Below are 124,018 nucleotides of genomic sequence, written 5' to 3' on the forward strand. Positions count from 1 at the left end.
TGCATCCCAGCTTAATGGTTTATGTAGTTATGTTACACTTGAATGATTATACCCAGGCAAACAATTTATTATTCAGCAAATTTAGCAATATTATGCAGAAATTAATACACCAGAGAAAATAACTAAGACTTAAAAAAAGTTATTAAAAGAGGAGAATGGCTAGTGAGCCCCACCACCAGAAACTGATCAAAGGGAGACTTAAACTGGGCATACTAGGAGCAATCTGTTCGCATACACTGGTCCAAACTGGGCAGATATAATCCTGTGGTTCTCCCAGACCAAGATTGGAAATACTGCAGGCTTGAGACCCACTGGTAGAGGACCACATAAATGTGCCGATACACTCCTTGTCCAGTGCCATTTTGTACTTTGCTAAATATCTGGCCAGTTTTGAATCAGGAATCAATCAGGCAGGACATCGGAAAGGACCTAAATATGCACCAATAGGTGATGACTCAGTTTAGAGGGGCCAAGGCAGCAGCTTTTATTGACCCTTGTATGGCCATCTATTGAGGCCTGTGTGACCATAGTATGAATAGAAATGATGCAGGCAAAACAAAGTTGCAAGAGTAGTAGGGCAATGGTAGATATCAGCTGTCATGATACAGGCCTGTAAGAGTTAATAAAACAGGCCAAGGAATCATGAAAAAACATTTCTGCCAGTACCAAACTCAGATATGTAATAGGCCTCTCTTCACTAAGGTCTGGAATCAGCCATGTGGAAAGGGGTCACAGCCTGTGATGCTCTGCTCCAAGCCCTGACTCATAACGGCCATTCCATGTGTAGGGGTGAAAGCCCAAGGAAGGGGACTCAGAGTTCACATTAAGGCCCCACATAGGTGATGTGGAGGTCTCAATATAACATATACACAAACATATTTATCCTCACAGAAACCATACCTGTTGTACCAACAGTATTAAAAAATGGTGATGGGTTGAAAGGGGACCCGTCACTCCCAAAAAAAATATTCAAAATCCTATTTTATCACATTAGTCAAGCAAAATGAACTTTAATTACACTATATAAATTAGTTGAATCTTGTTTCCTTCAGTCTGGGAATTCATAATTATAACAAGCAGGCAGGAGCCATTTTGTGGACACTGTTATTAAGACAAGCCTTGTATTACCTCAGAATCTTGTTTGTGCACCAGAATGGGGGACCTGATGTCCATCCCCATGCCCTGGATACACAATTAAAGGACCAGTAACATCAAAAAATTTTATAAAAAAAATTCGTTACAATACAAAAACATCAAGACCAATTAAAATTTAAAATAGCAAATCCTTTATTAAGATATAACTTACAGAAACTCCACTTCCTGTCTTCTACAGAAACAACGACAATCCATCTTGTTGTGCTTGATTGCTCTTCCCTGGCTCTTCACTGACAGCGTGTCGATGTCCTCCAGCTCTTCAGAAGGCCGCAGTGGGCCAGCATACAAGGGTAACCCAGAACCCCCTGCCCCTGCATTATTTTAACCCTCCTGGCACAGAGAATATTCCTTCTGCCTGCTGCTGTGAAGACGCGCAATAAATGTATGGATCAGTAAAGGGAGCAGCGTTTCTTCAGAGCCTGCCTTCGGAAGGTGAACCAGCTGGCCGGCATGTTTGTGAATGGCAGGCCCCTGCCCAATGCTGTCTGGCTCTCGCCGCACATTCCCAAGGCGAACTGCTGCCTTTGCGATGGCAATCACCTAGCAGCCTAGTTCCCTGTGCCGAGACCCTGCAGCTCCCGCCTCTCGTTTCCGGATTCCTCCAGAGCGGTTACATCAGTAACTAAAACCAGAGTAATTCCGGCACCAAAAGGAGAGCCTTGCACACAATAAGGAAGCCCGAGCGGGGCAAAAAGCTGAGGATTGTATAACCTCCGCTCTGGAGGAATCAGGAAACGAGCGGCGGGAGTCTTGGCGCTGCTAGGTGATTGGAGCCATCGCTAAGGCAGCAGTTCGCCTTGGGGATCTGCGGAGAGAGCTGGACAGCATTGGGCAGGGGCCTGCCATTCACAAACATGCCGGCCAGCTGGTTCACCTTCCGAAGGCAGGATTTGAAGAAACGCTGCTCCCTTTACTGATCCATACATTGACTGTGCATCTCCCCAGCAGCCCACAGCAGCAGGCAGAAGGAATATTCTCAGTGCCAGGAGGGTTAAAATAATGCAGGGGCAGGGGGTTCTGGGTTACCCTTGTATGCTGGCGGTCTGCTATGTTACAGTGGGGACAGGCATAATAACACCGCTGCGGCCCTCTGAAGAGCTGGAGGAGATTGACACGCTGTCAGTGAAGAGCCAGGGAAGAGCAATCAAGCACAACAGGATGGTCGCCCTTTCACCATTTCTGTAGAAGACAGGAAGTGGAGTTTCTGTAAGTTATATCTTAATAAAGGATTTGCTATTTTAAATTTTAATTGGTCTTGATGTTTTTTTTCGTTGTATTGTAATGAACTTATTTTGTAAAAATTTTTGGTTACTGGTCCTTTAAATGGTTAAGAGAACAGGGGAATGTGGGGAGAGCAGTGACATCTAGTAAGTGCTGAATGGAAAGGGTAAGTAATTGCATGCCCTGCCTCTATGCCTAAGGCATAGAGGAAGGGCAGATAATATTTGACAGCTGAGATTTTTAAATGAGCTTACAACAGCTATGAATACTTTAATAAAAAATTGAAGTTGGATTTCATGTTTAATTTGAAAAGGACTTTTATTATACAGCTTTTTGTGCCTGGGTGACAGGTCCACTTTAACGTAATATTAGCTTTCAAATGAGTCCAAACATGACTAGGTTTGGTACTGTGAGGTTAGGTATCCTAAATCCAGAACAAACCCAAAGGATACGGTCACGGCTCACTGTTCTGCCTATAACAACTGCCTTTTGCTTTGGGTTGAGCTCTCCACTACTGGGATGCCACCAGATGAGAGAGAACCTAGGAGAAAGCTCTTTGCGAGCAAAGGTACCGTATGTACAAACAGGAATAGAGAATGGGAGCGTGGTCAAGGAAGGGCCGGGTCGGTACTCTCCTTACAGGTGATCAGTTTATCAGATGTGAATATCTGGGCAGGGGCAGGTCACACAGTATTGATGTTTAGTATCTATGGAATCCATGGGGAAATGAATAACCAATGAATACAATATCATTTTTCCACCATGTGCCTGTTAGGAGTTATGGTTATTATATTCTTGGTCCTATCCCTACTGACAGGACTCAAGCTGTGTCCTACTAGGCAACGCCCCCTTGCATTCATGAGGCAGGGGGGTGTCCATTTACCTGATGCCCCTGAAATCACTGATAAAATAGTCAGCTCTTCTGAATAAAGGTGGCCATACACGGGCTGGTAAAATCTGCCAACAGACCAAGTCGATATCTGGCTGAAAGTTGTTCAGACGTCGATCGGACAGGACTACAAATCCCGTCGGATCGCAGACCGCATCTGTTCGTTGATACGGTCACGTGATCCGACCGCCCGTTAGCCATCGTTAGGATCCGATCGTTGGGCCCTAGGGCCCACGATTGGATCAGCCCGATATTGCCCACCTCAAGGTGGGCATATCGGGGAGAGATCCGCTTGTTTGGCGACATCGTGTGTATGTGTATTGCCACCTTTAGAAGGTGGATTTGCTTAGGAGGACCCATTTCCATGGGGGTTTATCCCATTTGTTTATCCCATTTGTTTCCCCTTGCCTCCAGGACCAGGAAATTCTATATTTGAAACTAAGTATAGGTTTTTCATGTTTTTTTCCCTTTTATATCATAAACTGTTTGTACTTTCAAATGAATGCCTTTTTGTAACATCTTTTTGTTAATTTGCAGTGTTGTACCTTTTACAATATTAAATATACAATTGAATAAGTTTGTCTTTGATGCTCTCATGCTTTTATGTTCTAACTTGCAGAAGACAATGTGTTGATTAGAAAGGGCAATTGTGCAATTTAGGGGAACAGACATAGCTGTGAAAAATCCTACATTTTATGCTTTGGGTTTCGAAATATTTTGGATACCTTGCTAGTAGAAAGTGTCATTTGTAATGATGAATACAAAATGCAAACAATGGTGATCGTGGCCTAAGGGCTTAAATGGATAACAAATTTGTGAATCACCTGTTTTGCATTCTTCCAGGTTAACCAAGATGGGATTTTCCAAAGGCTGAGCTTGAGAGGTCGTTTTCCATAAACCCTTCTTAGGGCTCTTACACACGGGCGTTCCGACCTGCGCTCCCCTGCGTTCCGTTTTTTGGCGTTCAGCCGCAGGGGAGCGCAGGAATAGACGCAAGTCATTATTTGAAATGGGGCTGTACTCACTCAGGCGCGTGTAGGCGCCGAACGCAGGTTCAGACGCAACATGCTGCATTTTTCCTGCGTTCGGCGCCTACACGCGCCTGAGTGAGTACAGCCCCATTTCAAATAATGACTTGCGTCTATTCCTGCGCTCCCCTGCGGCTGAACGCCAAAAAACGGAACGCAAGGGAGCGCAGGTCGGAACGCCCGTGTGTAAGAGCCCTTATCTTGCAGTGTGTGGGTATTAAATACACCAGGATGTCCCACCCTCGGCAGGTAAAACTGATCATTCAAGGGCCAATACTCTCTGCCACAAAAGCTGCATTGGCATTTGCGTAGAGTGTTTATGTTTGAATGGCAAATTCACAGTCATATTTTAAACCACCCTATGACAAAATGTTTTTTTCTAACACTACAAATTACTATCACAATTTAATTAAATAGTATGCCAAACCGATTCAAATTGGCAGGTGAGACTATAATATAATGTCAAAGCATAACAACATTATATACAGCACCTGTGATGGATGCCATAGCTCCCAGCATTTGTAAATGAAAGTTATAACATGTTAGGCCTTGCCCCATGTCACATATTGTAAACAACTGGGGACAATTTGCAAAGGACTGTGGTGAACCTGCTGTATCAATGCTCAGGATGTTATTACCTGTATGTGTCCAAGGCACCATGGCTAAAACCACGTGTCTGTAGCTGCCCTATAACGCCCGGCTCCCAGGAACTACCAGAATTACTATATTTAAAGATACTATTTCTATGAAGGTCACTTGACTGGAGCTTGACAAAGCCAAAATCTAGCTGTCTAACCACTGATTTACAGATGATAATGCATAGTAGCAGCAAAAAGGCCCGGTGCAATAACCACAGAAACTAAACAAAGTATCCAGGATCCAGTCTGAAACCACAGTCTACATCACGGTTGTATTTTGAGCCAGTAACAGAATTAAAGGACAAGGTAAGTGTAAATGGTACGTTGGTGGTACTTTGTAGCTCACCCCTATGAAACGCAGGTCGCTGAATTGTTCATTGAAAAATGCTTTTTATCAGCAGTGTTCTCTAAAATTGGACAATGCATATTGGAGATGATAGAGGTGTAATGCATGCTCTCTAGCACAGATATATTCTTATGGATGATATGATCCTTTCGTTATTTAATATGGTTCACCTTCAGAGTTAGGCACCGCCAGAGCTTCAGACTTTCACAATTCTTAAATAGGACTCTGGAGAACCAATTGCTGATTCAGTGATTCATTTATTCAAAAAGTGCACAGCATGTTTCGGGCCTTGTGGCCCTTCCTCAATAAGCACCTGAGGAAGGGCGACTGGGCCCGAAACATGTGCACTTTTTGAATAAATGAATCACTGAATCAGCAATTGGTTCTGCAGAGTCCTATTTAAGAATTATGCACTCTAGCACCCAGTGTCTCCTAGAATCCTTAAAGGGATGGTTCACCTTTCACTTTTAAAATTAAACATTAAAGGGATTCTGTCATGATTTTTATGGTGTAGTTTTTATTTCTAAATTACACTGTTTACACTGCAAATTATTCACTCTACCATATATAATTTCATTCCTGAACCACCTAGTGTATTTTTTTGTTGTAATATTGGTGTGTAGGCAGACATCTCATGTAATTTTGCCTGGTCATGTGCTTTCAGAAAGAGCCAGCACTTTAGGACGGAACTGCTTTCAGGCAGGCTGTTGTTTCAATGTAACTGAAGGAGTCGCAGTGGGACTTGGATTTTTACTATTGACTGCTGTTCTTAGATCTACCAGGCAGCTGTTTTCTGGTTACCTTTCTATTGTTCTGCTGATCGGCTGCTGTGGGGGGAAGGTGATATCACTCCAACTTGCAGTGTAGCAGTAAAGAGTGACTGAAGTTTATCAGCGCACAAGTCAAATGGCTGGGGGCACCTGGGAAACTGACAATATGTCTAGCCGTATGTCAGATTTCAAAATGAAAAAAAAATAAATCTGTTTGCTTCTTTGAAAAACAGATTTCAGCACATAAGTCTGAAAAAAACATGTTTTCCCATGACAGTATCCCTTTAAATTTAACAATGTTAAGAAAGTTAACTTTTAGAATGTTATAGAATGGCTAGTTCTAAGCAACTCTTCAACTGGCCTTCCTTTTTTTCTTTTATATAGTTTTTGAATTATTTGCCTTCTTCTTCTGACTCTTTCCAGCTTTCAAATGGGGGGTCACTGACCCCATCTAAAAGCAAATGCTCTCTAAGGCTACACATGTATTGTTATTGCTACTTTTTATAACTCGTCTTTCTATTCTGGTCCTCTCCTATTCATATCCCGGTCACTAGTGCAAATCAATGCATGTTGTTGCTAGGGTCCAAATTACCCTAGCAACCAGAAATTGCAAACTGGAGACCTGCTGTATGACACTAAATAGCTCAAAAACCACAACTAATAAAACATGAAAATAAATTAAAAATTCTCAGAATATCACCCTCTACATCATACTAAGAGTGAATTTAAAAGGAAACAACCCCTTTAATGCCAACGACATACCAGCATGGCGCCTTGGTCAGAATAGAGAACACTGCAGGTCTCTAGAAACAGGTGAGAAGACCAGATCACATGGGGTGAGGTATAAGATACAAGCCCCATACCATTTAGGGCAGAGACACACATGGAGATTGGGGGAGATTTAGTTGCCTCGTGACAAATCGCCTCTTCTTCGGGCGACTAATCTCCCCAAACTGCCGGCTAGAATCTAAATCGCCGGCGAGATGGCACTCAGATCGCTTCATTTTCCGAAGTCGCCCCAAGTTGCCTCACGAGGAAATTACTGGCAACTTTGCAAAATGAATCGCTCCGAGTGCCATCCTGACGGTGATTTAGATTCTAGCCGGCGGGAAGGCTTTTGCAGGGAGATAAGTCGCCCAAAGAAGAGGCGATTTGTTGCAGGGCGACTAATCTCCTGTGTCTCTGCCCTTAGGGTAAGGTCACACTGGAAGATTCGGGGAGATTTAGTCGCCCGGCGACTAATCTCCCCGAACTGCTTCCCCCTGCTAGAATGAAAAACCGCCTGCGGCATGGCAATCGCGGCACTTCGGGGCAACTTCAGAAAACGAAATCTCCCCAAATCTCCCAGTGGTAAATTACCCTTACACTTTCCTTGTCCTTTAATTATCAGAGTGAATAAGATAAGAAAGTGTAATACAGGAATTATCTTCACAGCAGTTTTACAATATGCTCTTTTATGATAACTGGGAATATTTAGTAATCGCACAATGTCCAGCACAAATTAAACAGAAAATGAGTTTCTGTGGTGTAGCACCCTATTTAATGAAATGTTGCAGTATTATTAAACACGTGGTCAATTGCTTTCCTGCTGTAAGTGAGGCGTACAACACTTCTTCTTTTTCTTCAGCCTATACCCCCCCCGTAAGGTAATAGTGTGAGATTGAGCAGTCAAACCACACCAACACGTCATGCAAGCAGTGAGCTGACTATCTTTATGTGAGTATGTGTGGGAACTGCTGCACAAGTCAGAAATAATACGTACAACTGACGCCCTAAGATCTGCACATGAGCTGATGAAGCTGTGGCTGGAAAGCGTATACAGGAAAGGCAAGTTGTGGGTTAGTCCTGCGATCACTGTATGACGTAGGACATGACAGAATATAAAGTAGAACTGAAAACAGAATGGAAACAATCATTTAGGGGGCTGTGGTCCCACGTGCTCTGGTTTTGTATTGTGTAACAGTTTTTTTTTTACTATTACTATTTTAGTTAACCCATTCCACATTACAAAGTGAGTAGTTAATAAAGAAAATAGAGATGATCATTAACTTCTGGCCCTCCATGGGTTCCCCTGCTGGTGCGGAGATGTGTACAGAGGGCAGAATATTGTATCACAGCCCACCATATATCACTGTGAGCAGATAGATCACTATAAGGGTTGTGACACATGGGCAGATTCGGGGAGATTTAGTCGCCTGGCGACTAATCGCCTCTTCTCCCCAAACTGTCTTCCCCCTGCCTTCCGTCTGCTAAAATGAAAAATCACCTGCGGCAATGCACTTGCGGCTCACGAGGAAACTTCGGGCGACTTTGGAAAAGGAAGTGCCCCGTGTGCATTAACGGAGGCAACTTTTCATTATAGCAGACGGGAAGACATGCAAAGGCAGTTCAGGGAGATTGTTGCCAGAAGAAGAGGCGATTAGTCGCCATGCAACTAAATCTCCCCGAATCTGCCCGTGTGTCACAACCCTAAGACATTTTGCAGTTATGTATAATGGGGTTTTCTGCCCTGGGACCTAAAAACAAAGTTTGTTCCAACCGAATGTGATGAACTTGTTACATGGGAGCAGGGAATATCATTATGCTGATATTGCATTGAATGGTATAACCGGGAAAAACCCAAGGTAATGTCCAGCATTTGGTCCATCAGATCAGTGGATGGAAGGTGCAGCCTGAAGGCTCATGAAGATGAGATTTGGACAGAATAATAATTTGCTCTCCTAGATCTACCAGAGAAGCTTAGTGTGAAGATCAGTACGGTGGATTTTACCATAGGCATTTACCATACATGCTGGATTAGATGTTCTTCAGACTAAACTGGCCATAGACATGCAAATTTACCTTCATATCAGACGAACGATCAATCTGTGCCATCTCCCGACCTGCCACTAACCATTCAGATCAAATAAAGTAGTAAAAGAACAGATCAGACAATGTTCTGCCCCTGACAGCAATCGTATGAAAGTTATGTCCGACAAAAGCTGTTGACAGTCTCCTACTGATACAGTCAGGTCAGCAATACACGCAGAGATATTATCAGTAGCCGACAGAAATTGTCTAACCTGTCCGACCAAACGCATGGCATGAAAAATGTCAGGACACTCCACACGCCGCCCGAAAATCGTACGAAAAGCAGATTCGTACAATCAAGTCTTTGCGTCAATGGCTTAAAGATTGTTTTCATGACATTCAAGGGCTGTGACTAATTTTGGAACAATGCGAGACCCTTAAATCCAAATAGTGTAGAAACCATTATCCTAAGGCATGTTGTCTACATTGTGTAAACATTTCCCATATATTTACAAACCATGAGAGTGGAGATGAAATAAAGCAGCCAGGGAGCATTGCTTTCAGAGACCACGGCAGGCACTTGATAGACTATCGGCTGGTGGGGGAAGAGATTTTACTGCGGGGGTCAGTAACTTCTATTGATGCCACCAAGAACCATGTCTGGGGAAGGCATAATCTGTAACTGATAACTTTCCCATTGCACAGTCAGTGTTGCACAGATGAATATCTGGCATGTAAACAGTGTTTAGACTTACCGTGGCATCGTACTGCTTCTATAGGGCCATGGCACATTTTCATTGTGATTAAGCCTATAGTGTAGGAAGACTCCTGCCACTACTTTTCAGGCCAATGGAAAACAACACCACTCCTTGTTCCATGTGTGACCTATCTGAAACATAAGGGACCTGCACAGGGGTGGGGGGAATATCTGCCACCAAAGTAGTTTGGTGCCTGGAAGAAGCCTACTAATGAAGGTAAAAATAGTGTTGGCTGTTTTGGTTTCCTTTAGCAAATTCATCTACTATGAGTTGAAAACCATCAGGTCCAATACTAAAGGCCAGACTGGGACAGAACAAGCTATACCCCAATATTAAAATATAAGAAATCAGACTTGTGCTGTTGGTGAGTGCTATTGTTGCACTTTCTAGCAAACCATTTATTATTGTAATACGGGGGCCCCATAAGTGCAGTTTCTGCCATGAGGCAAGGTGAGATTCTTGTCTTCTGCAGCTCTAACTATGACTCAGAAGAAAGCGAGCTGGAACTATGGCTCCAACTGCCGTTCCGCTAAAATACCAGGATAGAACTGGTATTTGAAATGACATAACAGCCAGACAATCTCATAGTGTAATGAGATATACAGCTCCAGAATATAAAAAGGAGTTAAATATATCTCACATGTGTTCTTCAGTGAGCTCAAACAGTGTTTGATCTTCCCACAGATAAGCCTTTGGACTGGCTAGGGAGTTAAAGTGTTTGGCAGCTACAATTGGGTTGATCCGATTGTGGGCCCAACGATCTTAATCAGTTCTAGGAGAAAACGGGCGGTCAGATCGAGGACTAGACCAATGAACCAATGTGGTCCTACATCCAACGGGATTTTGAGGCCAGAACGATTGGAATCTGGACGACTTTCGGCCAGATATCGATCGGGGAAGCCCATCGGAGGGCCCCATTCGCTGGCAGTAAGCTGTCAACTTAATCTGTTGGCAGTTTATATCTGCCCGTTTTTGGGGTCCTTAATTTTCAATGCACGGATATCAGTTTGACGTTGGCCTTATGCCTGCAGATATAGCAGCCACTACTCTATTAGATTCTGGAACCATGTTGTTGGAATTTGCTTCCATTCAGCCACAAGGACATTAGTGATGTTGAGGCGGATCTCCAGCTGAAGAAAAGAAATTTGGGAAAGAACCCTTATGGACCCGGTGTCATGTCATTGTTTTTTAATATGGAAAAAATGGGAATGGAAGAATATCTGCCCCCACATTTCTGAAGAAACAATATCTGATAAGGACTTCTTTATGAAAGCCTAGCACCCATCTTAGCCCAAAGATTAGGTACGATATGTACCACTGCCTTGTGTTTAGTCTATGACAACACTGATATTCTATTCTTAATATTGCTAAAAGGGAAGAGAGAGATAAAAAGGCCGGCTGTTCCATTTGACATAAATAACAAATATACAGATAAACGAGGCTCACAGTGACCTACGCCAATGCTGTACAGGAATAGGATCCGTTATCAGGAAACCCGTTATCCAAAAATCTCTAAATTATGGAAAAGCTGTCTCCCATAGACTCCATTTAATCCAAATTGTTAAAAATGATTTCCCTTTTCTCTGTTATAATAATCCAGTACCTTGTAGTAGATCCCAACTAAAATATAATGAATCCTTACTGGAGGCACAGCAATCCTATTGGGTTTATTTAATGTTTACATGATTTTCTAGTAGACTTAAGTTATGAAGATCCAAATGACAGAAAGATCCCTTATACCGGAAATCCCCAGGTCCTGAGAATATAGATGACGGGTCCCATAGCAGTTTATTATAATAAACATTTGCAGAAATCCAGTGCCACGTACCAGGTCTAAGGTCACGCAGTAGCAATCCATTTTAGCTCATTAAGATGCTGATCTGATCAGCTGAGAATGAAATAAAACGGGTACTGACAGCGTGTAGAAATAATACTGCTTGTATTTCATATAAAAAATGTTGTTTAAAGTAAATTCTAAAGGCATTTGGGAATCTATACACAAAAGCACAAAAAAGTATTGGAATAATGAACAAAAGAAACATAAAAATCAGTGCAAAAAGTTGTACTCATATCAAACGCTGCCTTTCCCGCAATTCCAAGATTGGGAAATGGGAATCTGATGTCCAGCCTGAGCATTTTAGCTACTGAACTACAACTCCCAGCATCCCTGTGGGTGCCAAGGATGTGACATCAGTGGTTCGGTACAACAGATAAAGTGAACTTTCATAGAACACATGGTAATACTATTACAAAATTGTCTGCTGTAAAGATTTCTTTTCAAATTGATGCAGGTTTATCATCCACAATCATTTTCACTATGAACCGAAAAACAAATTAAGATATTGGTGTAAATATGCAAGCTACGATGAGTCATTATCATATTCCATTCTCTTGTTTATAGTAACTAAAACACTGCTTAGAATAATATTTATAATAATAATAATATTATGAATAGCAATCCTCTTGCGGATCAGACAATATGTAGCTAATATGTGCTTTTTTTTTTTTGTTTTTCTCCGTTGATTTGCCCAACCTGGGAGTCATGGTGTGACAATATAAAAAAAAAGCCATTCTCTAGAGTCAAGAAATGCCTAAGGCACATGAATGCAGAAATCAGATTATCTTCTTCTTCATCCCTGAATGAGTTAATACCACTTGTGTTGACGCACACTGAAGAGATCCACGATGCTGACTTGAGACAGGACAGAGTTTGGCAATAAGTAAGATGACTGCTAGGGGGAAGTGCAGGTCACTGCTGTTTGCAGCCTTCCTTCTTGTCTTTGGGTTTGCTGCGCCCTAGTTTCTCCGGCTGACGCTTTGTCGGTGGTATAAACGCTGGCTCCGCTCTATCGTCCATGAAGTCGTAGAAACCACCCACCGGGACGGGGTGTGCCTGCGCGGATACTGGAAATTCTGGATTGAAAAGAGACAATAAGCACGGTGCAATGACGGGATGGAAGTCAGAGGGGGACAATAATAAACATGTGGAATTGGGCAAACACTGGGGCTTCTTTCTAAGAGCACATGGATAACAATGCAACACTTTGATTTTCAGTCCACAGTTCAAGTATACAAAGAGCTGGTTAAATTAAGGGAGAAGGAAAGTCTTTTTTGCACTTGGAGGTGACAAATGTTCGACGTCCCCAAGTGATTGTATTGACTTACCTGAAACCCCGGGCCAGTGCTCCTATCAGCAGAAAACTGCACCGGTCCCGGTCCGGAGTTATACCAGTGAGCACCACGGAGCGATTCACTTCCACCATCTTCTTTCTTCAAATTTCCAGGAGCAAATGCATGCGCAGTTGAACGAAATGCAGACTTTTTAGTTAAAGTTCCGCTTCTCGTTCTACTGCGCATGCGCAGTCACGGGAAGAAAAGAGGTAGATGGCAGAGGATCGCTCGGTGGTGCTCACTGGTATAAGTTCCAAAACCCACCAGCACACCCTGGCCTCTCAAGTACAAGCTGGCCTGGTGTAAAGTTGAAAAGGATCAGCAACCCTTAATGGAGTAAGTTTAGCAAGAAGAAAACCGTTACTCGAAGCTCAATGCATGCGGGCGTGAAGGGGCACGCCCCCAAAACGTAACGTTGCAATAAACACGCAGGGCTTTGCCCGCATGCATTGAGCTTCGAGTGCCGGTTTTCTTCTTGCTAAGCTCACTGGTATAACCCCGGGCCGGTGCAGTTTTCTGCTGATAGGAGCACCAGCCCGGGGTTTCAGGTAAGTCAATACAATCACTTGGGGATGCCTAACATTTGGCACCCCCAAGTGCAAACAGACTTTCCTTCTTTAATGCCAAAAAGACAATCACACTAAACACCAGACAACAGTTCAGGGCCACAACACGTGTTCTAAGCACCTGGCTCTAGCTTGTCGGATGCTCAATTTCACTGGTAGATCCACATCCAAAGGGTGGAATTCAAAAAATAAGCTCTCTTTTTTTTTTAGAATCTGTCCTTAGTACAACAACATTATTATACTCCATGATGTTAAAGTCCAGAAAGTTTGGTGGAACACATGTTGGAAAAAGGGAATAAATAACGGTGCAGGAATCCTGAAGTTTGTTACCAGGTGATATTTATGCAGCCTTTATTTACACCATTTAGTTGATCATCACGTCATAATGAGAAACATTTCATTAGTTAGTATGCACTAAGGGTTAACTGTAAAATTACAACAGTGCCTGTCAGCCTTCAATCTGGAAGGGGAGAGATTAATGCAGGAATAGTGGGCAATGCAGAATACATAATTACACTTCCTAGGCCTCTTATCTCTCCTTTCACATACCTTAGAATCAGCACCTTCCCACAACAGTGTAAAAACAAGCTGGTTCATATCACAGCCCAAGGCTATGGCTTAAGCCATTATTCATTGAGGCCAAGATAACAAGATGCCTACCTAAAGTGAACAGAAAATGCTGCAGCCAAACAGGCTAAAGTAACACTGATAACAGTAGAGGGTCTAAAGTCGAGCGCTAGGAGAGTGGCAAACCTACAGTATATGCGTATTAGTGGCAGCTTTATGTTGGGAAGTGTTTGCCTGAATAAACCTGAGTTTTTGCCTGAAGATGTGGTGTCCCATAGCTAATTTCCCTCCAAAATGATGGGTACAGGCAGCCAGGTTGTCACAATATATATGTATATATATATCCTTGTGGATACAGCATGTTATAATATAAAATAAATCACTTTATTTGAAGAAAACTGGATTGATGGTCCCTTCCAATACGCATATAATTGATATTGAGCATGCACCCAGGAAGCAAGCAACGTTAGAGCGCGAACACCTAGACTATGTGTATATAAATATATATATATATATATATATATATATATATATATATATATATATATATATATATATATATAATAGCGCTGGTGTCGGCACTCCCAAAAACATCAAAAGGCAAAAGTGCTGGTAAAAGCAGGTTTATTTTATCCAACGTTTCGGTTCTATATTAGAACCTTCCTCAGGGAACAGAAAACATATATATATATATGTGTGTGACTTAAATATGGACTTCCAGACTAAGCCAAATCCATTGGGTACAGTGCAGAGTGAAAGTCGTGTCATGCACCAACATTGTTCTCTCACTGTTTTATTCACCATAAAGGAAAGACCTTTTAAAACATAAATCTCACAAAAAAAACTATATTGCTCATTTAATTTCTTGCAGTTACCAACCTTGTGAACATTCTGTAAAAACATCATTATTCAATTCCCTTTTTGATTTGAAGGTTGGATCAAGTTCTTCAGCAATATTCCTGGGTGATCTGGGCCTGCAATATATAAAGAATAAGCAAATGACTAGTTGGTGCCTTAACAACGGATGAGTCTTTCCAGAATCCCACCCTCCCCTTCTAAGCCATCAGTATGAGTATGTAGAATAGCAGTGTATCTAGAACAACAGGGTTCGTCACAAATCTCACCCTAAGGGGCCTATTTATTAACATCGGAGACAAACATCACCGGTGATGTTGCACATAGCAACCAATTAGCAGTTTTTAACAGTCACCTATAAGTTAGACAACAAAAACAAAGATCTGATTGGCTGCTATGGGCAATATCACCAATGACTTTGTCTCCAATGTTAATAAATTTGCCCCTACAAGCTGCATCCCCCAACCAATGCTACCATCAGTTTGGAAATAACTCCCAGATGAGGAACAACGTTTGCTCCAGGTCTACTAACCCATCGCAGGCAATTAAATCCATATAGGTAACTAGAACTGAAGGAAACTTTAAGTGTTATTATATTACCATCATATAGTCAGACATCAGAATTACTTAACATGTGTGTGGCCTCAGCACAACATGACCTAGTCCGAGATGATGGCAGTGTATAATACTCAATTTTATCCAAATAATCCAAATTTCTAAAAATAATTTCCTTTTTTTCTGTAATAATAAACAGTACCTTGTACTTGATCCAAACTAAGATATAATTAATCATTATTGGAAGCAAAACCAGCCTATTTGGGTTTATTTAATGTTTACATGATTTTCTAGTGGATTTACTGTATAAAGATCCAAATTACAGAAAAATCCATTATCCAAAAAACCCCAGGTCCCAAGCAATCTGGATAATAGGTCCCATAACTGTATTTTATATACTAAACTCACTAAACCAGTCTTGAAGGTAAGCAACCCTATAATAGTAACAGTCCTGCCCTTAAGCGGGGGAGGATTAATCTCATGGAACCAATGCTGGGGTCTAGGTTATCTCTCCCCTTTGAAAGCTAATGGCGGGGGAGGACTAAGCCCTATGATGAAAACCAATGCCCAGGTCGGGAGACCTTATTTTTCAGGTAATGCTCTTATGCCGGGAGGCTTTAGCATTTGAAATTATGACCAGAGGTAAATAGTTAGGGACCGCCATATGGGTTTTACCTTGACGTGGTATGGTGGCTTATCAATCTTATGATCATAATTTTGTAACTAAAAAACCCCCTGTCTTTGTAAATACATGCATCTGCATAGATTACTGATATGACGGGACCAGGGAATGTGCATTGATCAATTTTCCTTCTTTTTTTCTATGTCTGTAGTTAATTTGGCCAGATCAGTAGCACTTCCAATGTATTTTAGTACATTTTTATTTAGCCATGGAGTGCTCTCACAATTTTTCCTTTTTGTATAAGATATAATTAATCATTATTGGAAGCAAAACCAGCCTATTTGGGTTTATTTAATGTTTACATGATTTTCTAGTGGATTTACTGTATAAAGATCCAAATTACAGAAAAATCCATTATCCAAAAAACCCCAGGTCCCAAGCAATCTGGATAATAGGCCCCATAACTGTATTTTATATACTAAACTCAATGAACCAGTCTTGAAGGTAAGCAACCCTATAATAGTAACAGTCCTGCCCTTAAAAATTGTGCACCGAAGTTCGCCATCTTGGATTTTGTTTAGATCAGTGTCACATGGATATGCTCTAGGTTGTTAAAAAGTTAAGGTTTAGGGGTTATTGCAGATTGTCTAGCACAAAATGAGTGTTGCCTTTATTAGAAAGTGATGCTATTCTGATGCACACTGCCATGTTCACTAAGCTGCCATGTGATGAGAATCTGAAATAATTACTAACCAGCTTTTTTGTGACTTTTATACTCTGAAGAAGAAGATGGGGGGTTACTGGGGGCATCTTCTTAGGAACAGAACTTCCCTGCTAAATGGCTGTGGTTGCCTTGGGCTGCAACAGAACCTAAAAAAAAATATATGCCGGACTTCTACACTATTTCTTTGTTAAGCTTTAGTTCTCCTTTAAATTGATTTTACAGTACCATCCTGGATAGCCTAAGATCCATGCCTTTAAAGCCATCCTATAGGGGTCTATCTTTGATTTTTCATAAAGTTCTTTCCTTGTGGTTTGTTACATGTTCGTGTTCAGTGGATTTGGGTTAAATTACCCCAGGCCTGTGCATTTAGGTGAAGCACCAGTCGAGATCCAAGGTTACAGATTATATTCACAATTTGGGACCTGCCAGTGAATTGTACTTTCGTTGCCCTTTAAGATTAAAGGAACAGTAACACCAAAAAAGTGTTTTAAAGTAATGAAAATATCAGGTACTGTTGCCCTGCACTGGTAAAACTGATTTGTTTGATTCAGAAACACTAATAAAGTTCATGTAACAAGTTGCTGAGTAGCAATGGCGGAAATTGAAAAGAGACTATATGGCACAGGTTAAATAGTGGATAACAGATAACACCATTATGTTCTACAGAGCTTATCTGCTATCTGTTATGTAACATGAGCCTTTTCTCCTTTGAATGACTGTCTCTATTGCTACACAGCAGCTTATTTATATAAACAATAGTAGTGTTTCTGAAGCAAACTCACCCGTTTTACAAGTGCAGGGCAACACTGCATTATATTGTTTAGTATATTATTACTTTAAAACAATTTAAATTTTTTTATGTTACTGTAACTTTAAGCAGGAGAATCCTCTGCCTGTCAGCTTTACCGCTATTGGTTTAAAGGAGGAAATGTATAATATTCACATGCCGAAGGGTAAATCAGCACTAACTGTTCCAAAACAGGCTCTGGCACTTCAAAGACACAGAGGCCCAAACAGCCCCTCCACCATCCCCCTAAATAGTGGCTGTCTTTGGCATCTTACAGCAGCCCCTCTGGCATTTACCGCAACCCACAAACTGTCAGTTCAGGTTTGCATAGAAGCACTTTATTTATTAAGTTGTAAACACAATTATACTTGACAAATAAGTATTTGTTTATCCAGCAGGTAACAGAGATGAACAAAGCTGCTGTACTTATTTGCCTGCTGCAGTAAGCACCATACACATTTGCAGTCTAATACTTTTTGTTTCCCCTTTAATATTTGCCAACAGTAAAGGAAGTGGCCATGAAATGGAGGTGTACAGACTAATTTCCATTGTTTGCCAAACCTCTGTCTAATAAGAGCATACAGTAGATTATTTGCCAGTCAAATTCAAGAGAAATGTGTGCCGACTGAGCGCTAATATTATGCAAGATTTCCACTGGGGCTCAGCACTTGTACTCAGAGGCCACAATGTGTGGGCACAGCAGCAACTGTATTTTTAGACGTGTATTTTGCTAAAGAGCCAACCACTAGTTTGCAAATCACTGGAACATTTTAAAGGTTCAGTAGCCTGATATGACATCTTGTGATCGTTGAACTTTAAATCAAGTTAAATATAAAATATGTAGTGTGTAGTAACCCATAGAATGAGCAATCGATTCATACTTTAGATTCCAATATGTTTGTCTGGTTGCCGTTATTTACTGCACTGGTAAATGTAATGTAACTAGTAATGTAAGCCAAGGTGCGTTTATATAGATGCTGTGCCTTATAAATGCTGATATTTAGATATTTCCAGAGATGAGTGAATGAACTTCTACCCAGCCTACACTTAGCCCCAGCTCCCTGTCCTTAGATAAATACATAGATATAATAAGAGCCACTACCTTAAAGACCAGCCAAGAGATCACATTTTAACCAAATCTCACCCAAACTGGCTTTGGTTTCTCCTGTGTACATCAGTATAATGCAGCTGTATTTACATTTACAGAAATAGCTTTCCCCAAGAAACTGCCATATATCTTCAGTAGACTGAATGGTTCAGATCTGACTGTGGATTTTGATTGGCTTATGCTTTTTTGATGAATAAAACAGTTTTTGATGCATTAAAGCGTGACACTGATTGGCCTGTGGGTTCCCTGATGTGAAAAAGTATCATGATGCTTTCACAGGTGCTCATCCTTAAATGTTTAATTGAGGTGTCACTGGAAATAAAAGAGCATTACTTAGTCTGGTCAGCACATCCTTCCGCTCTTGAACTCTCCATTCTTTCTGGGGTGCGACATTCAGCAGGAGAAGACAGGCCCTCCGAATCCAGCCGTCCGTGGATACAAGAAGGCACTTCATTCTAATAGGATTGGACAGAACAGATATAGAATTTTTTTTAACCATTCAACCATACTCCAACATGGGGACTTTGTTTTTGTGACTTTTGTGACATTGTGTTCAGCTGTGCTAAGGGACACATAGAGCTGAAATACATACATTTACAGATTTGCAATACTTTCAGCTGTGCAGAAACTCAATGGGGCAAACAGTCTGCAGACAGGAAGCAGCTACTAGTCCATATTACCATTAGCAATGATTAGCGCTAGGGTTAAAGGAGAACTAAACCCTAAAAATGAATATGGCTAAAAATGCCATATTTTATATACTGCACTTTTTGCACCAGCCTAAAGTTTCAGCTTCTCAATAGCAGCAATGATCCAGGACTTCAAACTTGTCACAGGGGGTCACCATCTTGGAAAATGTCTGCGACACTCACATGCTCAGTGGGCTCTGAGCAGCTGCTGATGCTACAAGGCAGATTATTACATTTTTATGCTATTTGCACTGGTTTCTGTGATGTCATGCAGTAATTATCTGTATTATTTACTAATCAGCCTTATTTTGTGACATTTATATGCTATGTGTATATTTTGAGTGGGTCCCTAAGCTCAGTAAGTGACAGCAGCACAGAGCATGTGCAGTGAATCAGCAGAAAAGACGATCGGGAGCTACTGGGGCATCTTTGGAAACAAAGATCATTACTGCTAAAGGGCTGTGGTTGTCTTGGGCTGGTACAGAAGCCCAAAACATAATGTACAGCATATGCAGCCTACTTTTTAGCGTTAAGCGTTACTTCTCCATTAAGCCAGTGGCCTTTGCATCTGGTGGAAAAAGTGTATGAAGGTGAACAACCCCTTTAAGATATAGCGGTAGAACTGTTACAGGTTTTGATACCTCCTAAAGGAGAGTTCACTTTTACTTGGTATTACGTAATTTACAAGAATAGACAGGTTATCAATGATATATATCAAACACTAAAAGATTAACTCTATGGGTAATATAAGTCAATTCTTAACTAATTGCATGTCTTAAAATAGAAGCTAGCAACTGCTCATATGATGGCAGTTACATATTATATTATAACTAAATACAGTAGTTCTTGGAACGATTATGTCTAGGAACAAGATGCATGTCTTGGTCAGAGGGCCTCGGCCCACAAGGTTTTTTCCCAGGTGTCCCACCAACCCTGTTCACATATATCATTTTCCTCTTTATGATCAGTGTACTGCCTCGGTGTACATTTATGGCAATATATAATGAAAACAACATTGGTAAGTCCCCACAGGAAGGAATAATCCAGCAAACAGCTATAACATCGAAAACATAGGTGAAAATGTGACTCTTTCCATGATTCATTATTGTTTTGGCTTTCATGGGGCTATACCTTAAGTGCTATGCACCTCCTCTCAGAGTAGCTACAGAGGCTGCTGTCATCATCACTCTCTCTTTGCAGGTCCAGCTCTTCCGAACGCCTGTGAGCTTTTAGCTCCTGTCTCTGAATGTACTTAGCAATTTCCTAGAATCAAAAGCAACCAAAGATGAATTAGATAACGACTCCGAGGATGACATGTGGATTTTTTTGTGTGCGCATTATAATGGTTAATTTGTTTATGAGTCTATTTAAATAATGTTTATCACCGTTGTCATAGAAAGTGTGTATTTATGGTACAGTCACAGGGAAAAACCAGTGTCCTTACCTCATCTTGTGCAACCTGGGCAGCCCGAAAGTCTTCCTGCTGTTTCTGCAGTTTCATTTTAGCCTATGTAAAATTATATTATTGTATTTATATTATATCAATGTGACATTTATCATAAAATACTTTAATACTCATGTTTGGGAACATTAAAGAACCTGGAACAAAGGAGATTGTGACACATTTGAAGACACTGACACTGGTATCTGAACTGGAATTTATTGGAGACCCCAACTCAGATCCCAGTGTCAGTAAAACACACAAGTATAGCAAATCAGGTGCAGAAAGACTGCTTTGCATATGCTCATTTATACATATTTGAGTTGGAGGTGCAATAACATTTTCATCATTACTGTTTTTTCCATAGACGCACAGAAGAATAAAGCGCTGTTCAGTGATGTATAATGGAGAATACTTCTCTATATCCAAATAATAATGCAATCCCACACTCAACTATAAATCTTAATAACTCTCATTGCTTATTATGCCCGCAGGGCAACAACAAAGGATTTACACTTCTGTCTGTTTTGGCCAATTTTGTGACTGTGTGCCAAGTTCTGCCTCAGCTGTAAATTGCCATGTCACTCAATGCCTGCGAATTCTGTCATTACAATATAAAATTTTATTCCTAAACCAGCAAATGTTTTTTTTAGTTGTAATATTGGTGTGTAGGCAGCCATCTCAGGTCATTTTGCCTGGTCATGTGCTTTCAGAAAGAGCCAGCACTTTAGGATGGAACTGCTTTCTGGCAGGCTGTTGTTTCTGCTACTCAATGTAACTGAATGTGTTGCAGTGGGACCTGGATTTTACTACTGAGTGCTGTTCTTAGATCTACCAGGCAGCTGTAATCTTGTGTTAGGGAGCTGCTATCTGGTTACCTTCCCGTTGTTCAGTTGTTAGGCTGCTGGGGGGAAAGGGAGGGGGTAATATCACTCCAACTTGCAGTACAGCAGTAAAGAGTGACTGAAGTTTATCAGAGCACAAGTCACATAACTGGGCAGCTGGGAAACTGACAATATGTCTAGCCCCATGTCAGATTTCAAAATTAAATATGAAAAAAATCTGTTTCCTCTTTTGAAAAATGGATTTCAGCGCAGAATTCTGCTGGAGCAGCACTATTAACTGATGCGTTTTGAAATAAAAAAAATGTTTCCCTTGACAGTTTAATGTCCCTGCCCTGTCTCTCTGGCGTTTGAGTCTGGCAGCTCAGTAATTCAGGTGCAGACTTTAAACTGCTACAATTTTGCAACATTTAGTTGATACATTTCTCAGCAACATCTCTGAAGTATTAGCAACTATTGTACCAATTCTAACAGCTGCCTGTAATGAAACTCAGGGATATTGCACGCAGGGACAAACATAATGTATCAACTAATTGTATCCATTTAGAACAGTTTAGAGAGTCAGCGACCTCCCCCCACAAAGCTGCTTTAGAAGGTGAAAAATAAAATTTTGCACTTTAATATTAGAAAAACAGTCACACATAGAAAATAGAAAGTCATTTATTGCTGGAGAACTATCTGAAACCAACTGAACTAAAAAAAAGTGTTGGAAGGTGAACATACGGTATCCTTTAAGTGAAACTATCAGCTGTACCAAATGTTGTTGTCTGCCATAAGCTTTCGTGATGCGCCAAAGACTGTGCCAATAGCTGCCTACTCTGTCCACTGCTCTATGATGTCATGTCATGCATTCTAATATGCAGTGAAAAAATTAGGATTTATGTTTTGCAGATTATAAATAATTTCCTTCAGTTTCTATCCATAATGTCCCTTTAATGTTCACAAGCACTATGGTCCAGTTTATCAGGAGCCAATTAAGCTGTGTGTATCTGAGTACTCATGCAGTACACTCTATGCACACAATCTATGCCCCCAAACTTTATTTATTTTCTAAACAGAGCACTTCACACTAATATGTCACTGCTGCATTCTGCTTCATATGGGGTAGTACCTGTGTTGGAATAGTTTGCTAGTATCTCTCTGTATAGGCTTTTGGCCTGTTTTAATGGCTGTGCCCAAATTAAGTCTGGCCACAACCCTTTTGGCTTTTGTTATTGGCTCATAAAACACAATAGGAGGGATATGGGTTATGAAGATAAAGGTCATGGCCAAACAGCTTAAGATAACTGAAGCTCAGACAGAATTGCATTTAAAGGGGACATGATGCAGAACCTGAATAACACCGAGATGCTGGTAAAACTGCATTGAAGAAACAGTTAAAGCACTTACTATGTGTTTCTCCTCTTCCTCCTGTAGTTTTCGAGCCATTTCTTCATCTTGCAGAAGTTGATCAGAGTTCTGAACCTGCAAATCTGCCATCTGCCATTCTAATGGTTCTATATCAAAGGTTGGCCTTGCTGCTTCTTCTTCACCTATCAAAAAGTGAGAGAATTGAACCCATCTAGACCATTAAAGGTTTATGAAATCATGCATCTATGTATTATATCTTGTCCACCATATTGGAAAAACTGCAAAGAACTAATTAATGATTGTGATTTACTGAAATTTGCCCAGTGCCTAATTCTCTCTAATTAATGTTGGTTATTTGGACTCTTTGTATGGCTTAAGGCTGCTGTGTCACATAATACACCTTCAGGTCACTGGTGAGGGCTACAGGGACTTCTCTGCACACTGGTGAGAAACTGAAGATTGGTAAAGCTGTACAAGGGTTCTGGCATAAGGTTGTTAGCCATAATAAGCACAGGAACCAAAATTAATAAAAGCAAAGTTAGTTTGTGGCTTTATTTGCCCTTGAAGTAATATAAAAACAAAATGGTTGACCTTTTACAGTAGGATATCAAGGCAGAAGAGCCTACTCCATCAACCAAAGTTAAACAAAGTCGGATAATATAATTACCCTTAGCTCGAAGGCTGGCTGTAGTTATAGGGCTTTCTGAAGGGGCATTTGTGCCAGTCTTGGTAAAGTAAAAACCAAAGGTAAAATATCACTTTATCATACACAAGAGCCACGTATATCCTTTAAATCCTTATAAACCGTGCTTAATGTTCTCATTGGTTATAATCGGAGCTTAGTGATGTCATTTGTGTCACATGACTCACAGAATACTTCTGTATTATAATAAATAAAGTACCCCCTGTTGCAAAACATGATGATATTAGAAGTCACCTTGGAGTTCCATAAACTGTATTAAAATACTCGGCTTATAATATGCTTATATTTTACAAGAGGGGTTACTTTTTCACTATATTACGAAAGAATACACTGCAACATTCACATTTTTTGTGGAACTGCATGAAGCAGAGGAACTGTTGCACAGTGCCAAACGATACACATTAAACTTTATTAGTCACGTCCATGGCCCAGCTTGTTAAAAATCATCAAATTCCCCTTTCAGAGAATAAACACTATACAGACAGAAGCTTATAAAAAAAAAAAAGCACATAAAGCAAGTTATTTTTGTTAACAGGTTCATGCAATGAATTTTGTGCACATCACTGGATAACTGGAGCTTAGTAGTTTATGAGATTTATGACTAAAAAATTCTAGGAGTGTCTTGAAGGTAAAAACGACCACATTTCAATATAGGGAGTGGTGCCCCAATGTCTTTCTAAAGGAAAACAGATGTATGAAACACCATATAATAAATCTGCAAGCAAGCCTTGCGAGTGAGCATGCCTGTTCTTATACCATCACTTGGTTATTCTTTAGGTACCTGATCTCAAAACGTGACTTGATATCCTAGAGGAAAGGTTATTCTCGGGACGATGATGATGATGGTGGCGATCTCTAGTTTGATTCCACTGAGAGCGTCGACTTCGCTTGTCCCTGACTGAATGTTCAGGACAGTCATCACTGTCTGAGCTTGAGCGTCTGCACCTCTCAGAATTATGCTTACAGTGTTTTTCTCTGTGCCCCCTTATTTTCTCCTGTTTCCGACTCATTTCCCTATCATGGACATGCTGTGCCTCAGAGCAGCTTGGATGGCATGGGCTTCTTTCCAGTGTATTTCTAGGATGCCTATATGGAACCTGTACTGGTTCTCTACAACTTGCTTCTTTCCATAGATCTGCTGACTTGCCATTTTTAGCCTTGTCAGTGTCATAAAGAACTTGCCCAAAGGACACTCTGTTTTGAGCAGAATTTAGGCTGCTGAGCGGTTCCTCACACTGTCTCAGGCTATGGTCTCGGTCTGAATTCCACTGTGCTAGTCTGTAATCGGATGCATTTAGCTGATTTTTACTATCATTTTTGAAGAGGTACTCGTCCTCCTCCTTCTCACAGTCCAAAGCGGTCAGGTATTGCGGGTGCTGCAGGCTGTTGTGTTCTTGATTAAACATGCAAACATAAAGCTAAGGTTAGTAAGTGTCACACAGGAAAAAGTTACAGTTTTCAGACAGAAGCAGCTCTACTGCACATCAAATGGACATATCGGTGATGGCAAACCAACAGCCCTCCAGCCGCACCTGCACTACAACTCCCAACACCTGTGAGCACTAAAGAAGTCCAAGAAGTGAAGATCATGGAGAGGTGCAGACTGGACATCGCTGGACCAGACATATATACAACAGTACAGTGAATTAATTCATGAGTGACATGCATGATATCAGGCACAATGAAAAGCTTGAATGGGTCAGTATGATGCTATGTGAAGTGCGAAAATGGCGTGAGCTAAAACATTATGTCCAGTTGAACCTGTTTAGACCCATCTATTATGGGTATGAACTCTAAAATATAAATTACTCATATATCATAAATAAATAGATTTGTGCTTTAGAAAAATGGACAAAGCAATTCTCATTTTCTTTTCCTAGTCCTGGCACAACTTTTCTAATACAGTTAATTAATGTGCCCAAACAGGCAAGTTTGGCAATGGTATTTGGCATATTTCACCCTTACGGACTGTATGTATATGTGTGGTATCTCTGGGAAATTTCAGCAGGCCATCCCATTATGCCATGGGAATACATCATTACTGAGATCATCTACTGTGAGTGCTGATGGTAGGTAGATCCCAACTACCATGGTTCCTCACACTTTTATTCAGAGTACTTTATCTGTTGGATAACAGGCCCTTTGAGCTACCTTACCATATGGAAACTTTCATATTAGAGTAACTAATAATTTAGTCCTAAGCAGAATATAGTCAGCACAGGACTCTTCCAATGACAGCAGCGATCCCCAACTCAGCCTCTTCAAAGAAGGCACGTCCAAACAAATTTAAAAACCTAAGGGGATGCACAAAAAATCATATGACAGAGGCTCCCCCTTAGGTTTTACAGTTATCATTTAGTCCTATATCACCTGTAAAGTTAAAAATGTAGGCTTATTTTACTTAATCAGACCCAGGCCGACCAACTTGAGGTCACACATGCCTAAAAGTGGCAAAGATACAACAGAATTGTATATTCCCTACAAAGCAAATTAAATTTTTATGTCATGGACAGTTCTTCAGGAAGTAGGATAGATGTACGGTTTCACTATGAATGTTAATGTTTAGCCCTAAGTCATGGCTGAAGGGGAAAGGTGTTGGCTCACATACCTCCCATGGACCTGTCATAGCTCTTCCTGTGCAGCTCCTCCTCCTCAAGTTGCTGCAAACGTTTGGCTATTTCCTGCGGAGAAAGGATTCTTAATATAAACAGCAAAGCAGGAATTCCACAAAAAAAGATATGTATAGTGAACAGCAGTATTTCCATTTTCTTTTTATATAGGCAAATTCGCACCTGGGCAGTAACCCATAGCAACCAGTGACTGGCTTTTTACAGGAACCTGCAGGTGAAACAAAGGCAGCTAAAATGTCATTGGTTGCCATGGGTTACTGCCCAGGTGCAAATTTGCCCAGTGTTTCTAAATGAGCTGTCTGCCACACTACTCTCCTCAAGCATAACAACACTTATTAAAATTCAGGCATGGGGCTGGTTATTCAGAATACTCAGGTTCTGGGGTGTTCCGGATAAATGGTATTTCTGAAATTTGGATCTCCATGCTTTAACTCTACTAAAAAATAAATTAAAAATAAATATACCCCAAAGGATTATTTTGCCTCCAATAAGGATTAGGATTTTATCCTAGTTGGCATCAAGTATAAGATATGGTTTTATTATTACAGGAATAAGGGAAATATGTTTGGAAATTCTGAATAACTTGATTATAATGGAGTCCTTTTCATAATTTTGGGGCTTTCTGGATAATGGATTTTCCGACAAGAGATCCCGTGAGAGAACTTTGGTGGATAAGAAAAACAGATTCTTAGAAGATTCTCAAGAAGATATTTAAATGTGATCTACCCCTTTAAAGCCTAATAACCTTGATATATTTGTTTTCATTTCTAAAAAAAAGAAGAGGAAAATAGGGAAATGATATTCGCTTTTGGCCAGCAAACATTTAAGCCATGTATTTTGCATGCAGTGTGACGTAAATCTACATTTACATAAGCAGAATTTGACATTCCATCTGTGAAGCATAATCATGAGGGTTTCACTCTATTCTACTGACGTCACAAGCAAAGTCCTAAGTGTCAAAATAGTAAATCATAAAGTATTGTCAGCAATAGGTCACAGTGGAAAAGGCTCACATTAAAAGAGAAGGAAAGCTACTGAAGCAGTTTATTGCCAATAGATTAGCCACAATAGTGCAAGCTATAACACTATATTTATTCTAAACAGCTCTTGAAGTGTTCTCTGTTTGTTTAGGATAGCAACTGTCATATTGGCTTAGTGTGATATCACTTCCTGCCTTAGTCTTAAGCTGGCCATACACGGAGAGACATCGCCAATCGAGCGGATCTCTCCCCGATATGCCCACCTTGAGGTGAGCAATATCGGGCTGCTCCGATCGTGGACCCTAGGGCCCAGCGATCGGATCCTAACGAATGGGAACGGGCGGTCGGATCGCGGGACCGCATCAACGAACAGATGCGGACGTGATCCGACGCGATTTTTAGTCCCATCCGATCGAGATCTGCCCGACTTTCGGCCAGATCAAGATCGTGGAAGCCCCTCGGGGGGCCCCATACACGGGCCAATAAGCTGCTGACTCGGTCTGTCGGCAGCTTTTATCGGCCCGTGTATGGCCGCCTTTAGTCATAGCTCTGGGCTCAGATTACAGCAGGAAGGGGAGGAGGGAGGGGAGAGGAGCAAACTGAGCATGCTCAAGGCCGGGCCTGGAGGTTTAAGCTGAAATAGGAAGTCTGATACAGAAGTCCATGTGTACACAATAGAAGGAAAAAAAAACAGGAAATTGTTTCATTACTTACCGTAATTTCTGTTTCCTGGTCACCTTCCATGGCAGCATTCACCAATGGGTTAACTCCTCCCTTCAGGCCAATGGACAGGAACCTCCCCTAGCAAGATAAAAGAGCCCGCCCCTCTCATACTCACTGTCTTAGTTGAAAAGCTTGTCCAGCAGGGTGGGACATTCCTTGGTGAATGCTGCCATGGAAGGTGACCAGGAAACAGAAATTACGGTAAGTAAAGAAACAATTTCCTGTTTTCCTTGTCACCCATGGCAGCGATTCACCAATGGGAACTACCAAAGCTAACAGGGAGGGACTTCACACAAAAATGCAGTAAACATAACACTTTTATTCAGTAACATTTACAACAGCTTGAAGAACTTTTCTCCCAAATTTTGCTTCCTGGGAGGAAAGGATATCTAATTTATAGTGCTTGATGAACGTATAAACTGACGACCATCTTGCAGCTCTGCAGATTGCTTCTGGCAATGCCCTGGCTTCCATCGCCCAGGAACTTGCTAATGCCCGAGTTGAATGGGCTTTTAACCCCAGAGGAACCTTCTTGCCTGCGGAATTGTACGCCTTCGCAATTGCTGCCACAATCCAGGAACTTATTGTCTTCTTGGACGGAGCTTTGCCCTTTCTGAATCCGCCTGGAATGACGAACAAATGTTCAGATTTTCTCCATGACTTTGTCCTCTCCAAATATATTGTGAGAGCTCTGACCAAGTCTAGCTTATGCCACTGCTTCTCCTTCTCTGTCTTTGGATGGACAAAAAGAAGGAAGGGATACCTCCAAATCCATGTGGAACTTCGAGATGACTTTCGGCAAAAAAACTTAAAAGCAGGCCTAAGCACAACTTTATCTTTAAATATAATTGTGAATGGTTCCACAGCCGATAGTGCAGCTAGCTCACTCACTCTACATGCTGATGTTATGGCCACTAACAAGATAACCTTCAGAGTAAGATTCCAATTTGAAACATCCTCCAGAGGTTCAAAAGGTGGTTTTGTCAGTATGTCTAAGACAAACGGCAAATCCCAAGGTGGTGAATATCTTCGTATGTGAGGTTTAACCCTCTTCAAGGCATTGAAGAATCTTTTCACTAGAGGATCAACTGCCCAAAGTTTTCATGTTAATGCTGAGATGGCTGACACTTGCACTCTAAGGGTATTCATGTGCAGACCCTTCTCATATCCAGAAAAAAGAAAATCCACCACCATCGATGCTGTAGTAGAACAGGGATCCTGGCCCTCTAAAATGAAAAATTGTACAAACTTATCCCAAATCTTGTAGTACTGTGACGATGTAGAAGTTTTTCTTGATTTTAGTAAGAAATCTATCACCTTCTCTTTACAATTCAATTTTTTCATTTCCTTCCTCTCAACCTCCATGCCTTCAAGGCTAGATGGTCCTCTACGTGGAACTGAAACATTCCCTGGGATAGCCAACCTTGAAACCTTGGGATTTCTTTGGGTTCTCCCAGAGCCAATTTGTGAAGCAACGGAAACCATGGTCTTCTTGGCCAATATGGTATCACTACTATAGCATTGGCTGATTCCCGGTCTATCTTTTTTAGAACCTTCCAGATGAGGGGAATTGGTGGGAATACATAAATCAACCCTCTTGACCAGTCTTGTCTCAGACCATCCACAGCTACTGCCTCTTTGCATGGGTACCTGGAAAAAAACTTCTGACATTTCCTGTTTTGAACGGTTGCCATGGCGTCCACCTCTGGAACTCCCCACGTATCTATCAAGTCTTGAAAGATGTCCTTGTGAAGACTCCATTCTCCCGGGTCTACTATACTGCGACTTAAGAAGTCTGCTTTCAGATTTTCGATCCCAGGAAGATGTACTGCTGTCAGATTCTCCAACCAAACTTCTGCCCACTGGAAAATAGTTTCTGCCTCCTGCAGTAACACCAAGCTTCTTGTGCCTCCTTGCTTTTGTATATAGGATACTGCTGTGGTGTTGTCTGAAAAGACTTTCACACTTTTTCCTCTTAGCTGATCTGCGAAGGCTAACAGGGCTTTTCCTACTGCCCTTAACTCTAGGATATTTGAGGACACTTGTCTCAAATCCCAAGAACCTTGCACAAACAAATCTCCCATGTGTGCCCCCCAGCCGATGCCTGACGCGTCTGTTGTAACGGCTGTCCATTCTGGTTCTCTTAGCTGGGTACCTTTTTGCAGATTGTTTGCCACACACCACCAGCTTAGGTCTTCTCTTAGATCTTCTGTTATCTCTAAGATCTTCTTAAGTTTTCTTGAGGACACCTCACTCGTCTCAGCAAGAAGTTTTGTAGTGGTCTGGAATGCCATCTCGCCCACTTTACAACTTGGATTGTTGATGACATCAAGCCTAGAATCCTTAGACAATGTTTCACCGATACTATTCCCTGACTTCTGAAATTTTCCACTGCCAGTATTATCTTTTCTTGCTTCATGACCGGCAAGCTCACCAAATTTTCCTGTGTCTGAAATAATGCCCCTAAAAAGACAAGGGATTTTGTAGGTATCAGATTGCTTTTCTCCATGTTCACAATCCATCCATGTTCTTGAAGAAACTCCAGGACTTTCTTTGTGTGCGACTCTGCTTCTCTCTGTGTTCTCGCTGTTACCAGGATGTCGTCTAAATAATGAAACACCGAGATTCCTATCTTCCTTAATTCGGCTATCAAGGTTACTAGAATCTTGGTGAAGACTCTTGGAGACTGTGACAGGCCAAAAGGGAGACATTTGAACTGAACGTGAACCTGCCCCACTGCAAACCTTAGATATTTTCTGTGGTCTTGGTAAATTGGAACGTGAAAATAGGCGTCCTTCAAATCTATGTTTGTGAGCCAATCCCCAATCGAAATTGCCTGGATGACTGAAGATTCCATCTTGAAACTTCGTTTTTGTAGAAATTTGTTTAGCTCCCTCATGTCCAATACTGGCCTCATAGCTCCTGAGGCTTTCTTTACTTGAAACAGTCTTGAATAAAAACCTCTTCTCTTCTCGTGCAGAGGGACTGTTTCTATTGCGTCTGATGCCCATAGCTGATCCATGTATTCCTGGACCAGACTTTGAACTTCCTCGGATTTTCTGAAAACTGAAATTAGAAAATGATCCTTCTTCGGACTTTTTGCAAACTCTAACGAAAAACCTCTTTCTAGAGTGTCGCATACCCAGCGATCTTGAACATCTCTGACCCAGACTTGAGCAAATTGTGCCAACCTGCCACCTACTCTTATCTGAGCCAGGGTACCCTCATTGCTGCTGTGCTGAGGAGGTGGAAGAAGAGAAACCTCTGGATCTTTTGGAACTTCCTCTCGTGTTCTGACGTCCTGATCTCCATGACGACTGTCTATAGAACTCCCTTCCAGGTTTGTACTGTCTGGATGATCTGAAAGATCTTTCTTTATCTCTGTGAAAAGGTGTTTCATATCTCACCCTCTTGTTTCTATTCTCTTGAGGTAAAAACACACTCTTTCCTCCAGAGACCTTTTTGATGATCGTATCCAACTTTTCACCAAACAGCATCTCCCCTTCAAACGGAAGCTGGCATAAATTGGTTTTTGAGGCTGCATCTGCCGACCAAGGTTTAAGCCAGAGAGCTCTCCTTGCTGCTACCGACAATGCCATGGATCTTGCCAAGAGATGAACCAGATCAACTGATGCCTCCGACATGAAATCTACCGCCAGTTTGCAGTCAGCTAGCATCTCCAACAGTTTAGGCCTCTTCACGTTGGAAGATATTGCTTCCTCTACTTCCGCCAGCCACACCTTCAAAGCCCGGGAGACTGAAGTCAATGCTACTGCTGGTCTGCAGGCTGCACCTGCCGCAACAAAAGATTTTTTTAGATTAAACTCAATTCTTTTTTCCATCGGTTCACGAAACACTGCAGCATCATCTACCGGCAAAGTGGTTTTCTTAGCTAATCTTACGACTGCTGCGTCCACCTTAGGTGGTGTATCCCAACACCTTGCATCTTTCTCTTCAAAAGGATACTTCTTCAGAAATTTCCCCCCTGTTTGGGGTCTTTTCTCAGTTTTCTTCCATTCTGCTAAAATGATCTCTTCTATTGAAGCATGAACTGGGAAGAATATTGACCTTTTCCTAAGAGAAGGAAATAATTTGTCAGCAGAGGATAACTTGGCTGGCTCCAAAGGAAACGTGAGTGTCTGCCGAACTGCCTTTATCAGCGGCTCTATGACTGCCAAATCAAAATTAGACTCTTCATCCATCTCAATTTCGCCTTCCTCTGAACCTAAAGGAGAATCTATTTCAGAATCTGAAAGTTCTCCCTCTGAAACCTCTGATAAAGATTCTGTTTGTCTTGCATAAGCATGTCTTGCTCTTTTTTTAGATGTAGCCACCTCCTGGAAACCTTGTACTACTGCCTGTTTTATTACTGCAGCCAAAGAATCTACAAGTGCTTGATTCCCTTGGGAAGATGAGGCTCCTACATCCTCTTGAACTTGTGTTGGAGCTGTTTTTTCTGGCGTTTTATCTTTTTTCTCAGCGGCAGGAAGGCTGTTCAATGACAAAATAGATAAATGCATTAGCCCCCTGCAATCTCTCTCTCTCTCTTATTGGAGTTTTTTTTTTTTTTTTTTTTTTATACCTTTTTCCTTTGGGGTGAGGCAGCTTGCCCGGCATTCCTGAATCCATTAACGTGCTGTATCTGAAGAATCAGGTTTCTGTGAAGTTCTTTGCAAATGGCTGCCAACAGGAAGCTCACTCCCTTATAAACTCAGCCAGAAGATATGTAGAAACAATAAACCACAAGGTTACCCTGGTTATATGCCTTGAAATATACATGGCCCAGTGATTTTCGCCATCCCTGGCGTTTTCGGCGCCAAAATCAGCCAGCTTGAACTTTTTCCCAAAAGTAAAATGGCGTCCAAGGCTTCCGCCATTACAGTTGCGCTCCTAAGCGCGTCATTCTGCTGCCCGACCGGAACTCCAACCGGCACGTCACTGCGTCTCATACGCGCTGACGTCACTTCCGGGTACACGCGAGCATGTCGCTTCCTTGTGTACCCGCGCTTCCTAACCCGCACAGGCGGGAGTTAAGCCCAGGCCCTCGGTCACTCCTGCAACCTCTCAGCCTTCCCTCGCTAACCCCAGCTAAGGGGGCGCAGCGGGACTTCCAACACAGTAGGGGGGATTAAAAGAGAGAGAGAGCCCCCCTGCTGCTGGGAACACTGCGTCTGCACGCTCCTTGACTCCATCAGCCCAGGACAGGATAAAAAAAGACAGTGAGTATGAGAGGGGCGGGCTCTTTTATCTTGCTAGGGGAGGTTCCTGTCCATTGGCCTGAAGGGAGGAGTTAACCCATTGGTGAATCGCTGCCATGGGTGACAAGGAAATGTGGTGTTTCTTTTGACAGTGGACTCAGAGCAGCATTACTTTGAGGGTTTACTGGTGTATTTATATAGACGTTTCTGAAGTAAAGCTTACTTAATTTTAGCCCTTCCTTGTCCTTTAAAGAGAGGAGGGGTGAGAACACTGGCTGATAAAACTTGTACTATATACATTATATGCAAGTCAATGGCTCTGGGGCCCACCTAATCACGGAGATAGTTTCCTTTCTGCATCTGATGGAACAACCTAACTTCAATGAGCAATCAGAACTCAACATATGAACATACACAAGCCCTATTTAGCACTGAAATATTTCTCTTCTGAGAGGCCACTATTGTTGGAATAGTAATGATGTTATATGACCATAGAGACCTCCTTTTACTCTGCCATGTGCTTTATAAGGTGTTGGCTCATAACTAAATGTATTGATTAGATAGAACACACATGCTCCCACATTTAATATAAGGCAGAAGCAGTAACCTATGGCAACTAATAAGATTATTGTATTTAAACAGGTGACTAGTAAACTACCTGCTGATTGGTTGCTATTGGTTACTAATCCTGGGCAAACTAAGTGCCTTTTATTACATAACCCCAATGGTGTTTACTCTGCTTGTAGAAAAATACTGATGGAGAAATTGCAGATGCGTCTCTGTACCAACCCGATTATTGCCACCACCCCCTTTTTTTAACTCTTTATTTTATTGTTTTATTATTATTATTTTTTTACAAATAATAGAACAGAATAGAGAATGAAAAGAAAACCAAATGGGAAACAAAAACAAGCAAAATTGTGGAAATAGTTATTCAAGTGCAATAAAATTTCACAGTATTACAAAATTTCACAGTATTACAAAATTTCACAGTATTACAAAATTTCACAAGGTGCAATCAAACTTCACTTCACATTATGGAATGGGGGTACAAGGTGACTTTACCCGTTATTGTCAATTTAGCATGTTTGGGACTTAGATGGCTTGATGTAGATAAAATAAAATTGGGCCCTAGCCAGGGAGCATGTTGTGTATTCTTCCATTCTCTTTCCCTCAAAAACAACAGATTTTATGGACATCAAAACTTTGCGTCGTTCATGCGGATGTGTGAGGGGCCATTCTCTGTTTCCACTTTAAGCATATAAGTCTCCTAGCAGCTGTAAGTATGTGGGCCATATCCCCTTTATCACCGTTCCTCACTCATTTTCTTTTAACATTCATGCTCTTCCTTGGAATCCTTTGGACTTCCATACACTCTAAATCTCATCTTCCTCCAGTCATTAATCAAGAGACAGTCCAGTTAAACCCATGACTATAAGTGCAATTATTTCCATGGGTTTGGCATGTGCAACACCACCACTGACACGACTAAGCAAAAGTGAATGCAAAACCAACACATTGGGCATCAGGGATGGGCATAGATACTTATAATAAATATGTTTAACCACAGGTGCCACATGGAGGCTGACCACACGTAAACTTCCCTTTTAAAGAAAATATATAGAGTAAATAAACACTTACAGGAAAGCTGGGTCCTGCCCATAAACAAAGCAGAAGAGAGTAGGGTAGACTTAGTTATATCTGTGTAACACAACAGTCATATGTTGTAGTCAGCTGCATCTTGTGACCATGGGGCAAGACATGTGATTATTATGTTCCAGCAGAAAAAGAACCAAGGTGGCAATTAAATGTCTGATGGTATTCATGCTTGGTTGAAAAGTGCCAGTATGGTGCCTCTAGTACAAACATAACATAGCAAAGGGCTGTTCTTCTGCTCCTAAGATACTACAGCCTTATGTTCATAAATCTACAGCTCCTGTTGTCCCCAGTGACTTAAAGGAGAACGAAAGGCTAAAACTAAGTAAGCTTTATCAGTAAGGTCTATATAAATATACCAGTAAACCCTCAAAGTAATGCTGCTCTGAGTCCTCTGTCAATAGAAACACTGGATTTCTTTCCTTCTATTGTGTACACACGGGCTTCTGTATCAGACTTCCTGTTTTCAGCATAAACCTCCGGGACAGGGCTTGAGCATGCTCAGTTTGCTCCTCTCCCCCTCCCTCCTCCCATCCCTGTTGTAATCTGAGCTCAGAGCTGTGAGAAGGGAGAGACTGGGAGAGGCAGGAAGTGATGTCACACCAAGCTTTACATGGCAGCTTCTATTCTAAACAAACAGAGACACTGTCTATCAGAGCCGGGCCAAGGTATTTTGGCACCCTAGGCGAGTCCTTCAATCGCCCCCCCCCCCATGGTTCTGTATTACCATTGTGAATTCTCACAACAAATGTTATTATTCAGTAAAACCAAAACATAATTTTCAGTTGGATAATTTTATCATGTTTTATCAGCAGTATTTAAATAAACAAAGTGCAAACACGCCTAAGTGGAATATAGTAGAATCCCCATATTAAGCTTTTCAGGGGTATAATGGTGAAAAATCAGAGAAATTTATTATACATTATATATTGGTGGAACCTCAGAAAAGCAGTGAAATGTGGCAAAACTTAAAATCAGGGTATGATTGTCATAAAAAAAAATCAGGGTATGATTGTCTTAAATCAGGGTATGATTGTCATCATCCAGCCAAATAAATATAATCCCCCATCCTGATTGCCCCATGTACCTGTACCAGCAGTCATCCTCCAGCCAAATAAAATGTGCGCTCCTCCCTGATTGCCTCATCTACCTGTGCCAGCAGCAGCCAATGACAAAAAAATTGCAAAGTTCTGTCTCTTTATCCAACACGAGTAACACCAGTGCACCAGGTCTCAGCCTCCTCTCCCATCATCTATGATAATGACGTACGCACGCGCAGCCGCATACAGCGCATGCGCACACTGCAATGGCTCTGGCCTGCAAGAAAGGGGATCGAGAGCGCAAAGGAAAATAAAAGTGTGCGCGTCATATGGAAATCAGGACTGGGGCGGCCAAAAAGGTTAGGCAGCACTTGCTTAAAGTTAAAAACCATAAAGGTCAAGTAAAAACGCAAAAAGAATTCTCCTATTTGCGCCCCCTGTTGACTGCGCCCTAGGCAGGTGCCTATCCTGCCTACCCCTAGTTCCGGCCCTGGTGTCTATATATGTTTACTCAGGTATGGTAAAGCATTTTACAGAATTAATATAGTGTTCTAGCTTGCACTATTGTGGCTTATCTGTTGGCAATAAACTGTCTTGGAGCTTTCCTTCTCCTTTAAGGCAATACAATCAGTTGGGGGTGCCTAACAATTGGTGCCCCCAAGTGCAGGATGACTTTCCTTCTCCTTTAAGGATTTGTTTTTGAGCAAAGCAAGAGACTAGGTAAAGGTTTCCAAGAAGTATATATCGGGATAGCGGTGTACCCGTGGAGGATTGGATGCATTCTACTATACAGCTGTGGCAGTGCGGGGAACGTTCCTATTAATTCAAGACTAGGTAAAGGCTAGATACGTATGTACAACCCGATCCTTCATGGAAGTGCTTGCTTTGTAGCTTTAACATGACTAATTCCCTTTCAAGGAAACCAGCTGGATTAGAGGAAATGATATCAAACCATTCTATTCATGCTTTTTGCTTAAATCCAATAAACACTTTTCCAGAATTTCAAGAAGAAAGGCTATTGGTTTGTCCCAGGAAATACACACCAACTGGAAATTCCAAGTGAGTACGTAAAAAGCACCCTTCAATGCAAAACAGCTCTCGGCCCGATGATGTGCTCAGATATTCACGAATTAAGCGCAATTTGCTTTTCTTTTAGCTTTGAATACATGAGTATCTCTGATTCCAGTGTATAATTCACAATTACTGGTATTGCTAAGGTTACTGAGCTCTCTAACTCCCACTGATGCACAGGGTGAGACAAGCAGAACTGTTTAATTTCTACTCCCTATTTCCTGTGTTTTGATGGTATGTCAGATTAAAAAGGTCTTCCACCCCCAGGGGAAATTCAGAATGACCTTTATGTTTTTTTTGCGAGGGTGCAAGTGTGACTGGGCGCAGTGTAAGTTGGAATAACATGAGACTGATGCGCATGGTGCTAAAATGAAAGTCGTGTGCTGCATAAGTAGAGCTGGAAATCCCCTCTCTGGGTCTGTACTAAAGTGTTATCATTATATGAACAATGGTACACATCATCTGAAACAGAAGCAACTGTTGAAGGGGTTGTTCACAATGAAATTAACTTTTAGTATGGTGTAGAGAGTGTTATTCTGAGACAATTTGCAATTGGTTTTTATTTTTTATCATTTGTGGTTTTTGAGTTATTTAGCTTTTTATTCAGCAGCTCTCCAGTTTGCAATTTCAGCAATCTGTTTGCTAGGGTCCAAATTACCCTAGCAACCATGCACTAAATGGAATAAGAGACTGGGATATAAATAGGAGAGGGCCTGAATAGAAAGATAAGTAATACAGAGTAACAATAACTCTGGATAACAGATCCCATACCTGTATTATTAAAGTGAAAAAGGAAATCATTTTTAAAAATTTGGAATTTTTGGATAAAATGGGGTCTATGGGAGATGGCCTTCCCGTAATTCACAGCTTTCTGGATAACAGGGTTCCAGATAACAGCTACTATACCTTTCTTGTCATCACCAGGGCTGTATAGCAGCTACTATTCGGCAGTCGGGCTGGAGGAAATTTGCTTTTTTAAAAGTAATTACTCTATTTACCATATAGGTACATGTGGGCTGCCCCCTTAAAGCTGCTTCCCTGGGCATGGGCCCACAGCAGAGACGTAACTACAGAGGAAGCTTAACCTGTGGCTGCAGGGGGCCCAGGAGGAATATGGGCCCTATATGCATTGTATTTATATACAATTTCAATAAATATTGATAAAATAAGTTAAAGGAAAACTATACCCCGCGAACAATGTAGGTCTCTATAAAAAGACTTTGCATAAAACAGCTCATGTATAAAACACTGCTTCATGTAAATAAACCATTTTCATAATAATATACTTTTTTAGCAGTATGTGCCATTGGGTAATCATTATTAGAAAACTGCCATTTTAAAATACAAGGGCCGCCCCCTAGGATTCACAGTGCATACAAACAAACCATACATGTTAGGTCACATGAGCCAATTAACAGACAGAGTTCTGTCTTTTTCTTCCACACTTCTTCCTGTTACAGTTAGAGCTGCAGTATTTCTGGTCAGGTGATCTCTGAGACAGCACACAGACCATCACAAAATAGTGGCTCAAGGCAAGAGATGTAAAAGGGCAATATTTAATTAAATATATATTCCAGTTTGGATTCTTTAATTTGTCACTTAATATGATATAAACTAGCTCTTGCTTAAATATTCATTTTGGTGGTAAAGTTTTCCTTTAAAACATTTTGGGGGCTTGAAATAAAATTTGCTGTGGGGACCAGTAATATCTTATTACACCACTGGCCCACAGGTGCCAATATAGTAGCTATGGCCCTGGTCAGTGGTCACCACACCTATATTAATAAATCTGATGAATTAACTATGCCATCAGTTTACATCGAGGCTTTTGACTACAGACACAATTGCTCGGCTTATATATAGTTATATAGTTAACTGATTTTTGGCTCCACATTATAACCCCTTTACAAATAAGAGGGATTTTTTTTTAGCAGCATTAATAAGATCCAGGAACATGGATTTTTTTAAACCAAGCATAAATGAACTCTATACTGTTTTCGCGGAGTTATGAATTCTATAGAATTATTTTTTTTACTTTGATTAGTGTATTATTTATTGAAATATTAATAAGACTATGAATAATATAGGATATTGGATTTACAGATGAAGTGGTATGTGATATATGAAGTGACTGGTATAACATGAACAAGTGATAACCGATAAGATGCATTTGCACAATGAATTGAAAACCTTCTTTCTTTAAAGGGGTGGTTCACCTTTAAGGTAACTTTTAGTATGTAATAGTATGGCAAATTCGAAGCAACTTTTCAATGGTTTTCATTATTTATTTTTTATAGTTTGATAATTATTTCCTTTTTTCTTCTGACTCTTTGCAGTTTTCAAAAGGGTGTTGCTGACCCCTTCTAAAAAGTAAATGCTCTATATTCTATAAGGTCATAAATGTATTGTTATTGCTACTTTTTATTTCTCATCTTTCTAGTAAGGTCCCCTCCTATTCATATTCCAGTCTCTTATTCAAATCAATGCATGGTTGCTAGGGTAATTTGGACCCTAGCTACCAGATTGCTTAAGATGCAAATTGCAGAGCTGCTGAATAAAAAGCTAAATAACTCAAAAACCTTAAATAACAGAAAATGAAAACCGATTGCAGATTTTCTCAGAATATCACTCTCTACATCATACTAAAAGTTGTCTCCAATGTGAACAACCCTTTTAAAAATAAATGAGAACAGCCAAGAATTAGAAGCTTTCCTACTGACAAGAATTACAATCACATTACAGAAAAATACCACAAGAGGGCAGCGAATGAGCAGTTTGGCCTTCCCAACAAAATATACAGAAAGTATCCGGATGGGATTTCTCAGTACAGGTATGGGATCTGTTATATGGAAACCAGTTATCCAGAAAGCTCCGAATTACACAAAGGCAATTTCCCATAGACTCCATTTTATCCAAATTTTTAAAGATGATTTCCTTTTTCTCTGTATTAATAAAACAGTACCTTGTACTTGATCTAAACTAAGATATAATTAATCCTTATTGGAAGCAAAACCAGCCTATTGGGTTTATTTAATGTTTACATGATTTTGTAGTAGTCTTAAGGTATGAAGATCCAAATTACAGAAATATCTGTTATCTGGAAAACCCCAGGTCCCAAGCATTCTGGTTAACAGGTCCCATACCTGTATATTTAGGCATATATTCAGATGTTTGTGTAAAGGAGAAAATATGTACTTTATAAGGTGCAACTTTATGCATAAAACTCACTGTAAATTAAAGAAAAAGCACTGAACAAAAAATGTGTTAGGATTTTGGCAAAGTGGCAAGTGACTTGAGCATTAAAATTTACCCGTATTTAGGCCTGTCTTTGGAGAATGAAAAGTGGGAATAGGCCACAGTTTTTTGCCTCTCAATTGACAAAGCATATCTTAATATCAAAAAAATATGACTTTAGTTTTTAATGTCACCAGATGACTGACCATTGACTGATTCATGCACTCAAGACTTTGTAGCCCCAGCTTTCCAAGGAACCTTCTCTCTTTCAGCCAATCAATGTGCCTGCTTTTCCTCAAGGGCATCCATTACACAGAAACCCAATATTTAGAAAGCTCTAAAATGCAGCGCCATCACTTCCCAGATAATTCTGTTTTGCTTGATTTACTTTTTCTCCATAATAAGATGGTACCTAGTACTTTGACTAAAAGGGTTGTTCACCTTTGAGTTAACTTTTGTACAATGTACAGAGCGATGATCTCAGACAATATGCAATTGGTTTTAATCTCTTATTATTTGTGTTTTTTCAGCAGTCTAGTTGCTAGGGTCAAAATTACCCTAGCAACAATGCATTTGACTAGGAGACTGGAATATAAATAGAAGAGGGCAGCTTTGAAAGGTGTGTAATAAGAACTACCAATAACAATACATTGGTAGCCTTACAGAGCATTTGTTTTTAGATGGGGTCAGTGACCCCATTTGAAAGCTGGAAAGAGTCAGAAGAAAGCGGCAAAAATTTAAAAAATATTAGAAAGAAATAATGAAAATGAAAAGTTGCTTAGAATTTGCCAATAAAAAACATACTAAAAGAAGGTGGACCACCCTTTTAGCATAATTGTAAAACTATTTTGCAGATGTGGCATCTCAGACTTGGCCAGACAAGTCTCATGAATGATGAATTAATTTAATGATGTTACACGGCCATAGCAGTTGCAGACACCCAGAGGCATCACTCACAGATCAGAACGAATTCTCAAGCTCTGGAGTGCCTAACCTGGCGGGTTGACTCCCGGGGCACTAATCGTTCTGGCCTTCTGGTTGGAGCCTAAGGCTGCTCAGCTAGTTATTCCAATCCTGACTCTCACCCCTATAGTGAGCTATCACAGATCTTTCCTAACACTGTCTTCTTCTTCTTCTTATATTATTATAATAATATTATTATTATTATACCCCGACTCTTCTGTCGCCAACCACCCCCTCCAGCAAGATAGGATCCACAGAAAGAGGCCAATCCCAAGTTTTTCCACGAAAATTTGTGTTGGTCAAAAATTTATTTTGTTTTTTAAAGAAAAAAACTTGAGTTTTTCAAGATTTATTATACACCGAACCTGAAAATAGCTTGAATCCGAAAATACACCATCTAAGACCTGTCAAGGTCATGTAGGAGTCAATGGCAGAGGTCCCTTGAACATTTGAAGATGTTCAGTGTTGGACTGGGACACCAGGGGCCCACCAAAATACCTTAGACCAGGGGCCCATCCTCAGTATTATTTTTTTTCTCCTCATTCAACCTCTATTCCCCTATTCTCTTTTCTGTACATACTATAATCTATTGTTCCATCTATTTAGCCCCTTTTGTTCTTATAGAAATAGGGAATGGCCATGAAATATGCCAAATGTTTACAAGCTGGAGGGCCCACTGACACCAGGGCCCACTGGGAGTTTTCCTGGTATTCCGGTGGGTCAGTCCGACACAGGATGTTAATAGTCTTCATGATGTTCAAGTTTTTTTCAGTGGGTTTCTTTTGCAAACTCGATCAATTCGAGTTTTCTTTTCTTCGAAACAATTCTGTTCTCTAAACAATTAGAGTTTTCAAGTTGTTTACCCTGAGCTCACTGAATCGAGTTTTTTTTTTCCAGTCAAGTTTTTTCTTAAATTAGAAAACATTCGAGTTCATTCAAGGTTTTAAGAAGCTCACATAATTCAACCTTTGATAAATAACCTTACTATAGGCTCGGTAGTTTTGAAGGAGCCCAAAGAAGAACATTTTCAACACAGGAAGCCCCACCCACAAACCACACAAAGATTCTCCGCACAATCCTCCCACAGTCTCATACTGCCAGCAAACCACAAACACAACTGCTAACTCCTTCCTCCCTCCCTAGTCTGTAACAGGAATGCTTGCTCTTTTCTTTCTCCTGCCTCCATGGCCAGGTATTCTTCATAGTCACTCATTCCCTGCTCTGTAATTTGCCTGGCCAGTCTATCCACCCTCTGTGCTAGACAATATGCATGGCCACTGCCTAAACCTTGCCTGCTCTGTAAAATTTCTGGGTGCTTCTTTCCAGCACCCTGCTCATATCATACCAACCCTGCCCAGGCTGCAAGATGTCACATGGCAGCACCTTGAGTAAATAATGACTTCCATAAGAGGGTTTAATTGTCTTCATCAGTTGCATGAAGGGAGAGAACATAACAGAACCTCTGAATCGACTAAGGGGCAGACTTATCAAGGGTCGAATTTCGAATTCATGGGAGTTTTTTTTAAAACTCCCATAAACTTGAAATTAAAAAAATCTAATTTTCTAAACTCGGGTGAATAGGATTGACCCGAAAAATTGATTCAAATTCGAATCGAATTTAATTAGTTTTGAAACTCGATTTGAGGTTTTTTTCTCTGGGAAGGAAGCTATTTGAAGTTGATTGCTGTCAGGAAGGCAGAAAACAACTTCAAATTGATCCCAGGATGTCTCCCATTGACTAAAACAGCAATTCGGCAGGTTTTAGGTGGCAAATAGTCGAATTTGAGTTCTAAAAGGGCCAGAGTATGATAAATCACGGTATTCTCTAGTCAAATTTGACAGTTTTGGCAATAAAAAAGAGCCTAGTGCTTGCTCTGTTGCGCAGGCGTGAAACTGCGCTATGGAAGCGCAATTATGGAAAAATATCCACAGCAGTCGGGGAGAGACAGGACCGGACAATGGGGTAGGCAACAGAGCAGGTACGTGCCTGGCGCCCCCCCATCTTTGCGCCCTAGGCACGTGCCTACTCTGCCTACCCCTAGTTTCGGCCCTGGCCTCTTCTGTCTAGCAAGAGAGAGGATCCACAGAAAGAGGCCAATCCCAAGGTTTTCTACTAAAATTCGTGTTTGGTCAAAATTCAATTCAGTTTAATTTTTGAGATTTATTATACCCTGACCCTGGAAATAGCTTGAATCTGAAAATACGCCATCTAAAACCTATTGAGTTCATGTAGAAGTCAATAGCAGAGGTTCCTTGAACCATTTGAAGATGTTTGTAGCCTTCATGATGTTCCAGTTTTCGGTAAGTTTCGCTCAAAAACACAATCAATTTAAGCGATTCGAGTTTTTTTTCTCTGAAAACTCAAAATCAATTAGAGTTTTCAGGTTGTTTACCCTGAACTGAATCTAGTTTTTTTTTCCATTCAACTTTTTTCTTAACTTAGGAACCATTCGAGTTCATTCGAGGTTTTAAAAAGCTCACATAATTCAACCTTTGATAAATAACCTTACAATAGGGTTGGTAGTGTTGAAGGAGCCCAAAGAAGAACATTTTTTAATGCAGGAAGCCCCACCCACAAACCACACTAAGCTTCAGATTCAGACCAGAACCTGTGAAACTAAGGGCCAGTGGCGTAACTAGACATTACTGGGCTCCACAGCAAATTATTTTTCAGGCCCCCAAAATGTCTAGAGGTTGATCTGGTTTAGCAATATTTATTGAAACTGTATATGAATTATGGCTTCATGGGACTCCTATACCTCCTGGGCCCTCCTGCAGCCGCAGGGTCTGTTTCCTCTGTAGTTACACCCCTGCTAAGGGCCACGTGCAAACAAAAATATAGGGACTATAGTAAGAAGAACAGATACCCAAGGTATGTGAAGATATGAGCACGGCATTTGATAAGCATCATTAGCTCTTTATCCAGCGCCTTCGAACATCTACATTAGTATGTGAATAATATTAACGGGCCCTGCCAAGCATCTCATAAGAACCAACAGCAGTGTTACTGTAACCAGTAACCACATTCAAAAATAAGAAAAAAAAAGAAAAAGTACAGTAATTTTCAAGAGAGCTTTTCCCAACAGTGACTCAAGTTCTGGTTAACCATTGTGGTCATGTTTCATGTCTGCTGGTACGGCAAACTCTACGCAGGGAGTTTCAATAGTTTAACCCAAAGGTCATTTTCACGACTTCCACACAAAAAACAAAAGCACGAAAAGTATATACTATAACTGGATGAAGTCGAATAATTTTATTTACTGCTGTCCCCTGCTGCGGTGCGAGAGTCGCGAGGGATTGAAGTAATTGCAGACTCTCTCGCCAGTGTGGTTAGCAGCTACATAATCAGTGTCACAGATGAAAAGACTGCCAGGAAAAAACATTACAGGAATGTAGCAAGTAAAGCAAGCAAGCGATGTTATAAAGATAAACGGGTTCCACTCAAAGCACATTTTACATTTTACTGCATTAAACGGCATATACACCCCAAAGCAAAATCTTGTCTAATGTACGAAATTATAAACTAAGCAATTTTCCAATAAACATTCATTAAAAAATAAAAATGGTTTTACTGTTATTTGCAAGTGCAATTTGCTACTAAAAGCATTATTTAGCGGTCTCTTTCTGCACTGTTGGTTCAGTCTCTTGAAACAATGTAGCAGAAGTCAGCCTTGGATGCTTATTCACAGGTCTGTGCTACATCGTTTCAAAAGTCAGAACAAGCAAGAGAAAACGTAGATGGTGCAAGCAACAGCAGCTTCATTTATAAATAACTTTTAAACTATTGACAATGTAATAAATCATTATTGCTATTATTATTATTATTATTATTATTATTATACATTGCTTATTTTTGCTTATATTATTATTATTATACATTCTTCTTTAGGTTTTTTTTTTTTTTTGGGTTACACCCAAAAAGTCTTATTCAGACTACTAGAATGTCATTTTATCTGAACTTTCTCTGTGTTTAACACATGACATTAGATTAACATGAATGGTGGGCAGAATATCAATTTCTGCACTGGCACCTCTCTCCTACACAGAGGGGCACATTTATACACGGTCGAATATCAAGGGTTAATTAACCCTCGAAGTTAAACCATTCGAAATTCCAATATCGAATTCCAAGGATTTATCACAAATACTTTGATCGATCGATCAAAGTAAAAATCATTCGATCGAACGATAAAATCCATAGAATCTAACAATTCGAAGGATTTTAATCGATCGATCAAAGGATTTTACTTCGATCAAAAAAAGCTGAGGAAAGTGATGGGGAAGGTCCCCCTAACATTGTACCTCAGTAGGTTTAAACTACCGAAGTAGGTAGTCAAAGTTTTTTTAAAGAGACAGTACTTCGACTATCGAATGGTCAAATAGTCGAACGATTTTTAGTTCGAATCGAAGTTGAGGGTCGAAGTACACAAAAAAATACTTTGAAATTCGAAGTTTTTTATATTCGAATCCTTCACTCGAGCTTAGTAAATGTGGCTCAGAGTGTGTTGCTATTTTATTATTACTAATGAATTTAATACCAAATAATTTTCAACATTTAAAAAAAAAAAAAATATATATATATATATATATATATATATATTATACACATATTTTTTTATACACATATATACACAAACACACACACACGATACAGGTATGGGGATCTGTTATCCGGAAAACCATTATCCAGAATGCTCTAAATTATGGAATGGCCATTTCTCATAGACTCCATTTTATCCAAATTTGTAAAAATGATTTCCTTTTTCTCTGTAATAATAAAACAGTAGTTTGTACCTGATCCAAACTAAAAAATAATTATGTGTCACCGGTGCTGTTTTATGTTTAGAACAGTTTAAATTAGATGGCATTTAAAAGCTTGCAAACAGTTGCTTTACAAAAACATACATTTCCTGTGAGTCCCAGTGTTTTTATGGCAAAAGTCAGACAAGTCACAACGTGGTTCCAGCTGCCTGTCTAGGGGAGGACACCGAAACAATTGCAGGAAGGGAAAGAATAATAAGTAGATAATCTTTCTGTTTTACAGCACAGTTAGATTTCAACTTCGGGGAGGAAATGGAAGACCGGACTGGATATTCGAGATACCTCTGTAAATTGCAACATACTCTCTTTGTAGATTTTATTTTATATGGAGCTTCATTTAAAGGGATAGTTAACTTTTAGTATGGTGACTGTACAGGGTGATATTCTGAGACAATTTGCAATTGGTTTCCATTTTTTTTTATTATTTGCCGTTTTTGAGTTTTTGAGCTCTCTGGTTGCTAGGGTCCAGATTACCCTAGCAACCACGCACTTATTTGAATAAAAACTGGAATTTGAATGAGAGATGGCCTGAATAGAAAGGTGTAATACAATGTAGCAATATATTCCACTAGTCATAGTGTATCAACGAAACCTCCCCTGATCTCACTTAATTCCTTACGTTTATGCCTGATCTCATCTGAGCATTTAGTAGATTTGTTAGTGTCATGTTCTTTGTTCTGGAACAACATCTGCAAGATCTAACTTTGTATTCTGGATTCTAGTGTGCTCCCACTGCAGAAAAAGAGGCTCCTTGTTGATTTCAAGGGAATTGGAGATGGGATTATCTACTAAGCAAAAGAAGTATTCATGTTGTGCATAAAAAGGCACTCCGCCATTGTTCCATCCATTGCTTGGGTCCGTACAACAGTATGGTATTACCTGTCCATCTTTTTGTGCCTACACGTGTTCATGTATACCTTTGCTTTAGAGGAAATGGGTTAACTTACAGCCACATGATGCCTACAAGTAATTGAATCCTTGTAACCAGCTCATTGTTTCCTCTAAATTCATTCTTGTAACAGCTTCATATTTTATTTGAAGTTCTGCATGGCCAAGGTGATTTGTGGTCATTCTGAGAATAAGCAGTTTTCTGCGCCCCTGCACATCATGCATGTAAGCCTTACAGCGCCAGGTCAGGGTCAGGGCCCCCTTATAATTTAAAAAAAAAAACTGTGGTGCCAGGGCCCCCCATAAAAGTTTTTTTTTTAAAAAAAAACATTGGTGGTCAGAGCCCCCCCTACAAGTTAAAAAAATAACTGGTGACCAGGGCCCCCCTATAAGTTTAAAAAAAAAAACATTGGAGCCAGGGCACCCATAAAAGTTTTTTTAAAAATCATTGGTGGCAGGGCCTATAGAGTATTAAAATAATACATTGGTGGCCAGGGGTTTAATAAAATAAAAAAACACACATTGGTGTTCACTAGAACTGAACTCATGGCTTCAGGACTTCAAGTTGGCTCCTTTCATGACTTTGGGTCTTTTCACAGCTTCAGGACTTCAAATTTGGCTCCTTGACTTTGAGTCTTTCCGCGGCTTTAGGACTAAAATTTCGCCTCCTTTCGTGACTTCGGTACTTCAAGTTTGGGACTTCAAATTCAGCTCCTTTTGTGACTTCAAGTCTTTTTGCGGCTTTAGGACTTCAAGTTTGGTTCCTTTCGTGACTTTGAGTCTTTTTGCTGCTTCAATACTTCAATTTCGTCTCCTTGCGTGACTTCGGCTCTTTTCGCAGCTTTGGGTCCTTTCGAGGACTTAAATTTTGTCTCCTTTGATGTCTTTGGCTCTTTTCGCGGTTTGGGACTTCAAGTTCGGCTACTTTCGTGACTTTGGCTCTTTTCGCAGCATCAGGACTTCGAGTTGGCTTCTTTTGTGACTTCGGGTCCTTTAGCGGTGAATTTTCACCAGCAAACACTCCACCACAGTTCACGCCACTTCGCCAGGTGTAAATTCGTTACCACTAAGCTAATTCACTAAAATGTGAAGTTGCGTCTCAGCAGCTGAACGCTGTCAAAATTTCACTAGCGTTAATTTGTCAGTGAGAGAATTTTTTAGCATTCAATTCTGCCTAGTGAAACTTCGTTAGTACACTTACGCTTAGGTCAATTTGGATAGGGTGGGTACATATAGGTCGTATAGACGTCTTTATTAGAGATGTTGGTGCAAATGCTTGAAGTGGCCACTTATTATTACAAATGTCCAAGGAAGCAAAATAAAGACAAAAGAGATCCTCTAATGCCCTAGACATAAGCCCACCCTAAACAAATGTGCCATGCCCCTCAAATGGTTAGAAATAAATGTTAACACAAAAATCTTTAATAGTTAGGACTTTTGAAGGCAAAGCCGCTTTAAAAAATGAAAGAACGCCAGCGTTTTTTTTTTTCAAAACATTTATGACTTTTCCGCACAGAGGATATGATGTCACTGACATAAGATTGAGGAAGATAAAGCTTCATCTTACCACTTCGCCAGGTCTAAGGTGGCGAGGGAAACTGGCAAAATAGGTAACGTTCTGTAAAAAACACACTTGAGTAACGATTGTTTGCCCAAGTGAAAATTTGCCTGGTGATAGGGTACAAAACTGCGCTAGCTACGGTCTCTTTCGCTAGCCAATTGTCCTCTACATCTGTTAGTAAACTGGCAATTTCTGGCAAATTTCACTAGCGACGGCCACTTAGCCCTTTAGTAAATCTGCCCCTAGATCTTGTAAATCTCACCTCAATTCAGTCTTAAATGGCTCAGAGTTCCATTTAAAGGGGTTTTTCACTTTTAAGTTAAATTTTAGTATGTTATAGAATGGCCAACTTTTCAATTGGTCTTCATTATTTTTTTTTATAGTTTTTTTTGTTATTTTGCCGCCTTCTTCTGACTCTTTCCAACTTTCAAATAGGTGTCACTGAACCCATCTATAATACAAATGCTCTGTAAGGCTACGAATGTATTGGTACTGCTACTTTTTATTACTCATCTTTCTAATCAGGTCTCTGCTGTTTATATTGTAGTCTCTTATTCAAATTAATGCAAGGTTGCTAGGGTAATTCGGGCCCTAACAACCAAATAGTTGAAATTGCAAACTGCAGAGCCTCTGAATAAAAAGCTAAATAACTCAAAAACCCACAAACAATAAAAAATTAAAACCAATTGCAAATTATCTCAGAATATCATTCTCTGGATCATACTAAACGTTAACTCAAAGGTTAACAACAGCCCGAAGTTACCAACTATTTCTTAAAACCTTCTGTTGTGGCCTGACCTGTTACTGCTGATCACTGACTGACCCTACCCTAGACTGTTTGTCTGTATGTGAACCATCAGTGCCTGCCTCAACTTGCATTCATCTGATATTGCTACTGTCACTGACCCCATCTAAAAATCAAATGCTCTGTAACGCTACAAATTTATTGTTATTGCAACTTTTTTATTACTCATCTTTCTATTCGGGCCTCTACTATTCTTAGTCCAGTCTCTTATTCAAATCAATACATGGTTGCTACAGTAATTCGGACTATAGCAAACAGATTGCTGAAACTGCAGAGCTGCCGAATAAACTAAAAAAACAAAAATAACCAAACATGAAAACCAACCGCAAATTGTCTAATAATATCACTCTCTACATCATACCAAAAGTTAATTTAAAGGTGAACAACCCCTTTAAGTTCAACTCCACTTAGCTTGTACTAAAGACCCTTTCTCTGTGCCCCAGGCACTTTACTTTTAATACCATGTAACATTACTGATAACATTACAAGCTCTGCATTGAGGGTTGATTCACTAGGCCTTTCAGCATAGAAACATAGTCTAGTCACACTGTACAATGGTTTCTCTTACCTTGTCTTCCTCTTCTCTCTGCAAGCACTCCTGGGCTTTTTTTTGGAGTTCTTCTTGAATGACACGAGCATATTCCGAGTCCAGTTCCTCACTGAGAATAAACACAATTTAATACAAGATAAACAGGTATTTTTAAAACATTAGCAGAGAGAAGCTCTATAAAAGTTTTTCACTGCCCTTTGTCTACAATTTACAGAAAAAAAGCAGAACTAGGTGAAGAAGTTTTAGCACCCAAGGCTTGCACTCTGTGCACCCACAGTCCCATCAACACAACTACAGTAATTCAGCAGTTTATTAGCCTGTGTATGGACCCTTACAAAAGCTTACCCAACTGATATCAACCCAAACATTTCCAGATATCTATAAAGCAGATTAGGAAATCCCATGAGATTAGGGGCGTCAAAGCATCTCCTTAGGGGTTGCCATAGGCATCTGTTATCATCCTTGCAGAACCCAACTGGATTTCTTTCGTAGAGACAAATTCAAAAATGAGGTATATGTATTAAGCATTTACAGACGCAAATTTTCTGTACAGGACCTCTGTGTAACCTCTTCACCTGCTTCACACACAGTTCTTTACAATGTTGACTTGTCCAACCACAGAGCTAGTTGCATAACTTTGCTAACAGTCATAGACAAGGCATGATGGCAAATATAAAGAAATCTCACTAAAGAATAACCACTGTATTTTAGTACTGTTGGATAATGTAATCATAGAGTTTGCTCTCAGTCAAGTGGCTCACAGAAAAAAACAAGACAAGTAACAGTAAATAGAAGCTACTTATTGGATGCCATGGGTTAATCGGAGCAAGATTGGAACTTTAGGAGAAATAGGAGAATGATCAGCCTTTTGGCAAGTGGAAATATGGGCAATTTTGGCACAACAGTATTGGTCCAAATCAAGCTCATCTGAAGCTTTGACGCAGGGACCAATATCAAAATCACATTAGGGGCCTGTGCAGCTCTGAGAGAAAAGGACCACACCCAAAGCCCGATGTGAGTTGCTCTCAATGTGTTAGTTCAATATTTGAGCCAAGAGCCAAGCCCCAATAAGAGATCAGTCAGGGAGCCTCATTCTAAGGATAACTGGGTCAGCAGTTAACACTGACCTGTGTATGGACTAGGAATGCACCAAATTCAGAATTCTGTTCAGGATTTGACCAGGATTTGTTTCAGTAAGATTCAGATTCAGCTGAATCCAAGTGCCTGGCCAAACCGAATCCAAATCCAAAAAAATTACGTGACTTTTCATCACACAAACAAGGAAGTAAGAAATGTTTTAACCCCGCGTTCTGCGTTTGGTTCTCTTTCTTCCCTATTTGCCTAATTTACATATGCAGATTAGGGTTAGGATTCAGTTCGGTATTCGGCCAAATCTTTCACAAAGGATTCAGGATTCGGCCAAATCCTAAAATAGTGGATTCGGTGCATCCCTAGTATGGACAGCTTTAGGCTATGAAAAATGTAAAAACCCTAACTCTTTCACACAGAAGGATGCCCAAAGAGTTAGACCATTTTCTGGGCACCGCCTATATTTTGCTTTCAGACTCTAGTGTGGCAATTTGTGCTAATTCTTTGTAAAATAGCTTATATGGGTAAGTTTACAATTCATTAATGATGTAAGGGAAAGAAAAATTAAGCATCGGGCTGATGATGACTAATAAATGCCTGTTTCATATGTAACGACATTGCTTGTTTTGTGCATTCAGAGAGGCAGAGACATCACTCTCTTTCTGAGAAGCTGTGTTTGTGTCTGAGTGCAAACCACTTACAGTAACGGCTAGCTATTTAATGGCATTTCATCCATCACATTAAAAAATAATAAGCGAATATATGTAGAATAATATGTAGATGGGTACATGCAGGCAGAGGTATTGTCCAACTTGGCCAGCTTTCATTTAACGCCAAAATGGGAATATGTGCTTGTACATACGCACCTAGTTTTGTTCTTTACAAATACAGTTACTAAACAACATACGTACATCTTTACCTACGACAATTTTAAAATAAATAATCACCCTAACACCCAGGATAATAAAGACTGTGCCTCCATTAAATTTAAACCTGGTAATCAAGGCACTTCCTTTTGAAACAATGAATTAACTCTGTCTCAGAATGTTTGCAAATTTGCAGAAAGTCTGCAAATTTCATCAGGATGAGGTGGTGTTGTGGCTACTTACCTTCTATCTAAAGCCATCTTCATTAAAAGATAGATTCACTTTCTAGATGTGGGAAGAAGCTTACTATCCTATTTCAATTCAAAATGTTTTCACAAATTGTAATCCTTGTTAATGTTTTAGGAGTTACAACGGCTCAGAGACCATTGGGTCCTTTGGGGAGGCGCTTACTTTCATACTTGCTCTTTTTATCACGCTCCCTCAGATAAACATCAGAGATGGGGCTGGTTGATTGAACTTGGGTATAAATTGGTTACAGTCGAACGAGGGTCTAATCATTTTTAACCAGTGAATTTCTATTTGGCAAGGTATTCTTTTCTTCGTGGACTTCAAGGGTTGATGCTTTCCCTGATCAGTTCTGCCAAGTTGCAACTTGGAGTTCCTTTCATACTTTTATTCATCTTAGAGGCAGAATTTGGCTGTAGAGGTTTAGAAGCAGTTCTACATTATAGGAGAACTCCAACCTAAAACTGCTTTTGTGCTTAATAAAAAATGTAACCAAGCAACATTCCAATATACATTACTTAAATAATTCAACAGTCATTAGTAAAGGTAATTTTCTTTTATTATGCAAAACTGTTTTTGGGTGGACATCACCCTAAATCTGTCCTTCTCTGGTTGATCCTGTGCTACTGGTTAAAGGCTAAATGTATTCTTAACTTGAATATTTTTCTATCCTTCTCATAAAACAGCACAGGTAGGCTCTCTTGCTTAAATCAAAAATAATTTTATTGCTTTTTGTGTCTTTTTTTTACTAAGGGGTACCGCTCATTAAATGAGAATTAAACTCTGAGCAGCTGTTGAGAAGCTAAGATTAGGGGTCGTCACAAATTATCAAACAGAAAATGAGATTGGTCTGTAATATAAGATGATGCTACAAGGCTGATTATAAAATTCTAATGCCAATTGTGTTGGTTTTTGAGCTGCCCTGTAGTAATTAGTGGTGCTTGCGAAGCAAAGCATCACTACTGTTATCTTGCAAACTTATTTTTATTCTTCTTCCGTATGAAAGTTTGGCGCGTAACTAGTCCCGCACCGTTTGTCCTAGACCCATGAATGAGGTGTCAAATCGTGCGGCTTAATCGGGAATGGGGTGGTATGACTTTTCTAAGGGGTGGGTGGTTAATTGCCCCTTGCGGGGGCAATTAACCACCCCGAAAAGTCCCATAGATTAACATTGAGGCCAACTTTTGACGGATTCTAGCGCAGAGAGGGAATCTTGTAGAAACGTTAAATTTACCACATTTGAAGAGGTTTGCGACCTGTGTCAGATGATACCCCACACGAGGGTATAAGTTTTACCCCCGGGGCAGGAGAGGTCCCCAAATTTGCCCCATTGACTTATAATGGGGAATTTATCGAATAATTAGTTTGTCGCAGACCCATGAATGAGGTGTCAAACCGTTCAGCTTATTCGGGAATGGGGTGTTGTGACTTTTCTGTCCTATTTTGGGGACCCAAAAAAGTGAGCGGAGCCGCAAACAACCAATCAGATTTTCCCTATTGACTTCAATGAGAAAATGTAAACAGCTGTAATTCTCACAGTAATAAAGCCAGAGCTCCCAAACTTGGCACCGTGGGTCACTGGGTGACTGCGGCCAAAATTTACAAAAAGTGGGCGGAGTCTACAACAGCCAATCAAATTTCAGCCATTCAATTAAATAGGAAAATTTTAAACTGCTGCCGCTCTTAGACGGTTAATGGCAGCCTCCTCAAAGTTGGCACAGTTGGTCACTGGGGGACTGGGATTAAAATTAAGAAAAGTGGGTGGAGCCAAAACCAACCAATCAGATTTCTTTGATTGGTTTTAATGGGAAAAATTAAGAAGGCTGCCATTCTCTCAGTATTGATGTCAGGGACCTTGAATATCACAAATGTGGTCGCTGGGGGTTTCCACTTCAAGTTTAGAAAAAGTGGGCGGAGCCACCAACAACCAATCAAATTTCATTCATTGATTTTCAATAGAAAAAAATAGAAATGCTGCCATTTTTACACATTAAATGACAGCATTCCCAAACTTTGGTATGTTAGTCACTGAGTGACTGTGGTTCACAATTAGGAAAAAAAGGGGCGGGGCAACAACAGCCAATCAGATTTCAGCCTTTGACCTTAATGAAAAATGATAAACTGCTGCTATTATCACGGTTTAAATGCTAGGTGTACCAAACTTGGCTCAATTACTCACTGGGTGACTGCGGTCAAAATTTAGGAAAAGTGGGTGGAGCCATAAACAGCCAATCCGTTTTCACCTATTGACTTCAATGTAAAATTTTTGATTACCGCCGTTCTCACAGTTTTAAAACCGGAGGCCCCAAACTTGGCACTGACCATGACTAGGTAACTGGGGTTAAAATTCAGAAAAATGGGCGGAGCTTAAGACAGCCAATCAAATTTTACCTAACGCTATTCAATGGGAATATTTAAATTCCTGTCATTCTTACACTGTTAATGTAAGAGTGCTCAAACTTGGTCCATTTGGTGACTGGGTTGCAAATTTTTAAAAGTGGGCGGAGCCAAAAATAGCCAGTTTGTTTGGATTGATTTCAATGGTAAAATTTGGTTGGCTTTAAATTTCACCGGTTTAATCCGGATTCTACCAACTTTGTGTACTCTCTAGGCACCAGGGGCGACTGGGCAAGACACCCAACATATATGGGGGGCCTGAGTTTTGCCACGGCAAGCACCACTCACATTTTCTTCAGGAAATGTACCTCTCTAGTTATGTATATTAATTACTAATCAGCCTTATAGTGTGGCATTTATAGTCTATGTGTACTGTAAATTGTGAATGGGTCCCTAAATTCAATAAGTGACAGCAGTACAGAACATGTGCAGTGAATCAGCATAAAAGAAGGTGGGGAGCTACTGGGGCATCTTTGGAGACACAGATCTTGCCTGCTTAAGGGCTGTGATTGCATTGGGCAGGTACAGAAGCCCAAAACATAATGTACAACATTTCTAGCTACTTCTTTAGTTAAGCTTTAGTTCTTCATTAAAACACTAATGGAACCAGTTTCGAGCAAGCCTTTTAAGATTACCACAGGAACAGCTTCAAGAAATAGATGGAAAAGGAATCTCCAATTAGAATAAACCCAGCAATATACTAGGTCCGGTGAGTAGGCTTACTTACTGAGTGACCTGTTTGGGTACATTTACTTTTGGCACAGTGATTTGAGCATTCGATTGGGTATCAGCACTTCCACATCTGATTTTGTGTCTTGATAGGACATACTGCACTATAAGGATTTTATCTTTGTGCGCTTCCTTTCTAGTGTTTACAAATTCAGTTTGTGGATCCCATCCAGAGGGGAGGATAACAAGGAAGCTGCAAACATTATTTCACCTAACGGGCTTGCATCACCACATAGAAACGCTAATTTATTGTTCGACATTATAGAAACTATGCTCCCCCTATATAAGTGTTAGTGTTCCTTGCTATCCATTTTAAAAGTACAAGTGCAAAGGCTTTTTTCTTTTAGAAAGGGCCTAAAAGACCTAAAACCAAATTCCATGCTAAACAACTCACATTTCTTTTTGCTTTTCTAGGCTGAAGACCTTGCACTGCAGATCCTCTTCATCCTGGAGTTTCTTAGCAATTCGGATGTCCTTCTGGACAAGTTTGTTCTTCCGAATGTTAGAGGCGTAGTGCTGTTCAACTGCATAATTGAGAGGGTATCAGTTAGTTGTAGGAACAATCATCACATACTCCAACTTTAGGTGTTTTTATTTGGTTTTATCACGAATTTAGGTTATACAGTGGTTTCTAAGATCTCGTGAGCAAGGCCCTCTAAATCTATTTACCTGCTGTGAATATATAGAAACAGTAAGGGGCACATTTACTTAGGGTCGAATATCGAGGGTTAATTAACCCTTGATATTCGACCCTTGAATATCGAAGTCGAAGGATTTACCGCATTTAGTATGAGCGAACGGTCGAAGGAAAAATCGTTCGATCGAATAATTAAATCCTTCGAATCGAGGGATTCGAAGGATTTTAATCCATCGATCAAACGATTTTCCTTCGATCACAAATTGGTTATAAAAACTATGGGGACCTTCCCCATAGGCTAACATTGATGTTCGTAGCTTTTAGGTGGCAAAGTAGGTGGTCAAAGTTTTTTTTAAAGACACAGTACTTCGACTATCGAATGGTCGAATAGCTGAACGCTTTTTAGTTTGAATCGTTCGATTCGAAGTCGTAGTCGAAGGTCGAAGTAGCCAATTTGATGGTCGAGGTAGCCAAAAAAATACTTCGAAATTCAAAGTATATTTTATTCTATTCCTTCACTCGAGCTAAGTAAATGTGCCCCTTAGAGTATATAATATATGTCTGTATAAATGAACTAAGTATGACCATAAGTTAGCCCTTGGTTAAAGTACATTAATAAAGTTCAATTATATGGCTTTTTTGGAAGGGACAATCTATCTTGAAAAATACATTTATAAAAGCTTTTCATAGTATTTCTAGTAGACAAACTCACATAACTATAGAGTAATGACTTTAATTAACAAATATGTAATGTTTTACATTTCTCAAGTAAACACTGTAGCTGAAGCATGGATCATGTTTACAATAACTTGACCCTGCTTGCCTCACAACTGCTTGGTCGAAGGTAGAGATGAGATTACTGGGACTGAATGGGACTAAGACATCATCCACCCTTTATAACAAGCTCATGCAAGGCAGATGGGAGGGAGGAAGGATCAAAAATACAGTATTCAGGACTCATGACCACAATTACCAATAAATAAAAATTATTTTATTTTTAAAACTAGCCATAACAACTAAGCCTTTTTAAGACAATGCACATGTGCATTGCTTGTTTTTAAATATACCCAAGATCTTTTTTGGAGTAATAAATTCCAGCTCCAGGAAAATTGGCAAATGGTCTTAAACTTACTCTCCTGTTCCTGCAAGCAGTGAGCCAGGGCACCGTCTTCCAGCACTGCAAAGTCACGGCAAACTGAAAAGCAGAAAATGACAAAGCCATGAGCAAACATGAGATATCAGCATCATAAAGCAGGTGTCTTAACGAACAAAAACATCTGCTACACTAATTATTAACATTCATGGTAGAAAGTGAATGAACAAGTTAAGCAGCAGACTGTAACATGAACAAATAAAAAAATGAAAGGACAGCTTCAACATTCCTTCAGTGCCGTTCAAATACAGCACCCCATCTAAAGTTTCCATGCGCCCCAGAAAGAGCAAATATCTAAGGAGCAGGCTTAAAGGGGTGGTTCATTTTTACATTAACTTTTAGTATGCTATAGATCAGGGGTCCCCAACCTTTTGTACTCGTGAGCCACATTCAAAAATAAAAAAAGTTAGTGAGCAACACAGGCATGCAAAAACTTTCTGGGGTACCAACTAAGGGTTGCTATTTGGTGACCCCTATGTGTACTGGAAGACTACAGGAGGCTCTTTGTCACAGTACTACCTGGTTTTTATGCAACCAAAACTTGCCTCCAAGCCTGGAATTCAAAAATAAACACCTGCTTTGAGGCCACTGGGAGCAACATTCAAGGGGTTGGTGAGCAACATGTTGCTTGCAAGCTACTGGTTGGGGATCACTGCTATAGATTGTCTTTTTTTTAGCAAATTGGCAATAGGTCTTCATTTTTTTTAATAATCTTTGTATTATTTGCCTTCCTCTTCTACACCTTTCAAAGGGGGTTTACGGACTCTGGGAGCTTACAATTCTATTATTATTATTATTCTTACTTTCTATTCATTATCTTCTTATTCAGTCCCTTTCCTATTCATATTCATATTCCATATTCCTTTTAGTATGTTATAGAATAACCTATTCTAAGAAACTTTTCAATTGGTCTTCATTATTTATTTTTTTATCATTTTTTTATTATTTGCCTTTGCGGTCACTGACCCCATCTAAAAACAAATGCTCTGTAAGGCTCAAAATATATTGTTACTGCATACAGTTTATTACTCATCTTTCTATTCAGGCCCTCTCCTATATAGAGTCCTGCAGCGGGTCGGGTACCAGCGGGTTACCCACAAAAACCTGCGATACCCTGCAGGTTGCGGGTAGAAGTTCCAGGTGCGGGTGTAGACGCGGGTTGGCAGTTCTGCGGATTTGTGGGTCAGGCCACAGGTCTTCTCAATAGTGATTTTTACTCCTTTTTTCTGATCACGTCTACTTCCAATGAGGTCACTTCCGGTTTACAATGACAGCACTTTCTGTTTTACTCCCTTTTTTTTTTAATCATGCTTACTTACGATGATGTCACTTCTGGTTCACAATGACAGCACTTCATGATTCTTGATGGACAGTGGGTCCGGGTTGCGGATAAGGCACTTGCGGGTCGGGTAGCGGGTCCAAGCGGATAAGAATGTGTGTTAAGGGTCCGGGTTGCGGATTGCAGGTTGCGGGTCGGTATGGATTCCAAAAAATGGACCTGCGCAGGACTGTCTCCTATTCATATTCCAGCCTCTTATTCAAATCAATGCAAGGTTGCTAGAGCAACAATAGCAACCAGATTGCTACTGAATAAAAAGCTTTATAACCTCTCTCTACATCATACTAAGGGTAGGACTACACGGATGTTTTCGCACGATCCGACGAGCTGCGATAAAACGACTGCGTCTGGATCCCACAGTCGTATCGCTTTGGACACGTCTATCTTTTACCTTATTTCTGTCGCATGCGACTTGTCGCAGCGCATCGGATCATGCTTAAAACGACCGTGTAGTCCTACCCTAAAATAATTTAAAGGTGAACAACCTTTCAACAACTGCCTGATTGTTACGGTTGACAAACTACCCGGTTGTTAAGGTAAACAAGCCCCTAGCAACCAAAGAGCTGCTGAAATTCCAAACTGGGGAGCATCTAAACAAAAAATGTAAATATCTGAAACAACAAAAAATGAAAACCAATTGCAAATTGTCTCAGAATAGAATTGTCTATGGCATACTAAAAGTGTATTTAATGGTGAACTACCCCTTTAAATTGTCTGTTATTTAAATTAAAATTGCCTTTGCAATGTGAACAGCATCTGGGATATGGGTTGTTTAAAAGTTATTAGAACTTAGATACATTGATTGCTTTACCATTTGCAATACCACTTATCATCTGTTTTAATACATTTAACGCTTTAGAAGTAGACCTTTCCATCGTTCATGGAAACTGGTGAAGTGCATAGAATAAGAAAATGCTACTCCCATGGCCCTTCTTAAATCCCTCCTGCAATCCCAAAATACTTATGTGTCTGTGATGGCTGCTTTGATTGTTGTAATTCCTGTAAAGGTATTAAAGTCCCACAGCAGAAAAATCCTATACAAATATTTCTCATCTGCATTATGTGTGTGCATTTATGGGATCACTGATCCCTACTGCTCCTAAGTTGTTGCAGCAAATACAACAAAAATGCCTTGAGGCCACAATGCTCAACATAAAGATCGAGTGGTCCTGGCGTACAAGGTGATGAGTAAACATAGGAAAATATACAAAACAATATATTTACGGGAAAATTCCACTGCTCTGCTAAGCTCTTCTGCAAATAAACATTATAGATTTCAGCTGCACTAGCTGAAGGCAGATGCTAAATGAGATCATGCCCAAATGTACTAATTAAAGGATCATGAAAACATTTGGCTAAACACTGCCCACCCGAGAATATCATGAGATCATGGAACATACATAAAACTGTTTTTTGCACTCACTTTGCAATCACACAGCAATTAAAATGTCATAGTCATATAACTGAATTAAAGGGGCAGTACCATGTTCGTCATGCTGTACATGAGAGCGTCAACTATAATGAAATCACTGACTGAAAATAAAGTGTCAGTTTGGGACTAAGTTTGGTAAGCACACCCAAAACACTTTGTTGCTAGTGTTCCATAACACTAAAAAAAAAGTTATATTATTGCACTCTTAGTGAACGCTTCCCCTTGCTCTCCCCATTGGCAAAATAACAAATTTGGCAATAATTTGTTTAAAGGGGTCGATCACCTTTCAGCTAACTTTTAGTTTGTTATCAAAATGACATTTCCTAGCCACTGTTCAATTGGTCTTTATGTTTTATAGTTTTTTTTAGATGATTGACTCCAGCAGCTAAAAAAACGATTGCTCTGTGAGGCGACAATGTTATTGTTTCTTTTTGTTACTTATCTTTCTAATTCAAACCACTGGCTAGTTGCTAGTGTAAGTTGGACCATAGCAATCACATAGCTGCTAACATTCCAAACTGGAAAGCTGTTAAACAAAAAGCTAAATGATTAAAAAAAAACACTAAAAATAATAATGAATGAAGGGCAATTGCAAATTGTCTCAGAATATCACTCTCTACAGCATACTAAAAGTTAATTTAAAGGTGAACAACCCCATTAAAGTGCTTCAGACTTTCTCATGACTAACTAAGGTGTTGTTACCAGTGTTTCTGTGATAGGAGGTTTTTGGTTGTATGTCTGCCCTGTATGACCCTGCCTGTACCCCTCCTCTCTCTGGCTAGTATCCACCTACAGATTATGTCTGTCCCTGGACCTTACTGCTCTTCCTGGAGCCTAAACCCATTCTACAGCACCTACATGTAATATAAGCATGGACTAAGAGTTACAGAAGAACCTGAAGCTTGTGCTGCCCTGTCTCTTCCTGGGTAAACCACTAACAATCTTTGCATCACATTACTTGAAGAGTAGTTTTGCGAATGGAGAAGGCCCTCTTTTAAAAATTAAATAAAGAAAGCTGTCAAACTATATGCCCACTAACAGGAAGTTATGAGTTTTTAGAATCCAAGATGGCTTCCAACAGGAAGTGGCTAGTTATCAGTTCTAAAGATGGCCACAAACAGGAAATACAAACTAATTGAAGTCAGCAGCCACCTAAGAAGGCCAAACAGAACAGCAGATAAGCAACGATTCAACATTCTGAAGGCACAGGTAAGTTTACCCTCTTAATACTTTGCTCCAACCAGAGTAATTTCTATTCATTAGAAGAGGGTGCTCCACTCTGACTGTACAAATTAAACGCAGCTTTAGCTTCTCTTCTGCTTTCTATTTTAACTGATCTCTTCCTGATTTGATATTGTACCAGAGGAATTCTCTAAGGTGGTCAAGTGGTACAGAGTTACATTATGTACAAGAAAAAGTTGGAGATTCCATGTAGCAATCCAGAGCCAAAATTGCACAATACACAGCTACACACAATACCCATGGAATACTATGTGTAGTGCAGAATTCCTGCATAATGAACACACTCCAAATTTAGGTCACATGGTCTCTACACCAGCTCTATTCTGTTCCTGTCAGCAGACAGTGACACTACTACATGTTTGGTGTACACAAGCAAAAACAAATAACAGGATACACAATTACATACATCTGAATGTGGATAAAGATACTGTTACAACTAAAGGTAAGAAGTCATTTACACAGCGGAATAGATATATAGAGCTTTCCATACTTTTTTCCAGGCACAGGGGGGCATCTGAGTGGACGTAATCCACAGTAGCAATAGCAACAATAGATTACCAGTTGTTATTGTTGCTAAAAAAATATCTCTAATATAAAAGGTATTCCAGGCATAAGCAACCTGTGGTTGTTGTATTACATCTGTCTCCCAACATCTGCTTCAGCTCTTACAGCAGAGTAGGGGAATAACTGAGGATGCATTAAACAAGATCTAGAGGACCACTGGGTAATAGTGATGTGCGGGCTGGCCCGAAACCGGCAGTACCCATTGGTTTACCCGTGGTTCAGGCAGACTCATGCACAAAATCTTCGGGTCGCAGGCAGGTCCGGGTTTAGCTCTTCTACTGCTCTCCCTGGCCGCGACTTAGCACTGCTGGCTTCCAGCGCCTACATTGCTCCCGCCCAATTTATATAGAGGGGGAACAGCAGGCCGGTTGCGGGTTGGGAGAGGGCAGGTTAGGGTCAACCCTGTTGAATTTACACAGGTACAAACATAGTGATGTCATATTTGTGGCCGGCCCTGCCTACATGGAATAATACTATCTGTGCCTTCATGTATACAATTAAGAGGGCCCAGTTCTGAAGACAGGCCTTCATGTAAAAAGATGGAAATATATGCACAATGTTTAGAACAAAATAATAATCATGTCAGCCCTCACATTGTATTAAAGGGGCGGTTCACCTTCAAACAACTAGTTGTTTTCAGATAGATCACCAAAAATAAAAACTTTTTCCAATGACTTTCTATTTTCTATGTGTGACTGTTTTTTCTAATATTGAAGTGTCAAGTATGTTTTTTCACCTTCTGAAGTAGCTCTGGGAGGGGGGGTCGCCGACCCTGTAAACTGTTCTAAATTGATATATTTAGTTGATACATTGCTTATCTTTGTCCCTGCTGAGCAGAATCTCTGGGTTTCATTACAGGCAGCTGTTAGAATTGATACAATAGTTACTAATACTCCAGAGATGCTGCTGAGAAATGTATCAAAATACGTTTGTTGCAAAACTGTAACAGTTTAGAGTCTGCACCTGAATTACTGAGCTGCCAGACTCAAACACCAGAAACAGGGACATTACACTTTAAACTTAGATTTTGGAAAAACAGTAAAAAATAAATAATGGAAAGTAATTGGAAAAAGTCTTTATTTCTGGGGAAAAAACAACTGAGAATCGGTGCAGCTTAATCTATTTTCCAAGCAGCTGTATTCCCTAATTCGGCCAACACTGGCACTTTGTATCAACCCCTGGCAAAGCTCCAACCAAGGAAACAGTCTCAGCAAAAGACAAATTTCCATCTTTATAAGAGAGAGGCTGGATATATACACTCGTGACTACTGCAGAAAGTGTGGACCTAAATTGTACCCAGTCTACACACTTTTATAAAAACATACAAAAGAGAGGGGTATGATTGATGCACATTCCCTGGTCCCATTTCACTAGTCAATAATTATCTATGCAAATAGATGTATTTACAAAAACAGGGGGTTTTAGTTACAAAGTTATGATAATAAAATTCATACCACCATACCACTTTTAGGCAAACCCGTAAAGGTGGCCATATACAGGCATGGGACCTGTTATCGAGAATACTCAGGAGCTGGGGTTTTCTATATTTAACCATTAAATAAACCTAAGTACAATGGGTTTGCTTCCAATAAGGAGTAATTATATCTTAGTCTGGATCAAGTACAAGGTACTGTTTTATTATTACAGAGAAAAAGGAAATAATTGTAAAACATTTGGATTATTTGGATAAAATGGGGTCTATGGGAGAGGGCATAATTCAGAGTTTTCTGAATAATGAGTTTTCAGATAACGGATCCAGTACCTGTAGAAGCCTGATTTGCACATTATCTACTTGATTGCCCTGCAGGCTGAAAATATAGATACCATACTAATATACGTGCTTGGCCATTGTGATTGGACCAGCTGGAAGTGGAGAGATATGGTTGACTGGTTAACTGATGAAAATGTTTCAGTCATGGCAGGTAATCCACTGAAATAGCAGTATTATTGGTCTAAATCGCCCTATAACTGGTGTCCTGATGTTGAGGCAGTAAATAATTCTTATTCTTATCCTATACATATTAGCTGGCCTTCAGTTTTTATAGGTTATAGATTATTTGCCTTCTTCTTCTGCCTCTTTCCAGCTTTCAAATGGGGGTCAATGACCACCGCAGCGAAAAGATTTTACTCTGTAAGGCTACAATTTTATTATTTTTACTTTTCATTCTTTATCTTATATAAAGATACACATTATACAGGTATGGGATCCATTTTTTGGAAATCCGTTATCCAGAACACTCAGAATTACGGAAAGGCAATCTCCCATAGACTTCTTTTTATCCAGATAATCCAATTTTTTTAAATTATCGCCTTTTTCTCTGTAATAATAAAACAGTACCTTGTACTTGATCCAAACTAAGATCAAAGCAAAACCAGCCTATTGGATTTATTTAATGTTTACATGATTTTCTACTAGACTTAAGTTATGAAGATCAAATTATGGAAAGATCTGTTATCTGGAAAAATCCAGGTACCATACATGTATAGATAACTTTATAAATTGATAAAAAAAAATTCCAGGCCATGTTAATCTCATCATTTCAGCAGAAAATAATGTTAAATCAGGAAAGAATATTAAATCAGGACTGAACATTTTTTTATATAATTTGGAAAAACAACTTGAGATAAAATTGTCCCATTATGTACAGAGGACTTAATTTGTTTTCTGTGTTAATTGTTGAATTATCACACAACAGTTCTGTTAACTATGAAATAGTGTTTCAGCAGTTGCTAGTATTTCAGGTTTAGTTGCCTGTGGGTAGGACCCCAGCTCTAATATACAACTGCAATAAATATGTAACTCACCAGAAAGGAGATAAAAAGTGATATCACCAAAGAAAATAGAAACCTCCTATGCATTTTTATGACAACATGTATGTTTATAGTCTGCATGGAAGTTAAATTCCTTATAACTGATTACAGGAAAGTACAGCATTCTAATTAAAAAAAAGCATTAAGCTTTTAGCAATCACTGTTCAAAACATGACCTTAAAGTTATCTCAAGATTTCCGTTTACAGAAATACATATTCGAAGAATTACAAAAGAAATACAGTTACAAAGTACAAACAGAGATTACATTTTACTGTAACTACACAATGCCTTTCTAAGAATAGCTAATATTCACTCAACAAAAGAGAATAAATCAAGTTTATATGAGAGGGCTCTGGGAATTTGGGTTCTGGGCTGTAACTCAACAATAATTTCCCCTCCTACACAATTAAGTTTAGCAGAAGGAAGCACAAATTGTACTTTTAACATTACTATAAATTATTTAGAGAGTACTGAAGACAAGATACTCTGTACAAGAAGGCAGCAGACAACAAGGAGGGTTGCAGAAATAATTACTACCGATTACAGCTTTTTACCATAGATGGTTGCAATATTTTTGACCCCAGTCTCAGGAGCGCATGTGGTTTGCAAATTCTGGCTCACGCATTCCCTTCTTGTGTCCCAAATCCTCACTGTGATGGGACAAAGCAGACTGTTTGAGAAGGAAGTTTGTATCTCTGTACAATCAACTATCGTGCAGTTTGCCGAATAACAGAAAAAGAGAACATTCGTGTGTGCACAGGGCCGGAACTAGGGGCAGGCAGAGTAGGTGCCCACCTAGGGTGCAATCATGATGGGGGGGGCACACTTTTAAGGGGCTTTTGTTTTCTTAAACCACCTATTCCAACCCCCTCTTGCCCGTGATTTGTACTGCGGGCACTCCCCACCTCCCTCTTGGCAGCTGCTGGCACAGGTACATATTTGTGGGCAATATGGTGGACTTTTGGCTTCTGCTGGCACAGATACATATTTAGCGGCAATATGATGGATTTTTCGCTCCTGCTGGCACAAGTAAATATTTGGGGCCAATATTGTGGAATTTCTGTCTGCTGCTGGCACAAATACAGATTGGGGGCATTATGAAAGATTGGCCACTGCTGGCACAGGTAGAAATGGGGGTTATAGGATAGGTGCTGGAACAGGTACACATATGTTTGGGGCATTGTGATGGATTTTTGGCTTCTGCTGGCACAGGTACAAATTAGGAGCAATATGGTGATTTTGTTTGGCTGCCACTTGCATAATTACAGACTGGGGGTAACACTATGATGGATGTTTTGTCTTATGCTGGCACAAGTACAGATTGGGGGCTTGGGGGCAATCTGAGGGATTGACTTCCGTTGGCACAGGTACAAATGGGAGTAATATGATAGGTGCTGGCACAGGTACATGGGGCAACATATTGGCTGCTGGCACAGATACTGGGGGCAATATGAATGGTAAGGTAGGAAATGGTAATGTAGGACCAGGGGGGGGGGCACTGATTGAAGCCCTTGCCTAGGGTGCCAAAATACCTTGTGCCCCAGCCCTTTGTGTGCAGCAGTAGAACATACAGAAGTGAGTCCTTCAGTTTTCAGCAATGACAATAAAATGGTCACATTGGCATTTTATGCTGGGAGTCAATGGGCCCTCTGATTGTGGGACTTACTAGCTTTTTTTCACTGTGTAGACAGTACAACTGCAATATATAAAGTGATTGTGCCTACAACTATACAGTAGGTATGAATATATATATTTTTTTTTTTCAAACACCACATGTTTTTCACTGCTACCATGTGCCAGCTTTTATGTCTTAAAATATTAGGAGCCCCATATTAAAGGAGAACTAAAGCTTAAATAAAGAAGAAGGGCAAAAATGTTGTATATTATATTTTTGGGCTTCTGTACCAGCCCAAGGCAACCACAACCCTTTAGCAGTACAGATATGTGTCTCCAAAGATGTCCCTGTAGTCCACCTCTTCTTTTCTGCTGATTCTCTGCACATCAGCGTTGGACTCGGGGATCAGTGACCCACTGGGCTTGCTGCCTCAGGGGCCCCTTAGCCTCAAAGTCCCCTCTCCTCCCAGCTGCAAAGCCCCACCCCAATACCAGCTGCATCAGACTGTAATGATCAACCCTGTAGCATCAGCTTATATGACAGGCAAACCTCATTTTCTCCTTGATTATTAGTGAGACCCCTAAGCTTAACTTCTCAATAGCTGTCCAGAGCACAGAGACATTCCTAACAAAATCCATGATGGGAAACTCCTGTGTCAACAGACCTGGATCATTACTACTATAAAGATGCTTAACCTCTAGGCTGGTTCAATACATAAAATATTTCTAGCCATATGCATTTTTAGGGTTCAGTTCTCCTTTAACCTTAAAGAGACATATAAATACATATGCTGGGCAAGATATGCATACAAACAAAGACCTACACGTAACTTAAAACCTTTTCTAGCATGCTCTAATTCAGAGCTATAAATCGATTTGCAGGCTGCAGTTAACTGGCTTCATGTTTAAAGGAGAACTAAAGCTTAACTAAAGAAGTAGGCTATGTTTTGGGCTTCTGTACCAGCCCAAGGCAACCAGAGTCCTTTTGCAGGGAAGATCTGAGTCTCCAAAGATGCCCCTGTAGCTTCCCATCTTCTTTTCTGCTGATTCACTGCACATGCTCTGTGTTGCTGTCACTTACTGAGCTTAGAGACCCACTCAAAATATACAGTACACATAGAATATAAATGTCACAGGCTGATTAGTAATTAACTACATGGCAGCAGAGAAACCAGTGCAACTAGCATATGAGAATTTAATAATCAGCTCTGTAGCATCAGCTTATATTACAGGCCAACCTCATTTTCTGCTAAGCTTAGCTTCTCAACAGCTGCTCAGAGCTCACTGAGCATGTGAGTGTCGCAAGATGGTGACCCCCTGTGACAAGTTTGAAGTCCTGGATCATTGCTGCTATTGAAAAGCTGAAACTTTACTCTGGTAAGTTCAGTTTATGAGATACGGCATTTTTAGCCATATTCATTTTTAGGGGTTAATTCTCCTTTAACTATAAAATTATTCGAGTTAACATGGGAAATGTTACATAAAGCATTCCTGATATTAGCATTCTCTAGTCTAGGCACTTTGCTGTAGAAATGCTCTCCAATTGTGACTCCCAGAGTGCCAACTCTGATTCTCCAGACTCCCAGGTAACTCCCCTGTTGAGAGTATTCAGTAATGAAAACATACTAGAAACTTCAGTCGAAAAAGCAAAACTGTGTATTGTTGGCCACTGATTATCTAACTATTCATAAAATTACAGAAAAGCACCTGGGCAGTTAGTCTGGACACAGCTGCATGCAGTAGCAATATCACCACTAAAATCATAAAGGCAGAACTTTACTACTGCTTTTTAGAGAATCTTTTATGGAAAGAATAGACTTAGAGCTATGCAATGAATGATTAGAAATTATTTTAATGTATTTATTAATGCCCAGTTTATGTTCTCAATCATGTTCTAATTCGAAAGTTCTTTATATTAATCATAGTAATTATATTTACACCTATATGGTGGCACTTTTTAGCCTGCCTTTCCATGACCTCACAGGCTGGTGAATAATTGGTGGGTGAGGTACAGCAGATCTAAGGAGGGGGAAGTGGAGGAGAAAAAAAGAAGGAACTTAAAGGAGAACTAAACCCCCCTAGTAACAATAGCCACCCCTTAACTACCTTCCATCACCCCTCACCTCACCCTCCCCACACTGTTTATTAGACAGAAAGGTGCCCCTGAAAAAAAACCTGAGCCTAAAATTCAGAGCATCGCAGCGGAGTTGCCTGTTCTTTCGGGTCTCTTTGCCGAAACTAAGCCTGTGGAAGCATGCACAGTTAAAGCCGTTTTCTGACTAGGCCCAACCACATGCATCCTTTTTCCTCGAAAAACATAAGAATCCTGTGTTAATCATCATTTAAAAAAGACTGCTTTACCAATAAATGTTCTATAGGCAAACAAGCCAGACCGAAATATATATATATTTATATAAAAAAAATGCATAACTTGCTTTAATATACAGTAGGAGACTACAACTTGCTAACTTTCTTCCACTGTATTAACATATCTCCCTGCTAGTCAATGATATATTGCAAGCTAAACAAGCAACATTCACAAGAAATGGCACTGGAAAAAGTGCATAGACTTGCTTTGTAGCTCTCTTGGTTTCTACTGATTGGTTACCAGGCATTTCCCAATCAGTGACTTGAGGGGGGCCACATAGGAATTGCAAACTCACTGAACAGTTATGTCCCCATGTGGCTCCCCTTAAAGTCGCTGACTAACTCAGAGTTAGAGAGCTGAAAAGAAGGAAGTTGGGTTTTGGCTATTAGGTTAAACATTCAGTTACTCCAGCCTTTATATATTGCATTTTTTTATTTTTTTATACTTTTTTAGGAGTTACATCAGTAAAGAAAAACTAGCCTCCCCCAATGCATTTGTAGCCAGCACCTGCCATAAACAGTTCCTTCCCTGTCCCTACCTAAATCATACCAAAAGACTCTAGAATACAACCCTGCCCATACTTGATCTCCAAATGCAGAGCAGAGCAGTGACATTGGAGGCAACCATATTTGGGGCATTTCAGAAATATTGCTTGTAAATTATAATATTAAACACTGCAGTTCACACACAGAAGGCAACTGGGTTGTGGAAGTCAAGTAAGTAAAACTTGTTGACTCTGTCTCCTTAAACTCTCCTGTCTAAAAATGTTAGGAGGTTCAAAGCAAAATAAAGTCACAGTTACTTACCATCATTGACCCGGGGAAGATTGGATTTGTCTATTGGAATGTGGGTCATATTGTGCTATTTAACTGTTTTTAGCCGGTGGTGCCTTAATTCACATCTATGAAACCTGAATATAGAAGCTGCAAAGAAAAAAACAAAGTCGTGTTATATTTCCGACAATCTGCAGATCGGTCAAGCAAAACATTTTTGTTCATGACATTTTTATTCAAAAATGTCAGGGGTTTAGAGAGTTCTAAGTGAACAACACCTTCGGGTGAAAGGTAAAAACACTGCTTGGAGTAGTCACTGGCGTGGGCCTTTGTAACGCTCACTTGTGTGTTAGTAATAAAATCTCTTAAAAGAGAAGGAAAGCTACAGAAGCATCACTTCCTGCCCGAGTCTCTCCCAGCTCACTCATAGCTCTGGGTTCTGCTTACAGCAGGGAGGGGAGGAGCAAACTGAGCATGCTCAAGCCATAGCCCAGGAAGGTTTATGCTGAAAACAGGAAGTCTGATACAGAAGCCCATGTGTACACAATAGAAGGAAAGAAATGCTGTGTTTATTTTGACAGAGGACATTACTTTGAGGGTTTACTGGTGTATTTATATAGACCTTTCTGATAAAGCTTACTTAATTTTAGCTTTTCCTTCTCCTTTAATCAGGTAGACTGGATAAAGCATTTAACCCACTACTGCTTTATCAAGAGCCAAACCTGCTACCACTGGCTTCCATAAACTCAAAAGTGTGATAGGGAGAAGTGACCCAGAAATACCTATTTTTATACCCCTTCCCCCCGGGTATATACCCGCTTCCACATTTCATTTGTTGTACCAGCAACCTGCCTAATACTAGGATTTTTTGCAGGTACACAACCTGCTCAAGAGCTCAACCAACTACAGATTAAGTGCTTTGGTTGACTGGAATTGACAAATGGATAATGACATTTGCAGGCAAAATGCCCCCTAGTTACTACATTCCCCTGACATACAGTAGATAGCCTTTTTAAAACAAAATAGTGACAGGCATGTAAAGCTTGAAAATGTGGTATAGAAATTGGCTTGAAACCATAAGTTGCAGGCAGTTTTCATTAAAACAGGTATAGGATCTGTTATCCAGAAAGCTCCAAATTAGAGGAAGGTCATTTCCCATAGACTCCATTTTAATTAAATAAATAAAATGTTTAATAACAGTTTCCTTTTTCACTGTAATAATAATGACAGTGCCTTCTACTTGATCCAAACAAAGATATATTTAAACCTTATTGGAGGCAAAACAATCCAGTTGGGTTTCTTTAATGTTTAAATTAATTTTTATTATGGTGGTGATCCAAATTACAGAAAGCCCCATGACCCAAAGATAATATGTGCTCTGTGCCATGAGCCTATTTGTTGCTAGTAAGTTACGTCCGTGTAGTCCTACCCTTAGTTTGTGAGTTTACACCCGTCATATATCAATGAGGAAAAAAAGTCTTTCTGGCACTATCGGTTTTTATCTTGTTGGATGAAGACGCAGCATTCACATTTGACAGTCGTGTCATGTCGGATGGAAAATTTTACATGTAGTTTACGCATCCGATTTTTGTATCAGTCCCATTGTATTTTAACCCACACAACAACTTTAAACTTGTAGGATGCGTTTTGTTGATCCTTCTAATGCTGCGATTTCATCCGACAGTCGGATTAATGTAGTTGTAACATGCGATTTCTCAAGGTAAGGCAAGTTGCTGGTTTCAGCGTGCAAATATCAAATAATATCTTACTGTAGCTTCCAAGGAGCCTGTGTCTCACTCCCCAAAGTAATCAGAATCAGGGCCGGGCCAAGGTATTTCGGCACCCTAGGCAATGGCTTCAATCAGCGCCCCCCCCCCCCCCCCCCGTTCAGCGTTTACCATTTCCCACATACCATTAAGGTTTTATTTTTTAATAAAGAAATCTTCCAAGACATTAATGAATGAAAGTTTTCATTTATATAAATATGTAATGTTAACAAAAAAAAATAAAAGTACAATAAAAATGTAAGAAAAACCAAAACACCATTTTCAGTAGGATCATTTTATCCTATCAAACAATTTTCAAGTAGAGAGCAAATAAAGGGTTCACTTAACACCAATACTGGAATGTCCACAACATGTCAGCTGCCATCATTTAGCCACATAAAATTAGCTCCCACTTCTTCATTGCCCCCATATACCAGTGCTAGCAACCATCATACTGCCGCCATCTGTATCTATGCCAACAACAGCCAATCTCTCATATTGCCCCCAAGCTGTACCTGTTCCAGGCTGTCAGCAGCAGCCACAAAATTATCATTTTGCCCCAGTCATCTATGCCAGCAGCAGCCAAGCTATTGCCCCCAAATCTGTACCTATGCCAGCAGCATCCACTCCATATTGCACCCAAATCTGTACATGTGCCAGTAGCCACCATATTGCAGCCTTCATGCACCTGTGCCAGCAGTCATCATATTGCCCCCTGTACCTGTTCCAGCAAGCCCAGTAGCCATCATATTGCCCCCAAACTTTACCTGTGCCAGAAAGCCCAGTAGCCGCCATCATACTGCCCCCCTTTACCAGCAAGCCCAGTAGCCATCATACTGCCCCCCCTGTACCAGCAAGCCCAGTAGCCATCATCCTTCCCCCCCTGTACCTGTGCCAGCAATCCCAGTAGCCATCATACTGCCCCCTGTATCAGCAAGCCCAGAAGCCATCATACTGCCCCCCCCTGTACCTGTGCCATCAAGCCCAGTAGCCATCATACTGTCCCCCTGTATCAGCAAGCCCAGAAGCCATCACACTGCCCCCCTGTGCCAGCAAGCCCAGTAGCCATCATACTGCCCCCCCTGTACCAGCAAGCCCAGTAGCCATCATGCTGCCCCCCTGTACCTGTGCCAGAAATCCCAGTAGCCATCATACTGCCCCCTGTATCAGCAAGCCGGTAGCCATCATACTACCCCCCCTGTACCTCTGCCAGCAAGCCCATCAGCCATCGTATTGCCCCCAATCTTTACCTGTGTCAGCAGGAATTTTTAGAAAACTAGCCCAGGCGGATTTTCTCTGCTCTTCAAATGCCTTCGGTGTGAGCCACACCAACGCGCCATCTCTCTATTCTCTGCCTCTCTCTGCTGCCTAGTCGTGTCAGTGATGTAAATTGACGCATGCACACACGGTGCGCCACCTAGTGCGCACATGCTGCACTGCAGCATATTGAATGGAAGGTACTACTACTCGCCGGTACAAGGGTGGTGGAGGGAAGCGGGGTGGCAGTGGGGAGGCAGCGGGGAGGTGGATTCCACCCACAGTATTCAATTCTGTAATGCTACAGAGGGTTGGGGCGGCAGATTATTACAGTAAATACTATTAAAGGCCAAGCAATTAAAAAAATGAAAAAGAGAAAAAAAAATTCCCCATTAAAAGTGCAGATTTTGTAGCATTCTACAAAAGCTTGTGCTGTTGCTTGTTGTTGCGCGGCCTACCGTGGTATTGCATGGATACAATCTGACCCACAAAATCTGATGAAAAATGCTGGTGTAGTTCTACCCTTGTGTACAGCCATGCATCTAAATGAATTAGCCATGCAGTTGTGGATTCCATATGTGTTCGGTTGTAAAGGGGTGAGGTGGCAACCCAGATTATTGCCCTTCAACGAATGTTAGTAAATTCGTTACGAATGTTAGTAAATGAGCCCCATGGTCCTTAATCATACCCTCAAGGGCAACTCTGTTATAGCTTCAGCCCCTGTTGTATTTCATCACTTTTAAAAACCCTAGTTCTGCATTGATAACACAGGTACATATAAGCTTCTTTAGGTTTTGGACCTAACTTACCTCGGTTTAACTTGAGTTAACTTTTAGTATGTTATAGAATGTCCTATTCCCAAAATAAATTGTAGTTGGTCTTCATTATTTATTTATTCATTTTTTAATAGTTTTTGAATTGTCGTCTTCTGACTTCCCAACTTTCAAGTGGGGGTCACTGACCCCAGCAGCCAAAAACTATTGCTCTTTAAAGCGACAATTCTATTGATATTCTTACTTTTTATCACTTAACTTCCTATTCATATTTATATTTCAGTCTCTCATCCAAACCACTGCCTGGTTGCTAGGGTATACAAGACCAAAACAATCAGCTAGCAGCTGAAATACCAAACTGGAGAGGTGCTGAACAGAAAGTTAAATAACTGAAAAAAACACAAAAAATAAAATATGAAGACCAATTGCAAACTGTATCAGAGCAAACTGAGCATGTTCCCATCTACTTTATTTATTGTTTTAATAAAACCCCCAGGGAATAAACACATTTAAACTTAAGCACCATGCATAACACTGAACTTAAGGGGATGTTTTAAAATAGTAGAACTAGACTAATTATTTAGTACAGTTTACAGCAAATCTTTGAAACGATGTACAACTTGCAGCTAGCAAATGTTGCTTCTAAAACAGACTCTCCTTTTTACCCCATATACGCATTTACTGAAATCTGTTTCTTATTAGCTCATCTATTCCATATAAGAGCACTTCAAATGGGTTTGCCATCTTTTTATGTTCTCTGTGAAAAATATGTGGCTTGAACTAAATCCAACCGTCACACAGGCGTGTCTTCTGGATATCCATACGAAGCTCAATCATATGAAAAGCATGCTCTTAAAGGGATATTCACCTTTAGATTAACTTTTAGAATGGTGTACACATTGATATTCTAAGACAATTTGTAATTTTTACTTGCAGTTATTTAGCTTTTTGTCCAGCTAAATATGCTACATATGAGATGTTTTATGCAATATATTATCTTATCTTACTAGAGACCTACTATGTTTGGGGGGTATCGTTTTCCTTTAAAGCTTAACCACCCCTTTAAGATCATTAAGAAGGGGGTTACTGTTACCTAAGAAACAGTTTTATATAAATTGCTATTTCTAAGCATATGTTGTAGGTACAGGTCTTAGCAAAAATCACATGGGACTTTTGTTGCCTTAAAGGGGTTGTTCATCTTTAAATTAACGTTTAGTATGATGTAGAGATTGATATTATAAGACAATATGCAATTGGTTTTCAATTTTTATTATTTTGATTTTTGAGATATTTAGCTTTTTATTCAGCAGCTCTCCAGTTTGCAGTTCTAGAAATCTGGTTGCTAGGGTCTAGGGATGCACCGAATCCACTATTTTGGATTCGGCCGAACCCCTGAATCCTTGGCGAAGGATTTAGCCGAATACCGAACTGAATCCGAACCCTAATTTGCATATGTAAATTAGGGATGGGAAGGGGAAAACATTTTTTACTTCCTTGTTTTGTGACAAAAAGTCACGTGATTTCCCTCCCCGCCCCCCGAATCCTGCTGAAAAAGACAGAATCCTGGCCAAATCCTGAACCGAATCCTGGATTCGGTGCATCCCTACTAGGGTCCAAATTCCATGAATTGATTTGAATAAGAGATTGGAATATGAATAGGAGAGGCCTGAGTAGAAACCCGAGTAATAAAAAGGATCAATAACGATATATTTATAGCCTTACAGAGCATTTGTTTTTTAGATGGGGTCAGTGACCCCCATTTGAAAGCTGGAAAGAGTCAGAAGAAGAAGGCAAATAATTCAAAAACTATAAAAATTAAATAACGAAGGCCAATTGAAAGGTTGCTTATAATGCACCATTCTATAACATAATAAAAGTTAACTTGAAGCTTAACCACCCCTTAAACATCTCTTTAGGGTACACTGGTGTAAAACATCAGACAAGTGGAAGATCGTTTAAGGGCTTGCAAGCCATAGACCAATATATCTAATGCTAAGCCCACTGTTTCTGAGACGCTGGTAGAAGAAGCACACAAGCAACATACGTTTATAAGGATGGCCTACTGCACAACCGGGAGTCAGGACTCACCTCTGTATGGGAGCTCAAAATGGATACTGTGGAAATCGGTGGAAATCGGTGGCCCCAAAAAACACACAGAGCCTTTAGACAGGCACTCAAACCAAACTTAGAAGCAGGACATGGCCCTAGAAATGCACCAACTTTGTACTTTGCCCCTCTTCTGGAAGTGCCAGCGCTACAGAAAAGCTAAGAATAAAACGAAAAGGAAACTAACAATGCTGTAATACATCCTGCTTTAGAAAGCCACAACTGAGTCCTGAACAACAAATTCCCATTTGCAGTAGTTCAGTCAACATCTGCGTATCAATAGGTCACTTGGTAGTTTGTGCATCTGTTGCTAGTGGCCCAGAGGTCATGAATACTCCTGATTGAACTGGATGTGTCGGAGCAGCTGTACAGCATTTGTTTTGTTCTTTCCCATACCAAACTGTTTGGCCTTTAGAGTCCTACAGTTGATTTAAACAGTAATGGCTGCCTCAGATATTACGCATTCCTGATATTAGCTTTATGCAGCATGTGTAACATAATAAGGACAAGATCAATGGGGGACACAGTGGCTCTGGTTAGTATTGCTGCTTTAAAGGTGTTGTTTACTTTTAAATACACTTTTAGTATGATGTACAGAGTGATATTCTGAGACAATTTGCGTATGGGTTTTAATTGTTTATTATTTGTAGTTAGTTAGTTATTTAGCCTTTTATTCAGCAGCTCTCCAGTTTGCAGTTTCAGCAGCCTGGCTGCTAGTGCCCAAAATTACCATATTCATATGAGACTGGAATATGAATAGGAGAGCAACAACAACGCTCTGTGTTGCTGTCAGTTACTGAGCTTAGGGACCGACCCAAAATGTACAATGCACATAGAATATAATGGTCACAATATAAGGCTGTTTAGTAATTAAAACAGATAATTGCTACATGACAGCACAGACACCAGTGCAACTAGCATGATAATTTAATAATCTGCCCTGTAGCTTTATCTTATATTACAGACCAACCTTATTTTCTGCTTGATAATTTGCGACAACCCCTAAACTTAGCTTCTCAACAGCTGCTCAGAGCCCACTGAGCAGGTGAATGTCGCAGACACTTTCCCAAGATGGTGACCCCCTGAGACAAGTTTGAAATCCTGGATCATTGCTGCTATTGAGAAGCTGAAAATTTAGGCTGGTGCAATAAGTTCAGTATATAAAATATGACATTTTTAGCCATATTCATTTTTAGGGTTTAGTTCTCCTTTAACTGGCTTCTGTTAAAACAGGACCTTAGATTGTAAGCTCTGTAAAGCATGATGCTGCTATAGAAATAAAAGATCATATTAATTATTTTTGGAGGATCAAATTTACATCACAGATTACATAACTGCTGGGGTGATCACTAAAATCTCCCAGCAATTCCCAGTAGGGTCTGAATATGGCTATAATTTATAGGCAAGTGAAAGAAGCCGGCTGAAATTTCCAAGCCATACTCGCCAATCACAAGGGAGTTTCAGCGAGATGTGTCCAGCTTGGAAAAATATTTGCCTGCATGCCGGATTATTAGGGGAAAAATTCCCTGTTTGTTCACTAACATTTTATCTCAACATATTAAGGTTTTCAACATTAAAACAGCTGCAATTTTTTTTTTTCTACTAATATACTGGTTTTACAGACTGACATATTTATTAGGGATAAAACAAATCCAGGATTTGGTTCAGTATTCAGCCAGGATTCAGCCTTTTTCAGCAAGATTCAGCCAAATCCATGTGCCTGGTTGAACCAAATCTGGCGTAATTTTTAACCATGCTCCTTTGCCCTGATTTTGCATATGAAAATTAGGGTTCGGAATCAGTTCAGTATTTTGCGAATCTTTTACAAAGGATTTGTTCAATCCCAAGTATTTATAAGGGTAAGACTACACAGACATTTTTGGCACGATCTGACAAAACGCATGCGATGGAAATAAGGTAAGAGATAGAAATGTCGGATGAAGGCCATCTCCGATAGGCAACATTTTAATCAAATAATTCACATTTTTGAAAATGATTTCCTTTTACGACCTTGTACTTGATGGCAACTAAGATATAATTAATTCTTATTGAAGACAAAACAATCGTATTGGGTTTCATTGATGTTTTAAAGATTTTTTAGTAGACTGAAGGTATGGAGACCCAAATTACATTAAAGGAGAAAGAAGGGTACCAAAGCAGTTCATTGCCAATAGATTAGCCACAATAGTGCAAGCTATAACACTAATTATTCTGCGGAATGCTTTACCATACCTGAGTAAACTGCTCTAGACACTCTGTTTGTTTAGGATAGCTGCTGCCATATTCACTTGGTGTGATATCACTTCCTGCCTGAGTTTCCCTGCTCAGTCATAGCTCTGGGCTCAGATTACAACAGAGAGGGGAGGAGATAGGGGGAGAGGAGCAAATTGAGCATGCTCAAGCCCTGCCCTGGAGGTTTAAGATGAAAACAGGAAGTCTGATACAGAAGCCCATGTGTACACAATAGAAGGAAATGAATGCAGTGTTTCTTTTGACAGAGGACTCAGAGCAGCATTACTTTGAGGGTTTACTGGTGTATTTATATAGACCTTTCTGATAAAGCTTACTTAATTTTAGCCTTTCCTTCTCCTTTAAGACACCTTATCCGTAAACGCCAGGTTCCATGCATTCTGGATAACAGGTCCCATTACCTGTAGTATGGGGTCATGTTAACTGCTACAAAAAAAAAAAGGAGGGTCGCTTTAAATGGAAGACGGCTGTCCAGCTTTCTGTTTTATGAGTTATAGAAATAGAAAAAGGTAAGTAGAGGTATGTATGTGTGTATGCATGTATGTGTAAGCGATGTTAAGGAGCCACAGTGCCGTACAATGCATAAAAGAACAATATAAATTAAAGTACAATATATAAAAGTACACAAAGGGAGGACAAGAGCTTAACTTTTAGTATGTTATAGAATGGCCAATTCTAAGCAACTTTTCAATTGATCTTCGTTATTTTTTTTTTATATAGTTTATTCATTATTTGACTTCTTCTTCTTCTGACTCTTTCCAACTTTCAAATGGGTGTCACCAAGCCCTATTAAAAAACATATGCCTTGGAAGGCTACACATGGGTTATTGTTACTGCTTCTTTTTATTACTCATCTTTCTATTCAGGTGTATCCTATTTATATACCAGTCTCTTATTCAAATCAGTCTGTGGTTGCTAGGGTAATTTGGACCCTAGCAACCAGAATGATGAAATGGCAAACTGGAGAGCTGCTGAATAAAAATCTAAATAACTCAAAAACTACAAATAATAAAAAATGAAACTCTATTGCAAAATGTCTCATAATATCACTCTCTACATCACAAAAAGTTGATTTAAAGGTGGACAACTCCTTTGCTATGTGATATGAGACACAGTAGGAAGGAGGTCCCTGCCTCAAAGAGCTTACAGTCTAAATGGGTGGCTAACATAAGGCACAAATTGGAGGGGGAAAAGTGCACAAGGTAAAGGCATTGTCCAATAGGTGCCAGTATTAGAATAATGTTCTAGTGCTCCAAAAGGTGTGGGATCTATTTCCTTCCTTACTGACAAACCACAAGTGCCATGTTTTGCTTTATGGCAGGGGATTTTAGATATAATCACAGGTTCAGTCACTCTCCCTCAAAACAAAGCAGGATCAAACACCCTTAATCAAATGAGCCAAACATATGCTATACTGCTGCTCGGGATGCCTGTAGCTGTCAGGCAGCTCAGGCACTCTATCAAGATGCACTATATAAAAGCATAAAATCAGGCCTTTGGAGGCACATTTATCAAAGGTCAGATTTCGAATTCATGTGAGTTTTTAAAAACGAGCCTAAATTCTCATAAATTCGACTAATCTAAATTTATTTAAAAAATCAAATTTTTCAAACTCAGATGATTTAAATGGACCCAAAAACTAGGATCTAATTCGATTCGAGTTTTTCCCCCCCCCAAATTTCAGGAAGGCTGCACAACTCCAAATTGATCCCTGGATGTCTCCCAACAGCAATTCAGCAGGTTTGAGGTGGCGAATAGTCAAATACAGGTTATTAAAGGGCCATAGTATAATAAATAGAGTATAATAAATATTGAAGACCGAATTCGATTTTTTATAAAAAACTCAAATCAAATTTAAATAACTCCCTAGTCTAATTTGACAGTTTTGACCATAAAAAAAATTTGAAAATTCAAATTTTCAATTTTCAATTCGACCCTTGATAAATCTGCCCCCTGACAAATGAAAAACCTTTTATGGTAATGTCAGATGTGGAAGGATCTTCCGCTGGCAGAGAAATGCCAGTAACTCTCTGCCATGGACTTCAATTGCATTTGTCTGTCAATGCACATGTGGAGCACTTTTGGGGCATTTAAATAGAATTGCAGGAGTAAGAGGCAATAAGTGGCGTTTCTACCCTGGTGCAGGATCCACCTCGTCTGCCATTAAAATATACATGAGCATAAAATATTGCCCTTTATAAAACAAAACCACTAGCTACATGGTCTGCATGGAAAACCAATGTGCAGGAATCTAATTGAAATTCTGATTTCAGTAACTGGCATTACATGATAGGGTGTGAACCTGGCAAAGCTTCCATTGATGCCACAAGACAGAGCAAGTTGTATCACATCCCTGTGAAATATGCAACATTACTCACTGCTTTGCAGTAATATGATAGCAAACACAACTCTCGAAATACATTAACACACTTACTGGTGCTGTACATTATAAAGGCACATCTCTGGGACGATACAGTGGGCAGCCTCAATGTTCCCCTACAGTATTGTATACATCATGGTGATCCTTGGGTTCCACAAAGAGAAACCTAAAGGAAATGTACTCTTTGCTAAAGCATATCTACATTTACAGGAGAATAACCTCTGAATGTCATAACTCCTGCATAAATACATACAGCCCCCAGGGTCTACAAACAACCGACTACACTGCACAGAATTCTTCATACTCAAGGTGTATTGCAGAATGAGTGCTTATGGGTATAAATAATGCACTGAGACTGCACCAAATGTAGTGGGTAAAAAATGTTATATTGTCTCTATTGGAGTATACAACTGCTGTAAAGGAGTTGTTTGCAGCATGAAAAGATGTCTGATCCAAGCAGCATAAATTACCAGTTTGTTAGGTCCTCATGGAAGCTCATCTCCGAGGTCAAATAGAGCGAGATTTTGGGTAAACACAAACTGATAAATGTTTTTGTTTGTAATATTGTTAGGCCCCAAGGGGGCCCTGGACAAATGTGGGGCTCAAAATGGGACTTTAACTGATTACAACAAACACTCTGCTAAAGTGACAAATTGATCTACAGTAGGTTACCCCATGGAAAAAGAATATACATCTTACAGCTCACATGGGCAGACTGTGCACCTTAGACAAACACACAAATTGCCAAAGTATGCCAGCCAATTTAATTGGATGCCACATGAAACCATATGTCCATACTGTTCTGGGTTGGACATAGATCCCATACATATTTAAGGTGTGCATGTCCTCGATTCTTGGTGATAACTGCGAACGGTTACTCCTGGCTCTTTCCCTTGAGGTGAAAGGGAAAGCACTCCCTGAGTTTGTGCTCAAACTGAAAAGGGAGCATACTGCCCATTTAACCCCTGGAGAAGATTTGTTTTGCATCAACTAAGGCACTGTTGCATGTAATTATTACAGACAGAAACAGTCTCTCCAGCTCATCTGCTGAATGTTATTTCAACTATCTGTTGCCCTTCCTGTAAAGCAGTGTTATGAAATGTTCCCATGCTTTCATGACTTCATGCTCCATCCTCCTGCCCTGAGAAATACTCACATCACCTCTATATGGACCTTAATGCCAAAGGCACATAAAACTGGACACTTTTTTCCCCCATTTACCTTTGCTATTTAGTGCCGACATATCAAACTATAGCCAGGTTGCTAAGGTCAGTTTTCCTAGCAATTAGAAGCAGTTAAAATGACAAAAGAATGCAGCAGAACAAATATAAACATGGCCTTTTACTGCCTTATTCAGCAGCATAACTACCATTACTTTACCTAATTCTCTCCCTTTCTTCTAAAGTCGCTGCAGAATTTTCTTAGTTTTTTTAACACCACTAAATGTTACAACTGTTAGCCCACAATTCAAAAGAGGAAACAATTCTCCCAGTGCCAAATGTGACGTTTCAAAAGATGCCTAATACATTTCCGATCATAAGAAGAATGTAAATTTTACATTTATTTGACGCGTTTAAGACATTGGTTTGAGTGCTCCTAAACATATCTGCTAATTGATTCCATTACATACTGCCCACTTGTACGTTGTGATTTATTATTATTTAAAACACAAAATGCTCTTGACACCAGTTCAAATGACAATTGAATAGAGGGGTTGTGTTTACACGTCACAAAAGGCATTTAGTTGCGTATAAAAAATACATATAATTACAGTATATTCATTTTTTACTCATGTAACGTGCAATTTGTAAGAGCCCATAGTACCTTTTAGGAAACAATTCTTCCAATTAGTATTATTACAACTGCATGCTAAAGCAAACAGTTACATTCCAATATACATTATTTAACATTTTCAAGTTATTTGTAAATTGAATTGCCAATGAAATCGGTGTTTGATTATCCCTTTCTGTCCTTGAACCAATGTAACGGCATACCTCCCAACTGTCCCTCTTTTGACAGCTCAAACCGCAGTCCCTCGTTTGTACTGGAAAGTCCCGGAAAGTTCCGTTTTTCTCTGCACTGAACAGCCAGAAAAAGAAACAACGTTTCTAACTTAATTGGCTTTTGGCAGAGAGCCCAGAACAGCCACAGCAGCAGATAAGATTCTTTTGTAACAATTTCGAGATAAGCAAATAAGTAATTGTAAGAATATAAGAAGATAACAGGTCCCCTGGGAGAAGTTAGACACACAGCTTAAAGGGCAATTCAAAAACTGTAATAACTGGAAAAAAAAACATAGAAATATGTTCAAACTTTCATAACCTGCCAAATTTTGTAAAATTAACATGGTAATTAGGAGGTGTGATGATTTTAGATTCCTACCGCACACCTCCAATTCACCAATCCTGCAGTAGTGGTGCGTCCTTCCGTTGACCCGGCCGGGCCACCCAAACAACGTGTATTTTTGAAGAAAAACAATGTTTGGTGGCAAATAAAAGGGGATACTCCCCGACTGCAACAATCTGTGTGTGCGGATCCGTTTTCTTCAAAAATACACGTTAATTAGGCCACAAAATGGGTGTGATCAAACATATTTTTTAATTTCCAAAATGTTGGGAGGTATGGTAACAGAAGTCAATTTTTCCATTCGGTATGTTAATAAGCTGCTTCTGCTTCATTGTTTTAAGAGTCAGAACCATTATAGAGTATGTAAGTAGTCAGACAGACACAGATTTTAATTGAAATTACATTTACAAATAACTTAAAAACCACTAAAGAGTTTAAATGATGTATTTGGGGAAAGTTGCTTAGCATTACATTTCCTTTCATTATGCATAAAACAAGTTATAAATGGGTCCATTTAAAGGGTAATATTATAAAACAATGGTTCATTTATGAGGGGAAAAAACATTATTTTGAAGCAAGAGGTGTTTATGTTTATAGGTTGTGTTGGATGCTGTCACCTTGTCAGAACAATATGGTATCCCCCCTGGTATGAGAAAACTCAAATATGCAGATAAATAATGCTAACCTCTGACATTCTATTTAGCTGAATATCAATATGGAAATAAAGCCTATTTAGAAATAGATTCTACTATTACTCTAAGCTAAATCACGTGTAAAGCTCCTTCTAACTTTGGCTGATCACGTGTCTGATTGTTGCTTTCTCCGCAGGAATTCCCTGTAATTGTTTGGATACAGAAAAAGGAACTAAGCTTAGGTAACATCAGTATTTCCAATTTAAAGGTGGCCATACACGGATAGATCCGCTCGTTTGGCGATGTCGCCAAACGAGCGGATCTCCCTCCGATATGCCCACCTTGAGGTGGGCAATATCGGGCTGATCCGATCGTGGGCCCTAGGGCCCAACGATCGGATCCTAGCGTTCGCCAAACGGGCGTTTTAACCCCATCCGATCGAGATCTGGCCGACTTTCGGCCAGATCTCGATCGGGGAAGCCCGTCGGGGGCCCCCATACACGGGCCAATAAGCTGCCGACTTGGTCTGTCGGCAGCTTTTATCGGCCCGTGTATGGCCACCTTAAGGCATCTAGTTACATTCTAAATAATACACTTTCTCTGCAGGAATTCCCTGTAATTGTTTGGACCTACAGATACAGAAAAAGTAACTAAGCAGAGATAACATCAGTATTTCCAAATTAAGGCACCTAGTTACATTTTTGCAGGAAAAAAATCGTGAAAAAAAAACATATTTTATGAATTTTTCAGAATTTCCACCAGAAAACTCGGATTTTTTTCGGATTTTTGCACGAAAACTTCGGATTATTGCACGAAACCCAGCACAGATCAAAAAAAAATGTTGGGACTTCTCCCACTGACATATATGCAACCTTGGCTGGTCTGAGATGTCTGATTTTTGGATTTGGACTTTTTCCATCCTCTGGGTATAATAATAAGTTTTTTTAAATTCAGATTTTATACTATAAAAACACCAATTTTTCCGATTTTGGAGTTTAGTAATTACCCTCCATAGTCTACTCAGTGTAAAGTATTTGTATACATATCAAGAACTCTGTACACGAGTAAACTGTTGGGAGCAGTGACAAAGGACAGAAGCATCCACATAACCCATCTCCTCCCCTACACAGAAATTATTGGAATGCCATATGCAAAAAGTTTAGTGGAAACTCAGGAGCATTGTAAATATATATAACAAACAATGTCAGGCCAAAGGAATCTGTTCTGATTGCAAAGTGTAATCACTTCCATCTGGTTCTGGGATTAGAGGGGCATAGTTTTATCTAACTGGTCAGCCTGCCCGGGCCAGTTGAGTAAGGGAAAATGTCAGTTGTGTGAATAAGGCTTACGTATAATATATATATTGAACATGTATGTAAAGCAGGCTGAAATTGCTTCCTAACACTAAAAATCACAGATCTCTCACATAGCTGTAACTCTATATGGTCACGTATTCCACATTGCTTTTTCATAGTACAGGTATGGGATCAGTTATCCGGAAAGCTCCAAATTACAGAATGGCCATCTCCCATATACATTTCCTTCCGCACATCACTTACTTGAATAACCAGGGTGCATTCCCTTCCTAGGCTGCTCCCAAACCCAATCCTTATCCAGCGAAATTATATGGAAGAAGCACGCCTGTATGCCGGCAATTGCCTTTTCAATCCATTTATTGCAGCAAAAAACATCACAAGCTGCAGTGAGTAAGGGGGCACTCCCTGAAAGCTTGTGCTGTTTTTTTGCTGCAATAAATGGATTGAAAAGGCAATTGGCGGCATACAGGTGTGCTTCTTCCATACAAAGTCGCATCTCCCACTGACTCCATTTATCCAAATAATCAAAATTTTAAAAAATGATTTCCTTTTTCTCTGTAATAAAACAGTACCTTGTACATACGCCCATACAGAACATACCAACGCATACTAGAAATAATCCATTATTCTTAGACACATATAACGCATGGCACTCAGTTCGGAAAACCCAAAATCTATCACGGTATTCCTCTCCTTACTTGTCGTGGATAGAAACTTTCCACCAGGTATGCGCAATCCCATACTGTATGACTGGAGTATTAACGGCCTCCGGAACATACACGATATACTAGACAACAACTACTCAGTACTCTCTTTAAATAAACTGGTAGAAAAATTTCCGTTTACCCACACCCACTTATATCTAAGTCTACAGATCATTCACTTTGCAAACGCAACAATAACACTCCTAACAAATCCTGACAAAAATAACTTGTTCAATCAACTCTGGAAGAACAAAAATAAAAAAACTCACAACTTCACACATTTATCAAACCACTTCTAGTCATAGATAATGATGATAAACTTAATTTTAAGTGGATTCAGGAGATACCCAATACTACAGAATCAGACATCTTGAAACAACACACTAAAATTATGACATTACTTCCGGCGAGCAGGTTTCAGGAAATGTCATTGCAAATTCTCCACAACTCGTATCTTACCCCACTCAGAAGATTTAAGATGGGTAACCTCTCCTCGGATGTGTGTTTAAAATGCCACGCTCCTGGAGCAAATTTAATCCATACCATGTGGTCTTGTCCTCTAATGCAATCTTTTTGGGAAGAAGTCGTTTCATATGGTGCACGGATGATAGGGAAACCCCTCCAACTACATATAACATGGGCTCTGTTCAGTACTCTTGATTCATATCCACAAATCACGAAAACTGAAAAACATCTCATGGGCAGATTGGCAGCAGCTGCCAGGAAAACGATACTGCAACAATGGCTACACACTGACTCCCCACCAATGACGTTGGTGAAACAAAAGCTGCACCATATTTTCCATATGGACTGGTTGGAAACTATAACCAGAAAGGAACACAACACATCAAAATTCTTTAACACCTGGTCTACCTACATAGCACACCTCCCACAACACATCAAATGCCTCACAATCTATACCTTTAGACATACGTCTTGGTATGACATGGAACTTCTCAAGGATCATCCTTTGGTCGTGGAATCATCCCAATTTCTAGCAACATTACAACAAGAGCTATCAAGCCCTGATACCGCGCCTCCCAGAAGCCATCTAACCAACAGACTACTAACCTCCTATCAGAACTAATCCCCACAGATCCTACCCCCCAATGCTATAAGCCATGACTGAGCTGAATGTTTCTAATGTTATTAAAATGTTATTGAAATGATACGTATTCGAAATCACAATTACTATACTCTCCACTTTATGGAACCATGTATAAAAATCCGTTGTGACTGTACCTTGTCATTTACAATAAAAACCAAGTTATAAAAAAAAAAAATAAACAGTACCTTGTACTTGATCCAAACTAAGATATAATTAATCCTTACTGGAAGCAAAACCAGCCAATTGGGTTCATTTAATGATAACATGATTTTCTTGAAGACTAAAGGTATGAAGATCCAAATTATAGAAAGATCTGTTATCCGGAAAACCTCAGGTCCTGAGTATTCTGGATAACAGGTCCCATACCTGTACCAGTCTTGAAGTACAGGAGGCCACTCTGCCTTATACTTACATTATTTATGTACATAGATCAGCATTGCCTTCCAAACAGTTTTCTATTATTGACAAGTTGCCTTTCCATACATTGTTTGGGCAAGGATCCAAATTGCCATTCTATGTGTGTTTATGGGGAATATGTCACATTCCCTTATCCTAGCATTAGTCTGTAGGTGAAGGGATCCACATTACCTTCCACTGTGATTATTTTGGCACAAGCAAGTGTCCACATTACCTTTGCGTAGCAGTTATGTTTCTTGCTTGGATCCCTCTTTCATAAGAGAAGCCTGTAAATACACTGCTGCTATGGAAAGCAATGTGGTTATTTGCATAAAACAAACAGCACTTGTAAAAGGCATTGTGCATCATTATAATTACATACAAGAGCTATGTAGATCCCTGCACATACGAGTAATGTCACGTTAGACAGCAAGACCTCCTTTACATAAGACTGCTGCTTTGGAATGGCAATGTGGATACTTACACATACAGAATAATGTTAAGTGTAAGGCACTGTGGATTTTTATACAGCTATGGTACCTGTTATCCAGAATGGACCTGGGGTTTTCCGGATAACAGATCTTTCCACAATTTGGATCTTCCTATGTGCATCTTCTAGAAAATCATGTAAACATGGAATTAACCGAATAGGCTGATTTTGATTCCAATAAGGATTATTTCTTAGTGTGGATCAAGTTAAGGGTACTTGATTATTTTGGTTGATTAAATTTGGATTATTCGCCTAAAATGGAGTCTATGGGAGACAGCTTTCTGCATAACAGGTTTCTGGATAACAGATCCCTTACCTGTATCTACATGCATACATACAAAGACAACATGGATCCCTGCTCATAAGGAATAATGCCACGTTAGACAGTGAGATCTTCTGTACACAATGAGTTGCTATGGAAAGGCAATGTGGATACTTGCAGACAGAGAATAACATTAGTATAAGGCACTGTGCATCCCTATACCTACATACAAACAAGGGCATTGTGGGTCCCGTCACATACAGAACGTTCTATTAGACTGTGAGGCCTCCTATATATAAACACTGCTGCTATGGACAGAATAACACTAGTGAAAAACACTGTGTATCCTTATATCTACATACATTCATACATATATACTGTAAATACATACACATATACAAGCATATTTACATACATACATACATACATAAATACATACACATATACCTACCTACATACATTAATACATACATACATACTGTATATACATACACACATACATACTGTATTTACATACGGTAAATACATAAATACATAAACATATACCTACATACATACATACACACATAATATACATACATATGTATCTACATTCATACACACATACATACTGTATCTACATAAATACATACACATATACCTACATACATTTATTCACATGTACATATATATATATATATACGTACACACATACATTCTGTATATACATAAATGCATACACATATACCTACATACACACATAATATACATACATATGTACCTACATTCATTCACACATACATACTGTATATACATAAATGCATACACATATACCTACATACATTCCTATATACATACATACTGTATATACATACACATATACCTACATTCATACATACAAGGGCTATGTGGATCTCTTGTCACAGAATAAAGTCAGTGGTAAGCAGCATGGACTCCTGTGCACTGGGATTATTGCTATGGAAAGGCAATGTGGATACTTGCAAGTATTAGAGAATAATGACAGGGAAAGGCTTAGTAATACATATTACATACATGGGCAGATCCCTGCACATACAGACTGCACATACAGACTGATGGTAGAAGAGTGTAATGTGGAGGGTCTCATCCAGTATACAGTATAGGGTATAATACAAGGGGAAGGCACAGGGGTTGCACATACACAATCATACAAGGAGAGGGGGATGAGGATCTAGAAGGAGGTTTAGACACATAATAACATATGCTGCTGCTGCTGCTGCTGCCATAGTAAAGCGATTGAGGGTTAACAGGATGATATAAAGGCGCATAAACTAGGCTGGGTGAGGAAGATGGTAGATATGCAGAGGCTGCGGTACATCAAGCACTGATTCCCTCTCAGGACAAAGCGCCACTGATGCTGCTGCTGATACCGGCGGGGGCTGACAGGCTAAACATGCGCACACGGCTCCATCCCCGGGATTACAATGTTGTACCTGTATCACTGTATGCGGGTCCCAAGGCTCGGTTCGTACAGCTGGGCCGGGCCGCCGGCTGATACCCACTCTTTTCACCTCCCTGGGATCGCGCTGCTGGGCGGACTGAGATGCCTTCCCCTCCCTCCTCCTCCTGCTGCTGCTGCTGCTGCTAGTACTCAAACAGCTCCTCTCTGACAATGTAAGGAGCAGGAGAGACGGAGGCCGCGCTGGGACATAATCCCCATCAACATCATTCCCAAACCTTAATGATCCCTAATCTATATTGTATTTGGAAATGGGGAAGATAGTTTAGAACTAGGAACTAGGTCAAGTCTGATCACCTTAATTCAGTCGCTGTGCAAGCACATCATGATGACTGAACAAGCAGCTGCGAGTTGTCAATCAATCTCGGTTCGGTTACTAATACAAGAAGACTAGAGAACAGAGTCGTGCTCATTGGCACCGACAAGGCAAATACCAAGTATCACTTCATCAGGTGCCCCGGGGTATTATCAAGCACACTTGTTTATTGTTTATACATTTAAAGGCAGCTCATCCACCCCTTTACATGATGCAGTCACTCCAGTCAGAGAAAGTAACGCCCATTGCTTGTAGCACCGCCTCATTGTTTGTAGCACCGCCCATTTCTTGTAGCGCCGCCCCGTTGTTTGTAGCACCGCCCCATTCTGATCCCGTTCTAAATTCTATGTCTGTGCAATGTAGAGAGAGGTGAAGTGAGAGTCTGGTACTTTGTGTATAAGGATTATGTAAGCCAAGAAGTATTAACAAAAGGGTTGAAAGGAAATGGGCTATTGGGATAATGGCAGAACAAGACTGGAAAAGAAAGGGGATTGGGGGTACATGGGGTACCCTGGGGAGAGAGCGTTTTCCATTGCTGTTGGCTCATGGTAGGGTAAATGAATGAGGAAGAAAATGTCACATGGATAGAAGAAGATGCAGGGGGTAAGGGAGGCACACGGGGGAGCGCATGGGTACAAACACCTGACAGAGCCTGCTTTTTTATTTCTATTTTTTTTTTACATTTTTTTTTAATATAAATTCAAATGAACAATACTTTAAAGTCTGCGAATACTAGTATTTTCCCAGTTAGCGGTATTGCAAGATAATGAAACAGACAGGATGTTTGCTTACATAAATTTGAGTCAAATATAACAGAAATGAGGTGGACAGTTATTCATGTGCGTTCATAATAGGCGATTTGTATCAGGGCGGGATGAGGAAGGGAGGAAAAGGCCAAGGCTTCCATTTACTTAAGTTCGTAAAAATTGACTATAAACCATCGGCCATTATCTCTACGATATTCTTGCAATACAATTAGCGCCACTCACATGTTTAATAAAAGTGCGATGAGACAAATTTGTCTTGCCATAAGTGAAGTTAATAATGCAGTTAGTTTCAGAAACATTTCTAGCAAATTGCAAGTTTTTTGCCATTCCTTTAGGTTCACTACATAATCTGCTATAAAAAGGACCGTGCAGCCTAGTTGCGCCCGCACAAAAAATCTGGCCCTGAAAAACCACCTGTTAAAACCTGTCAAGGTCATGTAGAAGTCCATTTGAATATGTTAATAGCCTTCATGATGTCTGAGTTTTTTTCCGGTGGGTTTCTCTTGAAAACTTGATCAAATTGAGTATTCGAGTTTTCTACCCTGACTGCAATGATTCGTGTTCTTTCTTAAATTAGAAACCATTCGAATTGTGAGTTCATTCGAGGTCTAAAAAAGCTTATCAAGCTCTAAAATTCAACCTTTTGATAAATAACCACCTTTATGAATGTACTGCCAATTAAGTAATATCAGGAATCAATTATTTTAACATTGTATTAATTATTCTTGAATTCAATACAAATATATTTATAAATAGCATTCTTCCCCAGTACAATTGCTAATTTTCACTGCTTATGGACATTTCTCCCACTATACAATTTCTTACGGAGGCAATAAAAATGGCCCCCGTGAGCTCCCCTGTGCTGACTCTGCAACGTGGGGTAATTACCGGTTTAGGGGCATTTACTTGTGTTAACACCTGTGCAGGGGGGGCCAGGGAGGGGGACTATGGAGGGTAGGGGTAGGGGTTTTTATAAGCAAGGGAGTTTCATTCTCCTTTAAAGGAGAAGGAAACCCTGTAGAAAAAAAACGCTGCACCCCCCACCCCACATAGACCTCCTCCCCCAGGCTAACTGCCCCCCCCCAGGGAAATGGCCCATACTTTATATTTACCCCTCGTTGCAGATTCTGGCAGCGCACTTCACAACATCTATCTTCCAGGTCCTCGGTAAGCTGACTGGGAGATCGGTATGTCGGCACATGCGCAGTTGGAGCAATTTGACGGTTTTCGACAACTGCCCATGCGCCGAAATTCACGGAGATTGCCGATCTCCCAGTCAGTTTACCGAGGACCCGGAAGATGGATGCCGTAAAGTCCACTGCCAGAATCTGCGACGAGGGGTAAGTATAAAGTATGAAGAAAAACTAACAACAACCATCTGTGTCAATGCTCTCTTTCCTTGCTTAGGTCACACCAGCCAGACCAATGTAATACTTTCAAACTGAGGGATAGGATGGAGCACTTGAATTTGCAGGCTCTGCTGCAAAATACTTTATTAATCACAACATGTTTCGGATCAACATGACACTTGTTAAAGGATCCATGTTGATCTGAAACATGTTGTAAATAATAAAGTATTTTGCAGCAGAGCCTGCAAATTCATGTGCTCCATCCTATCCCTCAGTTTGAAAGTAAGTATAAAGTATGGGGCATATGGGGGGTCTACGTGGGGTGGGGGTACGGAGTTTTTTTTCTACAGGGTTTCCTTCTCCTTTAAGTGCTTGCACTTAGTAAACCTGCTCTTGTGTTTTTTTGCCATATCTATCGCACCTTAGTAAACGGATGCCCAAGTTCTTTCTCTCTGGGATAGTGGCAGCAGAAAGCTTCTGTAGGGACCCATACGGTTAAATGTGCCTCTACGGCTTTAATTCCTTTCACTTCCTCATTTCCCTAGTTGCTGGGCAGATTCCCATGTAGCTAGAGGTAATTCGCATAGTTATATTATTGGCCAGGATGCCGGGTCCTCTAGTGTCTAAGTGGGGGAGCAGGGACCCCGTGAATGAGGCTAGCAAGTGGCAGGGATATATCTGTAAAAGACTCTCTATGAGAGTGAGATAGAGAGTAAAGATAGAAAGAGAAGCTTGGCTCCAACCAGGAGGGATATCAAGGAGGTAGCTCTCCTCTCAGGCAAGACTGGCTTGTAGCTAGGTCCAGTGAGTTCCCCAGTGCCGTAACTAGAGGGGGGCAGCCAGGCCCCACCCCCCCCCCTCCGTACACGACGGATTTCACTGGCGAGCGGGCTGCCGGGCCCTGAGGGGGTGCGGGCCCTGGTCTACTCGCATCCCCTGCTCCCCCGGTAGTTCCACCACTAGAGTTCCCTGAATCCCCTGTGTGAGGATCCAGGTCCAGGTGCTGAGATCATGAGAGTACCTCTATCCAGGTGGACACTAGCCATAGAGCGTTCTACTGTGCTGTCTCTGGAGGAAATTCCCTGGCATCTACATTGGGAGCTCTGTGTGAGCAGGTGTGCTTATATATGCTGCCAATGCCTCTGTACCACTGAAAGTAAAACCTGTGAATCATTTGTCTTGGACAAATACAAGTTATTTTGTTATGCTTAAAGAACCTCCTGGCGCCCATTTTTCTTATTGTTGTTGCACAGTAGTCTGAGCATTATAGTTGCGGTACACTATTCCTGATATCTTCCGTTTAGCGAAGGCCCTAGCCTGGGTTGTTTGAGTCACATGTAACCCATGCTCTAAGCACTAGCTGGACATTAACCCCTTTTTGGTCTGCTTAGCCAAGTTAGCGTTACACTTCCAAATATATTTTCTGAACCACAGAGGGGATAATTAGAGGTGCCATTTATTTAACTTTACTGGACCTAAGTACCACTGATGATTTAATTTTTGGAAGGTTTATTGAATTCCCCCATAATAGAGAAATGTACAGAATCTCTAAATATAACTAGCCACATTTCATTATCAAAGCATAAATGAAGGCCTTCTTTCTTAGGTCTTCAAATGGAGTCAGGTGGGTTAAATGATCACATATGGACAATGCACATTTTGTGTGACAATTTGGTGACATAGGTGTTCATATATTGTTGGCAACCTTTGTTTGTAGAACAGCACCAGACTGTGAAACTTTAGTGTTTAAAAAGCCTTTATTTCAGCTTTGGGCATCACCGCAACGTTTCAGGCCATGCGGCCTTTTGTCAAGCTGCCCAAAGCTGAAATAAAGGCTTTTTAAACACTAAAGTTTCAAAGTCTGGTGCTGTTCTACATACAAAGGCTGTCGTGATATCAGTAGAAAGTGGCCACTGAGGAACGTGCACCAAGTCTCTACAGGAGAGATAATCGTTGTGCTGACTTCTTTTCCAAGATTCATATATTGTTGGCAAACCATGTCTTTTTTTCCATTTCAGAAAAATTTTGTGAATGGATTTGCATTTCTCCTTTCACTGAAGATACTTCTAAACAAACATAACAGGAATGGGTGGACTGCCATTATGAATTGTTACAACTTTATATGGAATATTGCTGACAGGAGTATTATTTAATCTGACCTACACTTAACAAAACCTATATAATGTACAGTAGGTTTGTGTACCAATTCAGATATCTTTTATATTGCTATTGAGTGATCAGATCATGAACATAAGTGTATTGTCATAATTATTATAATAATTATAATTAGGGGTAAACCGTCTGAATAAAAACATATCAATGCTGGAATGTGAATTATTCTCTCCTATGGATAGCACAGCAACTCCAGTACATAATAAAACACCCTAGGGACTCTCCTTAAAACTATCTCTTAATGCTAACAAACCCCCAGAACAACTCCCACCAGGTTCACCTCCCACAGGCAGCGTAGGGCAGCAAGAGTATAGAACACATATGAGAGTATGGCACACACAGGTAGTGTAGGCAGTGTATAGCACACAAGCAGCATATGGCAGGTCGAGTATGGCACACAAGCAGCATAGAACATGTAGAGTATGGCACACAGGGAGGGTACGGCAGGCAGAGTATGGCACACAAGCAGAGTATTGTACACACACATACAATACACATAAGCAGAATAGGGCAGGCAGTGTATGGCACACAGGCAGTGTACGGAAAGCAGAGTATGGCACACACAGGCAGGGTAGGGCACACACATAGGCAGGGTAGAGCAGGCAGGCAGAGTATGGCACACAGGCATCATACCGCAAGCAGAGTATGGCACACACAGGCACTATAGGGCAGGAAGAACATTACACACACAGGTAGCTTAGGACAGGCAGTGTGTGGCACACACACACACAGGGAGTGTAGGGCAGGCAGAGTATAGCACATACAGGCAGCATAGGGCAGTCAGAGTATGGTAACACAGGTAGAGTAGGGAAGGCAGAGTATGGCACACACAGGGAGCATATGGCAGGCAGAGTATGGCACACACAGACAGAGTATGTCAGGCAGAGTATGGCACACATAGGCAGAGCATGGCAGGAGAGAGAGAAACAGATCAGGACCACTCTAAGATGAATAGTACATACTGTACTGCCTACAGAATGGGTCCCCAACCTGTGAGCCACATGTCACTGGCCTACAGTGATACAGTACCAGCACTGCACCTATAGTCTGACTGAGGTGTGAACAATGTGGGCACTAAAGGTATGAGTCTGAGGTGTGAACAATATATGGGTATACTGGTGTGAACAGTGCAGGGGATTAGAGTCACTAAAGTGGCTTTAGTCTGAATATGAGGTATGAACAATGCAGGGGCCAGTTAATCTCGGTAATGATACTGCTTAAATCTTGCACAAGGGAAGCAGTTATAGCAGCCACATTTTCATGTGGGGGGCCACACAAAGGGGAACTGCGGGCCTCCAGTTGGGCAGCACTATTATAGGGTACTTTCATCATTCATGCCTGTTCCTCTATCCAGTGACACGTTCATTTTTCTTATTTGCGAACCATTCCCTTTGGGTATATTTTCACTGCTCTGGTTATTTACCCATTAGTTTAAGATCTTCTCTGGGATGGTAAGTTCCTCCTAATTGGCTACTCCACTGATGGTTGAGATTTGTATGTAAAAAAACTTTAAAAAGAACTGGCTTCACCTCAATAACTGGGTAGTTATGGGGATATTGTTCCGACTGCTTTGCGGATCCTTTTTTTCTCCATGTGTTTCCATTCCTGTTAATGTGCTGATTATAGGTTTGATTTCTGTACATCAAAAATATATTTAAAACACACATTGTCAGTGGTTGCAGAAATAGCAGATTTATAACAGTTTTTGCTTTGGATCATGTATAGAACTTATTGGACTTTTGTAGCGGTGGCTCTATATTCATATAATACTGTATATTGTATTGTTAATCAGCATTAATAAATTAGTTATTTATTTAGAGTTTGCCTGTTGTGTGGGAAAACAAACTAAACTAGTCATGACATCTTGTGGTAGCTTTTTAACAATGCATCATCACCTCCCATATTTCCAATAGCTTTCACTTTTGGGGCAAATTCACTAAAGGGCGAATTTTTGCCAGTGAAGGATCCGCCACACTTCGCGCCACTTTGCCAGCATAAATTCGTTACCACAACGTTAATTCTCTAAATGGAAAGTTGCATCTCTGTAGCCGAATTCTGTTGAAATTTCGCAAGTGTTAATTCGTTAGTGCAAGCATTTCATAGCAAACTTTCGCTAGAGTTCATTTCTGCCTAGAAAAACTTCGTTAGTACTCTTGCGCTTAGGTCAATTGGAATAGGGCGGATACATATAGGTCGTATAGAGGTCTTTATTAGAGATGTTGGTGCAAATGCTTGAAGTGGCCTCTTATTATTACAAATGTCCAAGGAAGCATGATTAATACAAAAGAGATGCCCCACAAATGCAGAGCCAGTGCCAGGCGCCCTAGGCAACCTGGCCGGTCCCGTTGCTTACTGGATGTGTGCACTCGCAAATTGACGCTCGCACGTATGTACGAATCGACCCTCGTGCACAAGCGGACAGTCAGGCAGAGAGGAGAGTGGGGACCGGACTAGGGGTAGGAGGCAGAGAAGGTATCACTGCATGTGCCTGCTGCCCGCCAGCTTTGCGCCCTAGGTACGTGCCTACTCTGCCTACCCCTAGTTCCGGCCCTGCTGAAATGGTTGGAAAAAAATAACACAAAAATCTTTAATAGTTAGGACTTTTGAAGGCAAGCCTGCTTTAAAATATAAAAAACTCAAGTGTTTCTTAGAACTTATATGACTTTCCGGCATACATGATATATGATATCACTGACATAAGATTGAGGAGGATGAAGCTTCTTCTTATCAGTTCAGCAGGTCTAAGGTGGCGAAGGAAACTCTGGCAACAGAGGTAACATTCTGTAAAATTCGCACTTTGGTGAATTTGCAAAGTAACGATCCTTCGTCTGAGCGAATTTTCACTAGCGGCGGCCCTTTAGTAAATCTGCCCCTTTGTGTTATAACATGAATGCAAGAACCCAGTGTACACTGTATGAGATGGGGATTTGCAATATTTGCCTTTTTGCTAATTTTAAATGGAAATATTTGTTAATTCTAATGGGGAATCTTGTTTATAAGAGAGAGAAATAAGTAACTCCAGGAAAGTAGCTAGTTTCCCTATTCCAGTGCTGTGAACGGGAGCCGGTAACATCTCTATTCAACCAACGGCAAACAGCATCTAATGAAAGAGAGAATGGGAGCGCATCTGCTACGCTTTGTCTGCAAAGAAAATGTAGATGGGGAAGCAGATGTCTCATCTCAGTTAGCCATTAGCCTTGCAGCTTATTCCTATAGAAATCGTACATTTGTACAGTAGAAGAGTTTATGCTGCAGAGATAAATGAATCAGATCTAGATAGAGGAAACAGGCAACTAAAACATATGTATGACCAACAAATACTGGCATCTTGTGGACTAAAAATATATTGCATCAATGATAAAAGCATAGAAACAATATCTTCAGAAATCAGTCAGTTAGATGTACATAATACAATACTATTAAACGAAGAAAATCTATAGTTAATGATACATGTATATTTCAGTAATGTGCATATTTCCTTCAGACGGTGGGAGTAATGCAAAGCCTTTGCAAAGTTCATCAACACCAATTGATCCCAACCCCTCTCCTCATTTGTCTCATTCAGTTCACCCTCCTTCTGTCACCTTATACCTCCTCAACATTAAATCCCCTAAAACCCACGTGCCTCCATCCCTGCCAAACCTTTTATCATCTTTAACTCTACCATCACCACGTTATTTAATGAAAACCATTTAGAGACAGGTTTGAATAGAGGTGGGTGGAAGTGCCTATATATATATATATATTTATATAATCACTTGCAGGGAGCCACACTCTGATCCGGATTCTATAATTTACTGTGGGAGCTGGATCAAATTATACATATAAATCTTCACATAGAGCCGCACTCCAATATTAAATGATTAAAGTCACATTCATTGCATAAATTCGTGTGTCCAATGTTTCTGCCCACCTTAGGGCCTTTATCAAGGATACAGAAATGCAGTGTTAACAATAAATTTATACCCCACTTGTCCATGAATTTTTGGTGCTAGGTATGACGTCATACATGCTAGAACCTCCCATCATTAATTAACCATTGTGAAAAATATTACTTTTCTCACCACTTGGTGTCACCTGTGCGCAGTGAAAATGACATGGTCCATTTAGAAACATTTTCTGCCAAGGAATGTGTGAAGTTTATACAAAGTATCTATTTAGTTACAGTGTTATCTCTTTTAGTGCCAACTGTTAAAATAAAATAAAATAAATATTTTGTCGGGGTTAAGTGCTGCCCTCATGCTGGATCTGTGCATACCCATTCGTTCCTTTAATTGCCTAATAGTTTTCCCACAGTATATTATGCAACAGGGGCATTTTATAATATAGACAACCATGGACGTAGTGCAGGTCATTCTATGTTTAATGTCATATATTATGTGAAGCTATCACCTGTGATTAAACTGCTGCATAAAATGCATCCCCCACATTTATATACTCCCGGGCACTGTGTTAGCTGTATTTATTTTGTTTTAACAATTGGCACTAAAAGAGATAACACTGTAACTAAATAGATACTTTGTATAAACTTCACATATTCCTTGGCAGAACATGTTTCTAAATGGACTATATCATTTTCACTGCATGCCGGTGACACCAAGTGGTGAGAAAGCATATTTTTCTTTTGATGTTTCATAATGGTTAATTAAAGATGTGAGGTTCTAGCATGTATGACGTCATACTTGGCGCCAAAAATTCATGGACAAGTGGGGGTATAAATTTACTGTTAACACTGCATTCATGTAACGTTGGACACACAAAATATATATCTTCACATAGAGCCGCACTCCAATATTGAATGAATAAAGTCACATTTATTGCATAAATATATATATATATCATCAATTAAAATTGATATAAACACAATAAATGATTTTTTTTCATGCTCAGCATTTATTGTAAATACATTCTATATAAGACCCTTAGAGTGTCACCAAAACACCTAGCACATCATTCATCTATTCATTTATTAATTTATTAATTTGTAACTACTGAATTCCACCCCTATCCTTCGGCTTCTGTATGAAGAATCTATTTTGACAATGTCTTAATGCTTCAAATGCATTGTAGCAATGAACAGGGCCCTGTTTGTCCAGGGTTCACATTAAAGCTTTTAACTACTCTAACTTCTCCATAAATTATAATAATCGGCAAGTGCTCTACAACATGGGCATTTTCATTTTGTTAACTCTTTTGTTTTGCTTTCTATTTAGCCCCTTGTCATTTCTGCAAGGATTGTGAACTCAGTACAACAGGGGTCATTTGCATTTACATAGCAGTGTGCAAAATGCAATTTTCCAACACAATCAACATGTTTTACCCCCAATGCAGCATTTCCCCCCAAATTCCAGTGTTGCTGCAGTCGCCAGGAGGAGTTGCACCTGATGCATTTGCATTTAATAAGTCAAAATTGACTCACTCTTGCGCATCAGTGAAAGTCTGATAGATATCATTTCTCGCATTTACTGTTAGAATGACATGTGTGTCTGATCCTTTTGGTGAATCTTTGCTGCTCCTAGGGACGTAGGCTGCTGAGGGAACCCTGGTGCTAGTGCGTAAATTGGAGGTGGCAAAAGCTTCAGGGTTCTTCAGTATCAATAGGTGCAACCAGGGTCGGACTGGGCTGGAGGGACACGAAGAAAAAAACCCGGTGGGCCCCGCCGGGGTAAAAGCCCAGGTGGGCCTTGCACACTACAGTCCGACTCTGGGTGCAACATATAATAGATGGGATTTTTCGTGCAACTTACTGTGGGAAAATTTCGGCCCTGTAACTGTAGTGCGGAATGTAAATGAACCATAATATACTGACAGCTTACTTTCATGGTGTTACATTAAAATGTTAATTTTAAATTAAATGCTGCTGCTGATCTAGATGACATATTCAGAATAACAATAGTCCTATACAGGGCAGAACAATCTGGTATAGGGAGTGACACGAGTTGTGAGTGAGTGAGTTGCAGGCTGTGGTCAATGTTTGTATCAGTCATTCTATGGCAGGAGGGAGCCTCCCGCAGTAAAGCCCTAGCAGGCTCAGGACAATGCTTGACTCCTGCAGGCAAACAGTCAGTCTCCGGGCAACTGAAATCTCCAGGCTTTGCCCTGCCATTCAGAGAGAGTAATGTGTAGAATGAGAATGAAACAAGAGAAGCACATGGGAAGGAGTAACTATGCATGTACTTCATAATTACCACTCTGTGTTATATTTCCCTTTCACTTGTACACAGGTCTGCCGGGGAGATAGCACTATACCCTGTCAGTAGCTGGGCCACTATACTTGAGATATGCTTATTGGAGTCACAGTAAGGTAAGCCAATGAAGTGATTGCAAAACAATATCACATAATGCAGAAGTGCTTTTAATTTCATGGAACTCTACAGTTTAGTTTGTCCATCTACCAGCAACAATTGGACCAGATGTTTGATATATCTGAGACACAAGGACTGTATTAGTCTGTAAGCAGATGCACAGTGGCAAAGTCATAGCAAATTGTTATCTGATAAAATAAAGACATGTTGAAAATGTCCATAAATTAGCTACTGACCTGTTTGAGTGTATAGTAGTTTATATTTACCTTGAACGAAAATGTATCAGATTTGTCTTTTTTAACTATAAAAGGATATATATTAAAAGCTAAGTATTATTTCCATTATGTGTTTAACCATTGTATTTAAATTTGGTTTCTTTTGGTCCTTATATTTGTTCTAGACAGGGACTTATTAATGTTTGACATGAATCTCAGTAATGTGAACGCTATCTTAAATAGCAATGCCAATTCTATCTTCTATATCATTTCTGCCTTGTGTTTTTGTGACCAATAATACCTTGAAAGTGCCATAGAATGATTTACATGTTAATCAGATCTATGATAACACTGCTGTTTCAGCCATTCATCCTTTGTTCCCAAATATCTAGTACCCGTTCAGCAGCAAATACATGCAGCACATATAATACTATATACCAGTGATCCCCAACCAGTAGCTCGTGAGCAACATGTAGCTCTCCAACCCCTTGGATGTTGCTCCCAGTGGCATCAAAGCAGGCGCTTATTTTTGAATTCCTGGTTTGGAGGCAAGTTTTGGTTGCATAAAAACCAGGTGTACTGCCAAACAGAGCCTCCTGTAGGCTGCCAGTCTATATAGGGACTACCAAACAGCCATTAACAACCCTTATTTGACATCCCCATGGACTTTTTCATGCTTTTGTTGCTCCCCAACTGTTTTTTACATTTAAATGTGGCTCACGAGTAAAAAAAGGTTGGGGACCCCTGCTATATACTAATATACTAGGAAATGATGCATATTACATTTGTTAACCAATTCTGTCAACGACTATAACTGTATTTCATGATATTCTGTAGTAACCAGCGTAGTAACCCCACACTGGTAGTGTGAGAGGCTAGAGATCTGGCACATATTATTGCTTCATTCTAGTGAATTCTAAGAATATGGCAGTGGTTGAGTGAATTATCAAATTCACACATTGGGGGAAACAGCTTCTTCTTCACTGTATATGATGACTGTTGACTATGACTATTATAAGAGATTCAGAAAATGTCAATATACTGTATATGTATTTTTAGTTTACAATTGTAATCATTTGGAAACATCATACACTACTTACAGTATGTGTTGTCAAGGTATTGAGCCTTTAAAGGTAAAAAAAAAACTAAAATTTTTCGAGATACCCCGAAGTTTCATAAAAGTTTGAATCCGAAAATACTCCATCTCAAACATGTTGAGGTCCTGTAGAAGTCAATAGCAGATGTCCCTTTTCCACATTGAAGATATTGTGGTCTGCGCTGGATTCCTTACAATAATCTGAACAATTAGTGATTTAGGAGTCAAATCTGAAAAATTCATAAGATTCGAGTTTTTGCTCGATTTTATCTAGACTTTTCCTGAACCAAATTTTTCGAGTTATTTTATTAATAAATAAGGTAAAATCGTTGAAGGGAATTTGGTCAGAGCTACTAGTAGCAGTTACTTCTTGTGGCTGCAAAATGTAAAAAAAAAATACCCTGCCATAGACAATACTAAGAATTGCCTGTGCTAAAACACAAGTAAGGGCATATTTATTATATTATTTACTATGTAAAATTTAATTCACTGTAAAAATGGTGTAAAAAGCTGTGTATTTTTTTGCTTTGCGGGAAATCTCTGGGCACGCCGACATCCAATTCAGTGCGCCAGTGTCCAATTTGGGTGTGCGCCGGCATCAAATTCGGCGCACAAGTTCATTGTTTGGCGGCCCAGTTCAGGGCTGTCCGCGGTGCGGTGGTTGGGGACCCCTGCACTAGGGGACTGTCTGCTGAATAATACTGGGAGACTATTTTACCAGTCCCCTACACTCACATAATTCTAATATTCAACCTTTGAGAAATTACCCCCTTAGTGTATGAATTGCATCTGACACACTGTTACCCTGACTGGCCTTTTGTCTTACATCCGCATTGGATGCCGGCTGCATGTCAAGATTATTTGATGCCTCCTGATGAGACTGATAAAGGTAGAGCTAATAAGAGGGAATAATTCCTTGAATGAAACACAAAGGATCTTGTGCCAAGCATTGGGAAAGTACCTTCCATTCCCCAGTTTCGTAATGTTGAGAAAACTTGGCAAGCTTGGAAAGTGATAATGTGAGGAGGCAGGAGAATAAATGGAGGGACAAAAGAGAAAGAAATAGACGTGAGTGCATGGTCAGGTACAGGGAGATTTGTACAGAAACCCCATTAATAGTTAAAGGGGTGGTTCCCCATCAAGTTAACTTTTAGTATGATATCGAATGGCTAATGCTAAGCAACTGATTTTAGTTTGTTATTTTGTATAGCGTTTTAATTATTTGCTTACTACGTCTAACCCTTTCCAGCTTTCAAGACATTTATTAAAACAAATGCTCTGCGAGGTTACAATTTCATTGTTATTGCCACTTTTTATTAGTCATATTTCTATTCAGGGTCTCTATTCATATCCCAACCTCCTATTCAAGTCAATGCCTGCTTACATTTGGACCCTAACAACTTTGCTGAAATTGCAAACTGGAGAGTTGCTAAATCAATAAAAGTGCACAAATAAAAAAAAGTGAAACCCAACTGCAAACTGTCTTAGAATATCACTCTCTATATTATGTTAAAAGTTAATTTAAAGGTGAACAACCCCTTTTACAAATGAGCTGCTGCATATCCACGTTTAGAAGCATTGGCACTTGCTGAAACCAGCGATGTAGTTGTTTCGGTCTATACTGGAACTACGGGATAGTGTTAATTCATAATTCCCATATTTACGGGCATATTTATGAAAGGGTGAAAGTTAAATCAGGGACCGTTTAAAGGACAACTACAGAGGTAGGTACAGTGTGCAGTCTCTGGATGCCCCTTGTGACAGACAAGGACCCTGGGGTTTGTGCTTTGTGTAATATCAGTTTTATGAGACGGGGCTGATAAACTGAGCCCTCGGTGTGTTAACATTTTCAAAGAAATCATCAACAACAGGACATTTATGAACAACATCAGAACAAACCTGAACTGTTTAATTTTGTTTCTCTGAATAACAGTTTGAAAGATTTCGTACCAAAATTATTCAAGCCACATACAATGCCCCGAGAGTCAAGTGTCCGCAGTTGGAACAGTGAAATTCTAGAAGGCATGCAGGTAAACATAGCTACGCTGAACATTATGGATTTTTGCTCATACTTTTTGTCTGGTAATAGATTGTATTATAACTTTACCTGAAAGGGGCTGGGCTGGTGTTACTTCATGGGTCCAAGGCAATATACAACATAGCAAGACTAGGGGCGCCAAACTTGATTAAAAAGAAAAATTAGAGGTGTCTGACTGTTAAGTGCTTGTAGATTTATTTACAACAGTGTCTTTATATGATATATATTTATATTTGTACTTGTACCATAAAACATTTTCTTTCCACAAGTGGCCTATTCAGAGGCAACCTTTTCTCTTTAACGTTTATGATTTTCATGTTGTTTCGCAAAGAAATTCTTTTGTGGCCAATAAACCAATGCATGAGTAGCACGCTAGATCTTTGTGCAACCAAGTATTAAAGGACCAGTAACATAAAACACTTTTTTTTTAAAAAAAAATTCATTTTTTTGTAACGAAAAAAAATCACCAAGACAGTTTTATCTTTTATAGGAGATAGCCAGGGAAGGGAAATCGAGTGCTGCACGATGGATTGTCGCCCTGTCGCTGCTTCTGAAGAGGAGCGCATGCAGAGAATCCGTAAGTAATTTCTTAATAAAAGCTTTGCGATTTAAAAGTTAAAACTGTCTTAGTGGGTTTTTTTTTCGTTACAAAGAAACAAAATTTTTTGAAATTTTTATTTTATTTTACTGGTCCTTTAAAGAACTCCCCCCTATTATTAAAGGAGACACTCTGCTTAACTACCAAACGCAACACCACATACAGTACCACATTTCTCACCCACTTAATTAGATTTTGCCCACTCCCACACCTTGTGTATTACTCCCCTCTCTTTAGAGTGTATGCCTATGCATAGGGCCTTCCTCACCTTTTGTACCTGTATTGTACCTGTATTGATTGTGATGTTTGTAACTCCATATGTTCTATGTATTTAATTTATGTGATTTAGTTGTATAATCACATTTGCTTTACAGTGCTACGCAATATGTTGGCGCTATATGAATACATGTTAATAATAATAAATAATAATATAGCATAATTGAACCCCCAAATCTTGTAGGTAATAACTGTACGGTGCTAGATTTACTTTGGGATAAAAATTAACTGCTTTGGTCCCTGTCTGTGTTTTAAATGAGGGGTGGACTTGTTCCCTGCCAGAAGCAGAGTAGGAGGGAATTAGCCAATCACAGCCCTCCCGCACTCAAGCAAAGAAAAACGTCAGTTCCCTATCAGGTCCTTTCGAGCTGCTGATTGGTTCCTATCCTACAGTGCAGTTTATGAGTGGCGCCAGCTCCCCTGCACAGCTTGGTGACAGCAGGAAGCAGAAGTGGGACAGAATTGGAGAATGTTTTATAACTTTTTATTAGCTCATTACTTCTGTATTTAAAAGAGTATAATGCACTGACACACTCTTGTTTTTTTTACACAATATGTCTCCTTTAAAGGGGTTGTTCACCTTCCAAACACTTTTTTCAATTCAGTTGTTTTTAGATTGTTCCCTAGAAATAAAGACTTTTTCCAATTACTTTCCATTATTTATTTTTTACTGTTTTTCCAAAATCTAAGCTTAAAGTTGAATGTTCCTGTCTCTGGTGTTTGAGTCTGGCAGTTCAGTAATTCAGGAGCAGACGCTAAACTGTTACAATTTTGCAACACTTAGTTGATACATTTCTCAGCAGCATCTCTGAAGTATTAGCAACTATTGTATCAATTCTAACAGCTGCCTGTAATGAAACCCAGAGATTCTGCTCAGCAGGGACAAAGTTAAGCAATGTATCAACTAAATGTATCAATATAGAACAGTTTACAGGATCGGCGACCCCCCCTCCCAGAGCTGCTTCAGGTGAAAAATGACACTTTATACTTCAATATTAGAAAAACGGTCAGACATAGAAAATAGAAAGTCATTGGAAAAAGTCATTTCTGGTGATCTATCTGAAAACAACTAGTTGTTTGAAGGTGAACCACCCCTTTAAGTACTAAGAATTTTAAGATTTAATTTTCTATAAAGGCATCCAACCCTTTCCTGAAAATCTCCTTAAATATGAGCTGCATACCCAGTCTATGCCAAGAAAGCAGGATAATTCAGTAGCCCTACATGCATTGTAACACTACAAGCATTATAACTAAACTAATGTGCCAGTATGGGTATTAGTGTCACTATTTTGGCAATATACATGGCGATCCCACTGAATTCTCTGGGTATGTGCTGAGATTATTAGCAATACCAATATTGTGGTTTTGCACTGGCAGTCAATAGTGCCTACTAGTGATCATCAGGTTGACCACCAGTTGGGCGGTTCGGGTTAAAATTAGGCCAACCATTGTGGGTTAGAGTTGGGTGCAGGTCAGACTGGGGAAGTACACTCCTACACTGCTCCAGAGGATTCCCTTCTTTTAGCAAGAGGTGTGCACATAAGTAGTGTAGAGAATCATAAGGCTCAGATAGCGTTGGACATGGGTTCTAAAATGGCAACATTTTCCAGGTTAGTGTCGGGTGCAAGAAAAGGTTTGCTGGTAGGGTTGGGTGTGGGTTGAGTTTCCTGACCTGCACATCACTAGTGCCTAGTTTATTACCCCTGTCTACAGTACATCATATCATAATCAATTTTACAGCAATAGGAATATTTTTCTGAATGCTGGGGAGAAGTTATGTTTTGGGGGGGGGGTAAACTTATTGTTGGCTTTGGGAAATAAACAGTAACAAATAGATAGAAAAACTTCCCAATTGGCTGGGTGGAACAAGGCAATCTGGTGAGTACAGAAAAGGCATGTGCAGTGGCTGTAACTTTCTGGTGTTGGCAATGAAGGTGTAATGGTCTGTATATAGGCTGGATTAATTCACACAATACACAGAGTTGGAATAAACACTCTGTCTGTACTCATCATTCCATGCCTGTCTGAGAACTGATTTTACAGTCCACCTCCCAGCACAGTCTCCCATTCCTGTTGAACAGACACTTGAATTCCAGCAATCACTACTGGATGGTTTGATTCGAAATGCTTGATCCAGAGAGTCAGCCCTGCATATTTGATTGTGTGTGCTCAGCAACAAAAATGTTGTATTGACAAACAATCACACTGCAATTACTGTAAATCTAGGAAATTTATTTCAAAGAAATGATTTTTGTAACCAGCAAGAGTTGGCATTTTAATGCAATATTCCCATTCATTTCCCAGTTCTAAATTATATTTTAGCTTTAAACCAACCCCCTTTGTGTGTTTGCAGAGAATTATTACAGAGAGAGCTTTCCATCAACACCTCAAGCAAAAAGGAGTAAAAGTCCCTTCTCTTTACATTAATGAGAACACGGCCCCAAAGCCACCGGCCTCGAATACAAGGAGAAAACTTCAGTGACACAAATGTCCTAGAAACCTTCTGGAGTGACATTCCTAGTAAATTCTGAATTTGTGCTTTGTGAACTGGTCTCTTGTGCATTATTCGTCTCGCTTGGTTAAACCTTTATCTGTATCTTCCAGACTGCAACTGAATGTGTCTACATACAAATCATACTCACGGGGTTTAGGGGATTTATACTAGCATGTACATTTTTTTAAATAAATAAACTTTTATTTTTTTTGTTGGCCCCCATGCTGTGAAGTTATTGTTTCTCTACTACACCCCGTATACCTGTCAGTGACCTTGTTGTTGTTTTATATGTTATACTGGTATGGGATCTGTTATCCGGAAACCTGTTATCCAGAAAGCTCTGAATTACGGAAAGGCCGTCTCCCATAGACTCCATTTTATGCAAATAATTAAATTTTTTTAATTATTTCCTTTTTTCTGTAATAATAAAACAATAACGTGTACAGGTATGGGATCTGTTATCTGGAAAACCCACTATCCTGAAAGCTATAAAATAGTATCTATTACTTAGCGACAGACTGGACCAAAGGGACACCGGAAAAAAAAACCCGGTGGGCCCCCACCAACCCAGGTCCCCTCCCACGATCTCCAGGCCCCCCAAAGAAAATACATTTTGGCACCGGTAGTGGATGTGCACGGGCGTTTGCGCACACGCGCTGTGCGCCTGAACGTGCACACTGACTCACGCGGGGGGGGGCCCTGAGGTTAGGTACCCGGTGGGCCCCCTCATGTCCAGTCCGACCCTGCTTGTACTTGATCCTAACTAAGAAATCTTAACTAAGGAATAATCCTTATTGGAAGGAAAACCAGCCTATTGGGTTTATTTAATGTTTAAATGATTTTGCAAAGATTACGGAAAGATCAGTTATCCTGAAAACTCCAAGTCCTGAGCATTATGAATAGCAGGTCCCATACCTGTACTTGATCCAAACTAAGATATAATGAATCCTTATAGGGAGCAAAACCAGTCTATTGGGTTTATTTAGTATTTGCATGATCTTCTAATAGAGTTAAAGTATGAAGATCCAAATTACAGAAAGAGCCATCATCTGGAAAACTCTGAACATTCTGGATAACAGGTCCGAAACCTGTATATAGAACATGTTGAGGATTCTCGATGTAAGAGGGTAGTGACTAGGCCCATTGCTTGATCGTGGCAAATCTCTATAGGTGAGAATCACTGCTTTATGGGGTGCCGTTTGTCCCAAATCCATTCTGTATACAAAATTATCCCTAGCACACAGAATGAATGTCTCACATGGTATATAAGTATTTGTGACCATATACAAAGATAACAACAATACAAGACTTATTTCTATTAAAGAATGAGAACAAAATCTGGTTAGTGCACAAAAGGATCATGAGAGACATTCATTCTCTGTTCTAGGGATAATTTTGTATACAGCATGGATTTGGGACAAACGGCACCCCGTACTGCTTGTTGCCGAAGCAGAAATGGGCCAGAATTTTATAACAAACATCCTTTATGATCTGAAATCCAGAAAATTCCTCCCTGCAAAGCAGCTCATTAAAGCATTCTGCCGTGTGACCCTGGTGTTTCATATGTAAGTATATTATCAATGGCAAAGGACATGGCGGGTTTGTATAATCCTCTGTGTTTTATACAACTGTTGGATTCATTCTTATGTGTCTATAAAGCAATGTCACATGATAGTGCTGGAGGATATTGAGAGTCATCTGATATTCCTATGTTTTATAGCATAGATCTTGTTCAATAGTCTGACTGTTGTTTAAATTAAATTCATCTGCCAGAAATATATCTGCTAGAATGTCTTGGGGAAATATTACCTAACACGGCATTAACTAAATTAGTAATAAAGCACACAAAGTTTAATTGGGTTTATGGATAGAGATGGAAAATAAACACTCCCACTTGAAAAATCCTTACCACTTAAACTTAAATGTTTAGTCTATCACAATATAAAATGATGGACAATTTATATTGTATTTATATTATATTGTATACAACTACAACTTTTGCCACAATGTTGTTAAAATCTATGGAAGAAAGCATGTTAGATAACAGATATTCTGCAGACCACTTTTATTGTTTTTGGATAGACAGACAGACACATAGGGGCAGATTCACCAAGTGGCAGGTGTAGATTCACCAGGACAACTCTAATTCACTAAAATCCGAAGTTGCGTCCCTGGGTGCCGAACGCTGGCGAAGTAGCGCTAGCATTACTGCAGCAAGCAAAGCGAAGTTGCGCTAGCGTTGGCTAATTTGCATACAACGGGAAGTTAAATTTCAATGGGCGTATATGTTGCAGAAAATACATTACATTACACAAGCCCAGGGAAGCTTAATCAAAAAAATAGAGTTGTTATATTGCCCTACACATGAGCCCAGTGTATAGTTTATGTGCCATATGTTAGGAAATGTAGGAGGGAAGCCGGGTACCCCAGAAGAAATTTATGATCTTTTGCAGCCCATCACCCTGAAAAAAAAAAAGTCGCCAGCGTTTTTTTGGGACTTAGAAAAGTGTTCAACTATTTTTTGAGGAAGTCCTATCTACTCTATTGCACTTCGCCTGGTCTGCGGTGGTGAAGGCAAGAGGTAACGTTGAGGCAAATCCGCATCTTAGTGAATTTGCGTAGTTGCATCCCTTCGCCAGAGCACAACTTCGCCAGGCGTAAGGGCTTGAATTACCTCTAGAGTCTATCTCCTTCGCTAGCGAAGTTAGGCCTGCGCCCATTAGTAAATCGGCAAAGTAACGAAATGACGTCATGCTGGCGAATTTTCGCTAATGTTAGTCACTTTGCCCTTTAATAAATCTGCCCCATATGGCTGGATCACCTAAGACCTTTGTGTCTAATGGGTAATCTAGCCCTGATGTGAGTTAGTTGTGCCGAGATACACAATATATCTTTGTAGAAAGAACTTGGAATTAAAAAGTGCAACCCTTCTGATTGTTCATACAGGTAGATTACAGCAGTGGTGATTGGACTGTATCTCTACCACTAGAGCAATGGTTCTTCAGTTAGGGCTCCATGTGAGGATCCTACCTTTGGCCAGGGCCACTATTGAAGGTCCAAAGCTTTGTTCAATTGCCTCTTAGTTGATGAAATGAGTACAGGTATAAGAAAACCTTGGGGTACCACTATTTAAGGCATAGTTTCATGAATATCTAGGATATCAAATACATATTCAACTCAGTTATCCTGTAACTGACCTTAAAGCTGGGTTTTCAGGTGTATTTGAAAGAGCAGATGCCCATTCTCCCTAATTTCCACCATAAGTGGCCTTCAGGATAAGCCTCAATGGTATTGCCCTAAGTCCTCCAGGGGGACCAGACCAACGGTTTGGGAACCCCTTCATTAGAGTAAGCCCATCAGATAAGGCCAAGTAAGGTGATGTTGGGGCTAGTGAGGTACTCCTGGCCCATAAATTGGACACACTTAAGTAACAAACAGCTTAACCTGAAGACCAGTTGGCTGTTACAGTGAGAAAATAACATTACAGCACCAAACATGTGCCATACAGATCCGTGCCACCTCTGTATCCCATGTCATTGGCATGTCTGGCCATTCCCGTGTGTATTTCCTTAAAATGAACTTAATAAACACTTCTCAGTTGACCTTGGGTGACAGTTACCATCACCTCCAGCCATTTGCAGGCAGAAACAGAACTGGCAATTTATAAAATGTATTTATTATTTTTAATCTTTTCATTAATCTTTGACGGCCCTCATTATACAAGTGATTCATCTCTATGTTATAAACATAATAAAATGTATAATTTGCTGCAAATGACTAGCCAGAGCGATAGTGACAGAATAAGGTGCAACACTACAGATCCCAGGAGATGTGTCTGTGAGTGAAAGTGTTAAAGGGATACGTGTGCTGTCAGCTGCTCTCTGCTGCTCTGAAGGACTGGCACACAAATCTGGCCCTTTCAGGGAGCCCCCTCTCAGCCTCCTTCCCTTCATTCCATTCTCTGCTCTCCCCCCACCCCCTTCTTCTCAATACTATCCTCCCATTATTACACAACACAGGCTGCTGCTGCTCTCCGGGTCACCATTGGTTTAAATTGTAAATTGTAAGGATTTTTTTGGTAAATATCCAGAAAGGAACTGCAGGCAGCCAGTCAGCTGAGAAGTGCATGGAGCTCAGTCACACTGTACTATTTACTGACCCACATAGGGAGAAATTAGATCCTTTCCTTGTGACTCTTCACTGTTTCTTTGTAGCAATTCCACTGAAGAATCTAAAGGTAAGTTTCTTTAACCATTCTCCTGGCTCTCCTACACAAAGTTGGCTGATGATATTCATATACACATATACTGTATGATACTGTCTTGTTGCCATACTGCTGTGCCCTCTTTGCCTGTAGTACTCACGTTACTGAGCTCACACCCAATATGGTTAGCAAACTGTGCATGGGATTTTGTTACTGTCACTGCCCTATTGCAGGCGTTAGTTACCGCGTGCCAAGGTTGCCAGGTTGGTGGTTTTCCAGACAAATTGGGCCACTAATTTAAAGCCCAGGCGGGTTTTGAAAGTACAAACTAGCCAAGGTATAGATTTGGGCTACTTTTTTGAGCCTTTGGTTTGTAGTTTGGAAACCAGCCAAAGTATTTTCTTGCCCTAATGTGCCAAGCTTGTGTCTCCCAATGCATGTTGGGTAATGTAGTTTTAATTAACAATTTGCCAACTGCCAAGTTTAATATAAGACTACAGTACCCAGCATGCAATGGGACTGACTTGTGTAGAAGTCTAGAGTTACCAGATTTGGGGCTCTGGTCTCCCTACACCCTTCTCGTGTTTTCTGGCAACTTTCCTCAATTTCAGACAAATTTGGGGCAAAAATCTGCTGGCCACTAAAATGTCTAGAGGTTGACCTGTTTTACCAATATTTATTGAAATTGTATATTAGGGCCTTATGGGGCCCCTATACCTCCTGTGCCGCCCCCCCCCTCTGTAGTTATGCCCCTGGTGACAGGCAAATCACAAAAATTTGTGAAACACAGAATTTTTGGAGTATTTTCACATATAGTCATTTATTTTTTAGACTTTTTTTTACTGCACATATTGTGCAATCTTTGGGCCACTTTTGAAGTGCCTCTTGGCTGGTTTTGTAGCTGATTAGGACTGTTTTTGAAAATTAGACCTGGCAACCCTGATCAGAATGGGTACCTTTGGTTGGGCACATGAAGGATGAGGAAGGGGCCAGATGTTTAAGGAAATCAGCCCAGGGAATGTCCGTTGCCGTCTACAAAGAATGGGGCAAAGAATGGGGCATGTTACACTGATGCTCAGCTGCTCACTTCTACTGAGTAAATAAATCTGTTAGTGAAAGTGATAAGGAAGGAGCAATTGGCACTCCATTTGTAAGTGAACCCTTAAGTGTTCAAAAGCAAATGCCACCACTTCACTGATCTTCATTATTTTGACCTGAGAAAAAATGGCAATGCTTTTTCGCTCTCCTTTATACTTCTGCAAGCCCAGCTTCAATGTTAAATTATGAAAGAATTTATGACAACAACTATACATATACAGGTAAGGGACATGTCATCCAGAATGCTTGGGATCTGAGGTTTTCCAGATAATGGATCTTTCCATAATTTGGATCTTCGTATCTTAAGTCTCATATAAACATTAAATAAACCCAATCGGCTGGTTTTGCTTCCAATAAGGATTAATTATGTCTTAGTTTGGATTTAGTACAAGGTACTGTTTTTAAAAATGTGGATTATTTGCATAAAATGGAGTCTATGAGACATGGCCTTTCCGTAATACGGAGCTTTCTGGTGGGTTTCAAGATAATGGATCATAAACCTGTATATGTCTGATACAGCATTAGCATTATTACATTTATAAACACAGCAGCATAATTCTTGTTGCTGTTCACTAGATGTCCGGTAGTTAATTGCATCCCAGTTTTGCGGTGGAGCAGTATAACACAAAGGAATGCGGCATAACCATATGCATAAGTATAGGCACACACACAAAACATATTCAAATTCTGATGTGGGCAGAATTATTCCAGCCTATATGACAGTTAGCATGAAGAAGTTGTTTGCAGAATTCTGGGAGTTGCAGTACAACATCAGGCTGCAGGTTGCACATGCTGGATTTAAAGTCATTGCAATTATAGATATCGAACATCATACTCATGTATTTACATTATATAGCAACGGCAAGTTACGTAGCACTTTGCATAGTTACATACAGTAGTTAAGTTGGGTTAAAAAAGACCAAAGTCCATCAAGTTCAACCCCTCCAATGAAACCCAGCATCCATACATACACACACACTGACCCCTCCATACACTCACATAAACTATATACTGTATATACCTCTATCTATACTAATTGTAGATTTTAGTATCACAATAGCAATACATTGATTTATAACAAACAAGGATCTTACAGTAACTGAACAGACAATGGTTACAGAATAAAAATAGGACCAGAGGCCCCTGCTCACAAGAGCTTACAATCTAAAGGTCTGCATGATCATCAGTTAAGATTTGGGCCAATGTAAATAGCTATCATACTACTGAATTTAAATCAGCCAATCAGTTCTATCTTCCCTCTCATTGCTCAGTTTCATAATTAGTTAGTATAAATAATGAAAGCACATTTCTGATTGGATTCAGCACCTGCCCAATATTAATAAATAAGCTTCAATAGAGGTAATTTACTAATATCCTGGGCAAAAGTGCACTAAGATGTTCACCTCTTAGTGCTCATGCAGAAAGCACATCTGTGCCGTCTGTCTGTGTCCTCCATCTTGTGCAAGATCCACCACTGCTCCATTGCAAATCTGAATGACGACCAACTTAGGGGGCAAGTAGGAGACGGGAAGGGGGAACCAACTTGTACTGAAATGGAGCAACCGAGACCTGTGACAATTTACTTAGGCTGAAAGGCAAAGTGTAAACATTGTGCCTCTTTTTTTGTACTTTGCACCCTGCATTCCACTTCATACATTACCCCTATTGTCTTTATTTATCCTGATGATGTGACTTGAAGTGCTATGGACTCAATGACTTATGCAAGTGCAGTGTTTAGTGCAATTTCAAAAACAAATCTCCAGTGTTTATAGTAAGGATTGCATCACCTCCACTTGCGTGTGATTCTTTTGATGCAATTGTGCTGCACTTGTTGATGCAACCTGATGTTGGAACCTTTAGAATTTCCATGACATTCATGGTGTTGCAGGGGCAATCCTGTCCCCTTTGTCGCCTGATGAGGTTTGCTGCTGACGCTCCCCTTCCCCCATGCGCTCATATTTTTGGTGCTGGATGGGGAGTCTGGGGAGTCCACCACGGGAACGCAGAGAAGCGCTTTTGCACTCTCTGCTCTAGAAGGGCTGAATCTCTAGTTTGAAAAACCAGAAATTCGGCTCTTAAAGTTACCAGGAGCTTACCAGAAGCTGCATTTTTGCCACCAGTGGGGCACTCATTGGTGCAGCGCCCCTGTGGTGGTAGTGGTATATCCAGTGTCAATAGGGGTTCTATGTCTTGATTCAGCAGAAGAGAAAGGATGGATGACATGGCACATTTATACCGAAGTGCAGAAAGTGTGTTTGTACATAACATTTGCATCCATTTCAGTGTGACTTTACTTGGAGATCAAATGTATTCTTACTTTCAGGTCTAAATATTCTATCAATTTAACAGAAGGCGCATGTATCAGCAGAAGCAGGAAATACACATTCAGTCATATTTGCACTTGATACACATCTCTGTCAGTCAGTTCAACCGCTCCTTATAGACACAAGTTTATATTCTCTGATCATTTTGCAGATAATCAGATAATCAGATAATCCCACATTCCAGCATTCCTCAGGATAATCTTTGACCCCGCCGGGTAAGGTCACACTGGGCGATTTGGGGAGATTTAGTCGCCTGTCGACTAATCACCTTGTCTTTGCGGCTACCGATCTCCTCGAATACCTTACCTCTGTCTTGCGCCAGCTAAATTGAAAAATTACCCTCGGCATGGCACACGCTTCGTATTCTGAAGTCGCCCGATGTTGCGAGGAAACTACGGAATACCAAGCGACGTGTGTTCCAGTCTTCCAAAGTAACACATGGGTTTTACCACAGGAGATGGTGCAGGAGATTAGTTGCCCAGAGAAGCAGCGATTTATCGCTAGCAATTAATCTCCTGGTGTGTCACTGCCCTTACCCTTAGCCAGTGTTTGTGACAGATCCAGCTTCACTCAGTGTCATTGATTATGTACGAGTCTACGAATTTGTTATTAAAGGGGAGGCGCCCCTTTAAGTTAACTTTTGTAGGTTATAGCAGTGGTGGAACTACCAGGGGAGCAGGGGGTGCGAGCAGCACCCCCTCAGGGCCCCCCGGAAGTCCGCGCGCCGATTTGCGGCGCATATTCCCAGCCAGTTCCGGGTGTATGGAGGGGGGCGGGGGACCCGGCTGCGCTTCCTGCGCCAGGGCCCGCCCCCCCTCTAGTTACGTTTCTGGGTTATAGAATTACCAATTCTAAGCAACTTTTTAATTGGTCTTCATAATTTATTCTTTACTGTGTTTTCATTATTTCCCTTCCTCTTCTGACTCCTTCAGCTTCCAAATGGGGGAGACCCCATCTAAAAAACAAATGCTCTGTACGGCTACAATTGTTATTAGGGTTGCCACATGTCCGGTTTTTGAAGGGCTGCCCGGGTCAAAAATTCCTGCCCTGTTTTCCAAATAAGGAAAACTGGGCAGGATTCCCCATGATTGACACAGCGATCGGCCAATCGTCATTGCCCTGCACCCAATGTCATGGCCCCTCCACGTCACGGCCTCTCCCCCTCCATGTCACTGCCCCGCCCCCTCCATGTCACTGCCCCTCCCCCTCCATGTCTGCCCTGCCCCCTGCCCGGACTCCACCAGTTGAAAAGGTGGCATCTTTCTGTTCGGGCCTCTCCTATTCATATTCCAGTCTCTTATTCAAATCAATGCATGGTTGCTAGGGTAATTTGGACCCCATCAACCAGATGGCCGACATTGCAAATGAAAGAGTTGCTGAATAAAAAGCTAAATAACTCAAAAACCACAAATAATGAAAAAAATTAAAACCAATTGCAAATTGGGTCAGAATATCATCATACTAAAAGTTCATTTAAAGGTGAACAACCCCTTTAAAGTCCAGTTATATCTGAATTGGGCTTTAAAACAATATATATGTGATACATGTTTCCTGCTGTATTGTTATCACTGCATTCTGTGCATGTTATTTTGATAAATATAAGCTTTTTGTGTATTTTTAACACCCAGTGTAAAATGTAAGCTATCTATCACAAAGCACTGCCATTTTTGTAACCATTTCCCAACTGTCTGTTTTTAACGACTAATCTTTGATTGCAAGATAATGATTACGAGGGGCAGCCTAGGCACAAAGATGGGCAAAATAAACACATTGAATTGCTATACACAACACACTTGGGCCTACAAAGTGACATGAAACAATTTGCTTGTTGCATTTATGTCAGTGCATGAGGCACGAGACACAGAGGCTCCAGAAAAAAAAAACAATGCACCTAATTGTAAGTACAAGTCTCCCATCACATGTCGCACCTATAGGTGCTTGATGTGGCACCAGCTGAATTACACATACATTTAGGGTAGGACTACACAGACGATTTCCGCGCGATCCGACGCGCTGCGCAAAAACGCGACATGCGACAGAAATAAGGTAAGTGTATGCATTGTCAGATGGTGTCGAATCGTTGATCCGACGCGACACAACTGTCGGATGCAGATGCAGCGTCTGCATCCGACTGTCGTGTTGCATCGGATCAACGCTAGAGTTGCCACCTGCCCGGTATTTTACCGGCCTGGCCGGCAAAAATGATGGATGATCCCAATGTTACTAATAGGGGAAAAAGATAAATATATAGGAAGGCCGGTATTTTTTTCCAGAAAAGGTGGTAACCCTAATCAAAGCTGCAACACCATCTGACAATGCCAATACTTACCTTATTTTTTTCACATCCGACATGACACCTGTGTTTTTGCGCAGAAATCGTCCGTGTAGTCCTACCCTAAGAGTGGCACAAGTTGCAATCATTAGTGACCAATATACAGGTATAAGACCTGTTATCCAGAATGCTGGGGACCTAGGGTTTTTCTGGATAATGGATATTTCCATAATTTGGATCTTCTTACCTTAATTCACTACAAAATAATGTAAACATTAAATAAACCCAATAGGCTGGTTTTGCTTCCAACAAGTTTTAATTATATCTTAGTTTGGATCAAGTACAAGCTACTGTTTTATTATTACAGAGAAAATAGAAATCATTTTGGAATTATTTGGATGAAATAGTCTATAGAAGACAGCCTTTCCATAATCCAGAGCTTTCTGGATAACGGGTTTACAGATAACGGATCCCATACCTCTACTAACTGTTATATATGTTTGTGCCCCCCCATCCAGAGAATTGTTGCATTTGTTTACACTCCGTTAGTATATGACAAACAAAAGCTTAGAATATTTTATATTATTTGCATTTCAACATATAATGCAAAATATATAAGAAATACACATTATTAGTTTGCTTTCATTGACTAGCTCTCTGTTTTTACTGATGACTTCTTCAAAAACTTTGTATCCTTACCCAATTTTCCTAGTACTAATGTTTCAATCGATTTGTTGCAGGTAGATCTTGGGGTGTTGAGTTTTCAGTATGCAGCCACAGGAATCCATTGGTGTGCAGTACAGCAGGTGGAATGAGAACAACCAGGACCAAGTCAGTGTAAACACCAATACGACAGAAGCCCCAGTGTGGAGAAGGTAAATAATATATGGGAAGATGTGCCACAATAAGCGTAACAGATATTGTTAAAGCAGTGCTTAGGTTAACTTTTAGGGGGTTATTTACTAAACTCCGAATGCAAAATTCATGAAAAATGTGTGATTTTCTTTTTATTAAATCAGACTTTTAAAAAAATCAAGAATTTTCTGTAATTATTAAATCCCGAGGATGGGAAAAGTCCAAATCTGAAAATCCGGCATCTCAGACCTGTCAAGGTTGCATATAATTCACTGGAAGAAGTCCCAATGATTTTATGATGTACGCTGGGTTTTTGGCAATACCCCGAAGTTTTGCAAAGTTTTCAGGCAGAGTTTTCGGGTGAAAAAACGAAAATCAGATGAAAAATCCGAAAAAATCTAAACAAAATTATCGGGAAAGTGTATTAATAAATAAGCCCAAAAAAACAGTTTTTTTTCCCCAGAAAATATTGAGATAAATTCGGACTTTGATAAATAACCCCTTAAGTATGTTATAGAAAGGAGGTTCTACACAGGTAATCTATCTACCTTGAAAGGACCAAACATGGGGTAACTTCAATTTTCCTGTTTAATTTAGTCTCCAAATTAAAAACCTAAGGAAATCTAAGGCTATTGAGAGATGCAGTTGAACACTGGCTTGGGGCTGCAGGATGAACCCTGGTAGCTGAAATGTTTGGGTAGAATCCAGTGCACATTAATGGTAATGGGTAATAGCAGGGCCCGGAACTAGGGGTAAGCAGATTAGGTACGTGCCTAGGGTGCAACGCTGGGGGGGCACCAGGCACATACCTTCTCTGCCTCCTAGTCCGGTCCCCGCTCTGCCCGAATGTGCATGCGAGCGCGTTGTTGCGCATAAGCACACAAATGCATTTTCACGCATTTGCGCACGCTCTCCCAGTCAGTGCTGCGACCGGCTGGGTTGCCTGGGGCACTGGATACTGGCACTGCAAGCACATGATATAGTGAGAGACATTGAGTTGAGGTACAAGGACATAGGTTATGATGCAGTGGCTCTGGGTGCACACAGAAGAAAGCAGATAAGAGTGGAGGGGCTGTTTCTTACTGGATATACAGCCCAGTGTGGCATTAGCTACAAGACCACAGAAGCTGCAACACAGATACATTTTCTAAGGATGGTCTCCCTATTCTTCTCTCTCAAATTAGCCTCGCCTTTTTCCCTTTTGTATTTGCTCTCTAACTCAATCCCCTGGCAGCTCAATCGGGACAAAGAAAAAGCTGCAGAAGCTGTCGGAAGCTGCAGATCTCTGAAATTGCCAAGTTGTGGACAATTTGTGATCCCCACTTGAAGTGCAGGCAGAATAAACAGTTTGTAAACGTTTTCATTTTTTTTTTTTTTTAAATAATTTGACTGCTTGATTTGTTTTAGTTAGGAGGGGGAAGGTTTGGGGAGGCTAAGCCTTCACTAGCCTTTATGAAAATCCACCCATGCTGGTTTCTGTGCTGCCATGTAGTAATTATCTGTATTGATTACTAATCAGCCTTATAGTGTGACATTTCTATTCTATGTGTACTGTATATTGTGAGTGGGTCCCTAAGCTCAGTAAGTGACAGCAGCACAGAGCATGTGCAGTGAATCAGCAGAAAAGATGGGGAGCTACTGGGGCATCTTTGGAGGCACAGATCTTTACTGCTAAAGTGCAGAAGCCCAAAACATAATGCACAGCATTTATAGAACTTCTTTAGTTAAGCTTTAGTTTTCCTTTAATTCCCGTTTTTTTTTTCATCTCCAGGGTCTACACCATTTTGTGCACGGGGAAGCTCGGCATTGCCATGAAAGTGGCTGGGATCATTTTCATCATTGGATATGTCACTGGATATTCCGTTCACAAATGCAAGCAACAGTGACACACTGCCAGGGCCACATACTGGGATGTGCATTATAGAAACCAGGCCTTCTCTCTAAAGACTGAAAATTCCCAAATACATTCAAATAAAGAGAAGAATGTGACAGTGGACATGTAAGGAGACAGCTGAAACTACTGAGAGAATAGAACAGATATTTCTATTCATGTAATAGATCACACACACTTTATAGTTTATAGTCCTTACCATTTGGTAACATATATGCTAAGCCTCAGCTAATTGAGTTACTGCGTTAAAACACCTTTTTAGTAAATGAGCCCCATTAATCTTAAAGGAAAACAACACTGTGCCATGATGGTTTATATATCATATGTACGAGTACTGTAAAAGAAATATATATTGTTCTCTTGCTCATCTCAGGAGTCAAGCGAAGAGCTATCCAATAAATATTTTCATATATTTCTATTTCTGGGCTGTTATAGAAATGATTGTAACGTGTTTCTTTTTAAGGTAAAGCAGAGGTAGAACAATTCATGAAACCAACAACATGGTTAAATGCAGGGGCGTAACTATAGAGCAGTGATCCCCAACCAGTAGCTCGTGAGCACCATGTTGCTCCCCAACCCCTTGGATGTTGCTCCCAGTGGCCTCAAAGCAGGTGCTTATTTTTGAATTCAGGCTTGGAGGCAAGTTTTAATTGCATAAAAATTTGTATAGTGCCAAGTAGAACCTCCTGTAGGCTGCCAGTCCACATAGGGGCTACCAAATAGCCAATCACAGCCCTTATTTGGCACAGCCAGGGACTTTTTCATGTTGTGTTGCTCCCCAACTCTTTTTACATTTGAATGTGGCTCATGGGTAAAAAAGGTTGGGGACCCCTGCCCTATTAAATGTGTAAAGAAGCAGGAGAGATATTATTAAATCGCAAATTTGGTGCTAATGGAGCAACCATTTGTCATTTTGCCTGGAGCCTCCTGTTCCATATACTGGCTTTGAGTGGCCCTTTTGTGTAGCACCAGATACCAGATAAAGAAAACTGCTAAATAGCAGCTTCTCAACAAAGGATTAATAACCTGACGATGATAGTACAAGAGGGGAGAGAAATGAGGGTCCCCAATTACAGCCTAAAGCATTTTTAGGTACACATTTAGACCCAGGCAGAAAAGCCAGAAGATGGTGCCCGTGAGCTCCGCTGCTCTGAATCTGCAAAGAGAGGTAAGCATTACCGAAAGTAACAGCTAGGCTGGGGGGAGGGGGAGCAGGGAGGGGGGTCTATGTAGGGTAGGGGTTTTTATAATTAAGGGTTTGGTTCTCCTTTAAGAAGGGGTTGGATGTTGTTTAGCAAGTGAGGGAATACAGGGTTATGGAAGATAGCTCATAGTACTAGTTGATCCAGGGACTAGTCCAATTGCCATTGGCAAATTGGAGAGGCTTCAAATGGGGATGTTTGCCTTCCTTTGGACCAACTAGCAGTTAGGCTGCTTCATATACAGGTATGGGATCTGTTATCCGGAAACCCGTTATCCAGAAACCTCTGAATTATTTGAGTGTCGTCTCCAATAGACTCCATTTTATCCAAATAATACACATTTCTAAAAATGATTTGCTTTTTCTTAGTAATAATAAAACAGTACCTTGTACTTGATCCCAACTAAGATATAATTAATCCTTATTGGAAGCAAAACCAGCCTATTGGGTTTATTTAATGTTTACATGATTTTCTAGTAGACTTAAGGTATGAAGATCCTGATTACAGAAAGATACGTTCTGGAAAACCCCAGTTCCTGATCATTCTGGATAGCAGGTCACATGCCTGTATAGAATGAATAATCCTGAAAAAAAAAATCCTCGAAAATATAGAAGTCTGAGCAATTACATTTTAAAATATTTCTTTGATGATTTGATATATAGTGATGGGTAGTTTACTGCTGATCTCTGTATATTTCCTTTGGACAAAGGGAAAACTATAGTTTACAGTTAGATGTAGTGTGAAAGAAAGAACTGATGTGTCTGCTCAAGCTTTTTACATAGGGGCAAATTTACAAATTTACTCATTTTCGTCTACGAAGACTTCGCCACACTTCGCGCCACTCTCTCAGGCACAAATTCACTACCACTATGCAAATTCACTAAAATGCGAAGTTGCTTCTCTGCAGCCAAATGCTGGCGAAGTTTCGCTAGTCTAAATTAGTCAGCGGAAATATTTCCTAGCGAACTTTCGCTAACATTTGCTTCTACCTAGTGAAACTTCGTTAGTACTCTTACGCTTAGGTCAATTTGGATAGGGTGGGTACATATAGGTCGTATTGACGTCTTTATTAGAGATGTTGGTGCAAATAATTGAAGTGGCCACTTATTATTACAAATGTCCAAGGAAACAAAATAAAGACATAAGAGATCCTCTAATGCCCTAGACATGAACCCACACTAAAACAAATGTGCCATGCCCCTCAAAATGGTTAAAAAAATGGTTAAAAAAATGTTCAAATAAAAAATTTTCACACACCAATATTACAACTAAAAAAATACACTTGCTGGTTCAGGAATGAAATTTTATATTGTAGAGTGAATTATTTGAGGTGTTAGTGTAATTTAGAAATAAAAACTACACCATAAAAAAAGGAAGAAGAAAAGAGAAATACAAAAGAGATTCTGGCACACTGATAGGCCACTGAGATGCTTTGCTGCGTGTTATTAAAATTATTTCCTTATAGATTTATTTTATATTTGCTGACAGTTCAACATCAATTTTAGGGACACTTTATCACAACCCACAGAGTGAGAGCAGACACAGTGTTTCATTAGTGCAAGTGGTCAGTTTTACAAATCAGGGTAAAAGTCAAAATCAGGGAGTTAGGGACAGGTGGTAGATATAAGCTGAGACTAAGTACAGAACGGCAGCTCCCCCATCTGCAGGGCCAATAGACAGAATAAGGGCAGAGACAGACGAGAAGATTCGGGGAGATTTAGTTGCCAGCGACAAATCGTCTCTTCTTCTGGCGACTAATTCCCCCTCCCAGTCGACTAGAATCTGGATCACTGGCGGGATGGCACTTGGAGCACTACGTTTTACAAAGTTGCCCGAAGTTTCCTTGTGAGGCAACTTCAGAAAACGAAGCACTCCGAGTGCCATCCCGCATTTAGATTTAGATTCTAGCTAGCGGGGAGGTAGTTCGGGGAGATTAGTCACCCCAAGAAGAGGCGATTTGTCGCCGGACAACTAAATCTCCCCCGAATCTTCTCGTCTGTCTCTGCCCTAAGGATGCTGAAACTGCTGCACCTCCAGCTGTTATGAAGCTTCAACACCCAATATCCTCCACCAGCCCTGTTAGTAGTTGCAGTAAGGAATGGCAACCATCAGACCTAAGCACATAGTACAACATAGCAACTACTGCCTTTTGTATTACCTGATTCTCAAGTCACAGAATGATTGTCCATTTCTAACTAGGGTTCCACCCGGGCACCTAATCGCTTTTCTCTGGCCCTCTGAAAGCTTAGGGACTGTGCCATTTCTAGGTGTTGCGGTTACTGAAACCCTGTTTATATGATAGCAGTTTTAGGGTTTAAGCACACGGGCAGATTCAGGGAGATTTAATCGCCTGGCGACTAATCGCCTCTTATGTGGGGCTACAATCTCCCCAAACTGCCTTGCCCCTGCCTGCCGCCTGCTATAATGACAAAACGCCAGCACCAATGCACTCGTCACTTCGATTTTCGAAGTCGCCTGAAGTTTCCTCATGAGGCAACTTCGGAATTAGAAGCGCCACGAGTGGATTGGCACTGGCGTTTTGTCATTATAGCAGGCGGCAGGCAGGGGGAAGGCAGTTCGGGGAGATTGTCGCCACACAGAAGAGGCGATTAGTCGATGGACTACTAAATCTCCCCGAAATGGCCCGGGTGCTTAAACCCTTAAAGGGTTATTGGGCTGTTAAATTACTTGTGCGCCTCCATAGGATACTTCCCTGCTTTGTAAGACATCCTAGGAACTGGGAAACATTTACCAGATTAAATAGGACAAAGAGACACACAATGTAGCAGAAACACAGATTTTCCCACAGTTGGGTTCTGCGGCTCTCATAAATTAAAACTAATAAACAAAATAGACTTTGGATTTATATAAATAAAATGGTCTATAGAGTCCAGCCCAATACACTCAATATAGGTAACACAACACTGACATCAAGGGGCAGATTTATCAAAATCCAGACAAAACTTGTGCAACTTTTCTCGAATGCTAGTTATTTAAGAGAAAATCTTGACAAAATATTCCTGTGCGTGTTTTTAAGAGGAAAAAAAGTTGCATGCCAGTGAGAATCTCATTGTCCCATTCGTTCCCTTTCGCATTGACTTCTATACAACTTCGCCAGATTTTACTTGCCGAGTTTTTTTCTGACGACTTTTCATGGTTTTTACCTTTAATTAATTCCCACTATTCGAGGTTTCAGAAAATACATACGCATTTTTCTGCATCTTCGTTATCCTCGAGTTGAGAAAAAGCCCAACTCGGTTTTTGATAAATCAGCCCCCTTGCGGAATTCAAGAAAGTTGGTGTTTTTCCAGGCAGGAGATGGGGGGATTGGGTTGATATTTCTCTTAATCCCCTTCATACACAATCTTTATAGAAGTGTCCTGCTCAGTAAGTGGGCATGAAACAGAGCTCCTAGTCTGGGGAAAGAACAGCATGGCATTGACTTCCATGATCCAGTTGATAATTCGTTGGTGGTTGTAATGTGTTATTTCCATTTTATCCCCTTCCAGCCCTGTTTCCAAGTCCACCTCGGTGGTCTCGCTGCAGGAGTCTGTCCCAAATGCTGAATCTCCCGAAGACAGTTTTTCTTCAGCTTTCTCTACCTCCTGGAAAGCCTCAATGCTTTTCCAAGCTGAGATGCCCCTAAGTGGGACCTTGCTTTCAAACAACTTTTTCTGGGTTCTGTCCCTAATGGTGGTACTGCAGTCTTTCTTTTCATTTTTCCCAGAGGAGATAACGAGAAGACATGTCCTGTACACATCTGTACTCTGAGTCTTCATGGTGGCTTTTGAGAAGTCCTCAAGATCTTTCTGGTTGCTGTTCTTTTGATCCCAGCAGTGAGGAACCAGTTGGGCAGTCCGGCTGGCCACAGACCCATAAGCAGATCTTGGAGAGGAGACATCATTGAGGCACATGATTGCTTGGTTTTCCTTTTCTTGACTATGTGAAGCAATTCCAGGCTTCCATGTGCCAACTCCTCTCAGTGGATCATCTACACACATTAGAGTGGATTTTCTAGGCTTAAGAGTCGCACTGGTATCTTTAGAAGTGGCCAGTATTGGGGGCAAGAACTGGCTTTGGGATACAGAATTTTTCTTGCAACCCCTTCTGCCTCTTGCTCCAGTCACTGCAAGGGTTTTGGATGTGAGATCAGAAGAGGACACCTTATTGGCTTCGTTTACTCCGTAGGTAGGTAGGTTGATGTTTTTTCCACATTTTCCTGTATCCAACTCACTTTTAGCTTTCTTCTTCCTGTTAATCCAAGCATATTTTCTTTGCTGCAGCATCACGCTGATCTCCAAAGCTTTTCAGCTTCTCTGGGAAACTG

General features: G+C 40.2%; 1 protein-coding gene across 4 annotated transcripts; it reads right to left on the reverse strand.

The window, feature by feature from the left end:
• Positions 1-11,517: 11,517 nt before the first annotated feature.
• XB5818699.L (provisional ortholog of coiled-coil domain containing 50 L homeolog) lies at positions 11,518-88,690 on the reverse strand. Of its 4 annotated transcripts, none has more exons than XM_018226099.2 (13): positions 88,517-88,690; positions 68,990-69,106; positions 56,792-56,854; positions 55,417-55,546; positions 49,714-49,804; positions 26,184-26,256; positions 24,357-24,968; positions 22,912-23,054; positions 20,684-20,746; positions 20,371-20,502; positions 18,884-19,005; positions 14,779-14,873; positions 11,518-12,508 (listed from the first exon to the last, which is right to left on the reverse strand). In XM_018226099.2, the coding sequence occupies exons 2-13, from the start codon at positions 69,036-69,038 to the stop codon at positions 12,345-12,347; spliced, it is 1,737 nt and encodes a 578-aa protein (XP_018081588.1). In that variant the 5' UTR covers positions 69,039-69,106; positions 88,517-88,690; the 3' UTR covers positions 11,518-12,344. The 4 variants fall into 4 exon arrangements, with proteins under 4 accessions (XP_018081588.1, XP_018081587.1, XP_041425317.1 ...); XM_018226098.2 differs by lacking the exon at positions 88,517-88,690 and adding an exon at positions 88,194-88,507; XM_041569383.1 differs by lacking the exon at positions 88,517-88,690 and adding an exon at positions 74,841-75,008.
• Between the last annotated feature and the right edge of the window lie 35,328 nt (positions 88,691-124,018).

Source organism: Xenopus laevis, chromosome 7L (genome assembly GCF_017654675.1).
Source record: "Xenopus laevis strain J_2021 chromosome 7L, Xenopus_laevis_v10.1, whole genome shotgun sequence".
Classification (NCBI taxonomy): Eukaryota; Metazoa; Chordata; class Amphibia; order Anura; family Pipidae; genus Xenopus; species Xenopus laevis.

Coding starts and splice junctions, on each gene's coding strand:
- XB5818699.L (XM_018226099.2), bottom strand. CDS start 69,038: ATGACCCACATTCCAATAGACAAATCCAATCTTCCCCGGGTCAATGAT. Junction 24,969..26,183: donor CTATGACAGGTCCATGGGAG/GTATGTGAGCCA, acceptor TGTTTAATCAAG/AACACAACAGCCTGCAGCAC. Junction 20,503..20,683: donor CCCAGGTTGCACAAGATGAG/GTAAGGACACTG, acceptor TTTTGATTCTAG/GAAATTGCTAAGTACATTCA.